Source organism: Corvus kubaryi, unplaced genomic scaffold, assembly GCF_017639235.1.
Source record: "Corvus kubaryi isolate FWS band 111438036 unplaced genomic scaffold, C.kubaryi_AGA036_p1.0 37353, whole genome shotgun sequence".
Lineage (NCBI taxonomy): Eukaryota > Metazoa > Chordata > Aves > Passeriformes > Corvidae > Corvus > Corvus kubaryi.
The window spans coordinates 5,103,061-5,245,134 of NW_024581115.1; the positions used below are offsets into that span (position 1 = coordinate 5,103,061).

General features: G+C 48.0%; 3 protein-coding genes and 1 long non-coding RNA gene across 16 annotated transcripts; 2 read left to right on the plus strand and 2 right to left on the minus strand.

Moving 5' to 3' along the window:
• Positions 1 to 20,095: 20,095 nt before the first annotated feature.
• On the minus strand, positions 20,096 to 46,067 carry LOC121666744 (T-cell antigen CD7-like). 5 transcript variants are annotated; one of them, XM_042032673.1, is made up of 14 exons: positions 45,262 to 46,060; positions 44,902 to 45,032; positions 39,567 to 39,727; positions 38,559 to 38,876; positions 36,568 to 36,711; positions 35,772 to 35,894; positions 34,211 to 34,586; positions 29,288 to 30,834; positions 28,919 to 29,028; positions 27,796 to 27,919; positions 26,665 to 27,003; positions 24,811 to 25,152; positions 23,346 to 23,452; positions 20,096 to 21,677 (listed from the first exon to the last, which is right to left on the minus strand). In XM_042032673.1, exons 10-14 carry the CDS (start codon positions 27,866 to 27,868, stop codon positions 21,567 to 21,569), a joined length of 972 nt encoding a protein of 323 aa, XP_041888607.1. In that variant the 5' UTR covers positions 27,869 to 27,919; positions 28,919 to 29,028; positions 29,288 to 30,834; positions 34,211 to 34,586; positions 35,772 to 35,894; positions 36,568 to 36,711; positions 38,559 to 38,876; positions 39,567 to 39,727; positions 44,902 to 45,032; positions 45,262 to 46,060; the 3' UTR covers positions 20,096 to 21,566. The 5 variants fall into 5 exon arrangements, 3 of the variants coding, with proteins under 3 accessions (XP_041888607.1, XP_041888606.1, XP_041888608.1); XM_042032672.1 differs by having other exon boundaries at positions 29,123 to 30,834; XM_042032674.1 differs by lacking the exons at positions 38,559 to 38,876; positions 39,567 to 39,727 and having other exon boundaries at positions 28,919 to 30,834; positions 45,262 to 46,067.
• LOC121666745 lies at positions 45,318 to 50,867 on the plus strand. Of its 3 annotated transcripts, none has more exons than XR_006016771.1 (3): positions 45,318 to 45,405; positions 46,318 to 46,414; positions 46,960 to 50,867. It is a non-coding gene; the product is annotated as an uncharacterized LOC121666745 (long non-coding RNA). The 3 variants fall into 3 exon arrangements; XR_006016773.1 differs by having other exon boundaries at positions 45,323 to 45,405; positions 46,188 to 46,414; XR_006016772.1 differs by lacking the exon at positions 46,318 to 46,414 and having other exon boundaries at positions 45,321 to 45,405.
• An 11,562-nt stretch (positions 50,868 to 62,429) lies between these two features.
• On the minus strand, positions 62,430 to 80,353 carry LOC121666746. 7 transcript variants are annotated; one of them, XM_042032676.1, is made up of 22 exons: positions 72,653 to 80,353; positions 72,412 to 72,532; positions 72,032 to 72,121; positions 71,840 to 71,941; positions 71,171 to 71,261; positions 69,235 to 69,314; positions 68,935 to 69,057; positions 68,713 to 68,792; positions 68,494 to 68,614; positions 68,114 to 68,203; positions 67,655 to 67,759; positions 67,275 to 67,440; positions 66,731 to 66,825; positions 66,159 to 66,308; positions 65,823 to 65,977; positions 65,365 to 65,500; positions 65,153 to 65,287; positions 64,771 to 64,947; positions 64,390 to 64,545; positions 63,819 to 63,920; positions 63,427 to 63,529; positions 62,430 to 63,141 (listed from the first exon to the last, which is right to left on the minus strand). In XM_042032676.1, exons 2-22 carry the CDS (start codon positions 72,442 to 72,444, stop codon positions 62,825 to 62,827), a joined length of 2,607 nt encoding a protein of 868 aa, XP_041888610.1. In that variant the 5' UTR covers positions 72,445 to 72,532; positions 72,653 to 80,353; the 3' UTR covers positions 62,430 to 62,824. The 7 variants fall into 7 exon arrangements, with proteins under 7 accessions (XP_041888610.1, XP_041888612.1, XP_041888609.1 ...); XM_042032678.1 differs by having other exon boundaries at positions 62,430 to 63,004; positions 63,082 to 63,141; positions 72,412 to 80,352; XM_042032675.1 differs by having other exon boundaries at positions 72,412 to 80,353.
• A 17,025-nt stretch (positions 80,354 to 97,378) lies between these two features.
• On the plus strand, positions 97,379 to 103,704 carry LOC121666748 (urotensin-2 receptor-like). Its single transcript, XM_042032682.1, has 2 exons — positions 97,379 to 99,602; positions 101,983 to 103,704. Exon 2 carries the CDS (start codon positions 102,124 to 102,126, stop codon positions 103,270 to 103,272), a length of 1,149 nt encoding a protein of 382 aa, XP_041888616.1. The 5' UTR covers positions 97,379 to 99,602; positions 101,983 to 102,123; the 3' UTR covers positions 103,273 to 103,704.
• The last annotated feature ends 38,370 nt before the right edge of the window (positions 103,705 to 142,074 follow it).

Here is a 142,074-nt window from a genome sequence, read left to right on the forward strand (position 1 = left end):
ATCTGAGCCCTGGTGAATTCAGCTCTCCTACTTCCCCCTTCAGGCAACTCATGAGTAGGAAAAAAACGGATGTATTAGGTAAATAATTCTTCCTGAAGCATTGAGCAGATTCTGATCTCCCCAGTATATCTCCACAGCCACCTGCAGTACCAAACCCTTCAAGTCTTATTTGTACTGCTTGGTCTTTGTGGCCACAGGAGTTTTCCCAAAGAGTCAGGCCTAAGGTTGTTAATTTTGACACAAAACACAGGCTTTTGTGCAAAAATTTTAGCAGTCACCAGATGGAGCTGTTCCCGGTTGTATTTCTTTTCTATGGGCTTTTATATCATGAAGAACTGTAGGGAAGACAGCCAGCAGTGTGGTGCCTGTCTTTGGAGAGGTCGAGCATAAATCAGTCTGATCACTGTCTGCGAATCTCTGAACAGAGCCTTTCTCCAGCCACTGCTTCCAAGCCATGCACAAGCAGAAGAACACACAACTATAAACGTATTTCTCCTGCCATTAAAGCCCAAACCATTTTTATAATAATTAATACTAGCAGCACACGAGCAGTGCCTCACAGCCCACCACTCTGATTCAAGAATTAGAGGTTGTTGATACCCACAGCCCCTCACAGCAACTTGGTTCCAACCCGGAGGTTTTCGAGGAGCAAATTTGTCTTGCTGCTGAGCCATGCCCATTTCATTGGCACTTCAGCTTATCTAACCACAAGAGCAGCTTGGCCAATGACAAATTACACTATTTATACAATTAACAGTCCTGGATGAGCATATCTCTTCCAAGAAACCATGAGCACTTACAAAGCTGTCTTTTTACAGCAAGGAAGAAAGCCAACGCAAAAGCGGAGCATGTGGCTGCCAGTTATAATTGAAATCATTTTAATAATTCATGCCTCATTACCTTGCCACATGGCAGTTCAAAGACCATCTCCTAATCCTTTAACCCTTCTCTCTTGCGTCCTTTGGTTTGGTTTCTTAGTTTAATCAGTGAAGAAACAAAATGGGGAATGCTCATCAGCACTTGCCCATGGGGAAAAAATCCAACAGGGGCTGGCGAGCCTAAGATCTTAATCCCCTTCCTCCTGCCCTCCTCAGTTTCCTGATTTGATCTGTCACTGACAGCTGAACCAGTAAAGAAATTAATAAACTCTGTTAGATATCCCAAGCTGTTGACTGAAGCTAGAACTGCTTTATGGCATGTCTAGGTACAGCACTAAGGACAAGGGGAGCTCCTGGTATTCAGCAGCTTTATTATGGCCAGGTAAGAATTGCTGGAAGCAATTGCGTCCTTTATCCTCTGACATCTCCCAGGATTTTTCCAGCTTTGAGCTGTCCTCTGGGTAGTCAGTCTTACAGCCATGCCCTTTCTCCTTAGCAGAATGACAATTGGAAAGTCAGGATATCAGAGCATTGTATTTTTTAATGGTTTTGAAGCTTTCTTTTTGCCCCCTTGGCCATTGAAGGAGAGAACACCTGATATCTATTTACTCTTCCAGTACTACGTGGGCAGATTGCAAACAATAAAATAAAATCTAATGTTATTTATGGCTTCAAGTATGGTCCTGTTCTCTCATGAAAAGGAAACAACCTTGTAAAAACACATTCATTTCAAGCACAGTGTGTATTTACACACAGGAAGGGTCCCTCCTTCACCAGTTTAACTCAATGTGGATGAGGGAAACCAAACCACGTACACACCAACACGCAGCAACATGTGCAAAATGAGAGTGCTGGCAGGAGATCTCAGCAGCAGAAATGCCAACAGCAGCAGAGACTATCACTCTATCATTTCTAAGTTATTACTCAACGTTACTCAATATGTTCCAGCAGGCAGGTACACAGAGCTGCAGATAAACCCAGCCTAGTGAAAGCCGTAGCACAAGGAACAGCACAAGCTCTGTGCTGCTGTCACCTCTCCTCCTGCACCCAGAGCTGAGCCCTGAGCCTCCAGCACGGCACAAACCCCATCTCCTCGGCAGCTGCCAACAAGCCCTCCCATGCCCCAGCTCCCACCTGCATCTCCACACAGGGAAGGCTTCAGAAGAGCTGCTGGCAGGGATGGAGACAGCCTTCAGGCTCCAGCTGCAGGAAGTTTAGGTGCTCACTGATTTTCAGTGGGTGTCTTGAGGAACAGATCTGGGTGCCCCGGCAGCAGAGCCAGCACAGGGTCACCTTGGGGAACGCTCCAGGTACACACAGAAGTCAAGCCCCAGGCGATGGAAACCTGCCCAGCTCCAGTGGCATTAGAAGAGGAGATTTATCCCTTGTGTTTTTAAGTCTTATCACAAAGGTTTGTCTGCTGAACACACAGAGCCATTCCCACGTTCTCTGCACCGGGGAGAGGGGGTTGACTCCCCTGCTCCCTCTGTGAAGTGCTCATCAGAGGAGTTGCTGTGCCTGTGGATGGTCTGGGTTGGAGTGTGGGGAGTCCCCTGTGCCTTTTCCCAGGCTGGATGAATGCCTAGCAAGAAAAGGGATCTTTGCAGGGAATTTATTAGGCAGCCTGAGCAGCACTCCAGAAGCTGCATGTTACCTTTGAAGCCCTAAAATAAAATCTATTGACAGACCACTCTACCTGCAGGGAGAGGACAAAGGTGATCAAACACAGGTTTCTTTCACGGATAAGCTCTGAGCAAAAGCTCTCTGCCTTTAACAGGGAAAAGAGTACAATCAGTGTGACTCAGGGCAGAGCTGTGTGGGTGATGTGCTGCCCACAGGCAAGATGCTCAGCTGATGAGGCCATTTCAACCATTAGACCCCATCCAACTTGTCATGCTGCTCTTAAATGTTGCAGAACCAAGGTGCCCAGGTGGGTGTTTGCCCTCAGAACACTGATAAGAATTCTTAATTCCCCTTTTCTATCACTACTCACATTAACAAGCACTGCCCAGTGACAAAAAATGTTAAGGTTTTCAAGCACCATCAAATTGGATTTTCCAGTTTGTAGGAGAGGAAAAGTAAAGGTCACAGTGATCATTACAGCTGTCTCCTTATTCAAAGCAGAGCACTTTAGAGAAGAGTTTGGCCTCACTTCTAATCAGCATTCAGTGCTGAAGAGCTTGGGGCTCTTCTGGTCTGGGCAAAGGGCCAGAGAGTGAGTCTGAACAGAAAAAGTAAGTAAAGTCTGCTCTAATATCACTGAGCAAACCAGGTGAAATACAAAAAAGTAAGTCAATTAAAACACAAAGCTCTAATTCAGTTTTCTGAATTTCAGTTTCTTTCTGTGTAACAAGATTAGGAATTACAGTAAAACAGGCAAGACACTGATCTTGAGTTTGGTGTTCAAGGAGGATACAAATGGTGCCTTGGAGAAAGTGCTGCCAACACACAGCAGAACTCAAAGGATCAGAACAGAGCTATGGGTCACAGAAAGAATCAGAGAAGAAGTCCAAGAAGTTGCCACAGCCGTGTTCTGGACTGCTCTGAAAGATTACCTGCTCCCAAATTCATCTTGTCTGAGAGCTGGCTGCTGATCCCTTCCCAATTCCCAGGCACACTGCACCCTTCAGTCTTCATCCAGCTTTTTACAGCTGAATCTCCTCCAGCTCTTCTCTTCCAAAACCACGTTAAAGTCTTTTAAGGGATCCCAAGCATTATCCAGTTGAACACAAAGGAAGAGAGCTGATCATGTCTCTCCTGCCTCCCTGGCCATCCCTTCCAGCCATGCTGCCAACTTCCAACACATTCTGACCGTATATTTAGTCTGCAGTAATTTGCTTTGCATTGTCTTGTGCGAGGTCCAAGCACAGGAATTACATATCCAGTGAGGCATCCAGCACTCTGGGAAACCCTGGAGTTTTGGAGACTCAACTCCTCACGCTGCTGCCAGAGGTTGAGAGACCTCGTGGTCCAGAGCACCACAGCGACTCAGAGGAGCCGAATGGCAACTCAGGGAGGCAATCCCAAATCCCTGTCTGTGTGTGCTGACAGAGTGTGTGGTGCAGGGCGAGAGTTGCCATTAAACTGATCCAGGGAAGGGCTCAGTGCTGTGGGCACAGGGCGAGGGTCCTTGGCAGCCCTACCTGCCAGGGCACAGTCGTGGGAGCTTTGTGGCAGAGAGGCTGAGGCACAAGAGTCACCACAGCATCCTTAAAACGCCAAAAAAACACCCCAACTGGCAAAAAACCATTTCCAACTCAGGCTCCTTTGCTTTCTTTATAAAGAAAAATTGAGAGGGGAACTTGGTTGGACAGAAAACCCTTTGAGACCAATGGCTGTGAGACACCTTCTCCTAAGGAACCCAAAACTTCTCATCTGTCCACCTTTAAAGGAGCCAAAGCTCATCACTAACTGAACATCTGACAAATGTTTCCAAAAGTACTCCTGGCCCAAGCAGTGTCACCGATCTAAGCCTGGAGCTGGAGCTAAACCTGTCAGACCAAAGCAGATCAAGAGCCTTGAGGAACCACCTCAGTGACCCAGCAGAGCACAAGGCTGCACCGAGGCTCCAGACCAGCCCAGGGAGGTGGGAGAGGCTGGCAGAGCAGGGTGGAGCAGCAGTGGTGGCATTCACCTCCCGGGTACCCCATGCAGCAGGTCAGATTTCACCAACACTTCCAGAGCTCAGCAGAAGTCACTTCCCAAGAAGTGGTGATTCAGGGGCTGTTTAGGCTGACCCTGTCGTCTTCCAAGCTGGTGGTACAAATAATGTGGAAGTGAGAAGCAGAGCCGTCACTGCCCCCAGCCCCAAAGATTTCCACCCCTGAAGCAGCACTCTGCAGGTGAGCCCAGCTCGGGTGGAGCAAGACCTGATGTGTAGGAACAGGATGCTGATCCTGGAGAGAGCTCCTTCTCTCACCACTGCTCCCTGCATAATCAACAATCCTAATCCCTGCCTGGGGTAGAAACAGCTTCTTTTACTCTGTTTTTCATCAGTCATTTAATGGTGGCACAATGAACACCAGGACTCCAGGCATTTGTGCCCCACAGGTGGAAGATGTACGAGCTGTAGGAATTATTAGAACCCACCACAGACACGGCACCTGCTTGGATCCCTGGAAATAAAGAAACAAAGGAGCCTTCACAAGGGTGTTGGTGATGTTGGGAAGCGCTGTAACAACTGCTGGAGGTCAGATGAAATGGTTTTGTGTCTGCCCACAGGCAGCGTGTCCTGGTGCCCACCCAGCTCCAGACCCCCTTCCTCCAGGCCGTGATGCCAAGCAGGAGCAAGGATAACCCTGCTACGGTAGGGAAAACGAAACACGGTGATTTTCTCTCTAGGGCGCACTCCCCCACGAGCCTGTTCACTGTACAACACGCAGAAATTCCTGAGGAAACACCACCCTCTTGTGTCCAAAGTGAAGCGAGCAAGAAATGCTCCAAAAACGGAAAATAAAGGCATTCCACATCACCACAGCCGCACCGGGGCCATTGGGGTCACAATTCTCCAACTTAGAGAAGTGGCCTCCACACTGAGGGCGAGGATGGGGGAGCTGCCCTCCAGAGCCCCCGCAGAAAGGGCTGTGCCCCATTGTTACTGATTTAAATCCAATAATCAACAGTCTCAGTCCCGCTTCACTCAGGATTCTAAGAGTTGTGAAAGGTGAAAAGCAGCGATTCCATGCAAACACAGGTCAAATAATTAAATAACATTAATTAACCCTGCATACTAGCTTTAGCACTGAGACCTTCATGGCTCTCACTTGCTCCTGGCATCAGCCTTGCCCAGCTGGAACCACAAATCAGGGAAGAAATTAAATCCTCATAGGTCTGCTGCTGACACTGCTCTGCTACAAACAATTCAACCTTTACCAAAATCTGCCAGCTTGGTGTGTCACCCACCTGGGACATTTCTGGGCTTTGCCTCCAAGAACCTGAGGCACTCTGTGCTCCCAGAGCTGTGGGACAGGGTGGGAGCTGCCCTGGTACAAATGAGAAGGAGGATTTGCCAAGGTGCAGTCCTGTGACCTAAACTGGGCTTTCACTTTTAATTGAGATGTTAATCTGCCACCCAGATGCCACTTCAGACAGGAGCTGTCACTACCAACCACAATTTCATGTTACATCTAAAAAAATAATTAAAAAATCTGCAAACTTGACTTGAGTAAGGCAAACCTGTTTCCCTTGGAGAAAGTTTTCTCTGTTCTCCTTTCTCCCCAGCAGGCCCAGGGCAGCTTCTCATGGGCTTTGCAGGGGTGGCATCTCTCCAGCAACAACTGAACCCACTGGGAGCTGGTCCCTCAGGAACACCACCACTGCTGCATGTGGGTTTGATTTTTGGGGCTTTTTTTGTTTGTTTGGGGTTTTGGGGGGGGCACAGGGGGTGGGTTTTTTTGTTGTTGGCTCTTTTTTGTTTGTTTGGGTTTTTTTTTTTTAATTTATTTTTGGTTTGGGGGTTTTTCTGCTTTTGTCCATGGCCATTTGAACCTTGCTGTTCTCTCACACACAGCACTAATTATGACAGCAACCCTTCATGGAGGATTACCGTATCTTCCAAAGGCTTTTGTTGCCTCATTGGGGTTGCTCTGCTCAGGGTAGAAATTTTTCCCACCGCCCCATCCAGGCTTAGCTTGCTCATCCCAGAGTGCACAAGGTGCCATCTCCCAGTTCACTCCCCCTGGCATAATTCTGTCCATCTCCTTTATCCTCTTAAAGAGCCACAAGCAATTTAGCTTGAGGAAAAAATAAATGATAAATAGCAACAAGATAGCCAACGGCAAGCACGAGATCCACAATGTGTTTGTCATTCGGATTTAATCAAAATGTTAATATGCATTCAATGTTATTTGAGAATTTCAGATGTATTTAATACGAGAGGATTTGCATATCTACCACTGAGTTTTTAATCCTTGATAAATGTGTAGAATAATCAATTATTCAATGAACATACAAGAGTTGGCTGATTAAATCTCAATTATAAAGGCAAGTCTTACCCACTCTATTTATTATGACTGTTCTCTCAGCATTGCCTAATTAAGCCATATTTGATTATGGGGTGAAAAACATTTATTGCAGATATTGTGGCTCTGTAATTGATGCATATCTGTGGCCTGGCTGTTAAGCCCTAATAAATACATTTTAAACAGCTAATTATTTAATTAACAACACTCTTCCAGCTCAGCGTAAACCATTCTGCAGCCCTGCCATGAAAGCCCTGATAGGAGTACAAGCACTGAAGCTGCTGCAATATTTTCACCCCTCTCTCCACGTGCCAGCATTGCTGGGATGCTCCCAGCTCTGCTGCCAGTGCTTTGAAAAGAAACTCCACCACAGGGGTTGGGATCCACCAGTCCAAACTGGGCTCTGCAACATGGACATGGACACCTGAACTGGTTGGTTGCCTGTCACGGTCCAGGGAGAGGAATAGGCACTAGCAGGGGATGCTGTAGGTTTGTTTGTAGGACACATCCAGCTCCTTTTATTTATCAGGGGTTTTTTTTAATCTTGTGCTGCCAACATCCTGCTGCTCCGGCGGGTTTTAGAAGCAGCCTCGCAGGTTCACTCCTACCTTGAAGACAACTGAAGGTCAGCAAGAGGAAAGTACAGTTCAATTATATCACACATTCAGTCACATCTCCTGAACTTCATTTTCGCACCCATTTCTTGAAAGGTTGACAGAACCTTCCAGGTCATGCTGTTTCTAGTCGCTACTCAGACCACGGCACATGAGGCAGCACTGTGCTGGTCCCCACTTCAATTAACTCCAATTAACAAGAGAGGCAAAAATCACAAGAGCTTGGCAACTCCTCCATGGCAGGAGCCCTTCTGCAGGAGATTTTGGACATCACCAGGTGTCTACAGTTCAGTTTCAGCTCCCAGTTCAGCAGCTGGAGATGTTCAAAAGAGAGGAGCACCACAGTGTGCCCAAGATTTGTTTGTTTTCCCTCAGCTATGAGAAATTAACTCCTCTTCCTTGCTGAGACTCTGGTACCAGAAAATCTACCAGAGAAACAGAGGAAATGGAAAGGAAAGGGTCTGTGGGAACTCTTTCTCCATAAACATACCCAACCACAGCACCAGCTCCCAAATATACACGTCAGGCAGGCTGGAAGGAGATTTAATGGCACTGCTGGAGCTCAGCAGCTCTGTGACTCTGGTGCTCCTCTGCAGGGTTTGAAGATGTGCAGTTTAGGCTACTGAGCTACTGTCTTTTCCTGTGATGTAAAATAAGCATTGCTCTAAGTTCTCATTTTCTTCAGATCAAATCATTCAACCTGCTCTAACTACCCAGCATTAAAAGCACTTGCCCGGCTCATTTTTTTAACATGTTGGTTAATCTGAAGCAAGATCTGCTAATGCAGAGCCTGTGGGATGTAATTGCAGCAGACACCAATGTAAGTAGAAGTTAGAAGGATTTTTGCTAAGAACTACAGCAACAACCCCAAAGCTCCTCAGAGAGCTGGCAAAGCGAGCCTGCTGCCTTTCCCAGGCTGGATTCCTCATGGCAAGGGAGCTTGCAAAAATGCCATAACTTAATTATCCATCTGTTTATTATCAGAGAATTATCTGCTTCAGGGTTTTCTTCCCCTAGAAGCCAGAAATGGTGGAAATTTGCAAAAACAAAAATAGTATCTGGAAAGCTGAATGCAAAGCCCCACAGCCAGCCCCAGCCAAAGCCTGTGAAGAACAGAGGAAGTTGAATTGCATTTGGTGCTTAGGAAACAAACACCAGCCACCCCAATATCACACAGGGTTACCCACTGTCACTGCCCCAGCCCCTCTGCTGCCCCTCGCTCTCCTTGGGTCCACAAAGGGAGCACAAGAGGCAACAACAATCTGATCCCCTTGAACACAGGGATGCTGTGACTTCCTCTTCAAGTCAAACATCCTGGTTTATCTGTTAGTGAGGGATCCTCCTCAGGAGCTCTGCATGCTCCTTTGTAAAGCAATTATAAGTAAATGATACTTATAATTATAAATTATAAAGTAATTACAATTTAAATGTAATTTTGACCCCAAACCATTTTTGATCCCACAGAATATTAGGTACCAACTTCCATCTAACAGCCTCTGGTACTTCCTTTTTCTCCAGGTATAATGAACCTCAAAGTAATAACCCTGCTCTTCTCTCCCCTCAACCAGCCAGGCTGGTAAACTGGACCCAGAAGTTCCACCCACAGCACCTTAAGTATTACCATCTTCTCAATAGATTTGGAACCAATGCTATGTGCCTCTAACCCGGCTTCGACGGCAGCAAACAGCACACTGGCCTTGCAGAGGATGGAAACACCTCTTTAAGCAGCCAGTCAGTGCTTCAAAGTCTCTGAAAAATCAGGCAAATGTAACAAATCAAACCAGAACTGTGTGTGTAAAAATCAGTGCCAAATATCGATGGTTTAAAACTCAGTCCAGACTGGCTCAATAATTTGGTTTTTAACGGTGTCTCAGAAAGAATCACTCAAAGGAGAATACTCCCCTATTTTTATCTTGGAGGAGTGCGTGGAAGCTGTTTCATGCTGGGACTAAATGCAGACCCTTTGGGGTAAGGCAAATATTGAATAGAAATACAGGTACCTGCATCCTCCACCCACAGCTGATGGGGAGATGGCAGGGATTCCTCTGGAGTGGGATCATCTGCTTGCAGCTCTGAGCTGCTTTTTTCTGGGAGGAAGAGTCAAAGCTAAAGATCTATCATTAGGAGTTAGCTTCAAAAGAATTTTAATGAAGCAGAAATCCCAAATGTAGAAAATTAAAGAGCCTCCTGTTTTATCCCTGGTATCGAAATCCTGTAGGCAACATGAAAGTCACTGAAATATTTCTAAGCCTGAATAATACAAAACGTACAGATGAGAATCTTCCTCTGATGAATATCTGATAGGAATATCGGCGTGGAATGTGGAGAGCACCTTCACTCCCACACACGTCTGTGTGTACGTGCAGAAAGCCCTAGAGGCTGACACTCTACCCAAGAGCCTAAAATGAAGGGATTTTGACAGGCAAAAGCACAACCATCAGCTTCTGTTTCCCTTTGCCAGCCAGGGAGCACAAACTCCTCCTCACCGTGATGTTCACCAGTCTCCCCCTTCACCCTGTTCCCCTTTCAAACCCCTCCACATGATGCATTTCCATGCTCTATGACAACAAAACATCATTCCCAAAGCAGTTCATTTGTCACAAACTGACATCAACAACATCTCTCTCGTAACAACCCTTTAGTGCGGCTGTACCAGCTCTACACCAGATTCACTGCCAGGCCCCCTCCTCAGGCAGCAGCACCTCAAGGTCCCTGACCTGGGCCAAACCCCAGCGCTGAGATTAGCCAAGGAAAGGGAGCAGCTTTGCTGTCCTGGCACTCCTGGGGACAGGCTGAGCTGTGAGCACAGCTCAGTGTCAGCTCCGACGAGTTACAGGGAAATGAAACTCGAGCGCAGACTGTGAACGATGCCACCAGCAGGAGGCTTCAGGGACAGATCAGGCAGACGCTGCACTCCTGGGATGGGCTGGACCTCGACACGGAGAATTATTTTGTGCGCTGGAGTTGTGCGAGTCCTTTCTAGGACCTTGCTGGCTCATTACTCTGCTTTAGCATCCTTCCTGGTGCCTCTTTGCACGCTTTAGGAACAGTCTGTGTCTTTCTCCATGTTCCTAAAACGGCCTGTTTTTATCAAGCCAGGGAGTTCCCTCTCTCATTAATGGGTATGCCCAGAGGAGTGGCAAGTGGTGTCTAATCAAAGCATAGGACCAGATATTAATAAAATCCTTTACACTGTTACACCGTTAAACACCACTATGTGATCACGTTTTCCTGTTAAGCATTGATGCCAACTCCTACTGCAGCATGCACCATTAAAAGCCTTTTAAATGTGCTTTCACAGATGTAAAAAAAGATGTTTGAGGCCACAGAATATTAAGCAGGGATTTCCTTCTTTTAGACTGGTATTTCCTTTTGCTCTAGCTGAAAAGAGTTCCAAAGTCACAACCCTTCTCCTCCTTGCCCCTCAGTTGGCCAGGCTGTTTGACAGTGCTAAAGGCAGTTTTAACCATAATCTGATGTAGTAACTTGAAGCACCTCAGAGCTAACACTTGTTGTACTTTGTGGTTTTTGAAGACACATCCTGTTTTGAATCAAAGGAAACAAAAAGACACAAAAGTGGGGAGGAAGAGACCAAAAAATAAAAATGCAGCTTCAAATTCTTACAAACTAAACTTGCTCCTGAGGAAACACGCTGCCAGCACAAATATTAAGGAAAACTTCACAATGCAGAGCTGAGTTTCTGAGGCACTGCCTTTTTATTTAAAGTCTTTCAACATAGATGAAAAGGCCACAACTATCCTGGGGGCTTGATTTAGGGCCCTCTTAGACAAAGGGCAGCCACAGAGACAGAAAGTGCTGTCTGGGGACAGATGCCAGCTGATGTACAAGCTGCAAGTCGCTGCACCTGAGGCAGCAACTAAACCACAGCAGAGCTCCAAAGGGTTGTGACATCCCCTCCTTCACTTGCTAGCTCAGCTGAGAGCACTTCCAGAGCGAGCACAACGCCAGCTCAGGGCCACTCTGGCTGCTGGATGTCCTGGGGACACTGAGAGCATCCAGTATCTTCTTCCCCAGCACACACTGCACCTTCCTCAGAGCAGGGTAACACCTGCACTCCCTGCCTTTTGCAGGCAGCCCGAGGATGCAGCTGTGAACATCTCCCACTCTTCCCAGGATGTCTTACTGTAGTGGGTTAAACCTGAGTTGATGGACAGTCTTTTAGACTAATGACACTTCTCACAATTTACATATTTAAACTGCACAGAAAGGTGGGAATTGCCTTTTGTCCGAGCTTGACTGCTGGAAGGTGGGGGGGCTCCGAGCCTCCAGGCCCCGCCAGGCCGGGCCGGGGCCACTGCCCCTTCCCCCCTTTCCCAACACTGCGGCACGGACACTGGGTCGCTGGGGGGGGACTGTCCCAGAGCCGCAGACAGCTAAAACCAGCCATGGAGTGCCACAAAGCTAAAACCAGCCATGGAGTGCCGCACGGCTCAAACCAGCCATGGAGTGCCGCACGGCTCAAACCAGCCACGGAGTGCCGCACGGCTCAAACCAGCCACGGACTGCCGCACGGCTCAAACCAGCCACGGACTGCCGCACGGCTAAACCCAGCCATGGAGTGCCACCCGGCTAAACCCAGCCATGGACTGCCACCCGGCTAAACCCAGCCATGGACTGCCACACGGCTAACACCAGCCATGGACTGCCACACGGCTAAACCCATCCAGCGTGGCTTCTGGGGACAGGCGGGTCCCTCTCCTCTCCATGCGGAGCCGGCGGAGTCAACGGGAGCCGGCAGAGCCTCCTGTCTGCAGCCAGCACACTTCGTGCTGAACTGAAGAGGACACCACGCAGCCAGCAGCACAGAGGGAGAGAGGCTTTCCCCACCGTAAAGCCTGAACAAGAACACCCTTCAACACGGCGGCTTCAGAGTCAGAGAGAAAGGGAAAGTGAGTCACGTGGGACAGAGCTGGAAATGGCGACGGGAGAAAAGAGGGCGGTGCCGCGATTCTCGCACGGAGCTTAAAAAACCTTCTTGCATGCCGTGGTAAGAAACTGTAATACCACAAACTGTTTGTCTCTTTAATCCATTTGAAGAACATGGGGGGATGGAGAATCCTCGTGTGGCCTGTGAAGATTGTGAAGAGTGCCTATGCCAGGCTATATAGAAGTAGTGAGAGGCTGTTAGAGACTTGTGGCGAAGAAAGCCTTTGTGTGCAGGCCAAAATAACTTATCCTTAAAAAGATGAATAACCCCATGTGATGGCCCATGTTTTGCAGTGTGAAGGAACTGTGAGATTTTTCATGGGAGAGATGTTTTACACACAGCAGATTGATTGTTTCTGGGCGGGTCTGCTGTTGGTGGCAGTTTGGGAACCACGTGCAACTGAAGGAAAACCCTTTTTTCCTTAAGCATAAGAGAGAGACTTTTCAAGAACTGGAACGCTGACTAACATCCCATGTTCTGTCATCCTTTGTGCAAGTTGGGTAAAAGGAGAGAAGTGCTGAAAGGGGGGGGGAGGGGGGGAATTTGCTTTAATTTCTTGTTATTTTCTCTTTACTTTTAATTCTATTAGTAATAAAACTCTTTCATTGTACGGCAACTGTTTAAGGTTTGTGCCTGCTTTGCTTTTCTCCTAATTCTTACCTCACAGAAGGAAAATAAGTAAGTAATGAATATTTTGAACCAAAACCACTACACTTAATTGGTGTTTCCGCCCAGTTTCGAACTCAACCCGCTACACTTACAAGTAACTCAGCTTCAAAGATTCACAGTGCACCTGCCCATAGAGCTCATGTTTCACACATTTAACCACACACAACCAGGTTGTTTTCATCAGAACAAGCCTCTGCTGGAGTACAGCAGTGATGTTTCCATGCACCTTTATCAGCAGGGATGGCCCCAGAAGCAGCTCCCTCAAGGAGGCAAACCCCAGCTGTTTTCTCTCAGTATTTCTAACCCAGAGCTGTAGGACCTGCAGCTCCCAGAACACACAAAAACCAACCAAGAAAGCACAGTACTGAACCAGACGACGACTTTGGACAGCTTTTCCAATACAGCTTTACCCCCAACAAGACTGAAACAGCACTTACCTAAAATTCCTGGCAACTGGCTCCACCAAACCAACCTCCTCTCTTCCTGCTCCTCTGTTTTACATCGTGACTCCCTGGGTGCCTTAGGAAACCTCAGCTGCACTTCATTACCTGACCACCTAAACTGCAGGCAACCTGAAGCAGGGAATAAGTTTCCTGCCTCCTGCTGATGTGAAATGGCCTCTATACCCAGCTGTGTAACAAGAGAAAATTAGAGTCACTTAAAGAGGACTATATGTACGGCTGAGCAGCCTTAAAATTTACTGGGGAAAACTTATTTCCAACAGCAAGGAATGTTTCAGCCAGCAAAAGACATTTCAGAACTCACACTATGCTGTCCAAAAAGATAAAAATGCTCTGTGGGTTGGTTCCCATGTGGCTCAGAGTGAAGAGTATTCCAAGAATATAGCAGCATTTTAGGAGGAACCTTGGTATGGACCAGCTGGGCCATGTAACAGCTGGCAGGACTCAGTGGCAGCTCATGTCACACCACAGCTCAGGGGGACTGGGGGCAGCAGATCAATGCTGCAGGGAAGTAACTGCACAGCTTTTAAACAAACTGAGTACTGGCTAACATGTTCCATCTCCAATCACTGATCTTCTGAGTCTTGGGTTTATGCCTGAAAGTGCCTAGTCCTGCAAGGGATGTCCCTACTTTCCCTATAACCCTTGAACTGTAACTGCTAAACATCTCTGAACCCAGCAGACAGATAGCTGTGTGTGTGGGAGCATGCCTTTTCCCAGCCAGCAATCAGTTTTCAATAGCTAGAAGAGTGAATAAATAAAATAATAATTCAAGAGAACCCAAAGAAACAAAAAACCCCCAAAACCAAACAAAAACAACCCCCCCCCAACAAAAAAAAGTCCCAAACCAGCAAGCCCACCCCTCCAACACATAATTTTTTGTTTATTCTCTGTCTCTTAGGCAGCTTCTTTGTTAATGCTACAGGCTGGTGGTTTCCTCTCCCTGTTTTGTCCCTGCCAGACAGGATTTCATGATTCCACACAGTGCCAAGCACACCCACCCAGCAGCTGAGGCACAGGGCTGTACCCCAGCAGGCTCAGGCACTGATCACAGCAGAGCCGGGGCACGCTGGAGCTCAGAGCATCCCAGGTGCCAGTGGATTTATTCAGGATCTGTACAAATACCAAGTTTTGTGGAAGGCAGCACTGCTGCATCAAGAGTTGAGCGTTGTTAACTATTTCTGCACGGGCTCCACACTGGGACACCTGAGATAGCCAGACAAGCTCTAACACGAGGGATCAGAAGTGATCTGACTGTGGGCAGCGTTTCTGAGCCCAGAAGGAGGTTGGGTCTGCAGGAGGCAGACTGCTGCTGCTGCTGCCTGAGCTAGCAATGCACAGAGGAGAGATGCACAGGCTGCCAGGGAGGTGCCCAAATAAAGTGATGCAGTGCTGGAGCTGAGAGGCTTAGCAGGGATGTCAGTGGCCATAAATATCATATGCATCAACTCTCCACTCTAATGTCAGAGATTTGACTTGAGATAAATAAACCACATCAGAAGATAAAATCTGAGGTCGTTATCATCTGTGACTGATGAGCAAGGTCACTGATCATATCTTGTGGTGACAGAGATGTTACAGTCATCAAACACAACATGCTGCTGGCACATGCCAAACATCCTGCTGGAAAAAAAACCAAGCAAAATCAGGAGTCGCTTTCTTATGTCCTTGTGCTAGAAAATAGATGAAGTCTAGTCATCAAAAAATCAAATTTTTAAAATGTGAAGTAATGACAATGGTGCCAGTTCATCACTGAACAGGTTTGGTTGTCACATCATTCCATACAACGACAGCATAGAAATATATTTTTGTTGGTGGGATTGAATGAAAACTGCTTCACTGCCTGACTCAGTGGCCTTGGTCCAGGGGTATCAGCTACCCAGTGCCTCAGCTTCTCCTCTTTAAACCAGAAAAAGCAGAAGATGGAGTTAATCAGTGAATGCCCAACGCTCAGAGCAGATCAAACCCTGTTCACACCCTGGCCATGGCCATCAGGACTGCAGTTCTGCCCTGACTGCAGGAGCCATGGGAGCTGACCGTGGCTGTGGAAAGCCTGGCAGACACATCCATGTATTCATGTAATTCCTTATGGTGTCTGACCACCGTGCCTGACTTTTGCGTGCTAACAACTCCTCTGTCGATGCCAGCTGCCCTGGGGCCAGCAGCGACCTTGGTCCAGGTCTGTGAGTGACAGAGTGGCCACAGGCAGCTGTAGCACAGAGCACGGTGTGACAGTGACAGTGAGGGAACCAGGGGGCCACAGGCAGCTGTAGCACAGAGCACGGGGTGACAGTGACAGTGAGGGACACTGGCGGGTGGCAGATCTGAGGAGGAGAGCCTGGTTTCGGGGTAGATGCTCTGCAGAAGCGGTACCACAGCCCTGCTGAGCACACAGCAACCACAGGCTCCTGCCAGAACGTGCTCATGAGTCCCTGTCTGAGGATGGGGACAGGCCAGACCACTGTAGCACAAACTCTCCAGCCCCTCTGCAGCAGTCAGGCTTCGCTGTCTCCACCACAAAACCACAATTTTTGTCTTGAGACACGAGAGAAGCCTGAGAGGAGCGAGCTGCAGAAAGCATGTTATTAAGGAATGTAATTTTCTTTATTGTGAATATTTCTGCCTCTCTTTTTGTTCCACCCAAGTGGTGCCCCCAGGTCTGAGCATTAGGGCTTGCCATGGAATAACAAGCACTGGAAGAGCAGCCTTTCCCTGCTTTCAGCCAAGCCCACCCAGACAATTTGCAAACTCACCATGGCCATCACGGTGAGATTCACTGACAAAAGCACCAGGAGGACAACAGCCATCCTTTCAATGATGGATCCCTCCTGGTTCACCCAATCCTAAGTCAAAAAGTCACAAAGCCTCAGTTCAGGCTGTTCATTTGAGTTTCTCTGTGAGCTCTAAACCTGCTAGGATCTCTCCTCTATTTCCTCTTTTGGCTAGGACAGAAATATAATGATCTATTTTTCCATGCTACCACTTTATATCCAAAACACCCTTGCAAGAAGGAGCACATGGCTCTCTGTGTGTGCTCTCTGTGGAAGGACTGTTTTTAATTTTAGCCTTGACAGTCATTAGAAACTGTAGTTTCTTTACCTGCAGTGTGTACACACACGCCTGATTTCTTTTTTGAAACCTTAAACTGTTTAGGGGTTTTTTTAATGAAATAAAGAGTTTTGAGCTGTTAGAGCACCGAGTGCCATCACTTGAATGAGACTTTCTCGAAAAGCTTCCACTCTGAGCATTAGAAAGTGTGAGAATGAGACTAACAGAGAAATCCACGATGATGTTATAGAGTTTATTCAATGGTCTTATTTCTCAGAAATCATGGGCACTTGTGCAAAATGTCATCTCTACATTGGGACTTTGAATGTCACCCACCCACAAGCTTGCTGCCAGTTATGTTTCTGAGCAGAGATAATATAACACAAGTGGAAACCACGAGCAGTAAACTGGCCTTAGTGATTCTCAGAAGATGTGTCTCTGAATTGTAAAGCAATAATTTGTGGGCAAAGAAACCCCACAAACCAATCGTGGCTTTTTTTTCTGTCATATCAGAGCTGAGTAATAAATTCCACCATCTGAGGATGAAATGATTACTACCATTGGTCAAGCATCACTCGTACAAGGACCCCCAGATAAGCTTTTACAACTTGTGTGACTCTGCTAAGAGCAGATGGACCAAATGCCTCAGGCTGTCATGAACTGCAGAGAGGAATTAACTTAAAGGCTTTCCCAGAGAGTTACGAATTACTAATTTCTGATACTAATTCACAGAAGGAATGTGAAAGCATTTTCCACTTGGCGTGTGCAGTGTTTAGATATTATTCCCATTACAGACAGGAGCACGGGAGCGTAGCACAACATTCCTGATATCTCAGGTGGAAATCTCTGGGGCCATGGATGTGTTCTCCAGGGAGTTTCCAACACATGCCAGTCAGTTGGTGCAGTCAAATACCAGCCAAAAGCAAAATAATTGTTCTTGTGAAGTAGTTACACAGGAATCAGCACCATCCAGAGAGTTCATCCAGCCCTACCAGCAGTTAATTACACTGAATGCAGTCACCTCCCATCCACAACTGGACAGATAATCTACTTGTACCAGACAGATTGTGCCAACACTGTAAAATTTTAGTGTTAGGACAAAATGGTTTATTCTTTTTAGTCAGTATTTAGGCTGGTTGCTTTATTTCAATTTCTTAAATGAAAAAAAATTATGTGAGACTCTTGTAGAAAAGGCAGGATGCTCTGGCCATTATGAGACAGTAATGTATTACCAGTGATTTCCTAAAAAGTAAGTTAAAACCTCTTGAGACTCCAAATGAAATTAGAAAGACTTCTTGCATGTTACATGTAGCCAGTATCTAGTCCGAAGGATCTATTACTGAAGGATTTGAAATAGTGTCACAAACCATGGGAAAACAACACAAATACTGTTAAATTTGTATGACAAGCAGTAAAAGAATTCATTAACTAGTGCAGGAGCATATTAACCAAATATGTCAGATTAAAGAAATGGCACCAATGAAGCATTTTCAGCACCTCAAAGCTCAAAGCTGTGAGAAACCCAAATCTGTGAACTACCAGAAAAAAACCCTGCAAGTTTTCAACTTGACTGTAAGCTGACTGCTAATATATTGCAAGTTGAGTGTTACAAAGCACTCAAAAAGAAACTAAATGCTTTGGAAAACAAGTGCTTACAACAGCTTGCATACCATGAGTAGAAATAGATTTTTCACTAACACAGGGACCTTGAGAAATCAGCAGTCAGTAGCTTGTTTCCAGCAGAACCAGCAGTGCTGGACGTATTTTGGTCAGATCCTCCACACATGCAGAGTGTCTCCTGCATGAGTTTTTGGATGCAAAAGGAGTCACAAGCAGCCACCAGCAACAGACAGGTGGGAGAAACTGGCTCCAGACCACTGTCCCAGTGTGGATTTCAGACACGGATCATGTAGCTCTTACAGCTATCAGGGGCACATAAACACTGGATTGCAGGAGAGTCCCTGGAGACATTCCAGTGTCCTGTAATATGTCACAAGCCACAAGAGCAGAACCTGCTTCTCTCCTGTATCCTGTCCTCCTGCAAAACCTTTTGTGGCTCAACTCAGCTTATCAGCCTCCTTGGAACCTGAGCTCAGGCACGTCCTTGTCAGACACACCTGAATCAAGAGGTTAAAATGCTTTTTTTCCAGCTAAATTTTCCTGAGTCTACAGGCTCCATCAGCACTAATCTGCTATGTGCTGGCTGCTTTCTCCAGTTTTACAAATAACCAGAATTATTTCTGATGATCCCTCCCCCTTCCCAGGCACTCAGCCCAGGCCACTCCATCCAGACCTGGCCCCTGAGTTACTTCAGACACACTTTGTACATTGCCTGTTGGGTTTTTGCTGCTTCTGACCTGCTGTCCTTGCTCAGCTGCCTTGGCTCGCTCCACCCCTGTTCCACAAACTCTGACACTGGAGCTGCAGCCCTGCTCCCCACCTGAGGGTGCTTTGCTCCCAGCTGAAATTCCTGTCATTTATCCCATGGTTGGGGCTGGGGACATCACCAATACCCGGCACCTTTCTCACTGCTGCGGGTCCCATCCCAGCCTCTGGACTGCACTTCCTACCTCTCCTTGAAAATCATTTCCCTCCCCAGAGGCTGAGACAGGAGATAGAAAAACAGCAAAGGCAGCAGAATTGGCCCAGAGCAATTCTGTCTGCAGCTCTGGGAGTGAAAATTTCCGTTTTTCTGCTTTCCAGGGAAGCTCTGAGACAACTTTGCATCTTCAGAGTGCTCCAGCCCTCTTGGGCAGCCAATAACCAATTCTTCCCTGACTCCGGAGATAATTTCCCCAGCAGTTCATTCACCACTGCTTGGGTTAATTGTGGTGCTGATTCTCTACCCCTCCACACAGGTCCAGCCCATGAAATGGCTCAGTGTCTGTCATTTTCTTCAGCAAGGTGCTACTTCTTTTTTGGGTTTTTTAATTTATTTATACCAAGCCAAAAAAACCACCTCCACTATTGTTTCTTTTCACAGCTTTTTTTCTTTTTTCCTCCATTGTGGTCGTGTTTGCACAGCAGTGTTGCTTCAGAAAGCTGATCTCAAAGGCCACTTTGCTCATTGTGAACCCTCCCAGTGCCAGCTCTCAGGGGTTTTGCCGCTTTTTGACTAAACCTGCACCTTATTCCAAAAATGAAAATGTGATGAAAGGTGATTGATTATGGGCACTTCAGTTTCTAGATAGGTACCTAATTTATTGGTTCTTCCCTAGCTCTTCACCCACCCCTGAGCTGGGCTTTCCCAGGGACAAAGTCAGAACTGGTCCCAGCACCAAGCCTAGCAGAGTTCAAGAAAAGTCTGGGCAATGAGACATGGAATACTCAAGGTCTGAAGTGTTCTTTTCTATTTTCTGATTGGTTTTAAAAAGAAAAACCTCACTTGCAGATTATATAATTAAAGTGGAAAACAGCTATTATGTTGTCTACTGGGATGCTGTTAGGAGCAGTTTATACAGCATTTTGCAAAAAGCTTTGAATCACTATTCAGAAAAAAGCCAAACACAACAAACCATTAAAAGAAACATCCATTTATTTGCAAGATATATGAAACAGGTTTTAATATATGTATGAAAATATCAAGGAACTGTACAAAGCCCCATCACAAACACAATTTATTCAGGTCTGGCCGTGTGAGGACAGCACCTCTTTGCTCACAGGGTGAACCTGCACCAGCCACCCCCCAGTGAGGGGATTTCTCCCTCAGGTCTGGTGCACAGCATTTCATGAGTGATATTCGGAGGGAAATGGGCTATCCTGAGGGGCAGGAGTGTCCTGGCAAGCTGGGATCTTGTCAGAGCATTGTCAGAGAATTTTCCTCTGTGCCTGGCTCTGCTCCAGCTATGCACTCATCAAAGATAAACTGACCCTAATCCCTCAAAAAAATAAACAATTACATCAATAGAGAGAAACTGTCGTCAGCAGCCACAAGTCACCCCCATCAATCCTGCCCTGTATCAAGGCAATCCAGCATTCCTTTGTGGAACATTATTGACTTTCCACAGTGGCCCCAACACTACAAAACCAAAACACCCCTGGAGGAGGCCGAATCCTTCCTCAGCCCAGCTCCCACAGCCACCTGTTCTATAAACTGTTACTAAACCAAATTTAGCCTCTTCTTGCCTGATGTGAGTTTTGATAAATCCCTTTGGTAAGAAGGGGTTTTAGATCAGCCCCACCCGTGCCCAGGTTGGAATGCAGGCATTGGCTTTACCCCAGATGATTTCATCTTGTGTTGTACAGTGTGGAGTCACTGACCTGGAGAAACACATCCTGCTGAGACAGCACATCACAAACATTTTTGCTGTCCCAAGAAGCCACCAGGACTCAATTTTAGTCATCAGTCATGCCAGTAGCTCTGACAGAGGCAGTAAATTAAAATCTACACTTGATTGTGTTTTTGTGGGACTGTCATGACCTTGGAGCAAGTGAACCCACACGGATCCAGCACTACACTCATGATGCACCCTGCCACGTTTCTGAAGTTTCTTCAAAACAGATTTCCCTGCTGTAACTCTTGAGTAGTTTTAGCTGCCTGAGCTCTTGGGCAGGCCCCGAGGATCCATGAGAGAGCTGGAATCCAGGCCTGTGTGGATCCATTGCAAACTATTGAACAGACCTGTGTGGTCTTCCTGAGCACTTACCAAAGCTCAGAACCAGACCTCCCCATCCATCCCACTTGCCCAGAAAGGGTTATTGGTCAAAGAAACAAGCCCATATGTTTCATTTAGCCCCAAAATGCTGCTTTTTCACACTGAACTGCACACACATGTCCAGGGTACCTGCATTTCGCTACATTTTCTGTACATCACAAAAAAAAAAATCAAAAAAAGTAGAAAGAGCCTTGGAAATGAGGTTTTTCTTCGCACTGAAGAAGGTAGGTGATAGCAATTTCAGTTCAGCTACTACATCAGCTGGTGAAAGCAGCTCTCAGAGCCGCCTGTAAGGGAAAGGTCAATGTACATATGGTCCCAGCTGGCAGAAGTTTATTCACCTCTGCTGTAGGTGTTGGTTCTGACCAGTGTGCTACGTCTGGAATTGTAGGACATGTCTTCATATACCACATTGGGCTTTTTCTTCTGGAAATATTTCTTCACCTGCAAAACAAAGAAAACAGCCATTCAAAACAGAGCCTGGAAAGACCTCAACTGAGGAGTTGTTTTCCATCTCAGGAGTCCATCTACATCATCTATTGGAAGAGGAAATGTACTTTAAAATTCCTCTCACGACCCTGTGAGGTCTTAGAGGACCAAGTGGAAATTATCAGCTTATTTATTTAACTTTCTTTTAAGTCAGCATCTGCCTATCTCAGCGCAGGTGCTTTTGCTCACAAGTACAAGTTGAACGCTCTACCCCCCATGCCTTCATGAAATTACAATGGGTGCTCTGATATATCATAGCTTCACAGCAGAATTTCAGCTTTAAGCATCTCCTCTTTCTTTCCCCTCAGGTTTTCAGCTCTTCACAGCACTAAAAGGGTTAATCTCACCCAGGCCTTGCAGCTGGAATGAAGCTTATCGCTGTTGCTCACATGATCTTTGCTGGACAGCAGGGCAGCTTCAGCTGAATCTTGGCTGCACTGGAGAGGGGGAGCCGAGCCGCTCCGGCTGCCCACAGCAGGGATAAGGGGGAGTTCCACGGATGGAACAGGGCCCATTGGCTCCAGGATGGCTGTGGCCCAGCCTGGCCTGGCCCGAGCAGGGCCTGGGCCGGGCCCGCTGGCCCCCACACGGGGCCTGCAGCCACCTGTCCCAGCACCAGAAACGAGACAGAGAGGCTCTGCCTCTGAGTTTCCTATTCTTAAGTGTGGATCACAGAGGCGGTCACAACTTTAAGTGGCTTAAAGAATTGTCCATATTCAAACTGGCCAGCTGATAGGTTCTGTCAGGTCCCAGATGAAGCTGTAAGCACCCCTTAGCAAGGACATCGCTTCTGGGACTATGCTTGCTAACCCATGACAGAGTCTGATGCAATTTCACTAAAAGTTCCCTCAAGAGTTGGATGGAGCTCTAGCTCTGACATAAATAAGGCTCATTCTTAGACTGGTAGCACAAGACACCAGTTCCCACTGGGCTTTGACAGAATTATGTTGCACTACTGGTTTTTAGCAGTGCTGGATCCACACGTGGAGGGATGAGACAGGAGCCTGTGAACCATACACTTCATTTTCAGTAATCTTTATGGAACAGAAGGATTTATCAGAGACAATTTCTGGGCACTTTCTGCAGTATATGAATAGAAATAATCCCAGTAAAGGAAAAAAAATGTAAGAAAGGTTTTTTTCTAGAACGGGGCAATTTTTTTTTCTCCTAGTGCTACTTTCAGACATCAGGCTATTTTACGAGTTTTTGTTGCCCTTGTGTCCCCCTCCAAGTGTTCTCTTACATCTCTTACAAGCTTGCTATGTACAGCTCCAGTCCCAATTCACATAAAAAAATTTTAAAAAGCAAGCAAAACAGAACAGCGAGGGGCTTTGTTCCAAGAGACACACACAACACATGGCTGTGTCAACCACACAGCTCACGTGAGGTTTGTTATCAAAAGATAAACAATACCTCATTGACAAAGGGTTACAGAAATACAAGATACCATGTTAGCTGCCAACAGTTTACAGCTGGAAGATATTAAACAAGGGAAAATAGGAGAGCAATAGGAAGCCACAATTGCTTAGGTTTTTCAGATATTTGCTTGACTCAGTCACTATTTAAAAATAACATCGGTTTGCTCCACCAGGCACAGTTTTGCTGTGGTGACAGTGTACTTACATCCACACGGTACAAGGTGCAGCACACCAGGGCACAGAACAGCAGTGCCACCACGGCAATAAGGGCATACAAACCCCAGGAGCTCTTCTTGCATGCCTGCTCCACTTCTGCATGTAAAATTACAGCAGTATTATTATAAATACAAAGAGGCAGAATTTTATTTTTATTCTGAAAAAAAAAAAATTTACAGGTTAATCAAAATTTTGGATATCAACAGCTACAGAGCCATGTTTGTCATCCCATTAATATTCTCACTGCCATTTCCTGTGCTCTTCCAGAGGCTGGGGATGGCTGCAGGTGGCATCTGCAGCACTTTACAAAGATGTAGCTTCCCCACCACTGAGCAGAAGTGGACCACACACTCCTAATGGGAGCAGAAAATGTTTTCCTGCAGTGTCGCTGCAACCCTAAGGGCTCTGAATTATCCAAGAGCCAGGTTGGTGAGAGGTACAGACAGAAGCAGGAGGATGCTGTGGTATGAAGCACGCTGAGCAGAATAATGCTGGTGGAAAGGGTTTCAACTCTCTAAAACCTCAATTATTCCATATCTGAATAACACACTAATTAATAATCACCCCCCTGCTTTTTTGTGCTGTCATTTCCCCCACCTCACTTTACTGAGTTGTTGCCCCAGCTGTGGGTGGTGGCACAGAATGGGACCACAGTTGCCTTTGCAGACTGCAGGAAAATCCTTTGCAACTCTCTGGGGCTTTGTAAACCTTATTTTAGAAAAGCATCAGCAAAGCCCAATGCACAGGGTTAAATTGCACCAGTAACATCAAAATCAAGCACTATGTTGCTGGTTCAGACTTCAGCTTAGCAAATGGGTACAGCACCATCCTGCAGGAAAATAAAAAAACCTCTTTGGAGCACAGAAAAGTAAAACCCCATCTTTGGTGCACATAAAAATCAACTCCCCTCTTGGGAACACAAAAAAACCCAAACCCCCTCTTTGCAGCACGTGCTCACAGAGTGCTCAGTGTGTGACAAGGGTACATGAGAACACCTCTGCTGTGGTCTGTAGTGCTTGAAGCAAGTGCCTGAGGACTTGTTTTGTGGTCCCTGATGTGATCTATTTTTAAACACAAGACTTGCTAGAGGGAATGGTTTCTAAAAGTCATTTATGTCATGTTAAGGTCAAGGAATTGTTGCTAAAAATACTTATTCATATCCTAAAACTGACAGATTTCACACAGTGAAGTGTTTGTTATCTTATTTTGGCCTTTTTTTCTTTTTCTAAGATGCAGGATTATGGCAAGGTCTGAATACCCCTCTGGTTGTACGAGGCAGGTAGAAACACAGAGTGTTTCTGTGTCCAAGCTCAACAGGGCACAAAGGAGCTTGAGCCCACTCTCCAAATTTACCCAGGTTTGCCTGTCCTGACTAAAGTTCAGAAAGCTTTCTGTCCACTTTTTGCACTACAACACAATAGTTATTTATGATTAAATAAGCAAAAGGGCCATACCTTTAACCAGCACCATGGTGCCACTCGATGAGAGCAGAGGGGAATTTGTCACCTCCTCAGCACAGACATAGTTATCACTGTCATCCTCCTGCAGGTCGTGTAGAGTTATCACCGTTCTATTTCCTACCCTTGAATACTCCAAGCGACTCATAAAGGCAGGAGAAACCCTTGATCTGTTGAGCTTTGACCCATGCAGAACTATGGCAGGCTGCACGTGAGTCCTGAGCAAGTAGAACCCCTCAGCTTCAGGTGAGCTTTTCAACACACAGGTGATCCTGACAGACTGGCCTTGCTCAGGGTTGGCATAAAGTGGTGACTGCTCCAGAGCCCTGCTGGATTTAGCTAAAACCAGAGAGATTAGTGGCTATCACATGCTTAACATGGTGCATTTTAACTGGGGAGCAAGGGCAGAGGTCACAGACAGAAAGAACAGACCATAGAAGTTTAGATAAAATGAATTTTTAAACATGCTTTGAGAAGAACGATATATTTTAGTACACCCTGGCATATCTTCCTGCCTCAGGATCTGAAAGTAGGACTGACCAACAGGTTTGGCTGTTTGCAAAGGGTCTGCATCTACCTAAAAAATGACCTATACTGACCTCCTCTAAGGGAATACAGCCTGATCAGCATGTCCTTGAGCCATGCATCATTGTTTGCTTTCTCAAGTGAGATGAAGCCATAGAGGGACCTGGGGGCTACTGGTCTGGATCAAATCATACAGTGTGTGTCCCATCCATGATGAAAACGGTCTATGAGAATGGAGTGGTTATTAATGACTCACTGTCCAGCTGGAAAGACATTCCACTGAGCTCCTCTGAGGACAGGACTTGTCCCTTTTAACATTATCATTAAAGTGGATAAGGGAGTGAGGACAGAATTTATCAAGTTTGTAAAGGGAAGATTGTAAGCATTTCAGAGAAGAGGATCAGAGTCAAAAAGACATATAAAGCAATTTAGTAAAATAATTTGGAGAGACAATACACAATAAAGAAGATGTGATTCATTTGAGAAAACACAGCCAAGAAGTTCGGAAGGAGAAGCCTAAGGGAGGAGATGATAATCCTTCATGGATATAAATTACTATTGCTGATCAGCAATCAATTAGATTTCACATATCTAGGGAACAGGAAAGGAAGAAAGCCCTGTAAGCTTTGGGAAAGATGTTTCAGGTTAGAAGGTCTCATTGGAAGGACGGGTACAAAGAGGAATAAACTGCCCACTGAATAGTGTGGGCTCAACTCTCATCTAATGGGAAAAAAAAAAAGACAAAAAAATTGTTCCCCCAAGCAGAAATATCTGCCAAAAGGAGTGCTTCTGCCCATTCATCAACTCCTCACTAACAAGAGAAAAAACCCTTTACCCACTCATGCCCAGCTTGCAGACCCTGCATAGCACCAGCTTCCCAATTATTACCAATTTGTCATTTAAGACGAATTAGTAAAAACAAAAGAGACTTGCGAAAACCACTACCAAAAAAAAAGCCCCTCTTTGCTCTGCTGGTTGTTTATAAAGGTTTGACAGGTTGTTTTAGAAAGAGCTGTGGGACCTCACTGCTTCCAAACTGCTGCAGCAACCTATGACTCATATGAAAATCTGTAGCTGTGATTAAAAAGTCACAAATTAATGTTCTAGGGTGGTTTGGGGTTTTTTTAGTACCATACTATCTAATGTGTTTTCTTCATTGTTTCAGGGAGAAACACCCACACTTTCCTTCAAATCTGTACATGACCTGAGCAGACATGGAAAAAGTTCTGCCAGACTTGCCCTCCCATTGTGTTTTCTTCCAATCTTTGATTTAAAATATAGATCTGCATTTACTAATTCATGACATAAAAGGTGGAATTGCAATACCTTTGACCACCACTATGGTTGTCTTCCCATATAGGTCTTTGTGACGGTCATTGATTTTAACCATCTCAGAGCATACATAGATTTTGGGATCAGATTCCTGTAACCTCTGCAGAGTTATCCTGAAATTCTCCCCTTCCTTTGAATACTCGGTGCGATTAGCAAAGGCAGGATTGACTTTTGGAGATTTGTCCTTGGGAACATATATCACATTGAGATTCTGTCTGATAGCTCTCAAGTACATTCCCACTTGATTTTGTGAATCATTCCTTGGACAAGTTATGCTGATGGAGTCTCCTTCCCAAGCACTGATAACATCTGCTGACTGTTCATTTCCTCCACCTAAAAATAAGAAATGCATTGAAATTGTAATATCTGAGTTCCTCTTGGTCTGTTCATACCAAAGCAGGTTTCAAAATCAACACCTCCGTCCACAGAACCTCTCTGTAAGACTGGACCTCAGTTTCCCTGTGCTGGACATGTCATTTCTGGGCTGCCCTGGCACCTGTAGTGCCCTTCATGCCCATTGACCTGAGCAACTCAGCACCTTCCCAAGCTTCAGAGGCCTTGGCAAAAAAGGGGCTGCTGTCCCTCACTCAGAAAATGTAGTTCTCTCTTAGATTCCCAGCATGATCCTATTGGTTCTCAAAATACAAACTTCGCTAAACTCAGCCTGATACTTGGAGCTGGTTTCACATCTAACTCAGGAATTTAAAAGTAAGAGAAAGTGGCAGAAAATGGAAGAAAATACATTTTTGTCTTGTCTTTTAAAAGAAGCATTTAAATAACATCAGGGAACTGGATAATACAGAATCTCAGCAAGAGGGCTGCAGAAGGTGTAAGCCCAATCTATTCTAAGAAACAAAGATATATAAATATATAATGAGATCCTTGGAGTTCTCCATTGTCCCCAATATCCAAAGAAACTGAACAGTGAGTACTTGTGCAATGAACAGTGAGAAATAGAGAGATCAGATGGGAAACACCTAAAAGAAGCTACATCATAAACAAGGGAAGAAAAATTAAATAGAGAGCATTGCATGTCTAAGACAAACATAGCTTAGAGAAGGTTGGAAAAAAAGAAAAGAAAATACTGAAATGTAAGAAATATAAGAGCATCGATGTTGTACGTACTGTCCTGGGCAGGGAAGCACGGGAGAAGCAGAAGAAAGAGGGAGGCAGTTGGGAGACACGACATCCACAGCATCTCCAAAGCTCTTTTTAGTTGTTCCCTCAGTCTGACTGATGAGTTAAAGTCCTGAGGAGAGAGTCGTAAGCCCCAGGTTGGGCTGGTGTTTTCCAGCTACATGAGCTGTCTACTGAAAAAAGTCAGCAGAGTTTTGCTTTTGCCTTTGTATCACAGTGATTGTGATAGAGGGGGAAGAGCCATGGCTTTGGGAGGTGCATCTGGGGTTCTTCACACTTAAACCACCCCTGGTTTCCTGCTTCTGAGCAACCCCCAGCCCACAGGGCTGCAGTAGAAAGTTGTCTATGGGGAGCACCTACCTCCCCTTGGAAGGCAACTGAGAAAGGGGAGGCTCAAATTTGCTCTTCACAGTGACAAAGTCATGCAGTTTTCCCCCGGTTGTGGCCTCCCTGAAATGCAGGGGCTTGGTACAATCAGTTCAGTTTGTCAGGGCTCCCACGGGCTTAGATTGGTGGGTGCAGATGCAAAAGTCTTGGCTTTGTAAGGAGCAAGATGAGAGGTGCTCCACTGCTTCAGGAAAACACTCAATTCTTACACAAGCCCTGCACACAAAGCAGCAGATTTGATCTGCATCTTGGCAATGACAACGTGATTAATTCTCAAGCAGGAGGAGCTGGAGTTCCTTCAGCAAACACCAGCCACTCACACCCAGCTTCCCCCCAGATCACACTCGACTCACAAACCAGCCCACCTGAGATCACTGGCAGGAGAAAGAGGATTTGACAGGAAATCTGTAGAGCCCTAACAAGGCCTTTTGATCCTGTTGCTAAAAGGATCTATTTGAGGAAACATCACTATCTGAAACTCTCAGGCTTTTCCTTCTCCCTTAACTTCATTGCAATGCCAAGACAATAAATAATTCCAATCTTTACCAAGACAATAAAGCCTTTTCCACCATAGCAATGTACTCTCTCAAAGTGAAAATTAAACTTGCAGCCCAGAAAGCCAACTGTATTCTACAGGTCTACTTAACAAGTAGAAGGAGCAACAATTTCTAAGAGAACAGATTGTCTCTAAGACAGGAGCACTTAAAGAAGACAGAGTGAGTACCTCACACGTTGTTTGTGTCCAAGGAAGCCTTCAGGCCTCTCCCATTCCCTTCTCCAAGTGCCTGCACAGCCTTTCCCCACCCCAGCTCATTCAGCTCCTCTTCCAGAGCCCTGAGCAAGAGATGAGAAAGTCACTTGGATCCTGGAGAAAAAGCAGGATACTGGCTCCTTCCTTCTTTAAGATGTAATTAGATGTAATTAGAACCTAATTACATGCATTTGGACTTTAAATTTAGCGTGCAGGTCAGCAATGTCACTGAATGTTGGACACCAGGCAAGTCCATGCTGCTGTGTGGCACACTGCAGTGAGAAAACATGGAAAAAACCAATCATACTCCCAAAAACTTGCCAGGGACCTGCTCAGAAGTACCTGGGCAATCACCCTGTCCCTCTAGGTACTCCAGCAGCCATGTGAACCGACGGGATTTGAGATCTGCTCCGCACTCTGGCACTGCCTGACCCTGCAAGGGCTCCCAGGCTCTGCAAGATCAGGTCCTGTCAGCACAGGGTACAGATAAGATCTGCTGCTTTCTTCTCCCTGTTTTGGGTGGGGTGTTTTGGGGTGGCAAGGAGGCAGATCAAACTGTCCAAGTAGATTTTAACTCTCAGCAAATGCAGCACGAAGTTACAACAGGAGGGTGACCTGGAGAGTGCCTGACCCTCTCCTTTCCCCTCTTCCTACAATCCCAGATCTCTCCACAGAGCCATAAGATCTTTGCCTCCACTTGGCCACTGTCTTTGACACACAGAACAACCTTTGTTTTTTCTTTACCACCCTGGGCAAGCTGTCCCCCAGCCAGTCACAAGCAGCAGTCCCAGCCCTGGGCTGCCATAGACTGGAGCTGGATCTGAGAGCAGCAATGCTTCCCCCCAGCCCACCCTTTCACCAAGCTGCTCTCTCCCCCCCTGGCTCTCAGCACAGTCTTTTTAACAAGGGCTTCACAGGGAGCTTCTGTTCCAAACAAACCTGTGCCAGTCACAGCCACTCGGGATCACTGCACATTCACAGGGACTAAAAGCAGCCCCTGGGAGCAGACATCTCATAGGCTGCTGCTGGCTGGGCTGAGCTGCCCAGCTCACCCCGAGCTGACCCACCACCCATTGCACCCTTCCCTGCCATCTGAAACAACCTGGGACTCCTCCTGGAAAATTAACCTGCTGTTTTGGAAGAAAATCATGTCGGACTTCTGATCAATCAGTTCATAAAGAAACCAAAAGAAGCCCAGTGCATGATGTCATCTCTGAGTGCATGGCACCAGATATCCTCTGATGTGCAGATAAGGGAGCAAATATTAGTGCCACTCCCCTGCCTGGAGGCACAGAGGGCTGTGACAGTGACAGCAGTCACTCAACCCCAGCCCAAGGTACCTCAGCACACAGCATCTGCCTTAGGAGACAGCAGCCCTTTGCCCCCCGTGAATCCACACCTACCCTTTTTCTCTGGGGCATCATCTGCTGATCCTGGTTCTTCACTGCAAGTGGTCTCAAAGAACAGCCAGAAACTGGGGAAAAGGAAATGCACTGCACTCCCTGTTTGTGAGCTGAATCCTTACCTGTGCAGAACAAGCAGGCAGCCCTGTGCACACACTGTTGCACTCCAGCACCCATCTCAGAGACCTCCTTACGGAAACTGGAAGGGCCTGTGCCGGTGCTGTCGGAGCTTTCTGCATCTTTGGCTGCTCTGAGCCCTTGGCACCCCTCAGCTGTGAGATATTCAGCAGAAACCCTTGAACTTACTAGACAAGAATCCAAGTATTTCAGGGAATGGTTATTTACTAACGCCACATCTTTGTCAAATGGACCACTGCGAGAAAGAGCTGCCCAGCAATTAAATGTTCATTTTCTGAAGCATTCATTGAGCAAGTTATGCTGATGGAGTCTCCTTCCCAAGCACTGATAACTGTTCTCTTGCTTCACCTAAAAAAAAGAAATGCATTGAAATTGTAATATCTGAGTTCCTCTTGGTCTGTTCATACCAAAGCAGGTTTCAAAATCAACTCCTCCGTCCACAGAACCTCTCTGTAAGACTGGACCTCAGTTTCCCTGTGCTGGACATGTCATTTCTGGGCTGCCCTGGCACCTGTAGTGCCCTTCATGCCCATTGACCTGAGCAACTCAGCACCTTCCCAAGCTTCAGAGGCCTTGGCAAAAAAGGGGCTGCTGTCCCTCACACAGAAAATGTAGTTCTCTCTTAGATTCCCAGCATGATCCTATTGGTTCTCAAAATACAAACTTCACTAAACTCAGCCTGATACTTGGAGCTGGTTTCACATCTAACTCAGGAATTTAAAAGTAAGAGAAAGTGGCAGAAAATGGAAGAAAATATATTTTTCTCTTGTCTTTTTAAAGAAAGGAGCATTTAATAACATCAGGGAACTGCGTAACGGAGCCTCTCAGGAAAAGGTCTGCAGAAAGTGTAAGTCCAGTCTATCCTAAGAAACAAAGGTAGAGAAATGTATAAGGAGACCCTTGGAGTTCTCCAACGACCCCAACAGCCAAAGAAACTGAACAAGAAGTACTTGTGCAATGAACAGTGAGGAACAGAGGGATTAAATGGGAAATGCATGTTCAGAGCGAATGTTTGAGATTTCTTAAAATATCCCTGGCAAGGGATCAACAAGCATCAGATTTGTTATTAAGCGACAGCACGACAAGGTTCATTGGCAAGGTTCACTCTACTATTTACAAGATGTTTAAGGCAAACAAAATCCAGTTAATCAAAATAGAAATTAACTGACTAGTCTTGTGTGCATGTGTGTTCAGGTACGTGTGACAAAAGGACAGTGAGGGCACTCACTAAAACCTTAACAGCACTCAACAGTACTGAAATTATACCTTAAATGTAACAATTTAGCAAAGGAGTAACAGTTAACAGCATTTAACTTTATAACTTATATTAAAGTTACTGACAGGCCTAACTTACTTATCTATCTAAGGTACTTAAACATCAAAGAGAGCAGCATTTCTCCCATATTTGCCAGAGCATCTGCACACAGATATAAAGAGTCAGTGCAAGGAACCTGTCAGAAATTCCCCTCAGAGGCAGGGAAATGCTCACTCCAGATCCTTTTGCATCTCCCCAAGGGGTGACAGTTGGGCCTTGACGAGTGGCGGGATCGGCCCAGGATCCGTCGTTGTTTGGGATCCCCCGAGAGCAGCAAACGGGAGAGATCCCGGCTCAGGGAGGCCCCACTCCGAGGGAGGTTCTGGTGGAGCTGCTGCAGCCCAGCAGAGCTCCAAGGGTCTCGTTTTCCACCGCTGTTTGTAGGGCCACAAGAGATGGGCTTTAGTCACAACAACCTTTCATCCTGGCCCCGCTTCAGACTGGCACAACTCCTTTGGAAGTGGGAGAAGAGGGACGTTGTGCCATTCAGGCAAGAAAAATCATTTCCAAGGCTGTTCCTAAAGAAACCAGGAGCTCCTTGGACAGCAGCAGTGCCTGGAGCAGATGGTGTTTCTGATAAACTCCAGAGGAGCTGAGCCAGGGGCTGCTCATCAAGGCCAAGGCCTAACCAGCATCTCTCAGATCGAAGGGGAGCCTGGAAAAGGAGGGGTTCACCACCACACAACGAGTAGCCAGTGCTTAAGACAGTTTTATTGTGATTATGATGACACCTCAAATGAAACAACAGCTACCAAATGATGGCTTTTGGTGAGGCAGTCCCCTTAGTATCATCTGTCATTTTTTTTTATTTTGTAAGACAAAAGAAGATGATCTTTAAGATCCCCTCCAACACAAACCATTCCATGATCCTCTGATTAAAAATATTCACCTCTATGTGTATATTCAATAGCAAAATGCACTTGCTGAGGACAGACACCGCCTGAAAGCAAGTTCTCACTGCTTTCCCTGAGATGTGGCACCTTTGGTGTGCACCAGCACAACACGGCCCCAGAGGGGCAAAGTGGAACAGTTGGTAGTGATGTCCCCAGATATCACAGTCTGCATAATCACCCGTAGGAAGAAGAGATGTGAAGAAAAGAGTGTTTGAGTGAGACATAAAGATCAGTCTGTGACTTGTGTCTCCTGACTGATCTCACTGAGGTGCCCATGTAACCTTTAATCTCAAAATATGCCCAGTTCTCTGGCCCCAACTGCTGTTACAGAGTGAAAATTAAATGTACACATCACTAAACCTGAATACCTCAAGTTAGTACAATGTGATCCAAAGAAACCTTCCTCACTTCTTTTACACACCTCTTCTCTGTCAAAAGCTTCCAGCAGTTTTGTTGTGGGAAAAAAAAATGGAAGTGCAATTGTGAGAAAATGCTGCATAAAGAGGAAGAGTCTTTTTCCTCCTTGGTTCATCCACAGTCTGGTCTTTTTACTTTTACTTTTGATTTATTGACTAAACATAACAGTCCTCATGATAAAACAGTTCACAACTGGATCATCAACACCACAGACTCAGTAAATACCTAGAAGCCTTGGAATACCTGGATTGTCATCCCTTCAGGAAGGTTTGATTCCATTCCACCACATTAAAACGGAAAATTTGCATCAAATCAGTTGAGAGCTGAGTAAAAACTGTGAGTTAAAAGTGTGAGTGTGAAGCCCTGAGGGGAAAAACCCCACCGACCCGTAAGAGCATTGGTCTCCTTTGCCAAACAAAAGGTAAATTTAAGCACAGAGGCCCTTCTATCTTTTTTACGGTAATTATTAAAATTATTTAGATCTTTTACATTAAGAACTTTTCCTTTTAGATTTGACTGTAGCAGAGTTCAAGAGTGAAACATGTCCTACATCCCTTGGGATTTCCTGCTGGAAGTTTCAGCTACAGGTTTATGGGGAACTAAACCATGGAAAAATGATTCAGCAAACATTCACATTGCTTCAGGAATTTGCTTTTCCGCTTGTGCTACCACTGATTTTCACTCAACAGCCCTGATACTAAATTAGATCCAATGCAAAAGCAGAGGATTTATTCCAATCAAGTGGGAATGGGGAATCATTTCAAGATACCAACTACCCAGTGAGGATTCTGTAGGGCCGTATTCATCACACACCGTCTAAACTTGCCTAATTTGTCAGGAAGATTGATACCAGAGTTCTGTTCAGCCTGGGGGAGGCCAAGGCCTCTGTGATCCAATGCCATTCCTGAGGGAGCTGGACACAGCCTCCCATCCACACCTGCACAGGAACAAACACACAGAGATGTCCTCAGCCTGCAGGTAGGGGCAAAATCAAATGTCTGGTGAAAAGACCAAACCGTTCTAGTTCAATGAACCAGCCACCTGTGCAAAAGGCTTTTGTGAATCCAGAGATGACCTGAGAATTAAAAAATACACACACCTGGGTGCATTTCAGAGCAGTTCACACTTTCAGTCACAGAGAGAATTCAGCTGGTTTCAGCTTTTGCTGCTGAGTCAGCCACACACCCTGGGGTGGCTGCTGTCTGCAGCCAAGCACCAGGAGGGGATGTGGGCTCCTGGTGCTGCTTGTCCTGCTCACAAAGGCCTGGAGCTGGATAAGAGCCTCAGTCCTTGGGGAAGGCGTGGATGTGGTGAAGGTGCATTTATGAAAACAGGACTATTTGTGAATACAAGAGCAGGAGTTCTCATGGAAAATCAGTCTGTTTTTCAGGTGGCTGCTGTACATGACAAGAGTGGAGGGTCCTGCTGGCAGAGTGGTATTTCTCTCTCAGGATCCTGTCTGTCTTGCCTAGAAGCTGCAGAAATGAAGGAAAAATATCTGTGAGGCCACCAAAGAAACTGTAGATTCCAGTTAGAATTATAATCCAAATACCTGTGTTTGGACTTGGAAACCTGGAGTGTGAAGTCCTCCAGGCAACCCCCCTCTCCCATCTGCTACTGGGCCACCTCTTGCTCCATAAGGGGGGCAGCTTCATGGCCATGAACGTGGGTTGAAGGCTCTGCTGAGACCCTGCCCTGGTGCTGTGACCCTTCAGCCTTAGAGGGGCTATAGGAAAGACCTGAGACATCACTGGATGTTGCACCCCAGGGTAGGGCCTCAGGGCAGTCACCAGTGGTAAATTTTTTTTACCCCTCACACCCATATATCCATTAATCTTTTGATGTAACAACAACAGGGAGACTGGTTGTGTGTTGTCTTTGCTGGGCTTTGCAAGCTTGTGCAACTCCTCCTGAAACAAATTCAGACTTGGAAAATTAATCCTTTGACTCTCAGAAAGAAACAACCAACGTCACTTCCTAGGGGATGGACTAAGTAACAGAGGAGTCTCAGCCTCGGGCACACATGGTGCCAAAAACACTGGAGCCACGTGGACACAGGATCGAGGGGGAAACCGTATGGCAGAGTCACGGGGTGTCTGTAGAAGTCTCCACAGAGCCCATCCCAGCTCTTTCCATGCATATTGGTTTGCAAAACAAACTTCCCCCTTGGATGCATTTAGGGAAGTATTCTTTCTTAAATGAAAGCTGTCTCTCCAGTGGGCAGGGCTGAGAGAGGGAACCACTTTCCTGAGGGCCCTGCCAGCCCATCCCTGGATGTCCATCAGTCTCCTGGCTGGGACACGTCTCTGCCAGGGAAGCTGCACAGCAATGCTGCAGTCTGGGACTGCTCCAAGGAACAGGATCCATGGAGGGAAGGCTGAGCCCTGCAGTCAACTTGGCCCTGCCAGCACTTCCCCCTCGTTTCAGGAGGGAGCAGTGAGGAAATTCCTTCTGTGCTTATTTTTCATAACAAAGCCACCAGATGGGCACCATCACAGCAGCCGTGGGAGGGGAGTTCATTCCAGCTGCTGGCCCAGTGAAGATCCTTAAGAACTGCATGAACAACACACTGGAGAGGAGATCCAGGAGGAAAACCCTTTATGCTTTTTCCACTGCCAGGTGTGGCACCCACAGGGAACACACAATTTGCCAGACTGTACCTTGGCCGCGCCGGTGCCAAAAGTAGCAATACATGGTGCACATTCCTGTGAGAAACGCAAGGAAGGCAACTGTGAACAAGATGCCAAAGTTGTTCATTTGGCTGGTGGGACATTCAGGATTACCTGCAGAGAAGAAGAAAAGAGAGAATCCAAGTGAAGCAAGCAGGAGTGCCAAGCCATGAGCTGCCTCATAAGCACCACACAAAGGAACTTTGTGCTGTGCAGTGCACCCAACAACAGCTGATACAGAGAGAAGGACCTGGTGAAGGACACAACAATGAGCCTCTGGCTTGGGATATCTTCAAGAAGGTACCTGCCACAATGCTGACTTTATCAACATTCAAAGCCAATTCTTGACACCCCACCACAACAGATACCTTTTAGCATCAATCTCATCTCAAATAACGAACAACGAGGTGCATGAGACCCATTCTTGATGAAGGGTTCAAGGGCCAATGAGGAAATCCCCTTTGACTGGTTTTTAAAGATCTGTTTGTCCATGACCTGGGGAAGACAACAGGGATTTCTACCATGAAAGAAATTTGAACATAAAAATGCCTGTATGTGACAAATGCCCTCTTAGTCTGAAGGCAAAGTCTCATTTGTCACTTACTGGTAAGGGGAATTCTTGGGAATTTGTTGCACACCCATCATGTACCCCCTTCCCTCAGCATCCCTGTGTTCAGAACATCTGCCACCCATGTAAAACTCTGTTCACGTGCAGCTCTCTGGACAAACCCCTCTGAAAGCAAAAGGCAAACCAACACGTGAAGAGATTGATCTAGAATTCCCTCACCAGGGATGTCATCTGTTGGATTTCTGGTTTCTGCAGGTTTCATTTCAGGGTAGCACTTCAGGGCAGGGTTGTGTTTCCAGACATCTGTCTCTGCTTCACAGCAAATTTTATTCTCCTCAGTACTGATGTTACCTCTTCCATTTTCTGAGAAAGATTAAAGGTAAAAGAAGTTTTGATTATAAATATGGATCATGTAGATCTCCAATGAAAGGTTTAAAATGTTGAAGAATTCAATAGATTTAAAAAGTGAATCATGTAGCACAAAAGTTGAAGATTGCTAGGATTGCTACAAATTGGAGATGTTTCATTCCCCAACAATTCACATCAACCATTGTCATTAGATTTTCTTCTCACTAAAGTTGATGAATTGTTCTGGGAATCAAGAATGGAAATATCTGAAAATGGTAAGAAACTTTTCACATTTAATTAAGAATAATAATAAAAAAAAAAAATCTGTAAAAATCTTATCATCACCTTTATGCAATAAAAATATATTCAAAACATAACTATTACAAAATTTTGCAGCTTCCTTTTATCCACAGGAACCAAAGAAGAGGAACAAACAAGTCCAGTAGCTGAGTAAATCTCTAAGACCCTGGAGTGCATCTCCTACCAACCCTGCATCCCACTGGGCCATAATATAACTTATTCTTCTTCTAAGATAATCTGGAAAACTCCTTCCTATCTTCACCTACACATCCACCCCTTCCCCTCTCAAGGGATACAGGCATCCCTGTCAGCAGCAATTTCCAGATTTCACTGTGGATGTTTTAGTGTCACCCAAGTTTTACACAGTAGTGACAGCATGTAGATATTTTACAGTGGTGAGCATAAATACAGGAGAGGAATTGATTCTGGTGGCCAGAAATTAAATACACGAGGAATTCTTAGGCTGAACAAAGGCATACAAAGGCTGAGAATTAAAATTAGAAAGGATGCTCTAAGTCCAACAGCAGAGGTGACAAAAGCTGCTCTCAGAGAACCAACTACAGCCAGAAATGTCACTGACTTGGATGGAGCTCAACTAAGTTACACCTCTGCAAGTTTTGCCTCCTGGAGCCATTTGCTCCATGCACTGACAGGTGTTTGAACCTCTGATTTTGGCAGTTTTGTGGGGAAGCTGGAAAGATGCTCCTGGGTATTTATTGAATTGGACAGAAGAGCAGCACAGAGCAGCTCTTGAGGCTGGACCTGGGTCTGGCTGTGTTCTGGCAGAAGTGGGATTCACACACTGCAAACTGGCACAGAATTTCACCTTGGGAATTGCTGTTGCAAAAAAACAACAACAACAAAAGTACCTTTATAAATCATAGAGTAACGTGCTTATCTGTATCTCTCCCAGTGTAGTTGTAAGCAGTGTGTGACCTGAGAGAACTGACCTGACTTTTGTGAATTACTTTATGACTTCTTTTCACAGAAGTTAGATCACTTGATGCCATGATGATTTTTTGCCTTTTCTTTTATATCCCTTTTATACCTTTCTACAACTTCTGTATTCTTAGTCCTTTTTGCCTACATTCTTGGACTTGTTTGTTAAGCTAGGAGACAAAACTCCTTAGAAGCTTCGTAGTTAGGGATGAGTGGGCCCAGACCCCAAGGTCCTCTCCAGAACACATTCTGTAAACCAAGATAGAACCATCCAGGGGAAGGTTCCTTGGGGAGGGGGGCTCATTCCAGCCTCTCACTGGGGAATCTTTGATAGATCTGCTAATTAGTAAAACCTATAATGTTATACCTGATCTTTTGGGGGTGGGCATTGCGGGGTGCATGGAGGTGCATTCGACCTGGGCGTAGTACACCTAGGGATCTTTAAAATAAATACCAAGGTAAAATCCTTTTTTCTTTCTAACCCTGTTTGACTCTTGATTTTAAGACCAGGAAAAGGCATCAACTCATAAAACTCACTGTCAGCTCAAATACAGAAGAGTTCAGTTTCCTACCCACAAAGATGTTTTCCATCAGTTAATAACCAGGCTCCCAGCAAAGCATACCTTTAGAATTCAAGATCCCACATGAGTGTCCTGCTCCCCCAGATTTTTCCCAGACGATGCCAAAAATTCCTTCAGGAAAAGACTTTGCTTGCTTAAAGCACGCAAGGATGTGTGTTTCGGTGGTCACTATCTCAATGACTCCATTTGAAAATGACATGGTTTGTGTTTCAGCGATTTTTTCAAAGTTTTCAAAACTGATTGCCCTAGCTTGGCATGTGCTGCTCTCACAGTCCTTACAGCGGTAGACTGTCACAATTGTGTTGCCAGAGGAAGAGTCCTTTGTTCCCTTGGCAGGATCATCACTGGACATGGCAATATCTAAATCAGAAAAAACAAAGAAAAAAACATTTTCTACCAGTTTTCTCCCCAGAAGCTTAATGTCAGAGAACAGGATGAGTTTTGGTGGAAAAGCCCAGTCCCGGCTTAGGAGACACTGTCTGCCAATGCATACATTTTATACAGTATTGGGGCCGGTGCCCAGATAATTTCTGGGGGAGCAATACCATAGAATTCCCCCACAGCTTCCACTGTTTTTTTTAACTGGGAAGCTGGCAGCTTGGGAAGTGAGTTGAAAGACATTCTTCTTGCTGAGCTCATCTATTCTTGTTCTCTTTCCTTCCCAAGCGCCTTGGCACAATCCCCCTAGGTGTCCCTCCAACACACTGTCAGATCCCAAGACCACTGAAGTTCAGAGCTGAGCTGCCAGACTGCCCACTCTGGGTGCAGTGTCCCAGGTTTCCTCTCAGACTCTCCTGGGAAAGGGTCAGTCCTGTGGGAGAGGACTCGCCTCATCTGATATCAGACAGACCCAAACAGACACCCCTCCCAAAAGAGGTGACTGTGACAGGCCAAACACATCAGCCTTCAGCTCCTTAATTTCTCTTCTCACCTCAGAGGTTTTGTGGTCTTGGTTTTAACTGGGCACAGCTGAGCTTTCTCCTAACAGTTCAGAGGTTTTGAGCTACTGCTGTGCAGGGAAAAGCACCGAGGTCAAACACAGAGACTCACTTGGACGGGGAGCAGCAAGAGCCAGGAGCAGGAAACCCAAGTGCAGGATGTGGGGAGAGTCCATGGGGATGCCTAGGGGCTCAGCTCCAGCGGGGCTGCAGCTCTCCCAGATCCTCTCAGTGCCAGGGCAGGCTCAGCAGGCTCCTCCCTCAGTCTTCTCCCTGTTGGGACATTAAAGGCACTTCTTAGCACCCTCTGTCTCTGTTCTCTTTGCCCAGACAAAAAGAAAACAGCTCCCAGGCCAAGTGCCAGACAGCTGCTTCCAGCCCAGGCCACCACGATGGGAGCAAGGCAGAGGAACCCTCACACTGCTCAGCTGCTACTGCACTCTGCAAGGGCCAAGCTCACACCCCTTTCCACCTCTGGCTCAACCACAGCAGTAGGAGACACAAGGTCGTTCTGCAGGGAGAGGGGAAATCCCTCCTGAGCCTGTTGGGCGGGTGCCCAGATCCTCTGGGCTCCTCAAGGCAATGGCCCTGCACATACCCTCAGTAAGAGCAGCAAATAACAGCTTGAATTGTTGTCACTTCCAAAACACACCAAAAAATTAACTAAGGAAGATAAATTATGCTGACTGAATGTTTCACTTGGCCTAAGATGAAATATTTATTGTCAAATCAAATTATATTTTTAATTTAGGAGATCTGATGGGAACCAGCTGTTCAAGTCAAATGAACAAACAAACAATAACTTGATATTTCTTTTCAAAACATCCTCGGATTTTGTCAGAAGTTCATCGTCAACCATTTAAATAAAACTGCCACGACTTTGTGATGTATGTTTTAGTAAAATACTTGCCAAATAAGAAAAAACTATAGAAAATTCATCTAACTTTCCTCACCAGACTAGCTCTGGAAAATGCAAACTGCTTTTTTCTTGGGAGCTTTTCATCAAAAGCTTTCACTAAAACTACTTTTTTGCTGTCACTACCTGAGAGGCACCTTGAGGAGATTTCCAAATTAATTGTGCACTAATTCCTAGTTATACCTTCAGCAGAAGTTAATAAATGCTTATCTGTCATGGTCTGTGCTTGTGGTGACTGGTGAACATACATTACAAGGGACAGAGGGACAGTAAGACAAGTCCCTAGTACCCCAAGAACCACTTCATGTTAGGGTGACCAGAAAGGCTTCTCCCAGGATGCTTGTTCTGTTCTGTTAGTCTATCCCAGTTTGGATTCCCCGGTTGGCTGTCAGCCTCTACCCCTCATCACCCCCCCAGAGCTCCCCATTGGTTCCCCGTTCCCTGGTCCTGCCTTTTCCCTACCCCGGATAAAACTGTGAGCTTCGGGATCACGTTCATGTTTGCCCCTGTAACCTTCAGCAGTGTAGCAGCAATAAATGCTCCTGCCAGAACCCATGCAAATGCCCCTCTTGACCCTTTGCTACTGACTATAATACTGAACCCACCTGTGTTTCTGTGGGTGCACGTGGGACCTCATGGAGCAAAGCAGGAAGAGTATTAGTGCTGATCTAGATCTGTTGAGAGTTCCACCCCATTTCCCAGAAATAGGTCATCTAGGAGAAACACAACCTGCAGGACACGCCCTCTCTGGCTGCCTACAAGTACAGAGTCAGTTCTTGAGACCAGCTGCAAAATTTCCCATGGAATAAAACCAGGGACACCTCAGGCTCTCGTCACCCCTATGCAAGATGCAAATCCAGGGAATGCTGGACAGAGCCGGCCTCCTGGCACTGCTACACACGCACCCTCCGAGGAGTGATCCATCCTCTTCCACCACCACGTGAGGGAACTGTTTGTGCACAGACCTCCTGCTCACCTGGACAGTCCTGCAAGGATTTCCTCTGGCCCCACCAAGTATTAACAACAATCTCTTCTCATCCTCTTTCTGTACATTGAAAAATTGGTCCTTTTGATTTTTTTTTCGGATCATTCATATTTCATGCATTACTTTATCCCATTTCCTGATTTGCAAAGCACAGTTAACAATTCCCATCTGTCCTACCCTGCAGATGACCAGAATTCCAAGGGACTGACATCAGTTTTGGAATCACAGAACCATAAGTTTGGAAAAGACGCTCAAGACCATCGAGTCCAGCTGTTAACACAGCACTGCCAAACTCACCACTAAGTCATGTCCCTAAGTGCCACTTCCTCTTGTCTTTTAAATCCCTCCAGGGGATTTCTACCCCAGAGCATGTTTGCTGCACAGAACAGCTGCAGCACATCTGGCAGGGTTATCTGACCAGAGGTTAAGATTTGGGTTTTGCCTAGTAGTTTTCAGCCTGAGGTCTGTATCTTCTATCCTCATTTAGTCTTCCCTCTTGTGGTCTTCCTGCCCCTCTCCTCATTCTGCTCAAAGGACACCTCCCTTCCTCTTCTCTCTGGTGACATTCTCTGCTTCTCCCCTTCTTCTCTTCAGTTTCAAAAACCAGAACACCATCCACCAAATCTCTCTTCCCTCCCACTGATTTGTCCTAAAATCTGGAGACTCTTCAGCTATCTTGGCCACTTCCCTGCCATCAGTTTTAAATTTACTACAATAAAGCACTCAGATCTAAGGGGAAACACATTCTTTGGACAGAAAATATTTTTCATCCAGTTTTTTCACCTGCTTCCCTTTCTTTTCAAAGTAAGGCAAAACTTCACTTTTCAGAGCTACCAGAGCTGTCTGCAGAGCTGTAACAGAACAAAGGCAGACCCTAAAAGCAGATCAGCTGCAAGAAGTAGGAGAATAAAGGAACAAACAGGAGGAGCTGGAGTTCCTTCAGCAAACACCAGCCACTCACACCCAGCTTTCCCCCAGGGCAGACCTGACCCACCAACCAGCCCACCTGAGATCACTGGCAGGAGAAAGAGGATTTGATAGGAAAACTGTAGAGCCTTAACAAGGTCCTTTGGTTTTGTTTTCAAAAGGATCTATTTGAGGAGACATCACTACCTGAAACTTTCAGCCTCTTCCCATGGCATTGTAACAAACACAAGACAATAATTCCAGTGTTTACCAAGACAAGAAGAAAATTCAATCTCCAATGCAATGGCATCACTTCCAGCAGCTCCAAGTGAAAAGCTAATGACCTGCAATACCCTGACACGTGTTTTGTCCTACAAGTTAAGCCAGCTCACTGCCTTTCCAATGGGTATCCTTAGGCTTTCTGCCTCTGGCACAGCTTCAGTGAGCACTCTCAAAGGGACCAGAGCAGAGTTCCCCCAACACCCCCACAGGAGCCAGGAGAGCAGAGCTGCTGTCCCAGGGTTTAGATGTCCTCCTTTCTCCAACCAACCATTAAGCACAGTCATGGACACACAAAATCCAGCACTCTTCTCCAGCTGTAAACACTGAATTTCCCCACCCCTTTTCCCTCTTCCAGCCTCACACCCTGGGATCTATAGCTTTAGGAGTGTTATAAACATATATTATAATACTGGCTTCTCGCAAAGTATAAAGGTAGATACATTTCTAACATAAGTTAGAAATGCTTTTTGCTGTGTGGATGTAGCTTTCTCTCTTTTTAGCACGAATGTTAGCAAGTGTGAACAAGTAAGAGAACCTCCAAGCGAGCAGAGGATGAGGCCCAAGGAGCTGCTGACCAACACTTTGTCCAGGGAACAAAAGGGCCCAAAGGCTGCTCTGCCCGGAGAACGGGCGGCCAGGAGAGCCCAGAGCCGCTATCACCGCTCTGCCCGGGGGGCAAAGAGGCCCAAAGCTGCAATCAGCCCTGACTGTCTGGAGAATTGAGAGATCCACCCTACTATCAACTCTCACCTGGCGAGCCCAACCCCAAGAATCAAAAGAAATAAAACCGCTAGGCAGAAGAACACGCATGCTCTAAAAAGGCCGACCCAAGGAGTGGCCATGCAGAACAGCTCCGGGAAAAATTTGAATATGCCTAAAGAACAGACAGTAAAAATGGTATAAAAAGGACTCACCTTGAGCGTCAGGGGTGCTCTTGGCAGAGCGCCAAGGCACCCGGCTGGTACCTCTTTGCTTTATTTAATGTGTCTCTTATTGTCTTTATATTAAACCCCTTAAATTCTCACAAGAAAGTGAACCTCGTTTTTCACAGGAGCATTTTAGTCTGTGGGTTTTATGGTCAGAACCAGCTTGGTGGAACAAAACACCACAATCTCTAAAAGATTTACCTGGTACCCTGAGGGTCCCACCAAGAAGACATAAGTTGCAGTCAGTTTGGAGAAAATACTACTACTGAAGGAAGTACAACAGCAACAGAATAAAACCCAAGGAACTTCAAAAGATCCTACAGATTTTTTTTTTTTTTTCTGCTCTAAGTTCTTTCCCAGAAAAGAAGAAGAGTTTATGTAAGAGATCATTTTGGTATCACTTTCATTATACTTTGCCCTCACTGGTCTGCTCTATGCCACTCTCAACAAGCCTTTGCAATAAAAACAAATAGAACAGAATCATGGAAAGGGACAAAGAGCCTCTTTCCTAAGTGAGTATACGAGTGCAGTTTGCATCCACAGCTCCAACTAGCCCCTGCAGAGAGAGCAACCAGCAGGACATTGTGGTTGAGCTGAGAAATCTCTGCAAAAAATCCCAAGTCTAAAGCACACTTTGGCTTCCCACCACCTGCTCTGAAATAAATTTTCCGCAGCAACCAATAGAAAACATTGCTAACATTTTCATTTCTCCTGCAGTACATTAAGTAGAATGAAGTTTTTCACTGGTTTAACTTCTCTGTTTTAAAACCACTGTCCGTAGGTACTAATGCTTTATGTTTGGATTCTGTTTTGTTTCATTCTGAACCCAAGGTTCCACCAGGTTGGATTGTTCATGAGTCAGGTTGGACCTGGGGAAATGCACAGTCAGCTCCAGCTTGGGTGGCAGCTTCTCCTCGGAAAGGAGGAAAGCTGCAAGGATTTCTCCTGCAACCCTTCTGACAAATTCTCCCTTATTTGCAAACATGACAGGGTGGCACTTGCAGAAAAGAACGTATTAGCAAGACATGTTAAGGAGCTATGAGGGGGAAAAAAAAGGTTAATGGATATGGGAAAAATTAGTCAGGAAATACATAAACAGGAAAATGCTGTTAATCCATTTATTCTATTATTTCTGTGGTCACTCACACTTGAGGAAGCTGTTGTGTTTCTGCATTCACACAGTGTGAGTTCACACAGAGCTCTCTGGAGGTTGCCAGGCTGGGCTACAGATGTGGTATAACTTAGTTACAAAGCACCAGTAACGCACGTTCCTCCTTACGGAGAACGCGTGCGGCACAATGATTTCCCTCCTGCCACAGACATTTCAGTGCCTGTTTCTCAAAGTCTACTTAAAAACGAGAAAGCAAGAATTTATAAGAGAACAGACTGGCTGGAAGACAGGACCCTCTACAGAAGAAGGCAGTGTGAGTACCTCAAAAGCTGTTTGTGTCCAAGGAAGCCTTCATGCCTCTTCCCTTCCCTTCTCCAAGTGCCTGCACAGCCTTTCCAAATCCCAATTTATTCAGCTCCTCTTCCGGACAGAAATGCAGAAGCCACTGGGATCTCAGAGAAAAAGACAATTTACTTGGCTCCTCCCATCCTTAAAGCACACAGATATCACACACAACTGGATTTTCACTTTCACTTCTGGAGCACAAGTCAGCAGTGCCACAGAACAATGCAAACAAGGCAAGTTCCTGCTGCTGTGTGGTAACTGCAGAATCTGCAGTTGGAAAACATGGAAAAACCAATCACACTCCCAAAAACTTCCCAGCAACCTGCTCAGAAGTACCTGGGCAATCACCCTGTCCCTCTAGGTACTCCAGCAGCCATGTGAACCGACGGGATTTGAGATCTGCTCTGCACTCTGGCACTGCCTGACCCTGCAAGGGCTCCCAGGCTCTGTAAGATCAGGTCCTGTCAGCACAGGGTACAGGTAAGATCTGCTGCTTTCTTCTCCCTGTTTTGGGTGGGGTGTTTTGGGGTGGCAAGGAGGCAGATCAAGCTGTCCAAGTAGATTTTAACTCTCAGCAAATGCAGCACGAAGTTACAACAACCCTCTCCTTTCCCCTCTTCCTACAATCCCAGATCTCTCCACAGAGCCATAAGATCTTTGCCTCCACTTGGCCACTGCCTTTGACACACAGAACAACCTTTGTTTTTTCTTTACCACCCTGGGCAAGCTGTCCCCCAGCCAGTCACAAGCAGCAGTCCCAGCCCTGGGCTGCCATAGACTGGAGCTGGATCTGAGAGCATCAATGCTTCCCCCCAGGCCACAGGTCACCCTTTCACCAAGCTGGTGTTTTATTGCATTTGACCCCATTTTTTATCACATGATCCACAGCCCAGAAAGTCCAAAGAAGGAGTTCTTGCTTGCAAATTTTGCTCCAAGAGGAAATGAGTGTTCTCGGAAGGATTAACATGCTTGGTTTATGCTGATCACAGCAGCACCTGTGCCTTCCTTGTAGTGAAAGACATGGAGGCTGAGCCTTAGGGAAACACAGTTTCAGGGGTTTATTTATCAGACATCATACAGCACTGATCAGCCTTCTGTTTAATCACTGTGCTGCACACCCGCTCTGCCCCTCCAGTGAATGAGCGGCTCGCTTTGCTCTCACAGTCCCAGCTCAGGGCAGCAGCTTCTGTGTTAGAAAAATGCTCCAAAACTGGGACATTTGTCTGCCATTACTCTCTGTCTACCAAACTCTCATGTTTCAGGCTTAGGACACTAAATTGGAGACGTGTCCAAAGAAAATAAACCCAAACCACCACAACAACAAACACAGCCAAAACCAAACAAGCCAACAACAAAACCCCTTGTTTCCCTTACCTTGAGCCCTTCCCACAGGCTGTGTCTGCCCTGGCCTAGAAGGATCACCTCCAGAACGCAAATAAGGTTTCTACATCTCTAGAGAAGTTGAATATTGACAACACTAAATCATGAGGTGGGTAATAATTTCCAGGGACAAAGCACATGTTGATGTAGCCACTCTTGCAGTAGGCTCCGGGTCTGCAGTTTTTTCCCCTACAGCCACCCACCCTGGCTCTCAGCACAGTCTGGCAGTGACTTCACAACTGGGTTATGCTCCAAACAAATGCATATGTCAGTCACAACCAGTCCTGAATGCCACCTCCCACCAAATTCACACCCTAAAACAACCCCTGGCAGCTGAGTCTCACAGGCTACCACAGGCTGGGCTGAGCTGCTCAGCCAGGACTGGCTTAACCTGTAACACATGATATGGATTAGCACAAGAAAACAAGCTGCAGCTATGTGATGTAGCAGCAAAAACACACATTGGGGAGTTTTGGGGCTCCTGGAAGATTGCTTGGTTTGAGGAATCGCTTACAGGACTGAACCCTTCACTCAAATCCAGCCAACCTAAATAGCAGCTGTTCAAGTGCAAGCTGGCAGCACTAAAGATACCAATATTCTGGAAATATGACTCAAAATTTTAACTTCTCTTTTGTCTTGATTCATTTATCACAGGAAGGGTTAGTCTCCAAGAAGAGGATTTGGTAATACCAAACCACACAAGAGCTGTTTCAGATTCACCTCTTCTTCAGAGACACAGCACTGAGTTCCCCTGGCCCTGTCTTGATGTGATTTTTCCATTTTCAGTGCTCCCACTGAGTGTGCCAAATTCCCCAAATGCCTGCTTTCTGCAAGCATAGAGCAGAAGTTCAGGGTTCCGCCTAACCTAGAATTACCAGGAACAGGCAAAGAACTTCAGTACCCAAAACCTACTTGGAGAAGTTTTAGTTTGTACAGAATTTGCACTGCATCATTTGACTATCTGTGTGATAAATAGAAAAAATTATTAGTAATTTAAGTCTTCAGTAAGGAGTTTCTCCTTCTCCTTAATTAAATTGTATTTACATTGCAATAATCCCAGAAACTCTACTCCTGAACGAGGCTTCGCTTCAACTTCCGAGAGAGAACCTCCAGCATGAACTTTCTCCTACGGCCGAGGAATCTTATACTTCAATCCACCCTGACAGCACAAAATCCCTTCTAATTGAATCCAGAATTATCAGCCCAGAATATCCATGTTAACTTTAACCAGAATTTTACCCAGAAACTCAACATGATAAATGAACCAGAAGTTATGAGGTGAAAGTCAAATACTATCAACACAGGAGAAACTCGGTTTTTCTTTGCTATACACATGATTACAAGAAGTGTTTTAGGCTTCTATTCCTTTGTGTTTCAAGCCACTGTAGTATCTTACATAACTTATTTCATGGTCTGGGAAATTGAAAGTAATAAGGCAGCACAGGGACCTATCCCAAGTCTCAGCATTAACAGTCTTTGTCCCATCAGACTGTTGGTTTCTGTGTGTTTTGTCACTGGTTTTGGCTTCCAAATCTCACTTATCTACAAAACCTCCACTTTCATATTTGTGAGGAATTCCCCTACTACTGTGGTACATTAAGAAAACAAATAGAGCATGCAATAATTTATGACTGGAACATAAAAAGAGTAAGCCCAATGGTTTTTGACAATCATTGTATGGTCATAAAATGTTCTTTAATGCCAAGTCATCCACCACAGCCAGGTGCCACAGAAAAAGAAAAGCTGTTTCCTGGCAAAGTTACCCTAACAATTTGAGCTCATACATTCAGCTTTGCTCAGAAGAGTGAGAAGAGAGGCTACTGTGAAAAACCAATTATATTTTGGCGCCGGTGAATTACTGCAAAAGGAATCAACAGCTATGTGAGATGTTGCAGGCAGAAAAAGCTTTTGTAAGGTCGTCTAAAACCACGTTGTGAATGTTGGACAGCTATGAATTTTAGTTAATCTACTGAGTCCTGAAAGCCTTTATTAAAAGACCAGAACTCCTCCCTGCCAATACCGGAGTTTGGAAAATTACTTTATGGAATGCACCCAACCATTCTCTTGCAAGAAATACATATTGGCAGCTCCAGTGTCTGTGGCAATGCTCCAAAGCCTCTGCAAACAGCTCAACATGTCTTCCTTTAAAAGGCAGACCATTTCCTGGAACACTCTCTTCCAAGAGTGCCAAACCAGAACTATATCTGCTGTTGTGAACCTTTGACCTCGAAAGGCTTTGATGTCTTTTCAGGAGAAACAGCACCCTTTTCAAAGCATTTGTGCACCCTCTGTGCATGTCCAAGGGAGCTGGTTTTGAATGCTATAACACAGTTGGTACCCAACAGCATCCCAGAGATCGGAATACACAGGAGCAGAGACCCAAAACCTCTCTGGTTTTGCAGAGACACAACCTGAGATCAGCTGAGTTGGTCAGAGCAGGTGCTAATAATGCCAAGGTTTTGGGGTTGATCCCATACAGGCTGTTCACTTAAGAGTTGGACTTGATGATCCTTCCGGGTCCCTTCCAACTCAGAATATTTTGTGATTCTGTGAACCAACAACATTTTGGACAATGCAGTTCCATCGCAGTCTAAAACAGGATGCAAATCCTTTTGTAAAAGGAAACTCAACTTATCAGAACAAGTTGTTTACTTAGAGCGCTATACCAAAGCTAGCCATTACCACCGTACCTTTAATAAAAGAAAAAAGGATCATAAAAGAGAAAACTGTGAATTAAATCCAAGATAGGACCCTTTGATTTTCTTTGATTACTCCCCAAAAAGCCACCATGGTGACCTTAACAAAGCTTTGTTTCTCCGTTGCTAAAGAGGACATAAGGAAATTTCATTTTTCCTGAAATACCAGGTGTCTGAGACCATGAGACAAAGCACACAAGTTATGTACGGCTTGGTTTCTAAATCTCACTTATCTGCAGAACCTCCACCTTCAAGTTTGCAACGGACTCCCTGAGCATAGTTTCTCCTTCCCACCCAACATAAAGATGACATGAAGCTATTTATCCAAGCAAATTCTAGTTGTTCTCTTTCATACCAAAGTCTGACTCATGCCTAGGGCACAGTTTTATTAATTTTTCCATCTCCATTTCATGTAACTGGTGCTCTCTGAGGACTCACACCATTTCTTCCAACACTGACTTTAAGTCTCCTAGAGGTGTTTTTCTTCCATGAGGCACAGCCAAATGCTGGCAGGCTCCAGGCCAGTCCCTCAGAATACTCATTTATCAATGCACCACAGATATTCCTCATCACTGCTAACATTTTGCAGTTGAAGCCCTGTCAGTTGTGCAACACAGAAAAGATCTCTTTCAGAGAGAAACATGACTTCAGGCAGTACAATCCTGGCAACTCACAGCTTCATTATTCCCCAACACTGCTTATCCAGCAGGCACTGTACAAACTAAATTGGGGGACAAATGAAGCCTTTCACGTTTTCATTCCCCTTTAGAAACAGACATAGAAATACAGCACTCTTTACTGGGATTTTTCCTTCTGTTAACATGGCAGTAAATTCATTATCCAAATGTGAAGGTGCAAGCAGGAAGGGAGTTTTGTCTTAAGGGAACTGAATTGAGGAAGTGTGGACAATCAGCTCAGTGTCTGACCACCACAGCAGAGAACCCACAATCAACTCTTCAAGACAGAGATATCAGGATTATGCCAAAAGTAGCTCAGTGCTACCTGCTGTTATCGTGGAATCCTGGAGTCATTTCAGTTGGAAAAGATCTCCTGGATCATCGACTCCAACCTGTGCCAAATCCCCACCTTGTCACCCAGCCCAGATCACTGAATTCCTTGGACACCTCCAGGGATGGGACTCCATCACCTGACAATCCTTTCAGTGATGAAGTTCTTCCAGATATCCAAACTAAACATCTCCTGGGACAGCATGAGGCCATTTCCTCTTGTCCTGTCAAAGTGAAATAAAACAACAGGAAGTATTAGCAAGGAAACACAGATCAGATCAACTAAACCCATGACACAGCCACATCCCATTAGCTCAGACTCCAATAATATAAACTAGATCTGGAAAATACGCAAACATGGGCAATGGGGGAAATATGGGCTTCAGGAGCAAGGGCACAGGAGATAAAAAGATGTGCAAGAGATGGCCATGAAGATGTAAATGAGCCTGAGAAAGAAGAAATGTCACCTCCCCTGTCCTTGCAGGACAAGAAAATGGAGTTCACAAAAGCCATCATTGTGCTCTATGCTAAAACAGTCAAGAGAAGGGCCCTTTGCTGCAGGACAAGGAGCCAGCCCAGAAACTCTCGGTACATTTGGGATTAGACAGATCCATGGGAGGAAGGTGCAGCAACCAGAGCTCTTCAACACTTGGCTGTGATGTGAACTCCAACTCAGGGAGTCTCCAGCACCTGCCTGCTCAGCAAGTGCATCCCAAGGGAGCACCAGCTGCTTGCAGGTTGCTGGTCATCCTTAGAGATGGGATGTTGGGATCCAGCCCAAGCCAGCAGAGCTGGTTTGCCCTCCACAAGTGTCAGGCCAAGATGTTCTTTGCCTCTGAAATAAACACAAGTAAAGTGGTCTTGGAGTTTTAACTTGGTTCCTTTTTCTGCTCAGAAGAGCACGAGGGAAAATGGATGAAACAAGTGAGATAGCAGGCCCTGAATCCAAACAGCTCTGGGTTTTTAGAGGATTATGGATGGAACAGAATGGGATTAGCCAAGAGACACTATATTTGGATTTTTCCATCCATAAACACACAAAAATGCACACATCATTAAAAATACTTGTGAAACATCCAAATTACATGCAGAGTACATTTATTGCAACACAAAGCTGGCTCAGATCCAAGTCATTGAAACTTAAAACAAAACTGCAGCAAAACATCAGTAAGAGACATTCAAGCAGGACCTACATCAGGAACTCACACCCCACATTTCCTTTAGATTAATTCCCAGAAAGGTTATGAGTTTTTGTATCAGACCATGCTCAGTTCTCCTCAGGGTTTCTTTACACCATCCCTTCCATTGGCACAACTCTGACTTGCTGCAGACATTACCCAAACAAGCTCTGCTTTTACACAGATGCTCCAAGGAAGGAAAGATCTAGGAAATCTTTTCATAACAAGACATTCTCATCCTTCTCTATGGTAGATACTCCCCTACTCCACCCAGGAACAATGCCACTTTTTCTCACCAGTCTGTGACCTACTGCCCCTTGCAGAAGGAACCAAGCTGGTGAAGACCTGGATGGAAGCACAGTGGCAGCAAGCACTGCCCTCAGGTGATCAGGAAATCACCCATTTACAACTGCTGAGAACCAGTCCAGAGGTGAGCACCCCAAACTGGAGCACAGTTGCAAAGAGTTAAAGCTCCCAGGATGAAAAGCACTCGGTCTCAGCCACCAGCCTGGCTCTTGAGCAATTTACATGCAGATGTAGATGGCCACAGAACTGTTTTGCAACAGCTCAAACTGGCCATTGCAACAAAGAAATATAATTGTTTACTTTTGTTGGAAGATTTCCATTTTTATTGTTGGGCTGGGGGAGGAAAAAAAAAAAAAAATCGAGCAGCCAAAAAAACTCCATCAACTACAAAATGTTCAGTGACTGTTTTTAGACATGTAGCTTCACCTGGGAGAGCTCTGGTCCCTGCTGAGGAAGCTGATTGTGGTTCTAGCAATGAAATAGGAAACCCAGGGCTGTGTTTCACCGGAGCTGGGTGCTGGGTGCCAGGGGGCTCCTGGCTGGCTCATCCTGGCCCTGAGTTCACTCCAGGGAATGGATGACACAATAGATAGATGACATAACCTCAGCATCAACCCAGCTTGTTGATGCCATTGAAGTTAAAATAGTAAAAGCAGAGAAAAATCAAACGTGTTAACATCATAAAGCGGCGAGAAAACATTTTTGATGTTATATGGTAAGATGTCTAAAACTGCGCTTTCAATTCCCTAAATCTTCAAAGGGACGCCTTCCTTTGGTTCTATTATTTCAGGAAATTAGGCTGATTTCCCATAGAAAGCCCAGATCTTTGACCCCTCCCCTGCTGGAGCTCCAGGAAGAGCAACTGGGGTTAAAGTTCCAGGGCTGGATCTGCTCTCGGTGGTCTCTCAGAGTCTGAGCCCATAGATAAGAAGGGGAATGAAAGAAAGAAGTTTATTGTGCAGCACAAAGTTCCCAGGACAGCTGAAGGAGAAGCCACTGCTGTCCAAGCAGATACAAGCTTCAGATTTCTTTCATTTCTTTCATGTTTAGGGTATTTACTTTGTCTCCTCAATCTCCAGCCATTTAACTCACACTTCTTAAACTTCCATTTCCTTCTATTGTGCTGACTCCTGAGCGGACAAAACCTCTACAGTGGATGTTTACTCTCAGATAGTCAAAAATAACCTGTAATTACCATCCTGGTGCAGAACCTATACATCCTTCAAAAACTTCTGCTTCAAATACTTTGCTTATTATTTTAAAATTATGTTTATGACCAAGCACAAGCTCCTGCTCTGAGAGAAAAGCTCATTAACAACCCTAACAGCACATGCACCAAAGCTTTTTAAGTCTGAAAGGTTGCCTTCTAAAAGCAACCCACAGTCTGGGCATCTCTGCCCCAAACTTTCAGCAAGGAATTACAGGAGAGCTGGAAAACTTCAAGAGCTCAACACCCAGCAGGGTCCTGGCCTCGTATGAGCCCACGTGTCACTGTCCCACAGTGGGAGGCTGAGCTTGAGGCTGTGACTTACAACCAACCACAGAGGGAGGGTAGTGGAGATGGGGCTGCTCCACAAAGCCCTGGAAAGAGTTCTAACAGATCCCAGCTGTACTAGTTTGAAAACAAACCAGTGGGAGGCACCAAGTCAGAATAACAATTTAATAGGGAAATTAAGGAAAAAAAGAATAAAAAGGCAGAAAACACTGGTTTAAACTGACAGAGTCAGGATACAACCTGACACCCTGTTAGTCAGGGTGGTGGTAGCAGTCCCATAAGATGGTGGCTGCAGTCCTATGTGGTTCTGTTGAAGTGATGATCCTGTAGAAGGGTCTCCTCTTCCTTGGAAGGTCCAGTGGTGGCTGTGTAGCTCCTGTCCTCTGGGAATCCAGTGGAAAGGTTGTCTCTGGTGTTGGGAATCTCAGATTATATCCACGATGGGATGCTTGGTTCCTCCTTCTGGGTGGAGCATCTCACAGTGGGGTAATGAGTCATGAGGCAAGGCGTTGCTGGGCTCATTAACAGAAGATGGTCCGGAGGGAGTTATCTGTGAGTCATGTGGCATGGCTTTGATGGGCCATGAACAGCAGATAGTCCGGAGGGAGGAGGCAAGGAAACACTGCCTCACCTGGTTTCAATGGCTCATGAGGATGGTAATAGAATACACTTCAACCCAGGATACCAGCTCATTAGACAGACAAGAGACATGATTTCTGCTTTGAAACATACTGTGGATCTTTAACTGCCCCATTGGCGGGCTGCAGAGGATCTCAGGATTGTGTCACATCTTTCACCAGCTTCCCTTTGGGAAAATGGATCAATGACTGGGACCCTTCTCCCTGTGCTCAGCAGGATGCTGCTGGGAGCTGCACACAGTCCTGCTGTGCAGCTCATGGCAGTTTCCAGTCTCATTTGGTATTTTAGGTTTCCAATTCCCTCTGTGCTCCAGCTGAGCCAGAAGACCTCTGTGAACAACATGGATCAGTGAGGCACAGGCTCCACCACCCTAAAGGACCTGGCACTGCCACCCAGTGTGCCAGGATAATTTAGGACCCTTGGGATTAAAACTGGTCTTGCCATATCTTTGTGTTTTAAAAACAGCTTCGAAGCCCAGGCATGACAGCCTGTGCCCAGGGAGGTGGTGGCAGGGGGACAAAGCTGCAGGTCTCACTGCTGGAGGAGAAGGACATGCAGTTTGCACTCAGGCATCAGTAAAGGTCGCATCACAGGTTGTCATTGCCACTGGAAAACATCCTCCTGAAGCTTTTGCAGCTGTGACGTTTCCACACTTACAGAGCCGTTACTTCCTTTGCTTCTTACGTTGCAAAGTTGAAAGTGTCACCACGTATCTTCATAAACTTTTGGCAGAGGTGACACAAATGGACTCAGGTCAGTGGTCAGTCACACGCAGCCACACCACAGTGGTCAGTCACCACCACAGACAGTAGTTGAAGTAATGGGTCTGTTTCCTGTGAGCAGAGTTTTCTAAATATATCACACTCCTGGAGAAAAATAGAATTGAACTCTGACCTTCTGTCCAGGATGAAAATGTGAAAACCCATGCCATAAAACCTCAGCCATTAGCTCTCATGTCAACATGAGATGCTGGAGAAAAGTCTAGACTACAAGCCTAGTTTATTATGAGCAAAATCATTACATGGTAAGAGGACCTGCTAACTTCCATTGAGATGTTTGGTAGACAGGTGGGGAAAAAAGGGCGCTGGAGCAACTACTCCTAGAACAACATGGTTCATGGAATCACAGAATTACTGAAGGGTTTGGGTTGGAAGGGACATTAAAGCCCATCCAGTCCCACCCCCTGCCATGGGCAGGCACACCTTCCACTATCCCACTATCCCAACCCAGCCTTGGACACTTCCAGCATGAGGCAGCCACAGCTTCCCTGGACAGCCTGTGCCAGAGCCTCACCACTCTCATAGGGAAGAATTTTTTCTTAATATCTGACCCTGCCCTCTGTCAGTGAAGCCATTCCCCCTTGTCCTGTACTCCAGGCCCTTGTAAAGAGTCTCTCTCCACCTTTCCTGTAGACTCCCTTCAGATGCTGGAAGGTTGCAATTTCCCTTCTCCAGGCTGAACATTCCCAACTCTCCCAGCCTTTCCTCCCAGCAGAGCTCCAACTCTCTGATCATCCTGGTGCATCCTCTGGACTATCTCCAGCAGCTCCACATCCCTCCTATGCTGGGCCCCAGGGCTGGGGTGGCTCTGCAGGTGGGGTCTCACCTGAGCACAGGGGCACAATCCCAATCCCTTTCCTGCTGCCCACAGTGGGGGCTCAACCCAGTACACAGGGGGCTCAGGGCCAGGGCAGGTCCACCCACAGCACCCCCAAGTCCTTCTCCAGGGGCTGCTCCATCTGCTCATCCCCAGCCTGGATGGATCCCAGGGGTTGCCCTGACCCAGGTGCAGCACCAGCACTTGTCTTGTTAAACCTCATGAGATTCCCATGGGCCTCTTCTGGAGCTTGTCCAGGTCCCTCTGCATGGCCCCGTCCTCAGGGGTGTCCCTGCACCCTCAGCTTGGTGTCACCTGCAAACCTAGTAAGGGTGCACTCAATCCCCTCATCTGTCTTTAATGAAGGTGTTAAATAGCTCTGGTCCCAACACAGACCCCTGAGGGACACCACGGGTCACTGATGTCCATCAGGACTCTGAGCCATTGACCGTGGCCCTGTGGAAGTGACCATCCAACCACTTTCTTATCCATCTTACAGTCCACCCATCAGATCCATCTCTGTCTAATTTAGAGTCAATTTAGGGTCAAACACCCCTAGCAGCAGGTACACAGGAGATCCTTTGAGAACTCTGTGTTCCCATTTGCAGGTTATTTTTTTTAGTGTTTCTCTCTAACAGCTGCTTTCCTGCAAGCCTGGAGAAGCCTGAAGGGCAAAGTCTCAGGCTCCATTAGTGTGGGATTTGGTTTGGGGTTGTTTTAAAGATTAAAATATGGTCTCTTTTTTCATAGAAAACAATAAACTGGGGCACACCCAGTGCACAGCTCTGTGTCCCCTGGCATGGCTGGGCCCTGTGTCACAGCTGGCACAGACAGGGCATGAGCTGCCCTGGGGTGGCAGAGGGAGCCATGGCAGAGCTGCTGGGCACCCCCTGCCTGCCAAATGCATGCCTGGTACTCTGCCATCTCACACATTTACTGGTCACACAACCTCGGGCAGAGGGTCAGGACATGCACACCCCCAGGGGCTGGCAAGAGAATAAACCCACATACTGCAAAATCTGTGTCAGTTAGAACCATCTGCAGCCTTACAATGCCTTCAGAGACCAAACATCGCAGCCTGTGGGTTTGTGTTCCTCATCCTGGCAGGAAACAATGCTTTTTCTGAGACCAAATTAGCACCAGAAGCTAACCAGTGTGGAGCAGACACTCCTTCAGGAGCAGCAGAATGCCTGTGGCTTCTGCAGTGTTTGGGTACCCTCACCCCCAGCCAGCCCACAGGAATGAGATACTCAGCAAGTGTGAGCCCCCTGTCGGTTTTGCCCTGGGGGTTGATAGCATGAGGTGACAGCAGGAAAAGGAAAAGCAGGGCAGGTAAGTCCATCTAGCAGAGAAAAACAGGACGCACATTCCACCGTTTCTATTTTCTCATAATTTCTTTTTTTCTAGAACAAAATTAAAGAGGCAAATGTCTGTTTCCTGCAGAGTAAGATCATATAAATAATAAAAAACATCGACTTTCATCAAGAGCCTAGGGTGTCTGTACAATTCCCAGAGAGATTGTGTGCTTCGATTGTTTTAGAGAAAGGAAAGGTAAAGCTTGTGTTTTCCTTCCCAGGGAGAAAGTGCCCTTCTTATCGTTTTGTTACAACAGAAGTTTCTTTAATGTAAACAGAAGCAGCAACACTTCCAAAGCTGAGAAATGAGTTAGCACCACCTCTGAGGCACCAGAGCTTCTGACGAGACAGCCCAGAGCCTGAGAATCATAACATGCTCATATCCCAGACCCTAATTCAGGCAGAGCTGTGGCTTTGGACTTCAGCCATCACTAGAAACTCACTTTCAAACCCTCCCACTCCTTTTTTTTCCTCACCCCAAGATATCAGGGCTGCTCCAGCAGCCCAACCACATCCAGCTCCTTCCCAAAGTCAGGCAGCATCTCCCAAGCCACGAACCATTTATTCCAGCAGCACCAGAATTGCTGTCAGAGAAACTCAGATCATCTTGGTGGAAAACTCAGAGGGTTGTGCCAGGCTCGTTCTCCAACATCTGAATAATGGATTTACACTGTCAGTGTTTAAGCTACACGCTGTACTGAGAAACACACACAGCAGCCACTTCTACCTCAGATCCAAATCAGCTGCTCAAGAGCTTGTTCCCAGGTAGAGCTGTCCTTTCCTCTTTTTCAGCTCTCCATGACCTCTTTCTACCTCACTCCAGAAGGGCAGAAGATCACTCTCATTCTGCTTATGCTTTTTATGGATTTACACAAATCCAGGCACTGAAATTTTTCCCGCAGTTTCAGCTGTAGGAAGGTTTTGAAGCAGGGCTAGGTGAGCTGTAAGACCCTTTATAGATGAAAACACCTGGGACACAAGATGGTTTTTTACTCCTTTTCCACAATAATGCTTGCGAGGGATCAATTCCTTTTATCCTTTTTCCAAAATGTGGAAAGGATTTGGGTGAAATGGTGTTTGCATGCAGTGTCTGGGAGAAAGCTCCTACCTGGTCTGTGTGTCAAAGTAGCAATCCCAGTCCTGGCACAGGAGCACATTATACACAGAACTGTGCAAATCAGAAATTACTTTGGTCAGTCTTCTTGTTTCTGTATTTTGCAACCTGAAATCACTACAACTCACTTGAAACAAACCAAAAGCAGTACAAAGGGACAATACCCTCTGAACCTCAAATGTGGAACCAATCCTAACAGAGCCAGAGATGCTGGTCCCTGGGGAACCCACACATTTCCACAGGGAGACTGTGGCTTTTGTCGAGGTGGACATAACAGCACACACTTGTTGTAATCCAAAGTTGAGAGAGATAGAGAGATTTTTTATTTTCTCTGCTGCTGTTCTTATACCTCTTCCCAATGGCTGTGGCCTATTAAGATTGGCTGCTTAGCAAACAATGACAAGGCTGTCTAACAAACAATAACCATTCAAGCAGTAAAACAATCAGCTAGACAAGCAAAGGTAGAGTTGTTACATATTATCTGCAAGTTCTTGCTTGTACACACTTAACATCCCATAACAAGAACATCCTCTCCTTGTGTCCAAAATACCCTTTCTCAGTGATTATATTCTTGGCCTTCTCTGTGGGTTTCACTGAAGCTGCAGAATTCCCACTGCAATATTCTCACGGGTAAACTCTGACCGATTTCAGGTCTGGCTCTGTGAGGCTCCCAGCCCAGCTGTCAGCCTCATCAGGATACAGGCTAAATACTCAGCAAATTAGAAGTGTCAGTGCAATAGAAACTACACAGAAGTTGTCCATTAAGGCTTTCTCTGCCTCGAATCATGCACTGCCCAGCACCACCTCATCCTTTCATTTCTGCAGCTTGGATGCTGTGCTGCATTTCCAGTAAATGAGAAAAACAGGTGTACGTGCTAATTGGAGGTATTGATTGGACAAATACCAAGCATCTCTTCAGTGGCACGTATCTGCTCCAAACCTACCTGAAGGCCCTGCCCTGAGCTCATCTCCCACCTCCCAGCCTCACCCCTGCCCCTGCAATGCTTCTGTGCCACTTCAGTGCTCGGCGTCTGACACCGAGCGCAGAGCAGACACAGCCTCAGCTTGGGCTCTCACTCCTCAGCCAGGAGGGAACAGAGAGCAGTTGTGTTCCCCAAATTGTAGCTCAAGTGGATTTCCTTCCTCCAGTGCTGGTTTGTAGCATTTCCCCCCTGCTGCTGCCCTCACTGAGATGTCTCACACAGTCCAGAGGGTCACAGCGCTCTCCAAGGAGCCTGAGCTGCAGCTTCCCTGTGTCCACGCAATCCAAACTCCATTCAGCAACTTGCCCAGGAGCTTTGTACCTTCCATCCTCTCAACCTGGGGCATAAGAAGAGTCTTCTTCTGGAGGAGATCCTCGGCTTGAAGGTGGAAACAAGGTTTGCAGGTGATGTTACTACCACGTGTAGATGGTACACACAAAGCAGGATCCTTCCCCCGGCCAGCCAGCCTCCTCCACATAGTAGCCCAGCATCTGCTCCAAAGCCACTGACACACGTGCTTATGGGCTGCTGTTGGAGGCATGATTGCCTTAGGAAGGGCCCTAAGCTTTTCCTGAAGCTTCCTTGCTCTTCTGCTTGGGGTTGGCCAGAAAAAATAGTAACACTTAAAAAAACCCATCTTGAATTGTTCTAGTGAAAATATTCAGGAAAATAAACCTGTCCAGCATGAGAGCTTTATGTAAGTTGTTCAGTTCTTGTTGCAGAGGATGGTGGACGAGGCTCAACTTTATCAAAAATGTCATTAAAATGAAAAACCCTTCTGCAGGCAAACAGAGGAGAATGACAAAGTTCACTGATCAGGCCACTGCTGTGACCCAAAGGCAAATGCAGCATGACCTCAGCCTCCTCAGCGTTAGCAGTGCCCACAGCAGTCAGCCCCCCTTCCTGAGGGGGATCCCACCCCCTCGGGATCCTCCAGCCTCCTCCTGGTTGTCCCTGGGCCTGGGAGGCATCTCTGCTCACTGGGGCTGGCCCCAAACACAGCACCAAGGCACAGATCCCAACAGAAAGACACGGCACAGGGCACTGAAAGGAGTAAAATCAAGGCAATCTATTTTTTAAAATGATATGTATATATATATGTTTTACATGAAATCCCTAATTAGCTTGGTCTTTGCATGTTAAGTGTTTTAATTAGTTAATTTTGAGTTAAACAATTTTTAAATGAATGTTAATGTTCACCCCTCAGTCCAGGTACAAATATCAAGTTCTGCTATTAGTGTTTTCACTTGTTCAAAGCAGTTTATCTGCACCAGTCCCAGTTAAAGTTCCCCAGTTAAAAGTGTCCCAGTTAAAAATCCCTTTCCAAACTTTAAACCACCTGTACACTGCAAGAGTTGTTTTTCTCATGTTCACTGTATACTTTTACAAATGTTTTAAGATGTATTAGATGTATTTTAATATTTAAGGGTTTCTACTTTGCACCTTAGTCTCAGAACCAGCTCCAAAACCCCAGTTTCTAACAGCCAACAGCTATTTTTAGCCCCATAGCCGTTATTCTGCAGGCAAACCCCATGGCAACCTGAATCCTAATGAGGGCATGTAACCACTCTTAGTTCAGCTGCTGCTACCCCCCTGACAACGACGAGCTATTGGTAGACAGAGATGATCTGTCAAAAGGGAAGCACCAATCACTTGGGACCAAAGGGGTGTGCTGTGGGCGGGCTGTGGGCGAGCTGTGGGCGAGCTGGGGCGGAGCAAAGGCACTATAAAACGACGAGGCAAGCTTCAGAGTAGGCACAGATCAATGCAGGTTTTGGCTGTAGTGGGTGCTGGTGCTGGGCTCTTAAGCCTTACTTCTATTTAGGAGCCTTTAATAATTTTTCTTGACTTTTGGATTAGCTAAAAGTCAGCCCAGCACTGCAGGTTTTTCCACCAAAGGTCCAGTGCTGTCTAAGCTTGAAGCTCTCTAATCCCTGCGCTCCTGGGACATACCTCCTGAGCCACTAGGATCCCAAATTTTTACGTTTTTCTGATTTTTGTAATTTTTCTATTTTTCTGTTTTTAATAAACTATTTAAATTTTTCTAAGAGTTGTCTTATTTCTCACGTGTATACAGATATGAATCAATTACTTGAACTGCTGGAAGTCTTCAGTAGCTCAACTCAAACAAAACTAATTTCCAGAGCAGGCAATAGCTGCTCAGGACAGGGATTGTCCTCCCTTTGCTTTACACCTGCAGCAGCAGCTTTCCTGGGCAAGCACAGGAGAGAAAAAGCAGATGAACCCTCAGCTACTGATTTGAGTTTGGCCCAGCGATTGGGATAGAAGCAGCCCTTTGCTGGCCTGCCACTCCCGCCACTCCTTGCAGAACAGGACTGGGATTTTGCACGCTCTCCTGGAGCAGTCTGGCATAAAAAACTCCTGTGCCAGTCCCAGCACCAGCCACTTGATGGCCATCCTGCTCTGCAAGAGAGGGACACTGGGGACAGAGCAGGGACCTGCCAGGGACCCCCGAGCTCATCAGCTGGGAGCTGAGGGCTCCCCCGACACCCCCGAGCAGCTGCCCCACGGTGCTGTCCCTCACCCGGGTGTTACAAACGAGAGGGTTTGAGATCACTTAAAAAATCACTGGTGAGGGTATAAGCAAAAGTCAGATTTAATATTGAGTGACAAAGCACCACAAGTTCGTTGGCAAGATTCACTCTACCACTTACAGGACAGCTGAGGCACAGCAAGGGAAAACAATCAGCAAGAAGATACAGAGGAGATGAAGGTCTGGAAAGCTGGAGGTTCCCTATCCAAGAAAAAGGTGATAAAAGGACAAAAGAATGTGGAGCAAAGGAGCATGAAGAGTGAGAAAACCAGTAGAGGATAGAATACTGATTAATTAAGTGAATGATGTGACTTAGAATCAATGAGCATTAATTTCTTTGTTGGCTAAAAATGTGTAAGTGGAAAAGTTCTGTATTGGCGTCAGCATGGAGGCCAGAATTTGTCAGCCACCCCTGTGGGCCAAAAATTAAGCAATGCCTTACTCTCTAACACTCGGAAGACAGTATTAGAAGGAGTCGTGATCCCGACCATTGCGGAGGTTTTCGGGAACAGCAGCACTGGTGAAAAGACGCCCAAAGCCGGCAGCCCGCACACGCTCTGCTTCCTCCCGCAGGTGCCCCGGCTGCCCATCCCTTCTCGCTGTACAAACCCTCTGCTGTTTTTCCCAGCGCCTGGGGATGGCATCACCTCCTCATTGCTCGCGATGTGTGGTGAGGAGCTGGAGGCTTTCCCCGGCGCGTGTGCATGAGGCTTGTTTTGGTGGAAATGGGAGATGGCCCATTTAAAGCAGAGCGCTTCACTCATTTCCAGCTCCAAGCCCCTGGCACTTCCCAGGGAGCTCTGGGATCCTCTGAGGTCCCCTCAGGGCTGAATTCCCTCATGATTCCATACCTAGCGGGGCTGCCAGGGATCCTTTGGGGCCCCACAGCTGTACTCCAGCTCTCCGCGGGGCATTTTGGAATAGAGGGAATGGAATTTGGAGTCTGTCAATGACACGGTGGGGCCCTGCAGATACAATTCAAGGCCCACGGGGACATTTTGGGGTATCAGGGATGCAATCTGAGGCCCTCTGCACAAAATCTGGGGCCCTGTGCCTGCAATTTTAGGGCCAAGTGGGGCATTTTGGGATGGCAGGGATGTGAGGAGGAAGCATCCCACTGCCTGTGGGACAGACTGAGAAGGACACAGTCTGCTCAGTACACTCAGGGCACTACACATCTGAAGGATACCATGGGCTCGGATGTGGCTTTCCATCTTTATTCATTAATCTACACAAAACTACAACTCTGCTGGGCTCACCGGCACCAGCAGCAACAGAAAACTACAAATCTGCTGGGCTCACCGGCACCAGCAGCAACAGAAAACTACAACTCTGCTGGGCTCACCGGCACCAGCAGCTACAGAAAACTACAACTCTGCTGGGCTCACCAGCACCAGCAGCAAAAGAAAACTACAACTCTGCTGGGCTCACTGGCACCAGCAGCTACAGAAAACTACAACTCTGCTGGGCTCACCGGCACCAGCAGCTACAGAAAACTATAATTCTGCTGGGCTCACCGGCACCAGCAGCAAAAGAAAACTACAACTCTGCTGGGCTCACCGGCACCAGCAGAAACAGAAAACTACAAATCTGGGCTCACCGGCACCAGCAGAAACAGAAAACTATAATTCTGCTGGGCTCACCGGCACCAGCAGCACAGCATTTGGAGAATGACTGATGATCTTCGCCGCACCCTTGGAGCTCGTAGGATCGAGCCAGCGTGGGCTGCCATGGAACTGATCGAGATGTCCTTGTCCGTCTCCAAGGGCTGAAGGGCTGTGACCAAAAGAAACAGAGGCAAGATGAAGCCACGTGTGTGCAGAGCCCCTGCGGGTTCCCCGCAGAGCACTCACCACTGAGGACGTCAGTCTGAGTCTCCAAATCCTGGTCCCTCATGTGTGTCGTGGCGCTCCCTGGGAAGAGAGCTCCGTCATTCCCTGCTCCTGCTGTGCTCCCAGCAGTGTGAGCCCCGGCCCTGCTGCCCTCCCATTCTGCAGGGCTGACCCAGGGGCCGCCAGCAGCCAAAGGGAGTGGGGCTGAGCAAGGCGGTCACCAAGCCCAGCTTGTGGCAAGGGGCAGAGGGAGGCTGAGGCTCGGCATGGGGTGGTTGGGGTTGCCACAGGGTTGCCCCTTGCTGCCAGTGCAGTGGCAAGGAAGTGGCCAGGCTGGCCCAAAAGGGGCCAGGGGCTGTGACTCACTGATGAACCTGACGGCCGCCAGGCGCACGGAGGACTGAGAGTCCCTCAGGTAGGGCAGGCTCTGATGTATGTACTCTTCAGCCCTGCTGCTCCTCCTCAGCAACTGCAGAGAGCACCAGCAATGTCTCCAGGCTTGTCACAGAGTCCCCCAGCTGGCTGGATCAGTCCCTCCTGCCAGCACCCCTCCCTGCTGAGCCCTCCCTCTTGCTGGGTACAGGGAAGGGAGAGGGGCCTCGACAGGAGCCTCTGGGGCTCTGTTCTCGAGGACAGGAACAAGGTCCTCCAGGTCCTGCCCAGCCCTGCGAGCAGCACTCCGTACAGGCTCTGTTCCCCTGACAGACATAGGGCAGGGACAGCCCTCACCCAGCCTGGGCCCTGTGGCTTGTCCTTACCAAGCATTCTCCAAGCTCCCACATCCGCTCTCTCTGCAGCAGGTGCTTGAGCTGCTTCCATTTGAGAAGCTCTGCAGCAGCAAAAAGGGCTTCCCTGGAGGCCTGCAGGACAGCATTATCTCAGACGTGGCACCAGGGCCTGGGCAAAGAGACCTCTTGGCTCTACTCCTGCCATGATTCTGCCCCTAGGAAGCTGTGACTTGTCCTAGCCCAAATGTCTTGAGGTCTCTTGGGGACAGCCCTGCGTGACTGACTGAGGCTTGAAGCCCTGGCCTCTGATACTTGTAGGAAAACTGAGAAACCTCTGGGCTTCTGGGAGCACATATGTTCGGGCCTCGGGTGCTGCCTCAGTGGCCACGGGCTGCTGCAGAGCCCTGCTGCAGCAGGCAGGGCAGGTGTTGAAAATGGCTGAGCCACCTTGTCCACCCCTGCTTGTACAGTTCTGCAGGGACCCTACCCAGGGGCTGCACTGGGGAAGCCCTGCCTGCTGCCAGCAGCCCTTGCCCCAGGCCCTGGGATCCCTGGGAGGTGGCACTCCCCCCATACCAGTGCTCAGCCTCAAAATCCAAACCTTAGCCACGCTGGGGAGATGGTCATTCAGACGGAAGAGAAGAGGGACCAGAGCACTCTGAATGTTCCTCCTCATCTTCTTCTCATCCCTACTCAACACAGCCTTCAGCAGGTCTCTGAAGAGCAACAGGGAGAGCTCTCGCAGCTGGCTGCACTCCTGGTGGGAAGGAGGAAAAGTGAGCTTTGGAACAGCAGCTCCCTGCCCGTGGCTGCGGTGAGGGCGATGCTCCAGGGTCACATTCCAGAGCAGGCAGGAGCAGTGTTTGGCTGCAAAGCCCAGAATCCATTCCAGGAGAGCTGAGCCTGCTCTGAGCACTGCTTGCAGGGCAGGGCTGCAGCGCAGGGCCCGGCTGCAGGGCTCAGGCTCCCACATCAGCCTCACCGAGTCAAAGAGCGGCAGCACCTTCCCCACCAGCATCATGGCGATGGAGCTGGCCTTTGCCTTTTTCAGCTGACCCAGGATATTTCGGAAGACCACAATGATCTTCAGCTTTTCATCTTCACTGCCGGCTTCCAGTATCTTCATCATGCTTGGCAGGAAGGCGTCAACTTTTTTTGCCTTTAGGAAGAAGAGAATTTCCATTTTCTGAAAAGGTTTTGTCTGGACACCTCCCAGGGCAGCCACCCCAGGCCCCACCACAGCAGGGAGGGTCTTTGAAGCAGTCACCCCACATCCTGACTCCCAGCCCAGGCCAAGCCACTGCCCTGCACTCAGCCCCAGGCCCTGGCTGCTGACGTGGCTGCCCCAACATCACCCTGCTCACCATCTCAGCTCTCTCTGACAGCTCAGCGAGGACTTCCAGCAACACGAAGGCCATCAGCACATCGACATGCTCCTGATCGCTCCAGACGTTGGGCTCGTCACCCAACTCCTCCACGTCAATCGGCCCCGAGGACGACTGCAGGAACAAACAGAGCCATGAGGCGCTGGCAGAGGGCTCACGGCAAGGGATCAGGGCCTTTCCTGGCAACTCACGGCTCTGCGAGAGGCGCAGGTGCCTTCTCTGCGAGGGTTGCACCACTGGTTGCGGAGCAAGGTAGCCAATTCCGTTAGGACCTTGTCCAAGATCTCGGGCATGGAGGACAGAGTGTCGCACAGTTCCTGCACAGTGCTGGAAGCCAGGGGCTGCCTCAGCCACAGCGCCGTGGCCAGGACCAGCCCCACAGAGCAGAGCCCATGCTGGGGGTCTCCAGGGGCCCTGCCAGGGAAGCCTGACAGGGTTGAGAGGGAGTTCTGGGAGCACCAAGCTGCCTCTGGACTGGCTTGGCTGGCTTTGGCTGCTGCAGGCCCAGCCAGAGAGCTGGAAAGGTTTGTGGGATGGAGAGCCTGGCTCCCTGAGAAGTCCTGCAGCATTCCTTGGATGTGGCAGACACAAAGTCTTGGGGTCCCACTCCCCACATGGAGCAAGCCCTTCAGATTGTCAGGGCCAGTACCTGTCTCCTTGAAAAACCATCTCACACAGGCTGATGAGCACTGCTGAGCCATACTCGTTGGTCATCAGGAGAAACAGTGACTCCACTTTCTTACAGCCTGACTCCGTGGTGATGCATGGCAGGGTTTCAAGGATGCAGCTCACTATCTTGGGCACCTGGAGAGGAAACAGGTGAGCATGGCACTGCCACTGGAGTGCAGCCATGTCCTCAGCTGCCCTTCCCGTTCCTCTCTGCCACCTTCAGGTGCCCAAGTCACCTGGATTTGTGAGGAAGGGATGGAGGGAGGAACAAGGCCTGACAGGGCTGAAGATGGCAGTCCAGCCCCAGGGCACTTACATCCATCAGCCAGGACTCTGGGTCTCTCATGGCCACATCCAGCATGCTGCTGGGCACCTCCTTGTCAAGGATGCTGTCATCTCTCAATGCCCCAATGGCCTCGAGGATGACGTCTGTCCTCTCGCTAGAGCGGAGATATCTTCCAAAGGCCTACGGCAGGAAGGAAGGAAGGAAGGCATGCCACTGAGTGCCCTGGTGGTGCTGCTTGGCTGGGCAGAGGTTCCTGGCAGTGCTGGCAGCACATCCCTCAGGAAAGCTGACAGCAGTGCCTGCAGTCCCTGTGTGGGAGAGGGTGAGGACAAAGGGCCCTCCACATCGGGGAGGAGGGCTCATGGGCATGGCGTGCTGGCCCTACAGAGAACCAGGCTCTTGCTGGCGGCCAGGAGGGCTGGAGCTGCTGCCAGGACACCAGAGTGCAGCCCGTGTGTTGTCCCTGCTCAGGGATGGCAGCAACCTTCTTGCCAGGGCAGTGAGGCCCCACCGGCCCCACCGGCTCTGGGTCCCTTTGCTCACACAAATGCCCTGCTGATGCCACAGACAAGAGACCCGCAAAGCAGAGGGGGGCTCTTTACCTGGGTACAGTCCTTGGTGCTCAGGGAACACAAGGAGGAGGTGGTCACACCTTCCCAAACGAGCTGGTCTGACCTGTCAATTGGCCTTGACTTGTCTAAACAGCAGGGAAAGCACAGAAAAGTCACTAAGGTCATCAAACCCCCCTGAGATCCGCTTGCAGGACAGCGGGACAGAATCAGGCAAGATTTCTGGAGGGCATCAGCAATAGCTTCCTGCTACAGGCAAGAGGGAGCAGCCATGCTGCTGGATCTGCTCTTCTCTAACGGGGAAGGCTTGGCTTTGGCACCTGGCAGTCAATTGCAGCTTTGGCTGTGGGGGCCACAAGGCAGTGGGGTTCAAGGGCCTGAAAGGAAGGGGAGGAAGGGGAGCAGTAACAAACAGATCCGGGATTTGAGGTGAGCACTCAGCTTCTGTAGCAGAGTGACAGCTGGGATGCTACAGGAAGCAGCTGGGAGGGGCAAAGGAGGTCAGGCAGCAGATCTGTCAAGAGAGCTCTGTGTGCACAGGTGTGAAGGCCACAGCTGCTCTTGCTTTTTTACTTACAGAGGAATTCAGCGAGGGAAAAAAGAGCATGGAAGGCTGTATAGCTTGTTTGTTCACTGGAACATCGGAAAAGAATGAGACGTGCCAGCAGCTTTCCCACGATTGGGATTGAGATGTCTTCAGGGCAGACACGTCCAGAACTGTCTCTTCCAAAGTTGACAGAGGCCTGGATGAGGGAGGCATGAGAAGAAGGGCTAAGAGAAGGAAGTTAGTGCCGAAGACTTGTACCCAAGAGTGTGCCCAGGGCCGGATTCCCGGTGAATCTGAGCTTTGCAGGGCTCTATGGCCCCATCTCTTGGAGCAACCAGCTGGGCAGCAGCCCTGGCATGGAGAGTGGCAGGGAGGGGAGATGGCCTGGCTGGAGGGCGCCTGGTCCTTACCTTCAGAATGGAATAGTTGGACATCAAATAAGTAAGGACACTGATCCTCCCCAGAGCCCTCTCCTGCACAACTTCTCTCTCAGACTTGGTGAAGTCCAGCAGCATCTGGGATGAGAGAAGCTGCTGGTGAGCACCAGAAGCAAACACAGCTCTGCTCCTGGGCCAGACTTGTATCATCCCTCGAGGCTTCCTCCGACCTCACACAAAGTCTGCAGAGGGGTGCCTATCCCTGGGGTCCCTCAGAGGCCTGGACAAAGCTCCCAGGACAACCTTTTGGCCAAGAAGGTGCCACCCTCTGCAGCCACTGTGCCTCAGAGGAGCCTGGTGCCAGCCCCTGCTTCCTCACAGGAGCTGAGCATCCTCCCCACACCACGCCCTGCCTGCTCAGCACTGGACTGGGCAACTCCTCCCCTCCAGGGTGAGGAACGCCCTGGGACCCCCACTCGGCCTGTGCCAGACCTCAAAGATGTCCTGCAGCTCCTGGCTGACATTGGAGACAGGAAAGCTGAGCACCAATGTCCTCAGCATTGTGTCCATGGCCTTCAGGGTCTGCAAAGAGGACAGAGAGCAGTGCCTGTGATTCTGCTCTTCTTTCCCCCACGCCCAGGACACTGATCTGAACTCTCAGTGCCTGAGGAGGAAACCTGAACTACTCAGGAGAGACACAGGGATACACAAACTGCTGGGGACACAGCCACGCCCATGGGAAGGGGACAGAAGGGTGGGCAAGCAACAGCAAGACCTCACCCTGCCTCAGATCTCTGGTCATGGGGCAGCACAGGGTGACCAGGGAGCTGCCCAGAAGGACTGGACACTGCTGGAGCTCAGCCAGCACTTACCTTGATGTAGAGGGAAGCGCCTGAGCGTGGCATTTCCCTTTCTGGGGGAAGCCAGAAGACACTTGAGAAACATGCAGAGAGGAGGCTCTTGGTTTTGCCCTCCAGCACATTCTCCACCAAGCTGCAAGGACACAGGAGAGCCAGTTGGACACTGGTGCTGGGAGCAGCCCCTCAAGGCCTCGTGCACGAGGCCTCGGAGCTCTGGGGCAGGGGGCCCACCTTAATTCATCGATGGCAATCATGGCGAGATACCGGACCCGTAAGGACACATGGTCCCTTGGCTCCTTTTCCAGGATGTCCTGCAGAACACAACCAGGATGGGACCTGGCAGCTGCCAGCACCCAGTGCCTCCAGTCCCTGCCCCACCCAAGTGCTGTCCACACAGGGTCCCAGTGCCAGGGGTGCTTGTCCCCATCCCCAGAACACCAGGTGTCCCCTCACCTTGATGTTGTCCACCACTTCGCACGTTTGGCAGAATAAATCCAGGCCCTGGGTCAAGCCACGTTTCAAGGCGGTTTTGCACAGCACGTAGACACTCTTCAGAAATGTGAACTTGTGGGTGTCCTGGCAGCCAGGGGACAGAGACACAAATGGGGAGTGTGGGAGGGTGGACACAGCCAGCAGCACCAGAGCACTGCCCTGTGGGAAAAGCAGCTCTGCCCAGGCAGCAGCCCTCCACAGCCCAGCAAAGCCCCTGCCAGCAAACGCCAGCACAGCCACTGTCCAACTGGCCCCAATTACCTTGTCAAGGCTGCTGACAAAGGCCATGATGAAATCCACAGCTTCCTCTGCTTCTTCGTATACAGGCAACCAGCTGGAATCTGCCAGAGGGCAAGAGCAGGGAGGGCTGCAGAGGCTCTGGCCACAGAAGAGAGCCAAGGAGACCTACCCTCCACCCAGCCCCATGCCCACCCCCCTGGCACGGCCTTTGCCCTGTGCAGCTCGTGGCTGGAGGCAACCAGCAGAGGAGCTGCTCTGCTGGAGCTGGGAAGGCCCCAGTGCCCTGGGCTGATGGGCAGGAAAGGTCCAGAGCCCCACTGCCCCTCACTGCCCACACCCTGGAGCCCCTCTGCTGTTTTTTCTTGGCAGAGGCTGTGCTGGGGCTGGCCTCCAGCCCTGAGCTGCCCTGGCATTCAGGCGACATCGTGCCTGTCCCCCAGGACTGTTGTTGTCATCGTGCCAGGAAAACGTGATCCTGGCCCCGTGCAGGGTGTGCTGGTGGGCCCCAGCCCTGCCCAGCCCCACGGGGCCCCTCGCTCACCAATCTGCAGTGGCTGCATCGTGGTCGTGTCGTAGAAGGACAAAGGCTGGAGGTATAAAGAGCTGCTCTCCTCGGAAGAGCTGTCCTCCTCCCAGGCCTTCCTGGGGAAGGCGGGGGGTCTCTTCTCCATCCTTTAGGATACACAATATGGGGGATGCTGGGGTGGGTGTTGGGGTGGTGGTGTGGGAATCTTTGGTAAAACACTTCAGCCCCACAGTGATGCCTTAGGTTTTAACTTTTATAGTTTTCAAATCCTGCACTGCCCAGCGTGTAACTCGGAGTTTCTTGTAGCCTGTTAATTTCTGCTCTCTCATGCCAGCCAGACATAACAAGGCCTCTCCAGGCCTGCTCTTCAAGGACACTCAGACTGTCCTAGGCCCAAAATGTATAAACCAAAAGCCTCTGAGAGGGGGGCAAGCTGAGGGGAAATTACATCATTAAACCAAAGCTTGAATTGGAAAAATAACCCTGATATGCAAATGAACCAAGCCTATAAAAGTGTGAAGAACTCGTGACCTGTTGTCCATCTTGGGTCCATCTGGGCAGTGGCCTCTGGCTCCCCAGGGGTACCTTTGAAGGCCTTTCAAATAAACACCTACCTTTATTCCCTTACTCCTGTCTAGTCTCTGTTTCTAGGTGGCCTCTCAAGGCACCAACAGGGCTACCAGGGGTGATGGGGCAAGACAAGCTGCACTCAGGGGCTCCTTGTCAGCTCCAAGCTCCTGCCTGTCACCATCCACCGTGGGCAACAGGCACGCTGACCACGCATGCTGCAGTGGGCTGTCACAGAGGGCCCCACTGTGACACAGCACCTGCCTCTAGCAACGGGTTCCAGGGCTTGTTGACAGGGAACCTGTCCCCAGCAACGGATCCCAGTGACCCACCACCCCGGCAGGGAAGGGCAGTCTGTCCCCCAGGGCACAGGCCTGGCATAGCCTTGGCCACCTGGCTGCTTTCAGGGTGCCTCCAGACCTCCCTGTGCCCTCCCATCCCCTCGGTACATCCCTGGTGCCCTCCCATGGACCCCAGAGCCCCGTGTTCAGACACTCCCATGTGCCTTCAGGACATCCCTTTCCTTCCAGGATACTGCAGAGCCTGACCTCTCTGGGGGGGTGTAGGAGTGCAGATGGGAGCGTGGCAACCTGGGAGGGTGGCAACCACCAGGATAATGCTGTGGTCCTCATCATGCTGGGAGCTCTTGTCCTCTGGTCCAGCCCAGCTGAGCAGCCTGAGCTGGTGCAGGTGCTGCGGGGACCGGGGGCAAACTGGGACCTCTAGAGCACATCAAAAGGTGCACTGGGCTGCTGAAGGGGAAACTGGCCCCACTTTAGCCCCTGGTCCCTGCAGCACTCCTCCATCAGCCTCCTTGCACCCTTAGGAGCCCTTCCTTGGCCCTGATTTTACACAAAAGCTCACCGTTTGCCCTTTCTGGGGCCTGCAGAGGCCGCTCAGGCACAGTCCGACCACGGGACTCCTCCATCTGCCCTGTAGGTGTCTTCAGATCACTCTGGGTCACAGAATCACAGAAACATTAAGTTTGGAAAAGACCCCCAAGATCATCAAGTCCAACCTTTGACCAATCACCACCTTGTCAATTAAACCAGAGCACTGAGTGCCACATCCAGTCGTTTCTTGAGTGCCTCCAGGAATGGGGACTCCCTTCCAAAGCCTGAAAACTGTTTCCATTAAGAAATTCTTCCTAATGATTACAGACAAACATCTCCTGAGGCCTTCAGTGCACTCCTGCCACCCCTGCAGAAATGCCCCTGGATGGAGGGCTTGCAATGCTGGACTCTACAAAAAACACTTTATTCCCCCCAGCAATCTCCCAGAGCTGTTGGTTATGTCCCAGAGCCTTCTCAGGATCCCTCCTGTCCCCTCCTGAGGCACTCCCGGTGATGGAGGCACTCTGTCTGTCCTAGCTGGGACTCCTGAAGCTGCTCTCTAACCCCTCACTGCAGAGGCTGGTGGAGCCCTCAAACCTGTGGTGGAGCCTGCGTTGGCCATGAAGGCACCTCAGAGCTGCAGCCTGTGCTGGTGGGCAGGGATGGGGAGATGGTCTGCCTGGAGGGACCCGGTCCTTACCTCCAGAGTGGAATAATTGGATGGCAAAAGGGTCAGGACACCAATCCTGCCCACAGCCCTCTCCCACACAACTCTCTCAGCTCTGGTGAAGTCCAGCAGCATCTGGGGTGAGAGAAGGTGCTGGTGAGCACTGGAGCAGACACTCTCCAGGCTGAGGAACGCCCTGGGACCCCCACTCTGCCTGTGCCAGACCTCAAAGATGTCCTGCAGCTCCTGGCTGACACTGGAGACAGGAAAGCTGAGCACCAATGTCCTCAGCATTGTGTCCATGGCCTTCAGCGTCTGCAAAGAGCACAGAGAGCAGTGCCTGTGATTCTGCTCTTCTTTCCCCCACGCCCAGGACACTGATCTGAACTCTCAGTGCCTGAGGAGGAAACCTGAACTGCTCAGGAGAGACACAGGGATACACAAACTGCTGGGGACACAGCCACGCCCATGGGAAGGGGACAGAAGGGTGGGCAAGCAACAGCAAGACCTCACCCTGCCTCAGATCTCTGGTCATGGGGCAGCACAGGGTGACCAGGGAGCTGCCCAGAAGGACTGGACACTGCTGGAGCTCAGCCAGCACTTACCTTGATGTAGAGGGAAGCGCCTGAGCGTGGCATTTCCCTTTCTGGGGGAAGCCAGAAGACACTTGAGAAACATGCAGAGAGGAGGCTCTTGGTTTTGCCCTCCAGCACATTCTCCACCAAGCTGCAAGGACACAGGAGAGCCAGTTGGACACTGGTGCTGGGAGCAGCCCCTCGAGGCCTCGTGCAGGGGACCCACAAGGGATGAGCAGATTCCCCCCCAGAACACCGGGTGTCCCCTCACCTTGATTTTTTTCCTGAGTGGCAGAATAAATCCAGGCCCTGGCATAAGCCACGATTCCAAGTGGTTCTGCACAGGGAGGGGACCAGGAGAGTCTTCTGGCTGCTCTGGGCTGGGGTCCCCAAGGCTGCAGGAGCAGCCAAGCCAGCTCATGGGGCAGCTGGAGGGCAGAAGGAAACAGACCCCCCTTGGGCACCACAGCTGCTCGCAGCCCCCTTGGTCAGGGACAAGGACATCTGCCCCTGGAGGGACCTTTTCTCAGGCAAATGTGGTTACATATTGAAAAAAAATTGGAAGAGAAAAACACCTTTTGCTCTCAGCCCTTCTCAATCCCACTGCTTCTGGAGAGGTTTGGATATTTTTTAGTAATGACCTCAAGTGCATCATCCACTGCTGCTCCATTACAAGGCCAGATTGGGCTCTAGGGCTGATTTACTCAGGGGGACATTGGGCAGCAGAACCTTTGGTACCTCTATGTGAGAGCATTGAAACTACAGGCAGTAATTCAGGGGTCAGAAAAACCACAGCTCACTTTAGGGCCTCGACCCAGACATGGGGGGGTACATACAGGAGAAAGTTTTACTGCTACCACTCATAACAGCAGCTTTACTAAACCCCTAAAAAACAATTACTGTTGGAGTTGAAAAATAATGAAGTAGGTAAATCATTTACAGGGAGGGGGAGAGGGCCTGTTTAAAACCCTATCAACTGTGACTGCTCTGAAGCAGCCCCCAGAGCCTGCAACAGTCTTCAGTTAGGTGCACATTATTTAATTGGTTTCAAGTGATTTTCTGGACTGCTAATCACCATGACGTAATTAAAAACCTGGGCAGCATGTTGCTAATGCCATAGCACATCAGAGATGTTAAACTCTTGAGAGTTCCTGGAATAGGGATGGCTGCTCCCCTTGCCTGGAGTGTTGTGAAACAACCAGAAAGGAGATGTCTGCAGGTGACTGAAGCAGAGGGAGGCAGGCAAGTGGCCACCAGTAGCTGCTGAGGAGTCAAGGTGAAATATTCATACACATTTTAAAAAACATCCACTGCTCATGAAAATACAGATTTTGAAAAGCCATGACTTTTGGAAGGAACACAAGTTCTCCTTCTTACAGACATAGGCTGTCTCACTGAAAAAAAGGTGAAAAAAAGAAAAAATGAAGTTTTGCTTCACAGTTGGAGTTGTTTAACTCCTCATTAAATGGTTTGTGGTCTCCATGATCCTCATGAGGTGATGAATCTTTCTCATGCTTCTCAGGACCAGCTGAGAGCAGCTGAATAAAGCCCAGCCATGCTTTCACCCTCGTGTGTACAGGGTCGTGGGGGGAGAAAAGGGGACTAAAAAAAGAGGGCCAGTAACTCAGTGTGAAGAAGGGATGGAGACTGCAAGCTCTGATGGATGCTGGAGAGCACCTCTTCCCTGGAAAGGCACCATTGGATCAGCTTCGTCTGCTTAAAGACTTTCTGCAACACGATCCTGAAAGCACAACAGTTCATCTCATGGCTTTCTGCTGCACAGCTCATTTTCCACAAAGCTCCAGCTAACTGGGCTGCAGCCCATCCATGAAGGACTTTCAGGTTTTTTGGTTCGTTTAACTTTCCTTTTTACCCCAGTGTTGATACAGCTGAACCTCAGCAGCACGGCTATGGCAGGTTTCTTGTAGAACCACAGATGTGGCAGGTGTATCTAACACTGGTGTCAGGGGCTAACACAGAGCACTCACCCAGCCAAAGCTGCTCTGCCACTTCACACAGCCAGTGTGAGAAGATCAAGGGGCAACTCGAACATTTCCTCACCCACTGGCTACAGCAGAGGTTCACAGGAATGCAATCACTTGGCAGCATGGGAGGCAGGAGGAATACTTCCACAGGAAACAGCAATTTTAGAACAGGAGCCTACTCCCAAATCGACGGGCTCCAGGGAGGAATTGCCACCTCTGCTGATCACCAGAACCATCCCCTTGTATCTCCACGGGCTCTGTTCTCCAGCAAGGACAGTGGGGGCATCTGGCTCATGGGACTCACCTCCATCTCAGACATCCTGCAAAGAACAGGGCAAAGCTCTCCAGTTCCTTCAGGGTTTGCCTTGTGCTGCTTATTCCCCCTGTCCCCATCCAGTGCCCTGCAGAGATGCCAGTAGGACAGGCCAGGTAGGTGAGAGAGGCTGGAACTTCAACCATAGAGAAAACTCCAGAACCACTTCCAGACACCATGGTCCTGCAACACAGGGAGCCTGCCTGCTGTGAGAGTTTTGAAGGATTGTCTTTAAACCAGCAGGCTTTTAGTTCAGGAGGAGCACATCCACAAGCACATCAACACCTGTGAAACCACAGCCCATGACAGTTTGTGCACTGGGGTGATATGGACTGAAATCAAACACCCTTCCAGCTCCACCCTTCCTGGTCTGACAACTGAGCCAAAAATTTTGCTAAAGCACATCCAGCCCCACATGCTTCAGTCCCCAACTGTGATGGTGAAGCATCTCCCACCATGCAACAGCGCTGCTTCCACATGTAAACATCATAGAAAACTGAAAAATGAAAATGTTTTAGCATACCCCCAAACCTATTATGTCCAAAAGAAGCAGGACTCTCCTTGCTTTCCAGGGAAAACAGGAGGTGAAATTAGAAGCCGCTGTTAGAGGAAACATGAGTCATGCTGTTCTAACAGACTTTGGCTTTATCTGCACTTGCCCAGCCTGAGGAGTCACTGAAATGAGAATTCCCTTTTTAATGATTAGATTATTGCTTGGAAGAGAACAGTTTGTGTTTGTGCATTTGTTTTGTTGCCTTCTTGTGCTTTCTAAAGGCTTTCCAAGTAAACACTTCCCAGCAGAGCTGAACAGGATTCAGTATGTGCTGCTTTGGGCTTTGGAAACTTGGGAAATTTCCCTCACTTCCTCTGTTCCCCTCAACATTTTGGCAGTGACAGGTAGAAAACCCCCACTCTGAGCAGGGATGTAACGTAAAAGGAATGCTTGTCTCCACAGAGCAGCTGTCTGGCTCAGCCACTGGAACATGCCACTCATTTCTGTGGCAGTGCTGCTGGCAGCTGGGACAGCAGAGCCTTTCCAAAGCTCATGGGGAGCATCTCCAGCTTGCACGAGCTGGGCTCAACTGGGAGGATCCTCGCTGGGGGATTCAGAGAGGTTTCTTGGCCTTAGCAGCCTCCCCCATCATTTATTGCAGCCTCTGCTCCCTTTCATGAGCACAATCCAGGATAATGTGTCTGTTGACAATTGCAGCTCCTGACCTCATTATGAGAGCAGTGTGTGTTAAATCCTTCAGTGAGGCTCCTGGAGACCACACTGCAGGCCACAGCACTGCCTGGCTCCTGGAGGAGCAGGACAACCTCTGTACACTAAAGACATTTCATCAGCATTTGTCAGCTCAGCACAAAGACCATCAGCCTCAAAGACTTCTCCCTCAAAAGGTGTCCCTGCCCACAGCAGGGGGTGAAACTGGATGGTCTTTAAGATCCCTTCCAACCCAAGCCTTTCTAATATGAACCATAGCATTACCCTGAAATGCAGAGGAACCACCTGTGTTTGCAATCCTTTATAGCAGGGCATCACCATGCCTGCACTGAGTCATGTATGAGGGGAAAAAAAAAAAATTCAGCACGTTAGTCACAAGAGATCAAAATCACTTCCTTGCATTATGAATCTGTAAGCACTAATCTGCAACTCTTCTGCCAGAAATGAGGTAATTATTATCTCAAAGAAAAAAAATACTCTTTATCAGATAACTTTCAAAAGCACAGTAATAAAAGAATCACAACTTCAGTCCTTAGCAAGTAAACAGGAGCAAAGATCTCGACAACAAACACAGGCAATGTAGGCAGAACAATAACTTCACTTCCCAGAACCTGCTCCCATTTTCTGCTAGGTTTTAGTTCAATCATGTCCAATCACATGGGAAAGACTCTTCCAGCAGAATTCCCCCTGGTTGGCCCTTCCCAACAAGATCACCTCTCCATGGTCATGTATCCTTTTAGTGCCACATCCGAGCTCAAACCTGTCCCTAAGCTTTCATAGCTGTACCCACAGAAAGAGCCATGGACCAGCTCAATCAGCACTCCAGCAGGGACACAAATAAAGTGAGGGACCTCAGTACGGGTGACAGCTGTCCCAGAGCCCCACAAATCAAAATCACAGCCAGTGAAGGGGTGACAGCAGCTGAGACCTGCTCAGCCCACGCCTGGAGTGCCAGAGGCTGTTGTTTATCAGCAGAATGTGTCCTCTGGAGCAAAGCTGAGGCTTTACAAGAACAGGTGAATCTGTGGAGAGCAACTCATTTTCTTAACCACATAATATTTGAAAGACTTGTTTCATCCCAAATTCAGAGGTTGAGGAAGAAAAGAGATTAAAGATGGGACAGCAAATTATCAAAAGCATAAATGGCACAATGCAACACCCCTATGAGGAGCAGGAATACAAAACAAATCTTTAAAGGAGATTAAAGTGAATAAGAAGGACATTCAACTGGAAAAAATGGGGTGACATGCTCTGAGGATAATGAGTCCAAAAGGATAACCAGGATAACACATCCTCTCAGGATGGAGCGCTTTCTCACTGATGACCTCATTTCATCTGGCCACCACCACCAGCGTTTCTGTAAAAGGTACAAATGCATCTGATCTCTCTTCAAAACTTAAGCAGGTGCTCAGGTTGATGACTCAAACGTGAGTCACCAAAGGATTTTGCTCACATACCAACTCAGAGCTGCACAAGCCTTTGGAGAAATACTTGTAATGGAGGAGTGGCATTTCAAGCACCCTAAATCTTGAGTGCTCCTCAAAAATGTTTCAACAATTGCAGTTGATGTATATTGAACATGGACACTTTTCTCCAGCCAAGTGCAGTGTTCCCTCCATGATAAATGCAATTTATTTTTACATTAAAACTGTTTTAATAACTTGCACTCGTAATCATTGCAATCACAGATCAGGATTGCTGTACTTCACAGTAGAAGATCCAAATGCCTTGCAATTAATTTTGTATTTTTATTCTCCATCAGGCTTTTCCTTCAGGCCTACAGAAATACTTCAGTAGTCCCCAGAATGAGAAAATGATGTTTCACCACTCTGCTAATGAGAGCACTTCCTTTACAATATCACTGCTGAGTAACTTTCACCTGGCTCTGGCACACGCTCCTACCCATGTGCTAATTCACTCTGGAATATTAATGACGTGACTCAGTGGGATGTTGAGTCACCAGTGATGAAATACCTGTCCCCACACAGCCCAGCTCATCATAACAGCAGCAGGAGCAAACAAGCTCATCCAGAGCTGCCGTACAAGGAGCAGGGACAGATGTGGCTCTTTAGGGACATCCCTCCCAGGCAAGCCCCTGTGCTCTGGCAGTGCCACAGAAACCAAAGGGAGACAGGACCTGGGGCCCTGTGCAGGGGAAGGTCTGGCTGCTCTGCAGAGGGTGAGGAAAAGACAGATTTATTTGTAGCCTTAATAGTGCCTAAGGAAATTTCCCCATTTCCTGTTATCCCCATTACTGCCTCCACACTGCAGGAGGTGCCTTCTCCTCCTTTCTGCTCCCTGCCTTCCATCTCAGGGCCACAGGGCAGATGTGGTGGATAAGAATCTAATGACTCCTGCCTGGACAGGATTCCAGATGTCTCCATCTCACTGGGAAGTCACACACATGCAGAGTGCAGCCCAGAGAGAACATCACCACAGCTGAGAGAAGGAGATGACTCAAACCCTGGCACAGACCTAGTTCCTTCCTTCAGGAACCAGCAGATACAGGAAGAGCCTCAGACAGCCTCATCACACAATCTGGACCTTCCTTCCCTTTCCCTTTGGCAGCTCTTGGGAAGACTGACAGCCTGTTTGGCTCACTGCAGCCTCAGCCTTTGTCTCTAAGTTCTTGTCCTTTATTCCAGTGAGAGTTGCAGAGAGGGCATCCGAGCCTGCTCCTCCTTCCCTCTTGGGATGAGCAGTGCTGCTCTGGGGATTCCCCTCAGCTGGGGGAAACTCCAAGTCCCCAAAAGGCTCCTGCATAACCCCACTGAACAGCCAAGGACTTTGCCAGGGAGGAGGAATCTAAGCAGCCCTCACCTTTCTGGGAAAGGGAAATGCGAACCTGTGAAGTTTATTCACCGAGCAGGTTGGATTTCTTCTTGCTGGGAAGGTCACCACGCCGTTTTTCACGAGATTTTATTCGTTGCTGCAACTTTCCTACTGAATCTCACAATTTAAACTCCTTTTTAAGCACCCACCCAGTTCGCCAGTGACTCTACCCCAGCTCAGCTGCCAGACAAAGCAGCCACCCCTCAAGCAATGCCCCAAAATAGAAATCATCACCATATGCGTCTGTCAGAGCTTTTGGGGGGCTACAGATGTGGGAACAGCTATGTCAGGACTAAGGCACGAATCACCACCCCGGAGTGACCCTTTTCCCAGGGAGATGCAAGTCCCACCACTCCTCACGGAATGCTTGGCTGCCTCCCAGCCACGGACTTGCAGCCTGAGGCTTCTAAAATGCACAACTCCCTACTTTCCCCAATTAGGTGTTAAACTCTTCTCTCAGCTCACGGATAAAGCCTGAAAGCTCCAACTCGACCTGGAGCTTTTGCAAAGGCAATTTAAAGGAGCTGAATCCTTTACAATAAGGCTTACAGAAGGATTAAAGGAGCTGGAAGCTGAACACAGACCTCACACGGACCTCCCCAGTCTCAACTCGATGCCTCATTCACAATGGCAGCCTCTTGCATTCTCTGCAATCAGAAAAATCTTCATAAAAAAGGAAAAGTAAAAATAGTAATACGAAGAGTGCCGACACCCAGAATGCAGAACTAATCCACTAGGGTTTAGTTATGGATTACTTTGCCACTGTCACCTCACTGTCTAACAACGGTTAAGAAATTTTTGTCAGTCAAACCTATTTTAGCAGATAGAAACATTAGCGATGTTGCATGGGAAACACTGAATTTGAGGCTTTATTTCACCACTGCACAGAGCCACATAAATTGCCCTCCACTGCTGTCACTGTTATCCCCAGAGAGATGGTGAAAATCACGATGCAAGTCCAGGTCAGATGATGTGGCTGAAGCAGCCTCGTTTAATCACCCATACCTTTTATAGCATGGCTCCTAAAAGAGAAATTACAGCCTACTGACCCACCACCTCTCAAGGTGATAGGTTGAGCAGTAAGGCACCCATTTCCAAATATTATTCTTCAAGAAGGAAAATAATTTTCACAGTCCTCATAACAACCTGCAGGTGTAAAAATGGTTTACATTCTCTCAAACTGTTGTCCATCCAGTTCTCATGAAGACAAAAGCTTTCACAGAGAAACTGTGAGAAGCTGGATTTCTCTAACTGCCCTCTCGTGAGAAAGAAAAGTTTCACAGGAAAATTCCTCTGCCAGCACTTCCTAGTGTCCACACACTGCAAGAGAAAAAACAGTCCCTCCTGAACAAGTGTTTCCTATGTTAAAAAAAAACACAATTCAGTTTTAAAATTTCCCCTCTCTCCCGGATGCTGGGTTAATTAATAGAAGAGACTGCAAGAGAGGAAGGGTTAGAATAACAGAGCACCACTGAGACCAGGAGCACTGAAACTGAGCTGGAGCAGGGTTGGGCTGCTGGATGGAGTAAACCAAAACCAGCAGAGGCATTAATCCAATCTGTCATCTTCTTCTCTGTTTAGGAATAGCATAGAATCACAGAAGGGTTTGGATTAGAAGGGACCTTAAAGCTCATCCAGTTCCATACCCTGCCATGGGCAGGGACACCTTTCACTGTCCCAGGGTGCTCCAAGCCCCATCCAACCTGGCCTTGGACACTTCCAGGGATGGGGCAACCACAGCTTCTCTGGGCACCCTGTGCCAGGGCCTGCCCACCCTCACAGGGAAGAATTTTTTCCTAATATCCCATCTACAGACAAAGATTGTTGCTACAGCATCCAGAGTTGCTGTTGAGGTAAATTCCAATCACCCAAGAGTTGTCTACCTGTGACTGAACCTGTATTCACACAGAAACTCGGTGAAAGATTTCAGAGCACCAGGTTCAGATCCCGGCTGCTTTGAGCTGGGAGCTGTGATCCAACAAAAACTGTGGCACCCAGACCTCCTGCCTGATGCCCATCCCATCCCATCCCATCCCCCAGCAGATGGATGTGCAGGAAACAGGGACAGCCCTCAAATCCCCCACCTTAGAACCAGCTGCCCCTGCAGGGTCCCACCAAGCTCAGTGGGCAGCAGCCACAGCAAAGCACTAAAAAACATCAAAATAAAGTAAATAATCCAAAACCTAGGGGAGCAGTTTCTATCCCTCCTTACAATCGTTCGCTAGTCAAAGTCACAGAGCCTTGGCCCACAGTGCAGCATCCCAAGGGTGGCTGTAACACAAACAGCCCCATGGGGTCTTTTCCTTTATCCCACAAACATTTGCCCAGGTGAGATGAAGTACCACAGCCTGTTCCCTGGGGGTGCAAGGCTAGGGGATGGTTCTAGGCTGGCTGCACAGCATCTTTGCCTCTTGATTCTCACAAGCATCAAAAAAAGCAGCCTGGTTTGCATTTCTTGAGGTTGCTGAAAACCAATTTATAACTGCCCAGAAATAGGGAAATTAATATCTTGGTGCTTTCAGTCTGCTGCTTCAAATTCAGCACTTTCCAAAGTGAAACTGGCTCAAGGCTTCTTAAAGCAGAAACAGATCTACCAAAGAGAGGGGGGAAAAAAGAAAAAAAATCAGTATAAATCCTGACCTTGGAAGAGGTGGCAGAGATAAATAAAGAATTGATTATACCATAATCCTGACTAACAGGTCCACCAATATAAAGGATGGTTTTTTCACTGCTGCTGCCTCTCATACTTCAGAGGAAACATCTAATGGCAGCATTGAGATGCTGGGCAGGTTTACACCGGAAGGAATGAGGAAATTATAGCTGCTCAAGCAAGTACCACTGCTGGGCATGTGCTGATAACACAGAAAAGCCTGGGGGGAAAAAACCAAGCAAAAACTCCAGCCCACCAAACAAACCCCAAAGCCCCCCACCCCCACATTCCTCTCCCTACCACACTCCTCTGCCCTGCTGGATTAAGGTTTTCCAGTTTAGGAAGGGAATTACTCAGCCAAACATGCCAAGATTTAGAGCCAAAGATGAGCTCCACATGAGGGGAGTTCTCCAAAGTCCTTTGGAGCTGTGAGAAGGGAGCAATCACAGCCTTTCTCCATGGATGCTACACCCAGTGCCAGGACTGGGTCTGGCTCTGGGCACTGCTGATCCTCTTGGGATGGCAATTCCAGGGCAGGGAAGTGATCTGGGATGTGATACAAGGCAGAGGGTACCGACCCCAGGGCTGCTCCCATTTGCAGGAGAGCAAACCCTGTGGTTCCTCCCAGCCAGGAGCACGCCCTGATCCAAAACACTCCCGTGATCTGCAGTAAGAAAATGTAGCAACTTCTCCAAAAGTTACTCACAGAGTGAAGCATCACAGCCCAGCTGCTGCCTGCAGAGATGAGATATCACAGCCGCTGCTCAGCCCAGTGCTGGCCCTTGGAAGCTGCTGGTGAGCCAGGACACAGCACCTGACACACCTGCAAGGACCTGGCAGACACCTCTGGCCAAGACAGAGCCCCCTTGGTGGGCACAGAGCCCATCCCCACCCAGCAGGGCTGTTGGGGCACTGCTGCAGAGGGAACACCAAAACCCATCAGCCTCAGTCATTGGCACAACTCCCACTCAGACCCTACAGCCTCCTCTGGGCAGTGCTCTGGGAGGCAGGAACGCCCCAGGGACCCTTAAACTGTCACCTACTCATACACTGAGCAACTAACACAGTCCATCTGTTCAGATTTTTCCGTACCTTGCCTTGACCTGCAGTGTGTATCAGCACTCCCAGCCCTCCTTCCAGTCTCTCCTCCACAGTCAGGATAAACCCAGGAAAGCTTCCCTAATCCCCTCAAGGGAGATAGCCACGCTTCACCCTCCCTCCACCTGCTCAGACTGCAGATTCTCACTCTAAATAATCAACTCTTATTCCCAAAATTATTTAAGACACAGCTGCAGCTAAATCCCCAGCGTAATATTCAAAAATCTTTCTTTTTTCCAAGTAAAAGAGACATCCCCTCTTCAAGAGATTTCTCAGAAGAGGAAGAACAGGGAATACCTCCAGGTCCTTCACCCAGAGAAGGTTTCAGTGAACCCCTTCAGGGTTCAGAGATTTCCATTTCCATTCTGATTCTGCAGTCAGGAGAGACGAGGGCTGGCTTTGCAGTAATCCTTCTCTCCTGTCTGTGCATCCAAATGGACTGTGGAATTGGAAAGGAGGGAGTCTGAGCATCCTCACCTGTGCCTGGCTCCTGAGCCAGCCTTGCAGCCACCTCAGCAGCAGTAACAGCTGCCCCACATGATGCTCAGTCTCTCCTCAGCTACTCCTTGCTCTGCCAGCCCAAGTGTCATGAGAAAGTGGGGGGGAAAAACAGAAAAAAAATAAATTAAAGCAAAACCCATCCTCCTCTTCTCCTTCCCTGGTCATTCCCATTAGAACAATAAACTCAAATCCCAGCAGCTGGTACCAAAGCTGACAGGTCTGCAAGGGACCTGTGAGGAAAGAGCTGTCCCTTGCAACACAATGTGGCCTTTTTGGAGAGGCCAAATGTGCCCCACGAGAAACCCCATGAGGTGCTGCTGTGGGACTGCTGCAAGTTAGCAATGGCTCTGTTTTGAAAGGCTGTTGAGAGAAATGATAAAAATTGACTTCTGGACTTCTTGCTGTGAGGCAAAGAGGGTACACAACACTCAGTGGCATTCACTGACTGCCCTTTGATATTGTCACCTGCACTGACACCTGGGAAAAGCCTTTGGGAAGCTCCCAGGGCACTGCCAGCAGCTGGCCCAGCCTGCAGGATCACAGCCCCTCAGATTTGCTTTCCCAGCTCCTGGGCAAGCAGGGCAGCACCTCCAGAAGGAAAAGACAAACTGCTTCACCCTCAGAGTGAGAGCACAGATAAAAGTCTTGGCTGTCCAAAGCAGTTGCAGTTTTCAAAACATGGACACAGAGGATCTGGAGGAGTTGAGCAACCCAGAAGCTTAAAACTTTTGTCAGACAACAATTCTTCGTAAATTGCTGTGAGCAACAGCAAGGTCCAACAGCTGTTAATTCCCTAAAGCAGAAAATTATAGTGGGAGAACTTCTAGGTTCCATTTCTTTCATTCTTTCTCTGCTAATGGGAGCCTGGAGAGCACAAACTTTTGTCATCTCTCCACATTCCCTCGGACATGGGTCAGTGCAGAGATGTTTTCCCTATAGGAGCCAGACAAAACCTCACTTGGTCATGGTTTCATCTCTGCTTCAAAGGGAAAAGCAGCTGGACAGAGCCCAGCCCAACACAGCAGAGTGAGCAGAGAGCCCATCCAGCTGCCAGGAAAAAACCACCCAACAGATACACAGAGCAAACCAGCAACTCGGAGCACCTGGAGTTGGGGAGCTGTTCCCAGAAGTGAGGTCCCCACGGTTCCAATTTGCTTCACTGGGCAGGTGATGCCTCCAGGAATTGAATGCTGTACACGCGGAGAACTGGGAAGAGAGAATTCCTGATGGGAACAGGGAGCATTCCTGCAGACCTGAATTCAATACCAAGGACTGGATTGCTGTCAGTGCTGCCCCAGACAGGCTCTGACTGCAGACCACAGCGATTTTCCAGCATTTCAGGTACCATTGATCAGCCAGGCTGATTCCAGGTGCAGGGGAAGAGGAAAGCTGTGTTGGACAGCATTTGTATTTGTCTCTCTGCAGATAAAAATATGATATATAAAAATATGATTAAGGCTATTAAATAAACCAATTTGTTTTTATGGGATCATTTCCCTGGTTAGAGCTAATGCTGAGAAAACCACTGGCCTCGCCAACAGAATTCCCACTGGGAAGCACAAGGCCGGTGCCGGGTGAAATTAAAGCTGCACAGGATAAAAGGAATTAATTTTCTTGTAGATACTGATTTTCTTTAGATCAGAGCAGTGCTTGCACACACTCATCAGTTAAAACCAAGCAGAAAAGAGAGGAGAAAACTTTTATGAGGAAAACCATCAGTTAGGAATCTAAACCAGGAGCCTAGACATTTGAAATTACTTTCAATTCCAAACAAAAATGGAAAGCTGGAATGCTGAGGTCTCTCGTGAACTGGAAAATGAGATATTAGGGAGCCCTGGATGAGAAAGATTGAAATGAAGTATTTCTTTTCAATAGAATCACAGTATTTTGCTAAATACTAGCACTCATAGGCTTCAGGTGAAGCAACAGGAAAAAAAGCTTTAAAAAGTTCTTGTCTCAATTAATATTTACCATGGAAAATATCAGTGGAGGAGCATTTTTAAATTACAGATGTCCCTTTTCTCTAACATTCCTCATCTGTGAGTCTCAGAGGCTTTGGAGAAGGCTGGGGTTTTGGGGGAGGTGCATGAATTACTGATTAACGCCGCAAGGAGAGCTCCGAGCTGCGAAATCTCAGGGCTGGAAAGCAGCATTTCAACAGGGCACTTGTGTCATCTTTACATCATCTGTAGGTAGGAATTGCAGCAAGAAGACAAGCTGAGATGCGTGGACTGCTCTGCTGAAGGGATTTCTGTGTAGCCACAGGGAGGATTTCAGGCTGAGGGAACATCGACAGCACAGGTAGCTGTGAGCTGCTAAGTCAATATCAGTGGGACAAGGGCTTATCTTTCTGAAATCAAAGTCTGATTAACTACATTTTTAGCTCATCTTTCTTTGGCTTTTTTTTTTTTTTTTTAGCCAACTTTACTGGAAAGAGGAGATGGAAAAAAGAGATACCTGAGTACAGACTGCTGCCAAACAGAAGTTGTGTGACAATGCTGACAGCCAAGTGTCCATATGTTTCCCTCCTGGACAGTGTGCTACTCCTCATCTATAAATAATGCAAGACAACTGTCTGCAAAGAATTAGCCTGTGGTTATTCTGTTATTCAGCGCACACGGGGCTGAGTCCGGAGTTCATTAACCTGAGCAACGGGAGCAGGGGGTGTGAGAAGTCAGCACAGCTGTCACTGCCACGGTGTGGCCAAAGGAGAAGTTGGCAGGAGGACTTGGGCAAATTACGCTTCCCACAGCTGGGAGCTTGGGCTGGTAACACCAGAGTGGAGCAACACCGAGCTGTGGGCTGAAGGGACCGGCCAGCTCCTCATTTACGGTGCACAAGCTGTTATTGCCACAGTATCACATTGTCCAGCCTGCCTGGTTTTCCCTCCATGGGAAGCCGGCCCATCCCAGCAGCACAGCACCGCGTTCTGAGCAGCTCCGGGGCAGGGCTGGGACGCGTCTGCTTCAATGCTCTTTCATCGCAGAGCATCAAACCCAACCACTCCTCACCCCAAGGGACTGCTCCAAGGGGTGCTTTCCTTTCCATCTCCCCCTTCCTGCAGCTCCCCTCTCATTTCTGTCCACAAAGCCCCCAGACTCCTCCCTGCTCAGCCTCTGCAGCCCCACGGAATCGCTGCGATGCCGCGCTGGGCACACGAGCCAGCCTGGCGAGCAGAAGCACCATAATCACATCAGCACAGGCCTGCACCCGAATTACGCTGCTGTAGGGAGCTGCAGGGCTAATTGGCACCACACAGCACTGGTGTGTGCCTGGGCTGGAGCCTGGCACAGTCAGACACAGCAGTTTGCTCAGAGCTCCCTGCTGCTGCTCATCGCGCCCTGGAGCCACGCCGAGGGCAGAGTGCAGCCACTGGCGCTTCTGTAAGAAACAGCACAGGATTTCCCTCCCTTCCACCCCGCTTCAGGAACAGCCCAGCACAGACACCGACAGCTGGTTCAGACGAGGGTCTCTTCTCCACCCCTTGGCCCTTCAGCTGGAAGCACAAGGTGGGTCCGGGTAACCCCAGCAGCAGGCTGCAGGGTGCTCATGCACTACACCTGTCTGTCCAGCTTATCCTCAGCTGTGTGAGCAGAACATCTCAAGGTTTCACCAAGGTCTAGGTGGGCTTTAGTGACCTTCAAAGACGCCAATAAACATTTGAGCAACTTTAGTAACCTTTAAGGAAGCCAGTAGACATTTGAGCAGCTTTCTGAACTGGAGCAACCCAAAGAAGAACCCACCAGATTTTCTCCTTCCCCTATCATTCCTCACTCCATAACTTCATGGTTCCTCTTCATTCCCATCTTTTTCCATGCTCTCCCACAAGCCATTCAGTTCTACTTCCCATCTACCAAGGTACCAGATTTTTGCTGCTACCTGAGATGTCCCAGACATGGGGACCAATAGATCAGCACAGGGTTGGGGACAGCAGTTCTTGGCAAGGTTACGTCTCAAAGCAATCCACAAACCCACAGAAAACTGCCCAAAGATGCACACAAAGGGTGGCCTGGGAGGCTCAGACACTGTGTGTGCTGCACAGTCACTGAATACCCACCCACATGAGTACATTTGGGGTTTGCTCACCAGGAGCACAGGGATACAGGCAGAAAAGGAGGAGTGACAGAGATGGAGAAGTTTGGCGCAAGGCAAGGGCTGTGCAAGACGAGATAAACAGGTGAGGTGGGAATCTGGCACAGGGGAGAGAAAAGGGTGATAAAGATGAGACAGTTTGAGAGACACTGTCTGCCTGGTGCTGGCACACACCAGCAGAAACCACATCAAAACTCACCAAGTGTCCTGACAAGAAGCTTTGTCAAGGAGTTCTGACCAGTGAGAACTGGGATATTTCTGTACAACATGCTGCCAGTTTGGAGAGAGAAGGCAGGAGCTCTTGTCAGAATGGGAGAAAACCTCTTTCCTTACACTTCTCCCACCATATATTTTAAAGTCTTGAAAAATCATCCTGATGCAAAAGGTCTGTGTTGTTCAGCAGTGAGTTAGAGCTCCAGGGAACATCCAGTGCAACTCTCAGGAAAGGCTCCAAGAGTGAAGTTTACTTGTTCCTTTGGCAAACTGTTCACATAGGATGCTCTTGTGGGAAAGAGACACAAATCTGTGCACATCTCTTGTTCCAGCCTCATCTGGCTGGGAAGGAGGGGAGAGCATCAGCTCCAGTTTGGGAGGGGATGGGTTTTCACCAGGTTCTTTCACTCACTCCACTCAGCAGGAGTCACAGGTCTCTTCTCGGCATCTTCCCCATCTCAGCATGTCCCGGACATGGCGGAAGCTGAGCCAGCAGAGGCACAGCAGGTTTGCTCTCAGATCAAGGGCATGAACAGCCTGCCAGCTTTAAATCCCAAATCCAGGCATCCCTGACATAACCAGCATCCCCTGCATTTTGATCTGCTTTGTCACAGTCTGAGCAGGACATGGAGGGCTGCACTTTTACATGAGATGGATCAGAAGAAAAACCATGGGGTCAACTTTATCTTACCCTGAAAGAAGAGAATGAGAAAATACTGATGAGCAGAAATGACAAATGCAGAAAGCCTGAAGCAGAAAGATGACTCAGAAGGGAGAGGCTGAAGCACTTTAGCATTCAGAAGGCTGCACATACCAGATAATCACCTGGAAACAGGTAGAGACTGCACAGGAAAAAGAGGATTGCTTCTTTGTGCAAAACAACTTCCCTGCAGGGACACAAAGAAGAAGGGATTTCTCAGCACAGGGACCTGCTGAAGGACCAGGCTGGAGCTGTCTTCCCTCCAGCTGGACGCTGCTAAACAGGAAAGAAGGGGAAGGTTGGCCACCCTGGTGGGATACTGGATGCTCTTAGGCCTGAGCAAACAGCTCCCCAAGCTCCCTCAGCTTAAACACACCAACTTGCATTGACATTCCCCATGGTGACTTATTTTCCAGACTCATGTGTGCAAAATTGACAGAAAATGCCTCTAGGGATGTGTAAAAACACTGAAACACTCAGATTCATGACAAGATCTATGATCAGAGGGAGCTGTGAAGGCAGTCTGGAACAGCAAGAGCCAGGGCACAACCAGCCCTTGCATGGAAGAATTTGTTCTGTACCACAGAAAGATTATTTTTATTATTATTTTTCTTCCTGTTCATTGTTCCTTTTCTTTCTAAATCCTTCCAGGAAACACCAGGGGTTATGTATTAAGACCTGCAGATGTCACAAAATGCTCTCTGGTGCATTTAACAGCTCCTTTATCCCTTCTGAAAGGACCTGGGGTCAGCAGTCCAGACTTGATACCTTCAAATGGTTTTTTAAAAGCAACATTTCCAGTCCAAGTATTCTTAACTCAGTGTAAGCACCACATGCCTTAAAACATAGATTTCTTTTTACACTGTGAGTTAAAGGCCAGAAAATCAATTAAATAAAATAAATACACCTGACTGTGAGCTCTCCTGCTGTCTGAGCTTATTTCAAGGATGCCAGAGCTGCATTCACCCAAAAGCTATGAAGAAACCCAGAGATGAAACAGCTTCAGCTTTAACTGTGGGGCGTTGCTTCTTGCTTCAAGTTCTGTGTAGTGAGTAACTAGAAAGTGGTGAATGTGATGCCAGTTTTCCAAAGAAGGTTTCAGTGATGAGTAGAGGGACCATGGAGCAGTAGGGATGGTGATTTAGGAGAAGCTGCAGTAAAGAGAGTGAACAGGCACTTGAATAAACAGAGTGGGGAAAAGGAAACTCAGATGCTTAAAAGAAAAGCTCTGCCTCAGGAATAGACTGGAGCTCTCTCAAGGAGCCCATGAGGGTGTAGAAATATAATCCCAGCAGTTTGTTTGGATTGTTGACAGTCAGCAAGGTCCTCCATCTTCCACAAGCCAAGAGCAGAGGTCATCAGACAAATAAATAACTGGTTAAAAGTTAAGAAACAAAGTGTGGGGGTAAATGGCCAATTTTCAGATGACATGATCACCTGTGGTGTCCATCCAGCACCTTCCTAAGTGAGCAGGCCAAAAAAAGGAATGAAGGCAAAAGTGGCAAAGTTTGCTGATGATGCAGAGAGATTCTGGAGAGGGAAGATAAAGTCCAACTGAAACATCAAACTTGTTTGCTTCTTGATCCTGATAATGCCTGAGTCTCCCAGCTAGGGCTGCACTCCCAGCAGGGCTCCAGCAGCAAAGGCTCCTCTGTGCTCACACAGACCATGATAGCCCCTTGCAGTGTAATCAATGCGAGGCCATGGAAGGGCCAGGTGGGTGCCTGCACCGTGCCCCAGGCACGGCTGTGGGGCTGCCGAGGCACAGCCATGGCAGGGCCAGCTCGTGGGAGGGTCTGGAAATGACAATTTGAAGGAGAAATGTTTCAAACTGCTGGGCAGATGTGGCACAGGTAGCAAAACTCTGCCCTTCCCTTCTGCCCCAGTGAAGGGCTGTCAGCTCCCGTTGCTTTCTGTGCACAGCCGAGGGATTTCTTGTTGCTGTGCTGCGAGGAGGAGGCACAGCCAGATGTTGCACTGGCACAGAGTCCTAGACCATCACTTGGATAATGTCCCAAGGGGACAGGAACTCAGCCAAGGTCAGCACAGGTCACCCAGAGCCTCTTTGCAAAAAGTTGTGGGATATCTAATTGCAGTCATTGCCAAATTGAGTCACGCACTGCTAATGCAGGCTGGCAAAAGGAGCTTCAAGCCACTCAAATCCTTGAATGTTTTGCTTGCACTTCACGCTGGAGGTGTTTAAAGGCTCACAACAACCATCCTCTTGTGCAGCAGGTGCCCAGCCTCTCTCATTTGTGTTGGACACAGCCGAATTGCAAGTGGGAAGTGCTTCAAGGCACCCTGCCAGCCCCTGAGCCTGGCTTGTGTTTCTCACCTTCGCTGCCCCAGCCTGGAGAACCATCTTATTCCAAACAGCCTGCTGAAGACAGTGCTGGCTTTTTAGCCCTGCTAAAAATAGTGCTGCCAGCATGGGAATAGCCAGGGTGTGGGCTAGCAAGGAATTGTGGTGGCAGGGATGAGACAGGCTCCCCTCTGCCAGGGGCTCAGGAGGGGATCAGACCAGCCTGAAGCGCTCTGAGCCCAAAAGATGTGTGGGAAGGCTCCCTGCAGCTCCGAGCACGCACTTCAGAGGCAACATTCCCTCCCTGCTCACACATGGAGCAGCCTTCACAGTGGAGTCAGGGTGGCTTTGAGCACAGCCATGGTGTGTAAGCACGTGAAATGATGCACTGAGTTCACTTGAATCTCTTCATCTGCACAGCCCTGGGATGCTGCAGCGTGAGACAGGATGCAAAACAGGAGGATTAAACAGCAGAAAGCCAGTACAGCTGGAACAGCCACTTCCAGAGACAACAGCTCAGTCGTGGGGTCAAAAGCTGCATCCCACAGCACCCTGAAGGGAATCCAGAGGTGACGTGCTCAGGGTCTGGAGACACAGAACAGAATTTCAATCTACTGCTGATTTCTGCACTGAGTGGGGTTTTTTTATCCTTTGGGGTGTTTTTTCATTGATACAGGTGTTTGTACATTTTGACCAATATGGAAAATGAGGGATGCTGCTCCCTTTGGCTCACCAACAAAACAGCTTTGACACCCCTTCCAAAACCCAAAACCCCTCCCTATCTTCCACCCTGTGCAGCACCCAAAGGCCATGGCACACTGCAAAGGCAGATCCCAGCCCACTGGGAACAATCTGTCTCAAATTTTAACATTTTACAAGACCTCCAAGTGTGCAGCACTGGTACAATAAATACTTTCTGAAACCACCAGGGTATCTTATTCTGCAGCTTCATGGTGACTTTCATGCAACATCTTCGTGGTGATTTTTTGTGGCTGCTGCCGCAAGTTTTTCTGTGCCATGGCTGGGAAATCAGCAGAGAGAATAAAATATTTGCAGTGAGTCCAAGTGGGGCAAGGTGCTGTGTCCACTTGCAGAGCGAGGTGAGAGGAGCTTTGAATGGTACCAAGTGCTTGAGGAATAAGAGGGAAATGATCTCATGGTGCCAGAGGGCACTGTCAGAGCAGCTCAGCATGGATGAGAGCAGGAAGGGAGGCAGGGTGGGAGCAGCACAGCTGGGGCAGGTCGGGTGTTTCCCTCGGTGTGGCCTCGGCCACCACAGTGGTGCAAACTGAAGACAAACTGAGTTACCCCAGACCAGGCAGTCTGACAGGGGCAGAGGGGCATTGCTTGGGCTGCAGATGGGCAGTTTCACAGGCTTGTCTGCACCCCCTTCTCACACCAGTGCTGGGGTGAGCAACCCCAAGCCCACCCTCGGTCCCCCCATCTGCTGCGAGCAGCCCCTTCCCATTCAGTGGGGCAGCACCTGGAAACAAAAAAGCCTCCAATAAGCAAAGTGTTACTTTGGACCAAACCAAGGCAAAGAAAAGCATTTTGAGACAACCAAACCTGCTTTCCAGCTGTGGAACCAGGCACCTGCTCAGTCTTCCCACGGCTTTGGACCGGGGAATTAAGCCACTTATTCTACATTAGAGCCATTTCCAGGGTAATTTCCCTCTGACACAGAATGCCAGCGGCCACATCCCTCCAGGGAGGGTTTTCAAAATGCAGGAGCAAACAATGGTGGGAAGGGACAGTGGGCAGGGGAGTGCTGCACCCTGGGAGAAGGGAAATGAAAGAAACCCCAAGAAAGTGTGGCACAGGTGAAGTGCCGCATCCACTGCTCGCTTCTGCCAACATCCTGCAGCCTGTTCCTACATCCAAAGCGCCAACAGAGGAACAAACACTGCCCAGCTACCTGCCCTGTGCCCTGCAGGGTCCTTTGCTGCTGCCCAGACCTTGTGCTGGTGACACAGATGTCCCTGCAGATAGGGACTGTCTGACTGGCACAGATGAGGCATCTGCTCCCTGTTCTTCATCCCAGGAAGCAACCCATGGAGGGCAAAATACTTCATTTAAAAACTGGCACATACTTTTGAGTCTTTTAACTAGCACCTGTCATTTTTGGCTATGCTTTTAGCTCAAAAGCTTTCTTTTTCAAGGCCTCTACAGAGAGCTGTTCCCACCTGCCTTGGCAGGGAGCTCGCAGCAGTGCACGGGGTACAGGAGGTTCATGAGCAAATCCCTGAGGAGAGAGACTCAGCTGCTGGATTTTGAGGAGAAGCAAGGATTTATCTGACCCGAATCACCCATCCAGCAGGTGACCCAGCCTGTCCTGCAGCCCTCTTTAACCACAGATTGGTACCCAGTGCCACCACCCTCATGGGATGGCAGGAACACCTCCATCAACTCAGCCTCGAGAAGAGAAGACCGAGGGGACCTGGGGACCTCATCTCTGTCTGTCAGTGTCTGCAGGGAGGGCTCAGAGCAGGGACCAGGCTCTGCTCTGTGGGCTCCAGCAATGGGACAAGAGGAACAGGCAGAAACCTCACTTGGACTTGAGGAAGAAATTCCCAGTGCAGTGACCGAGCACTGGATTGCCCAGAGAGGCTGTGGAGTCTCCCTCACTAGAGAAATTCCAGAACCTGGACACAGTCCTGTGCCCTGTGCTCTGGGATGGCCCTGCTGGAGCAGAGGTGGCACCAGATGAGCCACGGTGGCCCCTTCCAGCCTGACCCTTCCTGTGTGACTGTGATGGCCGCACATGCCACAGACTGAGCCACGGGGCACAAATCCTGGCCAGGGCACAGACAGCTGGATCAGCTGGGGCTGCTCATGGCCTGGGACATCCATTTTGTACAGCTTATGGAGGGGGGCACAGCCCTGCCCCTGCTTGGTGACCCCCAAACTGTCCCTGGCACCACATGCTGGCAGGGGCTGGATGCTTCTGATGCCCTAAAAGAGTCGAGGGGACACTGTGAGGAGCAGAAAGGGGCTGCAGCCCCAGAGAGGCTGACACGGCATCAGGAGGACTCTGGCTCAGTTTGGTGACGCTGCCACAAGGGGGGAAAAAAGCATTTTACTGTCTCCTTTACTGTCTCCTTAGCGAAGTGAAGACAGGCACTAGAAGTCAGCACTGAGCCATCACCACTGGGAATGGAAATTACCCATCAGAGTAAGCAAGGACACGTATTCTGTGGGAGTGCAATTTACTGTAGAAAAGCAGCTTTTTAAAGGAGCATTTGAATTATCACCTGCTGCTCCAGAGGGGTGACCCACACCAGCACCAGCTGTCACCATCCCCAGCTCCTCCCAGCTCTACCCCACTGTGTGCAGGATGGCAAATGCCACCACTGGGTCCACAGTGGCATCAACTCAGTGCGGTGACATTTGCTGCTCTTTATGCACTGCCAGACAACTTTTCACACTTCATCTCTTGCCTCTTGTCTCCTGTGAGAGGGTTTTGAGAGCTCCAGCAGAAACCTTTGCTGCCGGGATGAGGATGTGTGCTGCCCTCCACGCTGAGAAAACACCTGGGATCAGCAGCAGGAGCTTTAGCTGGAAATTATGGGAGCCTGATTTTTTTCCCCTATAAGTCTTCTGGCCCCAGAGCACTTTCCTAAATCTTCTAATTCCCAGCTATGAGGAACCGGAGTGAGAAATACAGAACAGTGTCCCAGGAGAGAACAGGGCACTGGAGATGAGGAGAGGCTGAGGACAGGGAACCAAACTGCCAAGGAATGGTGTGGCCAGCACCGGGCTGATCAGAGCATGGAGCTGCTCAGGATATTTGGGATAGAAAATAACGGCAAAGAGGCTTTTGTTTCTAGTGTAGCATCAGCTTCTGGCCCATGGAAGGTGTGTCTCAGTTTGTCTGTACTCCCCATGGCTTTCCTGATGATTTGAAGGATTTCCAGGAGACTTCTGCTGCGATTTTTTGTTGTTGTTGTTGTTGGTCTCAAATTCTTTGTGATAAAGAAAATTCAGTAACATTTGTCTGTGACCCTTATCCCAGCACTCACAAACTATTGCCAAAGACATGATCAGGTTTGAACTGACAGAGAGGAAAATGTGACATATGACCCAGGCCAAATCCTGTTCCTGAGGGGGTTCCCCAACAGACATTTGTGAGAGGGAAGCTTTTCTCAGCAGATGGAGGGAAGCAATGACCTCTTCTGCCTCCCACAGCCTGCCTGCCTTCCCCCAGATGATTACACTCACTGCAGGTCTTCCAGGAACTGAAGAGAAGGTGGGGAGGTCAAAGGATGAAGAAGACCAAACAGCACATCTCAGACCTTGCAAATAAAAGAGTGAATGGAGCTGTGCAGACTGAGAGGGCAACTGTCCCAGCAAAATCGTGGAGTACCTGGCAGCATGGCTTGATTTGAAGTTTAATGAGGCAGCTGTGCCACGCTGGCCACACTGTAGGATGCAAAAGGCTGCCAGAAAGCCACCAGCAAACGTGAATTAGCAGCACCCAGCTATAAAAGAGCTTTAGCCTTGCTCAAACCTCTCCTAAAACCACCTGAGGCTAAGCCAGGCTTATGACAGCACAGCCATCACAGGCAGGACCCACTCTGCCACCACAGACAGCAGCACCTGGCTAGGGATGTGTTTGACTGTGACAAATCCATAAGCAGACATGTTAATCACTGCTGGGAGATATAAAACCACTCACTGCTAGTCATGGCTCTCTATACTTGTGCAAGGCACAGGCTCATTAGCAAAGATTTCAGCATCCTTGTCTCTGGCCTCTGCCAAAAACCCCAAAGAACAGCCCTACAGCAGTGGAGAAGAAGTGAGGGAAACTTCTCAGCAGCTCCTGGATGCTTGGTCTTTTCCTGACATCTCAGATCCAGGACTGGAGCAGTTGTGTGAGAATTTTTAGTGGTGGTGGAAGACCTGAGAGATTGGTCAGGAGGGGAAAAAAAAAAAGAGCAGAATAAAGGAGTTTTAAAGTTTGCACATCAATGTAATCCATTTGGGGGAAAGTTTCTGAAAACACAAACTCCTGGGGTCCCTGGCACAGCCCTGCAAGTGCTCCTGGCCCCAAGGCTGGCACCAGAAGATCTGCAGAGACTCAGACCTCTCTGCAAATGCTGAGGCTGCACAAACAGGGGCCAAGTGAGCCCACTCATGCATGTCACACAGGAAAACAAATGCCATCCTGCCTGCTGTGCAGAGCTCGGGGCTGGAGTCAGATCAGCTGCAGAGGTGGAATCACATCCAGTCCTAACAGGGTTTGTCTGCCAAGAGTATCCACCCTAACCCCAGCCTGGAGTCCTCTGGGTGGGATGGGACAACTGGGGCAGAGGAGAACACCCACAACAGAAGTTCCCTGAGCTGCCCCTGTACCTGCCCTCCCCAGGAATGAGCTGTGGTCCCTCCCCACTCCCAGCTGTGCAGGGCCTTGGGGAGCACTGAGGCAGCTCAGCCTTGCTGCTCCCTGTCCCACCATCGCCTCACAAAGTGCCTCCTCTCACCCCAACTCACCCCATCCCTGATGGGCATGGAATGAGCCCCCTCACACAGCTCCCTGGGAAAGCAGGGACTTCAGCCTCAAAGGGGGACCAGCCCTTGACCACACCAGTCTGGGGGTGCAGTTTGGCCCCCTGTGCCCCACCACGCTCTCATATGGACCCCAGAGCACCTCCCAGCACCCTACAGCAAGATTTGGATCTCATAGGAGTCCAGAAACTGTAACTTGTGCAAGAGCAGAGGTGATCTGTGGGATTCTGCAGAGCATCCCTGCTACAGTGAGGTGGGAATATCTGGGTTGCATCCCCTGCCCTGGACAGTGACACTCCTTGGGCCAGGAAAGCCACAGACATGGTGACCAACAACCTGGGACTGACCCTCTCCATCCCCTTTCAGCACCACACCTTGAACTGTCCATGGAATTCCCACTGTGCAGGGGGAAAGCAGAGCAGCTGTAAATCCCAGATCTGTGTAAGGGATCCTGGAGGAGGGAAAGCAAACTGGAGATTTCAGCCCCCAGAGTTTCACTTCCAGACAAAGCAGCCAAGTGCGAAACCATACCAACTCCAGAAGGACAACTGGAGTCTCATATTGCAAAAAAAAACAGGAAGAAAGAAGACCAACATGCAAAAAAACCCTCAGGGAAGTCTCCAAATGCGTTGGCTGAGTTTGGGTGGCTCCTTCACCAGTGGGGACAGACAGTGGGAAGAGTGGAGAAAGCAACTGGGGACCAGCTGGGAATTTAAATATCACATTTGCATGTGTCCAAGACCATGAGTGTTGGAACAGAGGGATTGAAATGCAACTTTCCTAGGAACAAGAGGCGACCAGGGGCTGCCAGGTCTCACCAATGCTCTTCCTCAGGAGCTGCTGCCATTCCTGTGTGTTCCTGGCCACCAGCACAGCTTCAGGAGGACTTGAGCTCAGCACGATGCTGCAAATCCTTGTTCTCCTCTGGGCTGATCCCAAAGTCAGGGCAGCTTCTCAAGAGCTAATTGGAATTTCTGTGTGACCACGGGAGCATTGGCAGTGGAGACTCCAGAGACGGAAGTTGTGCTGTGACTGCTTTGTGGGTGTTACAGCGCCTGGAGATGAGTAAACCAAGTCAGGCAAACAGGAATCACATCTTATCCTGAGCCTGCACGTTTCTAGACCTGACCCAGACCAAGAATGCAGACACATTCATGAGATTCTTTTATCAATTCTGGCTGCATCTGTACACATTTTTCTGTAGAAGGAGGGAGCAGCACTTAGTAGATTTTTAAAATGTGGTACCTAGACAAACTTATATGTCTAGCTTGGGGCAGAAGGAAGCCCTTGGCTGCTGGCAAATGTGGACACAAAACTGCCCCAGTAAAAGTGGAATATGCCAAAGGGCCCTGCAGAGACCTGGGAAGGCAGCAGGCAGCTGATGGGGGCACAGCTGGTGGGGCACAGCTCAGTTTGACACACCAGGAATTTTACTGTTTCCATGAGGTTTGAATGAGTAACGAAACACAATTAAATTCCCATAGCACTGGCATAAGTCCTCACATCAAAGGAGAGAAAGAGTCTCTTTTGCCCTGTATTTAATAGAATAATTATGGTTATTGCCTGTGCAGTAACTTCAGAAGGCTCCTGTGCAGAACTCCAGCCCTGTAGCAGTGGATGTTGTCTGAATTATTAAGCAGACCTGTTTCACATTTTAGAGGACTCCTATCTTCACCCAGCACTGACTGTGCAGCTCCTACTCCTGTTACACAAGATCACTGGGGCTGCCACCCCTGTCTCTGTAGCTCTGACAGCATCAGACAAATGTTAAAACCCCTGAAACTCAGAGCACTGAGAGACGAGTGAGTACAGAGATCCCTGCTTTAAAGATGAGGAAGTAAGAGGAAGAGAAGCAGCAGAACTACGACCACCAGCAGCCCTCTGAGCCAGGGCTGTGAACCTGACACTGTCCACACTGCCCCTGGCCAGACACCTCCTCTAATGGCTGCAGCAGGACACAGACAGATGGGAGCCCAGCTTCCCCTAATGGCAGCCCCGTGGGCACCGAGATTTCCTGATAAATGAAATCACCACTTTCACGTTTTTCGAAAGGTTTAAGTGCCACCAAAGGAAGTATCAAGTTGGAATCCACAGACCCAGAAAACTGATGGATTACCCAGATGGATTACCCTTCCTCCATCCCACTACTCCTTCCTTTTCCTGGGATGGGTCAACACCAACCCGAGTTGCCCTTTGGGGACAGAGGAGTGACAGGATTGTGGCAGCTCCAGTGTAAATGCCTGGAGACAGACCTGCACACACCTGCCACATGCTGGAGGTGTTGAGCAGAGGTACCCACGTCAGCATCCCTGCAAGCCCCAGCCCTTTGGGCCACATGCAGGCAGTAGGAAAGGGATTCAAGCCAGCAGCAGGTTGTCCCTGCTCTGCCTGGGAGGAGGACACTGCCACATCCATGACCTTCTCACTCCCCGTGGGGGCAAATAAAGCACTTTGCCAATGGCTTCACTCTCAGTGCTCACCCAGAAACTGTTCTGCTCTCCGGGGTCACACAGGCAATGGGAAGTTGGATCTTCCTCAGGAGACAGCCTGAGAAGCAGCTCCCATGCCACGCTTTCCCAAAGATTTCTAGGGGCCAAACACAAGATGCAGTGTTAGAGCAAAACCTGTACATTTGAGAGTGCTCAGGCTGGGGTTTCTCAGCCAGCCCTTGCTAACATAAGATCTATTTTTACTGTAAAATCCAGCTTCCACATGGATTTGCTCTTAAGCAAAGCCCTCACCCCACTCAAAAGCCTGTCCCTGAGCAGGGCCCTGCTTTTCCCACCAGCTGCCCCACTGTGGGGACAGGCACAGCCAGAGCTCACCGAGGTGTCCTGGTGCTACCACAGCCACCCTGGGCAGCTGGAGCCAAACTGGGGTCCCACTGCAGGAGAACAAGACCTTAGACACAAGATGCACCTCAAGGCACCCAGAATGAGGAGTGTGGAAGGTTGAGAACATGGAAGCAGTGATACAAATATCCAGAGAAAGAGGCAGAGGAGGGAGCAGCACTCAGTAACAGCAATGCAGGATGGATCCAAACCCCAAACAACTCAGGTAATATTTCGTTACCGCCAGCCTGCACTGTCTCAGATGCTGTGGTGTGTGATACCACCACACAGATTCATCTCTTCATACGCCATCCAATCCAAATAAACTTCAGCTTCGCTTTGGAATTGATCTCCAAATCAAGGAGCTCTGCTGTTTCCCTGGGCAGCCCACCCTCCTGCAGGAATTTGACCCTCCCGCAGGATTTTAACCCTCCCTGGCCCACTCTCCTTCCCCAGCTGTGCTGGTTTTGCTCAGGCAGTGTTAGGAATTTAGGAAATTTGCCCTCTCCCGTGCAGTGTACGGAGGGTACTTTGCCTTTCACCAGTCCTGGGATGAAACAACCTGAACCTCTCTCACCCCCATCCAGGCAGGGGGAGGCAGCTGAACAAGCCATGGTTATCAAACCCTGCTTCTTTAAACAGCTCTTCACTGGCTGCAGTCAAAGCCACGCTATGCCTAACGTCACCGGGGAGCAAAAATAGCCGGCACGAGTGGAGGGAGGGGAATGTGAGTATTAAGAGCGCCCAGATTTCAAACATACTTGGCTTGGCAGCACGCTCCCTTCCTGCCCCTGCCACTCCAGATGCGACAGAGCACCGGGATCTCTCACTCTCTGCCCATGAAGAAGGATTCTCTCCTTTCTTTTTTTCCTCTTTTTCTGTTTTTCTTTCTTTAAGTTTCAGCTTTGATGCTAGTAGATCGATTTTTAAAATTTTCTTTCTCATAGGAAACTTCATCTGCCGGATTTAAAAGCAAGGTTTGAGCAGGAGAAATTAATTTCTGTTTACGGCTGTGAATACGCGTGGTACTCCTGTGGGATGATATCATAGAGGGAAAGGCAAGATTGGCTGGGGAAATCGCCTGGACCGTGAGGTGCTTGAATGGCTGCTTGGAATAACAAGCTCTCTATTGTGTGTGCATGTGGGTGAGTGTGTGTTTGTGTACGAGTGCAGCAGTGATGGGAACTTTAAAATGATGCAAGGGTTCCCTATTTGGCTTAATTTTTCTCCTCTAGCTCTGTCTGGAGATGGGTGAAGTGTCTGAATGGAATCGGTGCTGTAGGAATTTTATGAATGGAGCAAAAGGCAGGTTCAGCAGAAGAGGAGCAGAGCAGGGAGATGCAGTGGGCTCCGCTCTCTCCAGCAGGAGCTGTCACTCCGGGGAACTGCACAGACAGGCACCAGCACGGCACAAATCTGCTACAAGTCCCTGGGACACCAAGTGAGGCAGGTGCAAGGAGGCAGCACCTGAGCCATGGAAATACGCTCCTGAAAATGAACTATCACTGACACTGAGCCGACAGCTGCGTGTGGGACCAGCTCCGGGCTCAGCTGGAGCATCCCATGCAGAGCTGATCATTTCTGACCGAGGGTGCTGCTGATTGTGAGGCAGAGGAGCTGCCACAACTCCGGGAGCAGCTGTGTCTCCTTCGTGAGAGACACCTTCACTACCAGCACAGCTCAGACACCAACATCGATAATGGGGACAGCAAGGGAGCAGGACAGACTGGCTACACCTGCCCTACAGCAGGAGGGCACTGCACAGCACAGCAGGAGCAGGACGAGGAAGATTTGGGGTTGCAAGGTCCAGGAAGTGGATCTTGATGCTGGTGAAGCTGCTGGGAACCAGCCCAGAGCAGCACTGTCCTGAAGGAGTACTGACCACTCCTCATCTCTCCCATTTGGATGCCTGTACTCAAGGGACTGGGGTGGGAGACGGGCTCTGTGTGTTTCTCTTTGTTTTGTGCTTCTATCCCAACTGCTAAGTGAGGGGAAATCTCCCTCTGTACTGGATTGTCCTCTCTTATACAGAGTTTTTTATGAGATCTCTGTAGCACCCGTCATCCTCAGCAGGTGGGAATGGGAAGAAGGTGAGGGCAAGTCACGGAGAGGATGAAAATTGTCCATCCTCAAGTGCCACAGAGGTCACTGTCAGGGTGACACAAGGGCAGCAGGAGAGGGCCTGGGACTGTAATCCTCCTGCCAAGAAGATAGTGGGAGGAAAGAGGCAAAGAAGTCAGAGCTGGTGAGGAGACAAAGGGACACCTAACTCACTGGGAAAAGCTGCAAATTCCCAGGATAAAACAAATCCAACCTGCCCAGTGGAACAAGGCAGAGGGGAATCTTTGCCAGCACCCCTCCCCCTCAGCATTTCCCAAAGAAAAAGAGACAGTCTGAGTGCTGTGAAACACACAGTGCAAATGCACTTCTGTATGCAGTGACCTTTAGGATGGCACGGGCTTTTGGTATGCCTTAAAATCTGGGCATTTTAGCTACTTCTTCAGCATTTCCCTGAGGTAGGTTTGCTCTCCTTTTCCCTATGCCTAGAATGAATTCAAAGCAACAGAGCCCTGATCTGTGCACCGCTGAGTCTGAGCTAAGCAGAGGCTCTCACAACCAGAGCTGCCTCGCACGTTGCAGAGCAACCTCACACCTCAAGGCTGTTCAGGCAGGGTCACACCCAGCTCTGGCTGAAATAGATCTGTTTTACAGGCACACGGAAATCTCTGGTGTCACACTGGACAGAGAGCATGAAAAGCCCTGTGCTTACAGACACAGAAATCCCACAGGGAAACCTTTGCTGTATAAAGCACCTTTTCCTCCATCACTCAAATACTGCTTGAAACTGCAGGACAGAGGAGGAGCTTCTCATTCAAAGGAAGCTGCTCTGTGAAAACACTGCAGGAATGCTGGACAGGACTTGGAGTGCACCACTAACACAGAACAGACAATTTGGCTGCAAATGATAAATCTAAAGTTTGTTTTCCCTTTTTAGGGGTCTTCCGCTCCTTCAGAGTGAAGAATGTAGCAAAGAGGCCTAAGCAATCATGCTGATAGCTCTGTAAATCATTGTTATGAATTTAGGAAGGATGGTTTTTTACTCCAACCCCAAATTAAGGACTGCAGTAAGTGGTTCCAGTGATCCACACAACCTTTTTTGTCTCTTTTCCATGGACACACCTCACAGCTGGGCTCTTGTAATGAGAGCACAAGCCCTACATGAGTGGCCTCAGTGCCAAAGACCTTTGGTACATTCAGACAGTGCAGATGCATGCTCAGGGACAGGTAACTTCTACATGATCTTTTGTGTTGCTCTGGCATATTTCTAATATGTTGGTTTTGATGTCTTTTCTCTAGTGGAGAATGCAGATGGTCCTTGGATGAGACCCTGCTAAGAAATGGTTCAACATCTCCCAGCAGCCACACTTCTCAGAGCAGAAAGAAGCCCCTCGGACCCCTGTGACATGAGCAAAGCCTCTGGCATTTAAGCCCAGGAGGATGTCCCTAACTGACGAGCTGGAGAGCCACTTCTCTGCCACCCCCTACACGGTGACAGACACAAGTGAGGACAACCTGTTCAGAATCAGGCCCAACACCTCCGCCAATGCCACCGGGGACGGCGCGTGGGCCGCCGGTTCCACGGAGGACATGATTGCCATCTGCACCATCGGGACCATCCTCTCCCTCATGTGCGTGGTCGGGGTGACAGGCAACGTCTACACCCTGCTGGTGATGTGCCACTACCTGCGCTCCTCTGCCTCCATGTACATCTACATCATCAACCTGGCGCTGGCCGACCTGCTCTACCTCCTCACCATCCCCTTCATCGTCGGCACCTACTTCATTCAGAAGTGGTACTTTGGAGACGTTGGCTGTCGTGTCCTGTTCAGCCTGGACTTCCTCACCATGCACGCCAGCATCTTCACCCTCACAGTCATGAGCACGGAGCGCTACTTTGCTGTGCTGAAGCCCCTGGACACGGTGAAGAGGTCCAAGAGCTACCGCAAGGCCATTGCTGTGGTGATCTGGCTGGTGTCACTGCTGCTCACCCTCCCCATGCTCATCATGATCCAGCTGGTGCAAAGGGACAACAAAAGCATCTGCCTGCCCACCTGGAGCAAGCTGTCCTACAAAGTCTATCTCACCATCCTTTTTGGCACCAGCATCGTGGGCCCAGGGGTGATCATTGGCTACCTTTATATCCGCCTGGCTAAGATTTACTGGGTGTCACAGACTGCGTCCTTCAAGCAGACCAAGCGGCTGCCCAACCAGAAGGTGCTCTATTTAATCTTCACCATAGTGCTGGTCTTCTGGGCTTGCTTCTTGCCTTTCTGGATATGGCAGCTCCTCTTCCAGTATTACGAATCCTTCCCTTTATCTCCCAAGGTGATGAAGAACATTAATTACTTGACAACCTGCCTGACCTACAGCAACAGCTGCATCAACCCCTTCCTCTACACCCTGCTCACCAAAAACTACCGGGAGTACCTGAAGAACAGGCAGAGGTCCCTCAGCAGCAGCAGCAGGTACTTCCAGAGGAGGAATCGTTTCCAGAGGATTTCAGGGAGATCCCTGTCCACGAGCAGCCAGCACTGCACAGAGACTTACGTCCTTGCTCACGCTCCTTTGGGAAACAGCAGTGCCTGAAGGTAAAATATATCTCCAAGAACAGTCAATATTGACTTCAGTGTTGCTTTGATTTAAAGTGTACGTTGTACAGGCGAAGCCTTGGCAGACCCAGAATGTGCACACATTTAGTCCAGAGGCTGTGCCGTGTGTCTGTTCTCATTTCTCCAGTGCCACTGATTTGATGCTAGAGGCACTCAGCTGAACATCTATCTAAATAGCCTTTCACTTTTTATCTTTATATTTTATAGTGTATGTCTCCTCAAGTAGCCATCAATAATGAAAGCCTATAACAGGGCCATGATTTTTAATAGTATCAGCTGTCTCACAACATTTAAAATTATGTTACCCCATGAATGGCTGTAGTTTGCTCTTTTTTTTTCTTCAGCAGTAGTGCTAAATTTGTAGTTGTACGAGGACTGAAAACAGTGAAATAAAGAAAAAAGCAGCTGATGTTTGTGACACACCATGCAGTTTGCATTTGGGGTAGGACTGGACAATGTGGATGAGGCATATCCAGGGTTGCTTTTCCCTGTTTGGGTCATACTCACATTTATTCTGCACTCCTGTGTGTGTGCACTGGGCTGGACTCTCCAGTCACACAGGTGTGTGCAGTGGAGTTACACCACGGTCTGTGTCAGCAGCACACGCTTCCCATGACAGTGCCACAGGCAGGGAACACTCAGCATCCCCTACTGCACTGACCCCAAACACCCATGTGGAGCAGCATCATCTGTCCTGGACAAGCATATCCACCCTCTGCCCTCCTCCAAGGAGGAATTGGGAACCTCTGATGTTGCTGTCCTCAGGGCATCCACTGGATAACAGCAACATCCAGCCTGAAGCACCAGACCTCCACTACCGAGTCCAGGAGGAGAGGACAGAGGGAGAGGAGGGGGTTGAGGAGATGTGATTTTCCCCGGGCAAAGCAATGTTCTCTGAAGTACTTAATACTCCCAATTATAAAAGAGCTGGTTCTCAGTTAGGGAGACAACTTGTTCCCTTCACTGGAGGTGACTTGGCCTTTCTGCTACAAACTGAGTCCTGCCTACACCAAGAACTCGCTGCCTGTCCTGGCTCTCACCAATGATGAGGCATCATTAGTGCAAATATATAATCCCTGATGTCTGGCACTTCCCCAGTGAGTCTAAAAGTACCTTCCCTGGGGTGCTGCCAACATCCATACAGGAGTCCTCTGCTTGCATCAGTCCTGCTACCTCATTAGCAGGGATATGAGGATGCAATGCCAACACAACCCTAACCAAGGTACAGAATTAGAACCAAATGAATGCTGAGCAGTGAACTCAGAACTGCAGTGTGAAATCCGTTTGGCAGTGAGCTCTGTTTGCTTAGACCGAGCCTGAATTCAGGATTTAACAGTCTATTCCCCTTCAAGGTGTTTAAACAGTCATTGCTCATGGGGACAGGGCAAGATCTGCATGCAGCAGAGCCCATGGATGGGGGTGAGAAGCTTTGTTATGGAATCATAAAGGTTGGAAGAGACCTTCAAGACCGAGTCCAACCATTACCCAGCATCACCTCATTCACCACATGTCCCCCAGTGCCACAAACACACACATTTTGAACACTTCAGGGATGGTGATCCCACACTTCCTTGGGCAGCCTGTTCAAATGCCTGACCACCCCTTCATGGAAGAATTTTTCCTAATATCCAATCTAAATTCCTGAACCCATTTTCCACTTATAGAGTCGGGTGTTTATCATGAGCCAGAATATAAAGTTTAGCCTCCTTTTTCTCCTTTCAAATGGCAATTTTAGCTTCTCCTTGCTCAGGAAGAACCAGACAAGCTCAGGATGAGCAGTTCCCATGGTTATGAAGGAAAGCTACTGCAGCCTGAGCCTTTAGAAAGCACAGTCCATCTTGCCTAAAATCAGACGGTCAGAATGAAAGGGAGGTTGCAAATCTCAACTCATCCAGGTGTCACACACCAATGCGGACAGTGCAGAAGCGTCTGAGAGATATTGGAGCACATCTGCCTTCAATTATTCAGTCTGACCCCTTGAACCTTGGCAGCTCTGCTCTGATTCTCTTCTCCAAACCCTCCCCAAGCACTCCATCTCACAGAAAAGAGTTGCAAAACACCTTTCATGGCTCTGTCAGTGCAGGGAGCACCCTGAAAGCAGCGTGAGCAGTGTGTTGAGGGCACGAGGCCATGCCAGATGTCCAGGGAAAGGAGCTGGGATTCTCTGTTTTCCTGGAAGGACACACAGCCTCAGGCCTGGGCTGCACAGTCTCCTTTCCCATTTGAAGCTTGTGCTGTCTCAGCAGGGGCTTCTGATGCATTTGTCAAATCAGCACAACAAAGCCAAGGGAAAAGGCACCCCAAAGTCAGGGACTGGCTGTGGGTGATGCTTCTGTCAGTGCTGGGTCATCTCTGAACAGTGAGGTGTCTCGTTCAAGCTTTTCCCTTCCCACCCCAGGCTAGAGCTGGTTTTTGCTCCTTCAAACACTCACATCCTTCAGCACTCAGCTCAGGCAACAATAAGGGAATATTATTCCAAGCCTGCAGGTACAAGCAAGGCTCTGAGCACTTCCCAAGCAGCATCAGTCCCAGCCCTGCATCCCAAACTGACTTTACAGGGCATCAGCCACACTCGGATACAAAACATCAAGGAGCTGTTCTCTGCCTGAAACCAAACAGCAACTCAGCCCTGAGAGGCTGCTGAGTATTAACAGGGGAGCAGGAGCAGCCAGTGAGAGCCAAAGAAGGAGCTGCCTCCTCCGAGACATAGATTAATTGTGTGTTTAATGATAGCTGTAAAATTATGGTGCCCTATTTATTCCTCCTTGCACAAACCCATCATCAGTCAAAGACCCAAGAGCAGACCTTTGCATAAATAAAATCTGGAACTGGTGTGAAAGGGAAGTGTGTATACATGTGGCTGTGTGCTTGCATAGCTCAGACCTGACTCTATTTGTTAGTTTTCTCCTGTGGGGTGAGGCCAGGAGCTTTTTATGATCCTGAGTCCTTAAGTCCCCCCATCTCTGAGGTATTTGGTGCCCCACAGACTGGAATCACCAGCTGAACTCCAGATAGTGGAAGTCAAAACACCAATTTTTTTGCCCATTTAAGCCAGGAAGCATTAACAATATCTCAAAACTCATAGAAAGTACAGCTGTAAAGACACCAGGGTTTTCCAAAAGGGCCAGGACAAGGATCCGTGCTCCTACAGCTGGGAAAGGCCAGGTACCCACTCTGGTGGCTGAAGCAGGCAGCAAAGTACAGCTGGGGCCAGGCAGTGTTCTCAGCTGGATATGGTCTTTGCCAGAAAAGGATGACGTCTATGTTTACCCAAACTATTCGCAAATCCACCCAGAAATTTAAGAACCCTTCTGGAAATCCTTTTATTTCTTCTTTTTCCAAATTCTGAATTGTCTCATTTCAGCCTTTAGGAGGCAAAACAGCACAATTTCTCACTCCAGGATGAAGCTTTACCCATCAGTTTGCTTACACTTAATTTTAAAAAGCCTTTTTCCATTTTGTTCAAACCACAGGACTCTTACAAAAGTCCTGTGGTCCAAGTAGGAAAGCAGAGAGCAGCTGTGCATCCCTCTGTCCAAACCCTGCCTGGACAGGGTGGTACCCACCAAACTGCCACCCCCTGCCCAATTCCCACGTGCCACAGCCATCACAGCACAAACCTCCCTCCTCACCTGCTGATGGAGCCTGATTTAAGTTCATCAACAACCCCACACTCTGAGTCCTCTCCTTGTTCCTGCAGCCCAGTGACTGAGGCTCTCTCCTCCTGTGACTGTCCCACCTCACCTGCTGGGACACAGCCAGTCCAGGAGCTCTTTGGCTTCCAAGCACCCAGAAAAACCTCAGCACAAGCTCCCAGAGAGGATCTTGGCAATGTTATGCACATTTTGCTTCACTTACAGCTCAAGATGGGCCAGGCTGGCTGGGTGAGGAGGTGGGATTTAAGGAGCACTTTGGCTCTTGGTCACCAGATCAGTGATTACTTACAGGGCCAGGGGGTGAGAGGTGGCATGGGTGACAATTTCCAGATTGTCAGGTGATCTTTCATTTCCCTGAGGTGTTTGCTCAGGAACTTCTCAATTCAGTGTTTGCTTCAGGGCATTAAGAGGAGAGGCCAAAGGCTGAGCAGAGCTTGGAGAGCAAATCCACACCTTGGCAGAGCTGCCTAGAAAAAACATTCCTGTTACCAGTGCTGCCCCACTGGCATCTGCTGTGGCTGCCACAACAGGATGTCTCCACTGAAATGATCTGCCCCAGCACACTCAGACTGACTGCTCTGGGGTTTTTCTTTCCCAAAATGCACAATGCACAATTAAATGCACAATTAAATCCTGAGACCTCCACACAGCCACTACTCCTCCAGATCAAACTCCAGCTGTCTCCAGTGCAACAGTGAAGAATTCATTGAAAGAAAAGTATCAGACCCTGTCTTGTGCTTGGCAGCTTTGCTTTAAAGTGACACCTGGGCACACTGAATATTGTCCTGTGCACCCCTGGATCCAGCCCACCTCTGCATGGGGGGAACTATTCCATCTATTTACTGCACAAGCTGCCATATCCTGGAAAACAGTGTCAGTTCTAAATGATTCTAACCACTTTTACACCTCCAAAATCAGTATCTTATCTGCAAGGCCTGCTTAGACCTGAGTTTTAGCTGAGGATGCTGATCCAGGCACATCAGAAGTGTGGTGGAATCAAGGTAATCAAGGAGACAGTGCAGCAGCAGAGAGTAAATTGCTGCCAGAATGTAGAGGAGTATTTGAAAATGGGCTGGACATGATGAGGCAGAGCAAAAGCAGGTGATTTGTTGCTGACTCCCAGTTTTTCAGTGCAGTAAAAATGAAAACTCACGACCAACACTGCAGAAAGAGAAAAGAATCCCACATCTGTGAGTGAAAGCTGAGCAGCAGATAAATCCATTGCTGGTAGTGACAAGGAAGCTCACTTTTATTCTGTTTTCCCAGGAACAAACACCCCACTAATGTACTCAAAGATCAGGGAATCCACCTGTCAAAAAGTCAGAGTTTTCTATGCATACTGAAGGCTTGTGGCTCAATCCACTCTTCCCAAACATTCATCACCTGTGAAGCCATCTGTCTGCGAGGAAAGCACATGTTTTTGCCAAAAGAGAAAGTGCAAATATCACAATTTGTGTTTCAAAGACCAAACCACTCAAGCATACATAATTTCAACTGTTATTAGCTTTAATTACATGTCAAGTAGCTGCTGTTTCTAGTTTAAAGCTGTCTAGGAAGAGGATAAAATAGCACAATAAGAGCAAATATACGACAAAAATCAGTGAAATGACCTGCCTTAGTGATAGAGTGGAACATCCACAGGCACAGGAGCAGACAGGACAGGATTTGCCACGCCAGCTCTGACTGTTTCTACCATCCCTGGCCAATTCTGTCATCTCCCTTTCACAGACATCCTGCAGCTCCCATAACAGAGTTAATTCATTGGCATCAACTGCAGTTCCAGCCACAAAACATCCAAGACCTACTTTTTTTTCAGATGTGCCGAAGGCAGCACAAGGGGTGCACCCACGGATGGACAGATCCTCAAAATAAATTAATCATTACGGGAAAGAAAGGCAATGCCAGGAGTGAGGTGTGAGCATCAGTAAGGAAATTCTTTGAGCCCCATGAACATGAGAATCAAATATTATGACAAAGATTTCTAATTCTTAATCACTCTTTCACAAAGGGGAAAAAAAATCTTAAAAGGAAGGAGGTTTCATCCATACCCCAGTGGCAACAGGTACCCACATGCTTTGGGAATTAATGGCAACACTCTTTCCAATGTTCAATTTGGTGCCCAAATCTGAGCATTCTGGGCAGCAGAAGTGCACTTTGGCTTTTTCTGTGTTTGTGTTTATTTGAAACACAACAGGAAACACAGGCAGCAAAGCCTCCTGCTGATTGTTTAGTTTAGTTTATGGCTTGCTGCTCACAGGAGAGTGTAACATAATTAATTCATTAACTGCAAACGTTCCACAAACAGAATTGCTCCATGTTTATGTGAACTGCAAAATGTTTATGTGAATCCATGAGTCACTGGTCCTCTCTGGTATCCTCAGAGGAGAATTTCCTTCAGAGTCCAGAACAGGGGCTGTAGAGAGCTCAGTTCTGAGCATAAGGCACAGGGTGCCACCAGCCCCAGCAGCCTCTGACCCAGCTGCCCTCCCAGGACCCCCTCCCTGGGCGTCAGAGGTTCACCATTCCAGCCACTCCACCTGGGAGATGCTGGATCCCACCCCCTGAGAGCAGCATCTCCACTGAAGTCTAGTGAGGAAAAAATACTCAGGTAGTTTGGCAACACTTGGCAAAACCTGGAGAGGAGCAAGGCAGGAGCAGAGCAGCAGGTGGGGCCCACCTGGCATTGGCTGGAATGTGCAGGTAGCCCAAGGAAAAGAAAGCCTGAATGTGAGGAATATGGGCCAAACCAAGCAGGGAGCCCAGGACCGACACGTTCAGGCTGAGATTTCTGGAAGAAATACATGTTTAATTTTGCACGGAGCCTGCCTATCCTATGTTTTCAACTGAGGCTATTAAGTTCTTATTTCATGCAAATTAAGCTTTCCAAGGAAAAGCCACAAGTCTCTAAGCAATAAAAGTAGGTTTGTTTCCACTGGAGTCAATGCAGTTGTACCAGTTGACAGGAAAGAAAAAAACCAACCCAAACTCAAAATCAGGAACACCCCAGACATTTTTGACCCTCTGACTCCAGGAAATCTGCATTTCAGCTGCCCACATTAGTAACAGTCAAGATATCAAATGATCCCATGAATGACAAGGTGCTCCATTTACTAGGACTTAGAGTATTCAAAAGTGAGACCTATCCCACCACACCAGAAGCTGAGTAAAACCATGTGATCTAAGGTGGAATTTCCAAAGTTTCCCAGTCCTCGGAATATCAGAGAATGGTAAATTTCCTCTCTTTAAGGGCAGCCTGTGCTGTTCCAGCCTCCTCCTCCTCCATGGCTGGGTTTCAGTACAGCAGCTTTGGCCATCTGGCTTCATTAGACCATCATCCCCAGCTTCTTTGTGATGGACCAAAAATAGAAAAAGCAGTTTCCCTTCGGGCATTTATCAAGCTAACTGGTGGGTTGATTAAGATTTAGTTTAGCTAATTAAGGAAGAAAACATCCTTGTAAGCTGCTGGGGCTTGATTTGCTTTCTGCTGCCTAAAACTTCTTCCTTGCTTTGAAACCTGTGTCTGGAAAGATCTGCTGTTGGGCCAACCTGCACCAGAACAAACCCTGAGGCAAACACCCAACGCTGCCACACTCCTGCACTGCAGCAAGGAATGAGCTTTAATTTCTGCTATCCCTGATCAGTGGGTGGAGCTGAAACGTAATTACCTCCAAGAGAAAACAACCAGCACCAGCAGGATTTTGGACACTCATGCAGACCCCAATGAAGTTGTTCTTTATGGTTGTCTTGCCCAGGGAGGTTGGGCACATCCATGCCAAGCTGGGAGAGGGCTCCATCCCACCCATGGAGCTCCCAGCCTCAGATTCCCTGTCCAGCTTAAAGAGAAAAATGACTACAGTGCATGGAGCAGCTGTGCTCAGCCAGCAGAGAGCTAAAAGCTCTTTCTCCCATTCTACAGTGTCGCGGGTTCGGTTTGTAACCGGGCAGAAACACCAATTTAGTGTAGTGGTTTGGTCCAAAATACTCATTACTGTTTATCTGCTGTGAGATAAGAATTAGGAGAAATGCAAAACAGGCACCAAACTTGAAAGAATATAAAGAAGTTTATTAACAGACCTAAAAGAAGAAAAAAAATTATACCACCTTCAGAACTCTCCTCCTCCCCCCACCTTCCTCCCTTCTCCCACTGACAATGTGAAAAGACAACCCTTGAGATGTTCAGTCTGTTTACCACTTCCATAATAACCTTGTTCAGTCCATTTAGAAAGAGAAGTCTCTTCTTGCTCATGCTATGAAAACATTATCACAACGAGACAGCCGCCCACTTCCAAATATTGTTCAGTCCATTTAGGAAGAGGAGTCTCTCTGCCTGCGTGTGAGTCCTTTCCCCCGACTTGCAGCTTTTCCCGCAACTGCCTTCGAGGGTCCACTCTTGAAGTTTTTTGGGGTACAATTTTAAGGTTGAGCCGTTCAGAAACAAAAACAGAGGCCCTTCTCCTTCCCTGGGAGCAAAGGGTCTTCATCATCTTCATCTTTAGGACTATCTCTGGGAGCATCTCTACGGACTGAGGTTTTCTCCTTTCCCGTTCGGAGCAAAAGTCCTCATCTGGTTCATCTCTACGGACTGAGGTTTTCTCCTTTCCCGTTTGGAGCAAAAGTCCTCATCTGGTTCATCTCTCCCTGTCCAAACTTCTCATGAAATTACAGCTGCGTCAGCATCTGCCTATCTCAGCGCAGGTGCTTTTGCTCACGAGTTGAACACTCCACCCCCCATATCTTCATGAAATTACAACAGGATACTCTGATATATCATAGCTTCACAACAGAATTTCAGCTTTAAGCATCTCCTCTCTCTCTTCCCTCAGGTTTTCAGCTCTTCACAGCAGTAAAAGGGTTAATCTCACCTCGGCCTTGCAGCTTTGCAGCTGGAATGTTGAATTTTTCTTATCGAAGTGGAGAGGGAGGAGAGCCGAGCTGCTCCGGCTGCCCACGGCAAGGCAGTGGGGGGGGTTCCACGGCTGGAACAGGTCCATGGCTTCAGGATGGCCGTGGCCCGGCCCGGCCTGGCCCAAACAGGGCCTGGCCGGGCCCACTGGGCCCTGCTCGGGCCCTGCAGCCACCTGTCCCAGCGCCGGAAACGAGAGAGAGCTTGGAGGGGGAGTTTGCCTATTCTTAAATGTGGATCACAGAGGTGATCACAACTTTAAGTGGCTTAGAGAATTGTCCATATTCAAACTGGCCAGCTGATAGGTTCTATCAGTTCCCAGAGGAAACTGTAAGCACCCCTTAGCAAGGACGTCCCTTCCGGGACTATGCTTGCTAACCTATGACATACAGGAACGCCAGAATATTAAAATCCTTCACCAAAAAGAGAAACCCAAAGGCTCTTAAACCCAGGTGTGCATTGGTTGAGGATGATCTTGCATAGTTTAAGGATCACAAATACCTGCTTTAAACATTTCCTTGGAGGAAAAAACCTTCTTAAATGTGATGAAAAGCAAAAGCCCAGCCTATATCCCAACGCCTGAAGAACAAAACACCCTTCCCAGGAGCAGGAATTGGTTATTGTACCCTTCCCACACGAGGAAATTCATGTCCCCATGGCATGGAGGGGAGCAATGGAGATGTGCTGAAGACACTTGGCTGGAACTGAAGAAATTTTGGTGAAACTGGCTCCAACACACACTTTCATGTGAACCCAGGCCAGTCAATTAATTCTTCTGTGTTTGAGATTCTCACCACTAACCTGCCTTTTCCTTCCTCCAGCTTTGTCCCTCTCCTCCATTTAGGATACAAACTCCCCAGGACATCGAGTACCTCTTTCAAAGCCTGTGCAGATGCTCAGTACAGTGGGGCCACAAATGTAACCAGTGACTTCAAAAGCAGCGTGACACAAACAGCAAATTTCAGCTGCTAATGGTAAAAAAGCAAAGGTATTTACTAGAGAGAAGCTTTAATCCTGTACAAAGCTGGTGCTGTGCTAGGTGTCCACACCTAGACAGCATCCACCATCCATGTTCCTGAGCAAGGAAGGAACAGGACATGTCTCTGCAGCAGAACCTCACCCTGTGCCTGTTACCACCTCTGTGAGATGGCTCTGCCCTTCCTGAGCCCAGTTATGCAGCTGCATCCAGAGTCATTGCAGCAAAAAATCTTCCCTTTTTTTTTTTTTCCTTTTTGCCATTGAGTAATAGAGCAGCCTTTCTGCCCCACTGTGAAAAGAATGGATACCTCTGGATATGTGCTTATGGAAGAGCTGCACTGGCATATTTAGAGCTTCTCTGACTGGTCAGGTAAATCCATCAGTGACATGAAAAAATGCTGCCCAAAGGGATCAGCTATCAGTTTGCAGGAAAGGCATAAGCCAGGAAAGCAAGCTTCTGTCAGATGACCCCAGGATTAGTTAAGTGCAGTTGTTTCTCCTTAGAGAAGCTGCTGAATTTGCAGCTTTGGGAGCTTGAGTTATGCACAGCACTGCTCAGATCCGCACTGACACCCACTGCAGCTGCCCACAGCCCAGCCAGCAAACTGCACCTGAAAACTGGCTTTGTAGAATTTAGAAACCATGGAAATTGGCTTCCTGGGGCTTCTCCACACAAGCCTGTGAGCTCCTGGGTGTGCTGTGCTGACGGTCAGCAAATGGCAGAATACCTGGGAACCTCAGAGAGCAAATCTCCCCACACAGCTGAGAAACAGAGCAACAAGTTGGTGTGCACAGAGGGAAGGAGTTTCGGGGTAAGAGTCTGCCAGACCAGGATGGAGAAGGGCTGTGGATGTGTCTCCTGGGGGTTGGCAAACTCCTCCAGAATGTCCAACTGCTTAGCTCCAAACAGGAGGAGCTCTGTGGCAGGGTGTCCCCTCTGCCTCTCCTGAGGGAAGGTGAGCTCCATCCCCAGGTCTGGACCTTGAACCAGTACTGCCACATCCCTATCGACAAAGAAAAGCTCACAACGTTTGTTTCCCTTCCTGGAGTCCTTTGAGATCAATGCATGAAACAACAGTATGCCCTATACCTCTTGCATCTTCTCTTTGGGATAAACTAACACACAGCTCTGTGTTTTCCTTATTTCCAAGAAGAGAAAGGATCTGCCAGGTTGGTTGGGAAAGGGAGAAAGAAACATTTGGGTGCAAGCAGGGAGACCTGAGACCTCTGCCTGAGGCCACATGAGCTGAAATCACCCACCTGGCAAAGTGCATGACAGCTTCAGCCCCCAGAGATTTGCCTTCTCCTGGCTGTGGGGCCTGGGAGAGGCTAAGGAAAAGCCTGTCCTGAGCTGAAATGGGAATGCTGCTGAAGTGGGAATGATGGTGAAGTGGGAATGCTGCTGAAGTGGGAATGATGGTGAAGTGGGAACGCAGCTGAAATGGGAATGCTGCTGAAATGGGAATGATGCTGAAATGGGAACGCTGCTGAAATGGGAACGCTGCTGAAATGGGAATGATGGCGAAGTGGGAACGCTGCTGAAATGGGAATGCTGCTGAAGTGGGAACGCTGCTGAAGTGGGAACGCTGCTGAAATGGGAACGCTGGTGAAGTGGGAACGCTGCTGAAATGGGAATGCTGCTGAAATGGGAATGATGCTGAAATGGGAACGCTGCTGAAATGGGAATGCTGCTGAAGTGGGAACGCTGCTCAGCCCTCCGCCGCTCCCGACAGCGCTGAGTTATCCTTGGCACGACTCTCCTGAGCTGAAGTGATGTTTATAAGGGTGCTCTTTTAAATGGAAGAAAAATATACCCGTGCTGAATCAAATGGCAGACATTTCTTTAGAGCGAAGTTTGGCCGAGGATGCGGAACAGGATTGTTCTGGCACCATCCAAGGCAGCTCCACTCCTGTGGAGGTTTCTCTGTCTCCCTTCTATTTATTTATTTACTCCTTGTGAATGTGGAGTTCTCATTCAGGGCTTGGCATGTGTAGGGTGAAAGGGCTCACAATGCCCGCTGAGGGGGAACCCAAAACTGTCTGTGGACAGCAGAGTAACCATGTGGGAGAGCAGATGCAGAGCTGTGGGCATATGAATGTGGTCATGTCAGCATGGAAGTGTTTGGAAGAGCAACTGGACAGTCTTTTTGTGCTTGACAGAGGCAGGTGAGTGGGGTGTTCATGGCTGTGCACATGAGCAAAAGCACCATATTCCTCCTAACCCACTGTGTTAACATTCCTGGTGGATCAGCCACAGAGATAACAGAGCTGTCTTACAAGCCTGGAAAGAATAAGTGTATTCTTTGGGTAAAGGGTCACTGGAGACAATCAAAACCCACTAGCACTGATTTTCATCCAAGGAATTTTCCGAGACTTTCCCAGAGGTCTATATCACATCTGCTTAGCATCACCTCCACAGCCTCTAAGCACCTCCTGTGCCAAACCAGCTCAGCCAAGCCAGGGGAGCACAAGAGCCTGGTAATAACAGCACTTAAAACCCCCACAGGGAGGAACAATTTGCCCTTCATCACTCCTGAAACAGAAAGATGTATTGGGTTACAGCGAATTTCTATTTTCTCTGCACCCAGTTCATTGGAAAAACCTCAACAGCAGCAGTTTGTCAGGAGCACATTGCAACCAGCAAACCCAGCTTGAGCAAGACGGGAACAAGGGCTGGGTTCAGCACACACCAAGGGAGGAAAGCAGCACCTGCAAGCAGTTTATTACACCTATCATGCACAAATGGATGTAAAGACTGCCCAGTGACAGATCCAGCATGGCCCAGAAGCTCAGTCTCTTAACAGCCAGAGACCCCATCCCAGCTTCAAGCAGGTGATGTCAGTGTCCATCTCCTCCTACAGCCTCCACATGCCTCTCCATCCTGGGGGGATTTCCCTCTCAGTAGGGGCTAGACCTAATGGGAATCCCCACACAGAGCTCTGGGACAGAGCTGCATCACACTGGAGTCAGAGATCAACACATCTGATCCTTCCATTTGGTTCATAATTTTGTGGATGGCACAGGGGGCACAGAAGATGTGGCTGGCTCTGCAGACCAGCATGGCAGGAGCTCCCACACCCTCTGTAGCTGGTGGGGCCTGAATGCTGTTAGTCACTGTGTGACAGCAGCAGAAAATCTGTGTAATTGGCATTGTAAGGCCTGTGGTTATCCTGCAGAAAATTGTACCTTGCTGGACCAAACCACAATCAAAGAGCTTCGTATGACTCTGCAGTTGAGTGCTCTGAGGCCCTACAGCAAACCACTGTTATTTGAAGTGCTATAAATATGGCAGCAGTTCAAAGGCTGCTGCAGATGGGCACGAGCACCCTGCTGACTTCTGCTGCCCTGTGGGACTGAGCACTGCTGCCTCCAGCCCTTGCCCACATGGATGCATCCCTCAGAGCCCCAGTTCCACTGGGGGTGAAATGAATGCTGCCTGTTCTGGCAGAGATACAGGCAGGGAAAGCAGGAGACAGCACACAGGAGGGAGGAGATCTTTCTTTTTCCTTTTTCTTTTCCCCTGTCCTGACTGCTAGTGTTTTCTGTTAGAATCCCCACAGCATTCAGTACATAAGAAATTAAAGAAGCAACTATAGGGAGAAACAGGAGGTGTTCACATGGGTGGGAGAGCTTTCAAATAAGCACTTTAAAATCACTTATTAGATAACAATGTTGTATCTGAAGCCACTTAGATAGTGGCACATTAAGAGCTGGCAGGACTGACAGAGTCTTTTCTGCTCACACAAGCACAACAGAAATCTGTGCTTTATCTCTTAGCCATGCTGGGTGCAAAACACATTTCTCTGAAGATTTTCACTCTCCCCCAAAGCACTTTGAAAACACTGTTTGTCCCATTATACACACAGCTCCTCCCTCCTCCTCAGCACTGCAGTTTGAGCAAAAATTCTGGGTACATCACCACAAGTGTGCTTCTTTATTTGCAGTCTCACACACATTCACTGATGTGCCTAATTCCCAAATTTTTGCTCTTCTCATCAAACCAAGGTGTTTGCCTGCACAAGTTTGCTTCAAAGGATAGCAGAAAGAGCTACCTCATGCTCAAGATATGGAAGGACATCCCAAGTCTGAGAAGTCAACCTCTTTACAAACTGCAAAATAACTCCAATTTTTTTCCAGCGTTGCCCGAAGGAAAAGGGAGGGAACTGGTTCCCACTTCCTTGGGCAGCTGCATTTACATGAAGCGTGACATTAAAGATTATCACAAATCAGTCAAATTCCTATAATAACTTTGAGAAAAGCCTTCCTGCAAAACTGGGACTGTGACAGTAGGCTCAGATACCCACCAGCAGCACTGGACTAGACATAGGAGGAATTAAGTCCTCCCTGCTGCCAGCAGGACCAGCTGGCTCCAGGACACTGGGATGAGGAAAGCATCCAGGTCCTGCCTTTTTTGAGGCCTGAGGAACAAATTACCATTTCAAGGCATGGTGTCAAGGGATGGATAGCAAACGCTTTGGCTGTTGGTGCTACTACAGCAATGACAACAAATTAAGTAGACAGATGTTTAGAAACCAAGACCATACACAGCAGGCAAGAAAGGAATCTGTATCCTTCCCAAGAGGAATGGATGTTATCATCACTGATTTTTTAGCTAGGAGTCATCCTGCAGTGCCACATTTCACAGAAACATTACCTTGGCATCCAACATGGGGCCTTTTCAGAAGGGCTTGGTAGTGTAAACTTTCTCACAAGTGGACACTTTTCCACCTTATGAAGTCACCAGGGTTTTTAATCTCTCTCTCTCTATCCAAGACAGAGCACAGAATGAAATCCCTGCAGAGTGTGAGGAGGAGGGCTTGGCCCAGCACTGAGACTGGGAGAAACCCATACTCACACAGCGCCTGCTCTGGACAAGGCTCTTGGTTTCATCTCCCACAAGCACTGAAATTTATTCCAGGCTTTCGTTTTCTTTCTCTTTTTTCTTTTTCTCCTCTAAGTAATCCTAAGTCTCCAATGGGACTCTGCATTTTGTTTATTCCAATCAGCAGCAACTCTAGTGGCTTTTGGACTGCAAAAAGCAGAGTGAAAAAGCAGACAGTGGTGGGAGAGAGAACACACAGACATCTTAGAGCCAGCACTGATGTCATGCTGAATGGACATTCAAAAGAATTCAGTGTCTCGGTATCATTTGCTCCCAGAAGCAGCAGCTATCCAAAGCACTCCAGCATGATTTACATCCAGGAATTCTGATCTCTACGTGCCCAACAAGAAGAACAAACTCTGGTTTGCAGCTCACGTTGCAGGGTCAGGATGGTTAAAGCCCCTCTGGTGTCCAGCTCTTTTATGGCAATTTAAAAATCATCTTTACCAGCTCGAATACGGCAGTCCCCCTCCCCAGGAGGTGACCTGAATCGAGGGGCAGGACTTCATGGGGTGACACTGAACAGGACCCCTGTGTCTCTGCAGAGGTTTGGGCTCACTCAGGTTCCCTCCACCCTCAGGGGCATGGTCTGCTGGCACTGAGGTGCTGGCAAGTCTGAGCTTCCCAGTAAAGAGCAGGGACGTGCTACAGACCCAGCAGAAAATAAGAATATCAAAAGGCAGCAGTAAGGGGCACCAAGAGATGCTGTCCCTACCTCACCTTCATCAGTCAGACCCCATCCCAGCAGAATTAGGTGTATGCTGCAGAGAGCAGGGATGGAGCCAGGCGTCCCTTGGGCAGCAGGGATCTGATTACATCTGTCCTGAGCCCCCTCCAGTGCCGTTCCCTGCCCCCAGCCCGTGCAGTGCCCGGCGCAGCTGGACAGGAGCAATCTCAGCACAGAGAGCCCCGATGCTCCCGCTGTGGGAAGGGAAGGTTTCCAGCAGCAGGATCCTCAGCACGGCCAGGAGCTGTGGTCTGGAGTGCTGCTCAAACCACGTGGGCACCACGCTGCCCTTGCACAAGCCACTGCCAGCATTGCTGGTGCCAGCAGGATGGCACACTGCAGAACCTGGCTTTGCTTTTCCCCACCACGAGGGCCGGTTTTAACTGATGGAGTGGGACCGCTGACAGGGCTGGGAATGCTGGGAGAAGGTATCCTGCAGGATAAGAGCACTCCTACTCCTGCTATTCCACAGCTTTACCAGTGCATAGGCCTTGTTACTCTCAGCAGGTAAAACTCAGCCTGTGCTGACAGCAGGCAAAAGGCATCTGAATCACATCCTGCAAATGTAGCAAATTAAACCTGGAACAAAGGGCTCTAACACCACTGTGCCTGTGACCTGTCCTGGGATATTCAACAGGCACACACCTCATGCCAGGTTTCCTAAAAGCATGTGCCACTGGTCTCTCGGTCTAGTGCCACAGGCTGGGAATAGGTAAATTGTTAAAGTCATAACCTGAAGAGGGAGTGGAAAAATCCTGTGGCCAAAACCAAAATCATGGATTAGAAAGTACTGGAGAAACCTTTGGTAGGAAGACAGAATAAGAATCTGTATTCTGTGTCTGTGCCAGCCAAACCCAGGTATTTGGTCATTCCAAAATAATTCCCTCCATGTATGGGAAGGACTTGAAAGCACACACACCGTCCCCCAAGCTGCAGTACATAAATACAACCAGAGGCATCTATATTCTTTTATCCAGTATTTATTTGTTAATATTTATTATCCAGTTATTTATTTATTAAAGATCAGCTTTTCCTCTGCTGGTCCCAGTTGAAACAGATCAAACAGTTTCACAGGAATGAGTTTCATAGGAATGATGTGAATGAGTTTTGCATCAACTCTGGAGACATTCAAAACATCAAGAGAAACCAGCAGCTGTATTTCTCACCATAATCTGAGCTGCCTGGCTGTAGGATTTACTTCCCTTGGATAGATGAAAGGAGCTGTGCTTTATGCTGAAGCACTAAAGCCACAGGCACACTTTTCCCTCCCCTGGCCTTCCCTCAATCAGTTGTTCTGCACTATGAAACAGAAGTCAAAAACTCATTAAACTACCAGCATACTGTATTTGCCCCACAACACTTTTTGCCCCTCAGTTAATGAGTATGGGGAAGAAAAAAAGGGCAAATATGGGAACAGTTTGCAGGCACCACTATGGATACAGAAATCACCTTCATGCTCTGGACAACTGATGTATTAACAGTGTATTAGAAGTGACAAGTTCCAAGGATTCATGCAGTGGAGATGGTCCTCATTTGCCATAATGAAACAAACCATGAAAGTACTGTCTTGATGCTATTAACTGGTTCCTGAGCCTGACTGTGCTTCTTTGCATCCAGAGAGATACTTTACACCCCCCTTTGATGCCCATATAACTAATCAGCATCTGCAAGGTGGCCAGAGCCCTGTCTCACAGTGAAGCAAAGATAATAATTTCTTCTATTTCCTTTTTCTCCTCTCGTGATTTAAAAAGACCCCATAATCATTTACTCTACTGGATTCATTTCCAGCAGGTCTTTCTTCAGAGAATGATGATTTTTTTGGTCTCTCAGTTTGGACTGGACACCAGTGTCAGATGAGATTTCAACCAGATGAAACAGACTTACAAACCTGGATTTCTGATGAAAATTTTCACACTTGCAAATTGACACATTTCCTTCCTGCAGATCATTCATGGTAACTTTTCCCAAAGGCACTCCTGACAGCAAACACATTAGCTCAGGTATTTGGGGATTTCACCACAAACAAGGGTACAAAAACCAGCAGAAGCAAACGCAGCATTTAATTTGACAAATATTTACCAAAAAAACCAGCACCCAGCCCCTGTGGCAGCCATCCCACAGAAATTATACTCCTTGCATGCCTGTCTAATTTAGAAAGCCTCAATGAAAGGAAATCATCAGTATTCTTTGGGGGAAACTAAAATTACCTTGAGTAAAATCTAGCTTATGCAACCAGCCACCAAAAGCCCTGCCAAACTCCAGGCAGGCCTTAAGGATGAATTTTGCCTGCTGCAGGCTACAGAAGTCTGTGTTTAATAAATGTTGACCCATCAGTAAGTCCCTGGCAGCAGCCTGAAGGGAGAGCATGGCAGGTTTTGAAAGGCACCAGGCTGAGGGAGCTCACAGATTTACTTGTCACGGATGACAGTGAGAAACCTCTCAAAGGCTAGTCTGAGAAAATTGGTTTATGTAATTACAGAGATTTATGTCTGTTACAGTTCCAGAAGTTTCACTGTATCCTGGGGATCTTGGCCCACAGGAGTCAAAAAAAGAGAAAAGTAACATCATCTTTGGATGGAGATTGCAGGATCGACACCCACAGGGTAAATGAAGTGTTTGGTTTGGATGGAACGAAGCAATCTCTCCCTTGGAAGAGGCAGAGGTGGCAGAAGAGCCTCACTGCTCCTGGTGAGCAGGAAAAGCCATTGGAGCTGGGAACCAGCAGCCACATTTTGATTTATTTGCATGGGGCAGAGAGAAGCAGCTCATTATTGAAGGCACTGAGTCTGCCAAGACTTCTCGTTAGCAGTGCACAGTTGTGTGGCCAGCCTGCCATGATTTTCAGGGCTGGAATGTACTAAAGGCAGGGTGCTGAGGTCTCATTTAAGGGTAGGGTGTCTAGAGTAAACATCTAGAATTCTAAACCACAAGAGTCCTTGCCACAGCCCTGAATTTCCCCAGTGTTGTATAACAGTAAATTCATCACTTAAATAGCACCCCGACTGAGATTTCAATGAACCAAATATATGAAAAATAAATGTCTGAGTCTATCTATGTTTTCCAGTGTACACACAAGGCAGAAATAATGACTCCACAGAGATGGAAATCAAGGATTTTTAAAATCAGATTTGTCACTGCCCTATCAAGCTTAAAACAGGACATTGTGCCTCCAGCTCCCACGTTTTTGTATCATATCTTGGATGTAAAGTGATTTTATTTAAACATTCTGGTTCCTGAAATCCCTGGACTGTTGGAAAACATCGCCTTACTTTAAAAAATATATATACAGTTTAGTTTCTAGCCCCTCAGATTAGCTCACAGGTGCGACAAAGAAGACCAAGAGAAACCCAGGTCCATTTTTTTATGCTATCCTGTGCTACTTAAGACAGTCCCAACCAGAATTCTGGCTCAGCTCAAGGCTAAGGCTCCTGCTACCCAGCACCCATGGATTCACTGCTGTGACCTGGCACATATATCCCAGGAAAATCTCGTGCCAAGACAAGGGCAGGATAAAGATAGTGAAAAAGAACAAATTGAAAAAGCCTTTTGGGGTCTTCTGATGCAGCATTTCCTCAGTCAGACAGAATTTCTGGAGAAAGGACCACCATAAAGAACCCAAATCAAAACCTTGTGATGGGAGGCTCGCAGGCTGCAAGGAATCTGGAAGGCTGGCTTTTGACTGCACTTATATGTTGATGACAAGGTATTGGTAGATAACTTTGAATGAATAACTCTTTGAATTTAATGCCTGAGCTCTGGGCCAGGGCAGCAGCCCCTTCCCAGGACAGGAAGGCTTGCTCTGGCCACAGACCCTGCTCACTGAGGCAGAGGATGGGAAAGGCTTCACATCAGCACAGTGCTGAGGTTTTCTGTGACTGGAAACGTTCCTTCTGTTATTCTGAACAGTCTGTCCACACTTCACAGCATAAACTGCTTTAGAAATTACAGCCTGGAATGTAAACCCAGGCCGGGCTGGCTGCGGGCCCTGGCTGCTCCTCCAGGCCTCTCTGCCAAAGGGTATCTGGTGTCAGCAAGAGAAAGAGGGACAGAAACATAAAAAAGCAAACACCTGGCTCCAGCAGCCATCCACCCTACTACCCAGCACTGTCTGCTTTGTGCCACAAGACAGGGCAGAGTAGAACCCATGTTTTGGCCAAAGCAGCACAGGGACAAAACACCTCCTCCAGCAATTATACTCCCCTCAGGTTTCCATCCACATCTGGATTTTGCCCCAATACCATAGAACTAAGCCTCTTGAAATGGCTTCTTGATCCACCAGCATTACTGTGGAAAGCAAGCAAAGCTGGTTTGGGTGAGAAACGCTCAGAACTGCCACTCTGAGTGGTTTGGGGAAGGTTCCCCAGGAGCTGAGAGCAGGGCAGTGCATGGACCATGAGTGTGCCTGCCCTGGCTCAGCAGCACAAACAAGCAGGATACGTGTCAATCCATCCCAAACACAGCCAGTGCACAGAAATGCAGCCAAGGGAAGCAGTCTGGTCTCAGGCCTGCTCTCCAGATGTTGCCAGATAAGATAAACAGCTTTGCACCGCAGCAATCAGACTTTTCCTCCCCTCTGTTAACTCCCAACTTCTCAAGGGTTAAGAGGGTTAAAGTTCACACACAGTAATGGGGTTCAGGCACAGTGATCCATCTCATATTAAGGCAAAAAAACCCAAAGCAGAGCACAACTAAATCATGCTAAAGGGTTGCATTCCTCAGCCCCTGAGATGGCCCCCATTTTGTCAATATAGCAGCCAGGAAAGGGTTTCTGGCCCCAGATGATATGCAATAATTATATATTAACAGCAGTACTTGAAGGACACATCTTCTCTCTTACTCCCTGCGTTTTTAATGCTAAACTCTCTACCACCATATTTAAGACCAAAGAGGGTTCACAAGGCAAAAGCCAAATATGTTAAGAAGGTCTCATCACATAAAATTGCATCTTAGGCACCAAAGAGAACAAATGAGAAACTGGGTGAAGGCAGAAGCCACAGTGATGAAGCTAATGCTGGAACTCTTTATCTCACAGAAAAATGACTGGGTAGCTGCTCATTTGATGTGCAGCAATTAAAGACTAATTTACACAGTACCACTTAGTGACAAGTATAATTATGTCCTACTCAGGGTACATATCAGATAATAATTGCCTCCAGCTGAGCTGGAGGTTGTAACCCACTAAAAGGGACTTTAATGATGTGACCAAAGATGGATTTGAGCTGGAATGTTTATGACTGACCAGAAGAGCACAGGAATTGCTCACAGCTTTTTTAGGAAAGCTGCAATAGAAGCTTGATCTCCTCTATATAAATAATCACACTGATATATGCGTAGATATATAACAAAGATAAGAATGTACAAACCAAATTAGATTTGTAGGACAGATCATACAGGAATTGGTTCAGCTCGCAGGGTTCTGGTGCCAAAAGCATTAAAAAAAGTACTCTGCAGTGTCTTATCTGGCTGTGGTCATTCCAAAAGACATCAACAACCATTCCCAGGATGCTGCTGGAATTAACTTTTAATATCCCTCATTGAAACAAAGCCCCATAGCACAGAAACAAGCCTGACCTGTAACACTTGCACAAAAAATGAAATCTCATGTTAAGCTGTGGACAGACTCGAGCTCTTCCATAGAGCAGAAGTGCTCGGCTGCACACTGTGGAAGAGACCTTCAGAGTGGCTGCAGTTCTGAATGTGTCCCCAAACCTCCTCAAGGAGAAGGAGGAGTTACAAAATGCAATGGTGCTTTTGAGCATGTACTCAGTGTTTCTCTCCTCAGATTCCATTGCTCTTCCCAGCCCCCAGCTGAGGACGGTGAAGGGAGAGGGGCAAGGATGAGGGTGTGGGAGCAGAGAAGTGATTGTAGCAGCATCAGCAGCAAAAGCCAAGCTGGTTTCAGAAGGCTTTAGGATGCTGTGGCTCCAGATCAAGAATCCAGCTATACTTTTCATAAGCATATTGATGTTAAATTCCTGTGATTTGGGGTGTACATCAGTTGGCAGCTGTGTTGCACTGAGCAGCAAGGACCAGGAAAATAAAGCAGGGCAACAGCACAGGTCATAAAAACTGAACTCGGTAATAATTTGTGCTGTAAACTAAGCAGCCTTAGGGCTTCTTGTGGATTTTATCATCCTGCTCAGCATTAGTAATAGAGGTAGTTTTGACTAACTGCCATAAAATGACTCAAATGTGCAAGTGTAGAAATGCATCAGGGTGGGATGTCAGCTCAATGGAACAATCAAAGTCACTTTAAATGAAAGCTCAAGGCATTTTCTCACACGTATTTGTCTTTCTCCTCCTCTGATGTGACGAGAGATATGAGTTAAAATTTACCTCTACTGCTAGTTCTGGTTTCTAACTGGAAAAGGATTCTCAAACAAATTCATTAAACAGGTGAGGTGGCTCAACAGTTTACCCTGAGTAGTTACACCCACTCTCACTCTCCTCATGATTCCTCACCATGAACCACCCCTCAGAGGAGACACAGCATGACCTGGGGCTGTAACTCTTCATCACTGCTCGCTGAGCAGGGTCCCTGTCCAGGACAGCTTGGGACTCCCCCATTTCTCACCCTGATGGGTGATAGCTCCTGGCAGAAAGTCAGTCTTGCCCTGCAGGCAGGGCCTGGCTAAGCCAGAGCAGTCAGAAGCTCTGTGCCAGCCCCTGGTCCTCCACAGCACCCAGATGTCACAGCAGGCCTTGGGAAACTCCCTCAGGGTGCAGTGGGTACCAAGACTTGACTTCACCTGGCACTTAAACTTCACTTGTCCTTGGAAGTAAAGGTCTGCTAAGGTTAGCCTGGGGTAAGGGATTCCTCTGTGATGATCACCATGGTTTTGGGAGGAGGCCAATGACTGCTATCATTAGACCAAGACTGGCTTAACAAAGCTGGATATAATGTCCTGTGACCCTTTGTGCACTGTTCCCACTGTAAAAATAACTTCACGTGGAATCATACTTCCAGGCAGGAGCACAGTAACACACACAGCTCAGCCAGTCCTGTCCCCAAGCTCAGCAGGGATGAACACCCTGTTCCTGCTGTTCACATCCTATCTGCTATCCCACCAGATTCTCTCTGAGCTCTTGGGAGATAATCAGGCTTCCAAGGCCATCTCTGGCCAGTCTCCCCTGACACAGCCACAACAGCCATCCCTCAGCCCTCGTGTTTCCAGCCAAGCCCTTCAGCACACATCATCTCAGATTTTATGCCAATTTTTGCCTGATTAGGGAGTTAGCAGCACACAAGGTCCCAGCATAGGCTCTGGGATGGGTGTATTTGCTCATACAGACACATCCACATAAAGCACCTTGTTAATTGTGTTGGTAATGGACCAAAAGGTGTCCCAGGTTCTCTCCACAGAGCTTTGGTGATTAATGCCTTGCACTTCCCAGGTTTCACAAAAAGCATTTATAATGAACCTCTTCTTCTTTCCTGCCATATGGTACCAAAAACAACTGTTACTCTATCAAGAGCTCAGGAATATCTATTAAGCCATCTCAGTCAAATCAGGGCAGAAGCAATTTAAAAGACAATTACAGGCAGGAGATGTGAACTCCATTCTCAACTCCAGACACGACACTGAAGAATAAAATGCCTCCGCTCCCAGGCTCTGTGCCAAGGGTAAGCAGCATGTGAAAACCTCTTCAGCCCACAGCACAAATCAGAAGGCCTTGAATTGGAGAAGATGGAGCAAAATAACTAAAAACCCCAATTAGCTAGGACTGATTGTTCTTATAATTGCTTGTTTATGAGTTTACAGCAAAAGCATCAAGTTCTTCACGCTTTAATCTCGGTAACTAAAGTCTGAACTTGTTCTCCTGTGAACCTCATCTCACATTTAGGAACACCTAATGAGTCGAGGCAGAATTACTGAACATCATCTCAGGACAATGGGAGGCACAAGGATAATGGGAAGTGCTGCTGGAGGGCAGCACTCTGGCTACAGCAGGGTCTGCAGCTGGGGCTGGAAAAACACTAGAGCCAGCCTGAGAAAGCTCTGCCCATCTATAAAGCTTATGGTACCCACCACAAGCTCTGGGAAGGATGTGTGTGACCTGCAGGACACACACAAATCGCTTCTCTTGGAGGGATGTGGCAGTGAAGCCATTCCCACATCCAGCACTGACTCCTGAGCTATATCACAGGAGGATAAGGCAGAGCAGAGATCTGCAGTAGGCAAGAAAACACGCTGTACCTGCAGATAAATCACAAGATAAGGACATACAGCAGCAGTGTGAGCAGCAGTGTCAATACTGGCTGAAAGTCAGGTAGAGGAACCCCCTGAGCAAGCCAATGCACTCAATCAGTAAAAGCACTAACTTTTGAGATCCAAAATTACCAGCATGCTCAGCAAACATCACACCACCAGCTGCAGGAATTGTATCTCAACCCTTGTTCTAATTGTACCCAAAAAAGTGGATATTTTTTAGTAATTCTACGTCTTCTAATTCCTTAAAAATTGCACATTTGTTTTCAAAGCTGCCAGGCCAACACCCCACCACAGACAAGGTAAAGTGTGATACTGCTCCAGACACTGCTGAGCTCTCTGCTGGCACTTGCTGATGCTGTCCTTGCTTCCTTGATGCTTGCTTCTGGAGTATGAAAAGGTCCAGGAGCTCCTTGAGTCATACATACTCTTTTCTTTTATGTCTTACAAAAGGGGGATGTTTTATTTAGAAGCAACTGAGGCATTGAAGAAAATATTGCTCTGGTATTGAAGCTGTTAATCACACAGGACATAGTGAAAGGTGCACTGAAGGAAACCCTGGAAACAATCAGGAAAAGTGAGGCTGCCTTGCTGTCTCAGGATGGGCTTTGTCATCCTGCACCACAAGTTTTCTTGGCTGTCTTTGACTTGATGCCCATTCCTCAGAGCCCTCCTCCTGCTCTGAAATCAGGCCCTGCTTTGCATATTCCAGTCTACCAGAGGAAGAAAACAAATCCAAACACTGGAAAACAAAAGTGGCGGCAAAAAGAACAATGAAACCACCAGAAATATTTTCCCAAATGAAGCTGCAGTAGCTCCCAGCACTAAGGACATCTCCAAAGCCAGAGCACCTGGGAATAACCACGTTGCTGAGGTCCTTGCATGTGCTCCCAGAGCAAACCTTTGTTGTGTTTTTCCACTGCCAAAGCAATCCCCCACAGGCAGTGGCACAGACATGGGAAGGGGAAGCAACCTCTCCACACTCACTCAACAGGGCAGTGGCAAAGCTAAAACGTGTCCAAATCCTAAATCCCTGAGTCCTGGAGCAACTCTCCAGGTTACAAAGCCACATGTTCATCCAGGTGCCAGATGGCAGCAGGAACAGCCAGCACAGGACATGCCCTCGCTGGGAGGGGAAGAGCATCGAGTGGCAAAAGGGTTTAATATTTCATTACCCCCGCCACTTCTAATGTTAAATTAATCCCTGTCCAGATCAGCTAAACTCATCCTCTAGATAAATTAGGTCAGCAACAGCCTGAATTTAAAAAGAAAAAAAAAGAAAATCTGAGTGAATGTTGAAAGTTTCTTCCGTGGCTGATTTCTCCGTGAATTATTCATTCCAGCAGCAGCTCTACATTGCTCAACAGAAACATTCCTACAGTCAAGAAAGCACTTCACCAGCAGAGCAGGGCAAAAATAAGCCAAATTCTCCCAAAATACAGTGGCAGAGCACACCCTGTCCCGCTGTAAATCAGCCTTCACAGAGCTGCATCCCTGCCCACCACCTTTGCCTTCCTTGTTCAGCAAGCACAAAAGCATTTGCCTTTGAAGATTTGGCCTCAGGGTCAAAAACAGCCAAGAAATTCCACTGGGCATTATTTTTTTTCACCCTGCCAAGAGCAGATTGCTGCAACAGTCATTGATAAAGTGACTCAGAGCCTCTGTGAGCTACTGAAGAAAAATGGAACAGCAAAACCTTGGCTCTTCTAAAGCTGTTGCAAAAACCTGTGTCAAATCATTTATTGGCTGTACCTACATGCACTTTAGTTGGTCCTACAAGATTTTAAATGCCTCCTAATATAGTGATGGCCCAGATTATCTTCTTACTTTATATAAATGAATTTTAAACTATTTAAGATGGATAGACAATTCCCTGCTTGCAAATGAATGTGCTTCTATCACAGAGAAACCTGAAAATGTGCTCTAATATTAAAAATCATCTCTTCTGAATAAGACAGACCTGGTGGATTTAGAGCAATGCAGCTTTTACTTTAAGTATTAAACTATGCTCCAGGGCTTAAACCCCACAAGTTTTAAGACAAAAGATTCTCTCAAAGATATATTTAATCACTATTAGATGGAAGAATTTAAGATACTGGATGGGAGATAAGCTCTGTACAGACAGAAGCTGTTTTCTAGTTCTAAAAGACAGTAAATCAGGCTATTGGTCTGTCTCTGGCCTTGGCTGGTAATAGATCACAGACATTTTCATACCCAAGTTCAAAAAACACACAGAAAACCAGCCACAAAATAGTCACATTGCCAAAACACATCTTATATAACACACGAAAGAAATGGCCACAAACCAGTCAGGGTGCCAAAATGCATCAAATGTTAAGCAGCCTGTGGTCTTCAGGATGTCAGGGTGAGACAGGCTGGTTGCTGATGGCTTTTCAAGAGAAACTTTGGGGGCTTGCAGGCCATTCCTGACAAAGTCACGGCGCCGCAAAAGGAAAACAGCACTCGGTTATTAGAGACCATGGTTTGTGGAGCCATTTTATGAAACTCCCTCTGAGATGGCTGTCTCAGAAAGGGTGGCAGTGGTGTCAAACATTTGGAGTTGTTAACATCTCAAAGGCAAAGAGTGCAAACCAAAGGCTGCATGCAGCAGCAGCTGGCTGCAGCTGCTGCCCAGACATCTCCTCACAGGGACAAGGGACATCAGGAGGAACCACGGTAAAAAGGCAGAGAGAGGAAATGGTGAAAATCAGCATGTTGGGATTAAAAGCTCAGCGTTTCTGGGCTGAGAGCCGGCTCCTCAGGCAAGGAAGGCAGAGAAGGGAGGTGGTGTCATGGTCAGGACTCAGGGACACGTGGCTGTGAGGAGCACAGTGGGGACCTCATCACTCTTTGAGATAAACACCAGAGTGACCTTGGGCTTGTCCTCAGGGCACCCCTCACACCAAAGCAAACCCTTCACCCTTGGGAGTGCAAAACTGCAGCACACCTGGGGTGGCACCCAACAGGAAAGCCACCACCCGAGTGTGACACAGGGTACACAAGCCATGCACCCAGCAGCGTCACCCCACCAGGGCACAGCGTGCAACACACTTGGTCATTCTGTAACCACAGAGGGGAAGGGAGCATGAGGAAGTTCTTGTCTGGAAGATAATTCAAAGGAAAGCAGCAGGATCCAGCTTCAAGAACACCAGTGAGTCAACCTGCCAGGAAGCTTCACCCCCTGAGCCATCAGTGGTGATTGCAGCCGAGAGAAAGGGAACTGGGCTGGCATCACTGTGCTGACCTTTGGGAAAATTGTGGTGCAGACAGAGCTGAGGGAACAGTTTGTGCCTTCACCCACTAATTCCAGCCCTTCCACAGCTCCAGAGCAGGAACTTGGTTCCCAGCCCACGGGCACATAAGAGGGCTCTGCTGGCAGTCGGAAGGACTCATGTTACTGTAATTCTTCTGTGTTGAGAAGAGACGGAAAATAAAACTCCATTTTTCTGAAATGATCCTCACTCTCTATACTTGCTCGGTATCCGTGGCATGTGGGCACCACACCAGCTCCAGCAGCATCAGGGATACAGACACTGACTTTGGGAGCCTTTCCCTCCTCCTGGTAAATCAATCCCAGCTTGACCTGCTAGGAGCAGCCAGCAGGCACCAGCACGCTGAGCACTGAGGGGTGGGGGTTAGGGCAGACAGGAGATCAGACACAGGCAGCTTCCCACAGCCCGGATGCACCAGCAGCCACCGGATGCTGTCCCATCACTTTGCATTTTTACTTCTGTCGTACCTGGAATTTCTCAACAAAGCAGGAAGGAGGGAAGCAGCAGTCCAGGGATCCCTCTGCTGGCCTCTGCTGCTTAGACCTACCACGGTGTGCTCCTCTGCACATCCCTCCTGCTCTAATGAGCACGCCCTTTGGAAATTTAGGCTTCATTAAAAGCAGCAGGCAGTCTGCAATCATTTATCCTGCTTTAACGTGGATGCTCAGTAACAAATGTGCTGTATTCCTCAGCTCTGTTTTCAATCCCCATCTCCAGGTTTAATACTCTCTGGAATTAGTAAAGCCTGAAAAATATCACTCCATATAGGTTCTGACTGAGGACTGGGAGTAGGATTAGCTGACTTCTCTCAGAAGGTGCCAAGCACCATGGAATTGATGTTACAAATAGCAGGAGAAACAGAGAGGCTGAGACAGAGCTACAGCACAAGCATGACAGTGAGCTGAGGGAGAGAAAGAGCAAGATTCAAATGGAGAAAACATGAGACAGAGGCCAAGGAAAATATAAAGAAGACAATGCACTCAAAAGTGACCAGAAAATAAGGGTCCCTTACCCTGTGACCAACACTCAGAGGCAGCTGCAGCCCTGCCATGAAGGGATACAGCAGGAATAGAGTTGGTCCTGTACACTTACAGATGCTTTTTACTTCGTATTTCCAGCTGTTTTTCTAATTCCACTAGTCCCACGGGGACTCTAAAGATCACAGCTATGCTGTATATTGAGCTTCTGCTGCTGAGATCTCCACAGACACAACTCTCAACTGCCAGTCTGAGCTGAGAGAAGTCTCTGGGACATACTGATACTCAGAATAACAAAAACAAGAAAAAAATATCCCAAAAAATAACTAAAACATCAAGGTTAATCCCATCCTTTACTGGCTGCTTTGTGATTCATTCAGGTTATGGCTCAACACTTGCAAAGAGAAATTAATTGACAAAATTAAGCTCTCAGCTTATCACTGTGACAAGAGTTGCATCTAACCCAGGTCATGGATTCAGTCGGCTGCAAGAGGGACCAGCTGAACAGGCTGCCTGGTTGGCATGTGGATGAAGATACTTGAATTTAAGTGCTCTGCACGCTCCTATGGGAGGGTTGAGAAGAGGCCTTCTTTATCCTCTAAAGAAAGAAACAAGACCTTCCTGAAGTAGTCACTTCTATGTTTAATTCTCTCCAATAAAAAGCTTAAGCAAAATAATTCAAAATTTGCTTCACTGCCACCATAGGCCCCAGCTCGAAGGGAAGCTCCTCACCTGCCTCCCTTCACACTAAAAGGAGATCCTGCCCTTTTCCCCCTCAGTCTCCAGAGCTGCTGCAAAAGCACAGCTCCCCCGAGTCACGGGCTGGTTTTATGACATGCCACGCAATTGAAAAACCTTCACCTCAGACCTTGGTGCTCTCCCCATGGAAGAGCAGCTGCTCACGAGGACCCACCCCAGGTAACACTGCAGTGACAGTGAGACCTGTGACACCTTGGTGACTCTCAGTCAGTAAATGAAAAGTCCAAATCTTCTCATACCACCAGGAATCCTGCTCTGAGCTACACCTGAGGGTTCAGACTAAGCTCAGTTCTGAGATCTTCTCCCCCAAGCATTGGCCTTGCTGCTGGCTGTGCTGACACAGGGCTTGTGCTGGCCTCTCGTGCACTATTTCTTAGCTAGCAGCCACTCCTGTTCTAGCTCAGGCTGTCCAAGGTAGCAAGGTTTCATATTTATTCATAAAAGCAAATAATATTTTCCTGTGTGGAGCAGGTGTTCCCATGGAAACAATTCAGACACGTTTATATGAATGAGCAATTTTACAAACTGCACAAAACCCCTTGACGTCATCAGACCTGAGGGCAGACTCAGGGTCTAAATAAAGTTCTTAAACCTCAGCAGCAGCTGTGTGGAGATAAATAGCCATGCAGCAGTGGCAGGCAGGTTCAACAGAGCTGGAATCTCCACTAATGCTGACTTTGAGCAGTGGGATACAGCAGGCAAGAGTCACATAAGCAGAGGGTGCCAGAAGAATTTCTTTACCAATAGTTTCTTCTAGAGCTGATACCCGGTTTTGGACTTGTATAAATCTTAGTGAAATCTCCCTCAAGACACACCTACACTCCCCCAGGAAAAGGTTCTCCATCACCATGATCACTTGCACCAGGGAACAGGGGACTGGTTTTCATTATGGAGCTGCAGAACCCTCACAAGGAACCAAGCAGGAGAGTAAACCACAGGCCAGCAAGGTCTCACTGTGCTCAGGTCTGCTGCAACAGAACCACTGCTGTGCTCAGGGAAGCCTTTGGCCTTCACCTGGGCTGGGTCCAAAAACAAACACGGGGGCTTAAGCTTTTGCCTGCTCTGTAAAGAAATTGAGATGGAAAGGAGCCAGTACATGTTCATCAGCACACATCGCTTGGTCACTCTAAGAGGACAGCAGAAACGGGACAGTGGCCTCAGTGCTGGCTGGTGGACCCCATGAGCATTAGCTCTGAGGCAACGGCCACATTTGTAAAATATTATGTCTCGTAATTTTACAGCCACTTTAAATTGAAGTGCAGTCTTCAGTGGTCCCCCAGCCCTGGGTTAGTCACCCAACCCTGGGTCAGATACACAGAGAAAGGAGGCAGCCTCTCCTCACAGGCTCAGCTGTCCCACTAACTGCCCATCTGGTTTTACAGTGCTGGGTTAGGTGGGGTGAATCTCCCCTCAGCTCTCAGAATAGCAGACACTGCTGATACCCTGTGGCTGGAAGGACAAGAGAGCCACAAGCAAGTCCAGACACAATTGCTCAGAGACACCCACAGCATGACACCGTCCTGCTTTCCTCTGCCCCGGGCTCTCAAAGGACCCAGCGCTGCAGAAGAGGCAGTAAAAGCCATTCTTAGCTGAGGTTGCTGAAAAAACAGACTCTGGTCTGGTCCCAGAGCTCCAGCTGTAAAGCACTGCAGTTTTTGTGGCCACCACCATCACACGTGCAGCCCTGCCAGATGGGACACAGTTGCCATGAAAGCGTTCATCAGGCACATCCAAAGATCGTGTTCCCAGTTCCCACTAACCCCATTCAAAATCCCTCCTACTTTGGAAAGCTACTTTGCAAGCCAGGAGGACGGGCTGAAGTAATCAGGCTTCATCTCAATCCGCCAGCTGTTGTCCTTCTCTCACTGATGAGACTGTTACTTCCTTCAGCTGGGATTTCAACAGCAACTCTGCAAATGCCATCTTACAAAACAGAGACTCTCAAAGCAACACACTGCCAAGGTTATCAGATCTGGGAAGTACTTGCCAAGTAACACAAGCAGGGCTTGGAGATGAGATTGTTCTAACTGGCAAAACAAATTTCAATTCCTCAATAGGAAGGAAAGTCTTTTCTGTGAGAGATAATTTCTTTATTTGCATATCAACTAATGATCTTCTGACATTCACTTTAAAGCCTCTCTAGAAAACTTTCTGCTGTAAAAAGTTTGAACTGGTCACAGTCCAAACTGCACAAAGAGCAGGCTGTGTCTGCAATGCCAGCTCTAATCAGCAGGGACCCAAGCTCAGCTTTTCCATATGTGGTCCTGCACTAGTTGCTCCAATTTATAAACCAGAAGTTATTTTGTGAACTCCTTTAAATTATATGCAAGTGTCAGAACTACTTTAAATTATGTATGTGTGTCATCAAACTTTAAACTGCTCATGGATAATTCACTGCAATGGGGAGAAACTCATCGTGTAAATTTTTAGCAAAAGTAATTGCTCCCATGGCTTTGCAAACATACCATAAGTCAAGAAATTTACCAAATATGGGGCAAATTTGCACTCTGGATTAGTTCCAGCCTCACCCCTAGTATTGGTTGTGGCTACAGCAGTGGGAACCTCTTATATAAACATGGAGGGCAATGAATTCTCAAATACTTCTGGCCAGAGAACTACCCTAGAAGTTGTCACAGATCAAGCACCAGGCAGGTCTGCAGCCCTCTTTCCCCAGTGTCCAAAACACTTGGGGTCAACAGTTTGGAAACCACTTGTTTGTATCAGAAAAGCTTTTCCTCCTTGAAATGAGGGCAAGATGAGCTGTTGGTATCGTGCAGTGGCTGATGGTGAGGTTTGGTGCAATCACAGTGCACATAGAGGGGAGGAATGCAGAGATTAAAAGCTTTCCCCTGAAGACAGCATTTAGAACAGGGGTGGTTTCCTTCCAAATTGGGTCACTAGTCCCATTTTTCAGACTACTACTTTGGGTCTATTCCACCTGATAGACCAATTCTTCCACTCGGTTGCATCCCTCAGGGAAGTCATAGCCTTCTGTCTGCACTTTCCCTGTTTGCTTCCCTGGGAACAATATCAGCTACAAACCCAGATTTACGACTTGGCTGAGAGAGGAGAGCTGAGGAAAGCAGAGAAGGAACAGCTCAGTCAAACAAGATGTGGCTGTGATCAGTAGCAGAAGTGCCAAGGGAAACACCGGAGGAGGGGGGCAAAGTCTGAACGGGCTCTGCTCAAAGACGTGCAGATGTGCAATGCTTTGGGAGCACTGGAGAAACAAAGACACATCCAGTGACCTTCCACTGCTCCAGCCCAGTGGCCCCAAAGGCCAGGAGGAAACGTGACAGTTTAGAGCGTGTGACCCACATCCAGTCTGCAGCACAAAGCAGTGCTTCAGGCTTGGGAAGTTTAATTGCTTTTGGGGTTTTGACCATTCTGGCTGGTCATCCCTTGGTGGGGCTTCCTGCATTTCAGTCTCCTCTTTCCTTGCTATCCCAAAAAGCAGTGTTGGGAAAACCAGTCTTCCTCTGCACTGGAGAAACACACCAAAGTCTCTGCAGCTATTGCTCAGTAGTAGAACTTGTCTAAAAAAATATAAAATAAAAATAAAAATTAAAAAATTAAACAAATTAAATAAATAAATCTATTTCAGGGAACAGTGTTCTCCCATGAGCTCTGTAGCTGAGTCAGGAAATTGCATTTGTATTTGTTTCCCACTGACATCTTTTTCCCTCGCCTCTCTGTAAAAGCTGACAGCATTCCCTACCAGCTCTATTCCTCTGACACTTCTCTGTAACATCACCAAGGAAAGTGATTCATTCTCCATGTCCCACAGCCAGGCCCCCACAACTGCACAGGTGCTGGTGGTGTTTTGCCACAAAGGCACCACTTCAGGCAGAGACAGAACTGCCCACTTTCAAAACCCAGCTTGCCAAAGAGCCTACAGAGCATCTGCAATTTCCTCTAATTGGATGCACGATATGAGACGATGATATCTAACATTTTAAAAATCCACATATACTTTTTCATTTCCTCCAATATTTTTCCTCTTGAGTTTCTGTCTAAAGGGAAAGGGACATGATATCTCAGGCTGAAGCTCCAGTTCTAGATCAGTTAAAACCCACTTTTTTGGCTAACACACCTCAGCTCTGGTTTCTGCCAGATCTGCATTCACCCTGCCCAACTCTGAGATCCAAGCTGCAGCACTGAGCTTTGGATCACAGTCACTGGGACTCACCTCAAGAAACTCAGGGCTGATCAGGGATAAACCAAACCTTAGGGTGATGTATCCTGTAGAAGTGCTTGTCTCTCCTTTCCTTGAGCAGACACCAAGAGTTTCGGAAGCCGAAACTACATGGAGTTAAGTCCAGGCTACTGTGGGCATTTGGACCCCAGGTAAAATGGATCCAGCACCTTCTGGTCAGTGACTTTGGCTGCCACATTTCATAAAGTTAAGGCAAAAAAGCCCCAACTTTTCGACATTTTCACACAGGAATGGTGGAGGAGGCCACAGGCACATTTCATCTTGTTTAGCAGCATGATTCAAGCCTCCTCTCTGGCTCATGCAAAATGGCTGGAAACTCTTCCTGACCCCAGCTGACTTCTCTTGATTAACAGCCTCTGTCACTTTTATTTTGGTTAGTCTGAACACAGTTGCTATTCTGTGCCCTGATGTAACACCACCAAGATCCAAGGACTCAAACCAGCCTGGGAAGTGGTGTTAAAAAAAAAAAAACAAAACTAAACCAAACCATTTAAGACTAGCCAGATGAAAAATAGAAAAGGCTGAAAAAGAGTTTGGTGGCACTTTGAAGAGTGGGGATGAACAGTGCCATAACTCATGACATAACCAAAAACACCAGACAGACTAGAATTAGCTCCCTGCAAGCTCAAATTAAACCTCCTCTCTAACAAACCCTGATGTGACACAGGCTGGCAGTGCCAGGGAAGCAGCAGCCTGTGCACACCAGCCCCTCAGCACTGCACAGTCCCAGGCTGGCAGCCACAGCCTCTTCTGTCTCAAAATAGCTCCCAGAGGGAGCATTCCCAGAAAACAAGGAGATAGAGTGCAAAGATAAAATGTGACATTGGACTGGATCCCAGGTATCTTGCCAGCTCTGTGATTACAGTGTAAACCCCATAGAATATTTACCACGCTGGGAATGAATCACATCTGAAATTAATAATGGGTTTTCCCCAGGGAATAAAAGCCTTGTCCCTTTCGTGTACCACACGAGCATTCAAAAACAGGACAGAGCCAGAGCTCTCCTTCTCAGACTGTTGCTTTGTAGACACTTTGCGTGGATTTGGAGTTACAGGGCTAAACCCATGGAAATAGTTCAGCCACTACCCAAAATTGCAGAGGGAAATGGTGCTGGAGGAGCCTGGGCAGATGCAGAGCTTCCCCCACTGTGGGACAGCACTGCCACAGCAGCAGGACACGGGCACAGCAGGTTTAGGTGACACGTGCCACTCCAGGCTGAGATGGACGCAGCAGCATGGGCATCAACCAGGCAGCAGGGCTGCAGAGTAGTGCAGGAAATGAAAAGGAAAACAGAGTGGGATGCACTAACCCAGAACATTTCAGGTGGAGAGGGGAGCTCGAGCCAAGCCAAACCATATTTGCATTCCTGAACAACAACTTAGGTACAGGGCGTTGAGATCAAAGACAACCAATAAAAGATAATTATTCTGGAGACTGGCTAAAATATAATCACCCGTGCCCAAGCTCTGATTGAGCACAGCCTTCCAAACTAATCTCCAATGGAGTGCTAGTGGATTGGGCTCAGACTCAGCCTCTTCTGGCCAAGGTCTGATGAATCAGAGTCAACTCACAGCCAATTCCCAAAAACCCTTCTGACATCTTACCAGTGAAGGAGGGGAGCAGGCCAAATGTAGCAATGGAGTTTGGGGATTTCATGTGAATCTTTTCCAATTGTTTAATTACAAGAGGAACTGGTGGGGAGGGAATTTCATTTTCAAAGCAGCAGTTTCAGTGAGGAAGCCAAGTGAAGATCCCTTATAGGGATAGAGCCTGACACGGAACATTTATTGGGCATTTTGCTTCAATCTTCTACCTACCTGTTGCTTTCTACCTTTTCTGCTTTCTACTTCTAACCTTGTTCTTCCTTTGTCAAGTGACTCATCAGGAGCTTCTTTGGCTCCAATTTGTAGCTCAGATTTAATGAGGCTGCTCCTGCTCTGCAGTAGCTTCCTGCAGCACTGCCTTCAGTCAATGCCACGCTGACTGAACAGCCCTGACCCAGACATGCTGCTATTAAATTCTCCTTACCGTGAAAGCTGAGAGCTTGTGCCCATTCCCCACCTACCCTGGAGACATCTTTCATCTTTGTACACTTCTGGCCTCTAAAACCATGTCACAGAGGGGTGGTCTCAGAGCAGCACAACCTCTCAAGGCTCATCCACCTTGGAGCTGCATTTGGCCTGCACAGCCCGCATGATGGACCACAGCCTGTCCACAACAGCTACTCCACACCCACAGACCCTCTCCTCCTTCCCTTTCCTGGTCAGGATTCGACTCCTTCTTTGCAACAACACAATCAGCACTTCCACCCCTCCCAAGGAAACCAGTGAGGGCTTTGGCAGGAGCCCTGCACTTTCCTCATGCCTCTCCCCACAGGCAGCTGGCAGGCACAGCCCAGCCTCAGCCTTTCCCTCAGCTCGTTTGCTTTGGAGCCCAGGCTTATTTTTGCAAAGTCCTTGCCCCAGGAACGTGTTTCTAGCAGGCCATTTAAGAGCCTGGCATTTTCCCTGCCCAGATGACCTGCTGTCTGTTGGTTCACCTCCCAAGGCCCAGCTTGGGACCCCTCTTCACACATTCTGTTCTGTTTAGCAGTTTACTTAGTAAATGTTTTGATCAGCACCTTGACCTGACCCATCACAGCTCACAGCACTTTATCACTCCTTCCTGCACAAGTGGCATGAGCCAGCTATGCAGGAGAGTGTTTAACCAAGTAACTGGAGCCGTGTCCTCAGCAGGGACAGCCTGGCAAAGAAAAGAGTATTTTCCTTGGTAGCAAACACCTGGCAGGAAAATCAACTCCATCTTACAGCTCCATCTGGCCTCCCTTATTGTCAGAAGCATCTGCCTTGTGCAAAATTATCAGAACACGACCCTGTGCATTTCCCATTCCCGACCTTTTGGTCTCATTTACATCAAAATGACTCATGGTATGTGAGATTTATACTTTTTGCACTATTTGATGTTGACAGCTCATCCTTTGCATCAATAGCAGGCTGCACCATCTCAAGTACATAATCACTTTCGTAGCTCATTTCTTGGTAAACACTGCAAATAAAGTACTGAGCAGATTTTTTCAGTCTATTCCTGTCTGGTGCTTTTTGCCCATAGATGCCAAGCACTTCCGAAGCCAGCAATACATAGCAGCCAGCAGCAGGCTCTTATGGTTGGGGCCAATAAAACAAGAACAGGGGCAAAGAGGCTTGGAGATTTTCAGGGCCTGAGAAGCCCTGTGCTCTGAGGCTGCGTGAAAAGGATCGTTATTAAATGCCACATTAAATAGACTATCAAGCAAAGCACTGCAATCTGCCACCACAGGAACACAGCTGGAGTCCCCTTCTGTCCTCACCTCCGTGCAGGGGTCCTCCCCTGGTGACTCCCCAGTGTCCTGGCTCTAGAGATCCCCAGTAACTCCATAGATTATACAGCTCAGATCCCATGCAATTCCCAAAATTTAGGTAGATAATGAACACTGTAACACCACAGCAGCATTCAAAATTTATCCTGACCCTCTTCTTCATGTTTTGTGTCTTCCCCAAAACCTCCTCAGCCAAAGCCCATGTGACCATCTCCTCTTGATTTGTTGGACCTGACCTGCTTTGGAGCAAATTTCAGCCTCCTGCATTCATGAACCAGCTGCTTACATCCCCCTCCAGAGCCTTCCATTATTAATGCCTTGGCTTTTTTTGGGGTCTGCAAGTTTCTCTATTCCCCATTGATTTTGGGGTTTTTCCATTTCACTTCCCTGGAAGTTGATTGGTTGCTCCCACTCCTCCTTGAAGGTCCTGTTGCAATTCACAGGGCTAGTGATTGAAAGAGTCAAAACACACCTTTTTTTTTTTTTTCCCAGTACTATGGATGATTCCCAGTATTTGTGAGCATTTTTTCCTTCAAGGAGGTACACAAATACAGAAAAGCTAAACACACTGAGCTCTGCAAGGGAGGAAATCCATCACAGCTCAGAAAATGTGCAAGTCCATTTCTCCACAGAACAGCTATCCATGTTCCTAATTGGACTTAATGTTTATAATCATTCAGTTCTTGTTGAAGAGCCCTGTTAACTCACCAGAGAATAATTATGCCAAGTCACCTTCATATTTCTCATTTAACATATTCCAAGAGATAACCAAAGAAATTAGAGAAAAGACAATTACAAAGGGTAATAAGTAAGCTGGAGACAGACAACTGAGTTGGCAGCAGGCAGGGACTGCAGAGGCAGGTCCAGAGCTGCCAGATATTCTCCTGCTTTGGGAGGGTGGGAAAAGGTCTGGGAGCAGGGCTGAAGCATCACCTCCCACTGCCAAGGAGGACAGGAGAGTTGTGTTTATTCAGACTGGGATACACACCCTGTTCTGCCTGGGGACATCTCCACAGAGTGCTTATGCAGATGTGAGGTGATGCCAGCCTGGTCAAACTGGCCCAATTCTCTGCACACAGCATTTTATGCCAGCTCCTCTCAGAACAGTTTACCGAGTTTTGGTGTAACCAGTTATGAACAGGCACAAGTCCACAGCAGAAGTGAAGGAAAATGGCAGAAGTGAGTTATTAAATTTGCCACTGATCAGCAGCCTCAAGCTCTCAAATGAAATGCCTGAGGACAAAGGACTTTTCTGGAAATAGACCTGACCCAAAACTCAAAGATCTCTTGTTCTTCCATGGTTTCTGTGTGGGTGGTTCATGGCTCTAATGCATAGGAGGCTGTGCAGAAGGCAAGGCTCTGCTGGGGATGATGTCTAGCTCAAGACAGGGGTTCTGTCTTATTGGTAATGATGCCCAACTTAAAATTATCTTTTAGAAGAAGGGAAAAAAACTTACCAAAAAAACCCAAAACACAACACAACACATAAAACCTTGACATTGTAACATCCTTGTGTGCTGCAGGCTCTAAGCACCACGTGAAATACTTCCCTGCTTTTCCCTGCGGGCAGATCTTCAGCAACACTGACTTGCTGCTCAAGTCCAAGGTCTCCTGTTATGTGATTTATTTCTTTTTCCCAACTCTACATTAACAGCACCACACCAGAAGTGAGATGGTGACACACGTCCTGACAGGAATGCACTGAACTGCTGCATGTGTAAAGGAGGATGAGAAGTGAAAACAGCTTAAAGAATGAAAGGCTTAAAGTGCCACAAAAGGGACATTCACTTTGTGGGTGTACAAATAGATAAGGACACCAACTTGATCATAACAAATCCTGAGTGAAGCATTTGTGCACACATGTGCAACACATCCTACTGCCATAGAAACCAGAATGCTGCAGGGCTTTGGGATTTTTTCTCCTTGTTTTCTGAACTCCCTGACAGCACAGAGAGGGAGGGGAAGTGAGCAGCATCCCAAACACGCCGAGATCAGAGGATATCACATGAGGTAACACCTCATATGTGGCAAGTTCAGGTTCACCCCCACATTTGTTTGTGATTTCTTAAATGCCATTGAGGTGCAATAATGTTTTCTTGCCTGCCCAGCTAAGGCCTCTCTGGTATCTGGCATCTTGGAGGTCTTTTCCATCCTTAATAATTATATGATCCCATATCTGGACAGTAGTGCTTGTTTGGATAGCTAAGAATACACTGCCCAGGAGAGGCAGTGATGTCTCATAATACAGGAAAACTCTCATCCAGGAAAAAAAGCAGAGATTTTATATTTCTGATTTTATATTTTGATCAGTTTGAGATGGGGTCAGAATTTCTGCCTGCCCAGTGATACTTCTTCTAGAAGCTCCTATGGCTTTCTCCTCTTCCAATTACCTGGACTCATTCTTAAAAACAGCTCCTTCCATGTGGAATAAATTTCTAGCAGCATCATGAACAATGACTACAGTTTTTCCACACGGGGAAAGAGTTGTGTAGCACAGCTGCCACTTCTTATATCAGACCCAATTTCAACAGTGCATAAGTGTTGACAACAACGTTATCCAAACCATTCTGAATCTCATGGCTCTTACAGGGAATAGGAAGGATCTGAGTGACTAAAAACAAACAGTAACTATCCTGCCTATTATGTACTATCAAAATGTAGTCCACAAATTCCTCTACTTCTTTTGAATACTGGCCTCCCACACTCCTTGAAACCAAGAAGCCAGATTTTCTCTCTGAGCAGTGAGTTTCTGATGTAAAGCAAAGAGCCACTAAATGCCACTGATTTTCCTCCTTATCTGTAGATGCATCCCAAGCTCTTCTCCACCAAGGCAAATCCTTTCAT

Bases quoted from the DNA above. Each gene is read 5' to 3' on its own strand.
- LOC121666744 (XM_042032674.1), bottom strand. From the start codon at position 27,868: ATGCTGTGGATGTCGTGTCTCCCAACTGCCTCCCTCTTTCTTCTGCTT. The intron at 27,004-27,795 runs GTACGTACAACA...TCTTATTTTTAG, and splicing joins GTGCTTCCCTGCCCAGGACA to GTGGAGGAAATGAACAGTCA. The intron at 25,153-26,664 runs GTATTGCAATTC...CTCTGGTTTTAG, and splicing joins AACCATAGTGGTGGTCAAAG to CTAAATCCAGCAGGGCTCTG.
- LOC121666746 (XM_042032676.1), bottom strand. From the start codon at position 72,444: ATGCCACGCTCAGGCGCTTCCCTCTACATCAAG. The intron at 69,058-69,234 runs GTAATTGGGGCC...CCTGGCTGCCAG, and splicing joins TTGTCAGCAGCCTTGACAAG to GACACCCACAAGTTCACATT. The intron at 65,288-65,364 runs GTGAGTTGCCAG...TTGTTCCTGCAG, and splicing joins CCTGCGCCTCTCGCAGAGCC to TCGTCCTCGGGGCCGATTGA.
- LOC121666748 (XM_042032682.1), top strand. From the start codon at position 102,124: ATGTCCCTAACTGACGAGCTGGAGAGCCACTTCTCTGCCACCCCCTAC.